General features: G+C 40.0%; 6 protein-coding genes across 10 annotated transcripts; 2 read left to right on the top strand and 4 right to left on the bottom strand.

Moving 5' to 3' along the window:
• Positions 1–9,380: 9,380 nt before the first annotated feature.
• gadd45bb (growth arrest and DNA-damage-inducible, beta b) lies at positions 9,381–11,205 on the bottom strand. Its single transcript, XM_079819200.1, has 4 exons — positions 10,848–11,205; positions 10,640–10,741; positions 10,308–10,533; positions 9,381–10,045 (listed from the first exon to the last, which is right to left on the bottom strand). The coding sequence occupies exons 1-4, from the start codon at positions 10,898–10,900 to the stop codon at positions 9,941–9,943; spliced, it is 486 nt and encodes a 161-aa protein (XP_079675326.1). The 5' UTR covers positions 10,901–11,205; the 3' UTR covers positions 9,381–9,940.
• Positions 11,206–37,500: 26,295 nt separating this feature from the next.
• Positions 37,501–48,662, top strand: map1sb (microtubule-associated protein 1Sb). Its single transcript, XM_079818443.1, has 7 exons — positions 37,501–37,677; positions 39,825–39,926; positions 41,072–41,154; positions 43,064–43,204; positions 43,396–46,507; positions 46,587–46,792; positions 47,082–48,662. Exons 1-7 carry the CDS (start codon positions 37,530–37,532, stop codon positions 47,238–47,240), a joined length of 3,951 nt encoding a protein of 1,316 aa, XP_079674569.1. The 5' UTR covers positions 37,501–37,529; the 3' UTR covers positions 47,241–48,662.
• Positions 48,663–49,262: 600 nt separating this feature from the next.
• On the top strand, positions 49,263–63,312 carry ifi44c2 (interferon induced protein 44c2). Of its 2 annotated transcripts, XM_079820260.1 has the most exons (10): positions 49,263–49,323; positions 59,271–59,409; positions 59,537–59,754; positions 59,841–59,892; positions 60,354–60,549; positions 60,654–60,806; positions 60,972–61,143; positions 61,340–61,440; positions 61,540–61,757; positions 63,180–63,312. In XM_079820260.1, the coding sequence occupies exons 2-9, from the start codon at positions 59,306–59,308 to the stop codon at positions 61,723–61,725; spliced, it is 1,182 nt and encodes a 393-aa protein (XP_079676386.1). In that variant the 5' UTR covers positions 49,263–49,323; positions 59,271–59,305; the 3' UTR covers positions 61,726–61,757; positions 63,180–63,312. The 2 variants fall into 2 exon arrangements, with proteins under 2 accessions (XP_079676386.1, XP_079676385.1); XM_079820259.1 differs by having other exon boundaries at positions 49,269–49,323; positions 59,271–59,754.
• Positions 63,313–64,127: 815 nt separating this feature from the next.
• Positions 64,128–72,439, bottom strand: rabgap1l2 (RAB GTPase activating protein 1-like 2). Of its 2 annotated transcripts, XM_079820262.1 has the most exons (9): positions 72,194–72,438; positions 71,891–72,060; positions 70,998–71,066; positions 70,716–70,826; positions 70,507–70,611; positions 70,334–70,417; positions 70,176–70,247; positions 69,862–70,053; positions 64,128–66,159 (listed from the first exon to the last, which is right to left on the bottom strand). In XM_079820262.1, the coding sequence occupies exons 2-9, from the start codon at positions 71,999–72,001 to the stop codon at positions 65,941–65,943; spliced, it is 963 nt and encodes a 320-aa protein (XP_079676388.1). In that variant the 5' UTR covers positions 72,002–72,060; positions 72,194–72,438; the 3' UTR covers positions 64,128–65,940. The 2 variants fall into 2 exon arrangements, with proteins under 2 accessions (XP_079676388.1, XP_079676387.1); XM_079820261.1 differs by having other exon boundaries at positions 71,891–72,439.
• Positions 72,440–76,617: 4,178 nt separating this feature from the next.
• On the bottom strand, positions 76,618–110,484 carry fam163aa (family with sequence similarity 163 member Aa). Its single transcript, XM_079819082.1, has 4 exons — positions 110,117–110,484; positions 83,544–83,636; positions 83,244–83,358; positions 76,618–78,306 (listed from the first exon to the last, which is right to left on the bottom strand). The coding sequence occupies exons 3-4, from the start codon at positions 83,334–83,336 to the stop codon at positions 77,947–77,949; spliced, it is 453 nt and encodes a 150-aa protein (XP_079675208.1). The 5' UTR covers positions 83,337–83,358; positions 83,544–83,636; positions 110,117–110,484; the 3' UTR covers positions 76,618–77,946.
• A 6,043-nt stretch (positions 110,485–116,527) lies between these two features.
• On the bottom strand, positions 116,528–141,543 carry nrd1a (nardilysin a (N-arginine dibasic convertase)). 3 transcript variants are annotated; one of them, XM_079820035.1, is made up of 31 exons: positions 141,489–141,543; positions 140,854–141,154; positions 140,361–140,610; positions 136,816–136,897; positions 136,561–136,714; positions 136,312–136,385; positions 136,129–136,224; positions 135,924–136,046; positions 135,780–135,837; positions 135,629–135,702; positions 135,476–135,545; positions 135,070–135,147; positions 134,793–134,913; positions 134,425–134,483; positions 134,241–134,295; positions 134,009–134,113; positions 132,408–132,531; positions 128,696–128,782; positions 128,470–128,589; positions 128,269–128,320; positions 127,934–128,084; positions 127,717–127,844; positions 126,535–126,697; positions 126,264–126,295; positions 126,019–126,157; positions 125,852–125,899; positions 123,663–123,715; positions 123,490–123,573; positions 122,418–122,625; positions 122,219–122,308; positions 116,528–118,720 (listed from the first exon to the last, which is right to left on the bottom strand). In XM_079820035.1, the coding sequence occupies exons 2-31, from the start codon at positions 141,027–141,029 to the stop codon at positions 118,487–118,489; spliced, it is 3,288 nt and encodes a 1,095-aa protein (XP_079676161.1). In that variant the 5' UTR covers positions 141,030–141,154; positions 141,489–141,543; the 3' UTR covers positions 116,528–118,486. The 3 variants fall into 3 exon arrangements, with proteins under 3 accessions (XP_079676161.1, XP_079676162.1, XP_079676163.1); XM_079820036.1 differs by having other exon boundaries at positions 140,854–141,090; XM_079820037.1 differs by having other exon boundaries at positions 140,854–141,087.
• Positions 141,544–144,179: the final 2,636 nt, after the last annotated feature.

The following is a 144,179-nucleotide window of genomic DNA, read 5'->3' as shown; positions in this document are numbered from 1 at the left end:
TTTTCAAAAAAATTACAATGTCTTACCAATCCCAAACTTTTGAATGGTAGTAAGTGCATATTTAATATACTATAGAGATATAATAATTAAAAATGCATTTATATTTAATAAAAATTGAATGTTAGCATATGCAAAATATACCTCGTGCAAAAACATTCTTACAAAAGTAAAAAAAATGCAATCACAGAAAGTCCTAATGCGAGGAGTGGCTAATTACTCTGATTGTTTAATCTGAAATGACATTGTCAGAAAGTGTCTACGTAGCTCTGACAGAGAAAACAACTATGTAATTTGGTTGTCTCTTTAGCTGTAATCCTGTTTTTTGCTTGTTTTTGCCATTTTGGGAGATCGCTGTACTAGAGAACAAAAAAATCTGTAGTCACATAATATAACACTTGGTACTTTAACTCAAGCTTTCAAGATTTTATTTATCTCCTGGCATCTTCAAAGAGAACACTGTGCTCTATCTTGCAACTATACTGACTCACAAGTTACAAATTCATATACTGTATCAGTGTCTGATTTACACACGCACTAGACAGACACATACTCACACCAAAAGAACAGACAGTACACACTACAATTATTATTACTAGCCTGTTTGCCTAATTTGTCTCATGAGTGCAAAAGCTACCTGCATAGCCAGACAGTTAGCTGGAGTCTGCCAGACTTAGACAGTTAGCTGGGGCCGCTGAAGGTTTGTTAAGCCACTGTGATGACTGCGTGATCAGGGCTGTAACCGTTGCGGATCATGCAGTCTCCCAGACACCGATACACACAGACGCCTGGCTGAGAGCCAGCTAGTCATGGAGGTTCAGACGGCCTGCTGTGATCATTGTAAATTTGCTTTTCAACACATTCTCAGTATGGTGAAAAAAAAGTTTTAGCTGTTACTCACCTAGCGACAATAAAACAGTTGGTTTTTAGAATTGGGTCACTGTGATTATTGAACAGTCTGTTGTCTGTTGCATAAAAGATGCTTTGCTGGCACAGGATTTGGTGTCTCTATCTTGGAACTGCGTGTTTGTACTTGCAACAAACAATCTGAAAACACTGTAAACATGATTCCACTCCACCGTCCAATAACATTCGTGGAATAGTACGGTACAAGATGTGTTTGTTTGTATCTGACTGCCTGATTGTTTACCATAATTTGACTCCTTTTTTATTATTATTTTATAAAATACTGACCCTTGCACTTCCAGTTAGTTTAGAGCCGATTCAGAGAACTCAACTGCAGGAAGTGAAAGTTAAGCCACCCTCTTGTCTGTCTCCCCTGAGCAAGCACTGTTAAAATGACCTGCTCACTCAGACTTTTGGAGAGACTCATTGAATAAGATGACCTTTGATGACCTGAAGTGATCAGGTGGCCTTTGACCTCAGTGCTTAAAGAAGACAAGGAAGAGACAAAATAGGTTTGCTAACAACTAAATAAGCAGCTGTAAATGTGTTTTCTATCCTATTCTTTCTTTCTTTTTTCTTTTTTTTTAAATAAAATTTGGGAAAAATCTATTTTGCATTCTAAAAAGTTTTGTTACATTTACAGTAACAAATATGGTTACAATGTTTCTATTGTGGTACATCATTTTAGCAACAAATATTTGTATATTTTGCAGTTATTAACTTTGTCATTAATGTTAATATGCCAACCTATTTGGCCAAAATATTATTGTCTAAAAATATATTTTTCATGCTTAAATTAGAATTTGTTAAAAATATTTTACTGTAGAATTGCATGTATTGTCTTTCAAAAATATAGTCTTGAATCAATGGTTCCATTAAGAACCTTTAACATTTCCATTGCACAAAAGGTTCTTTATAGTGGAAAAAGAATATTTAAGTTCCCCTGTAGTCAATAATTTTATCTCTTAAAACTCATTTTTGATCACCAAAATGACATTAATTCCAGTGGAAAAAATTATTCTTCCCTTAAAATAACTCTAATTTTAAGTAACTCTACAGCCTTGCTTCATTTAGTATATGTGGATGCATCAATATGCAAATTAACTCTGTCTCCACTCACACCAGCTATTTCCACTCGGTCAACTTTTACTCAAGTTACTGTAGTAAACGCTGCACAAAGTTATTGCTCTTTACAACGTCGGACCCATAATTAATATGTTTAACCTAATTTTGCTAATGTTACATTTGCTAATGTTACACAAACTATGCCATGTAAAATCACAGAGTTGGGTCAGCGCATGCTGAGGCGCACCGTTTGCAGTAGTCGCCAAACCTCCAAACTTCGTGTGGCCTTCAGATTAGCTCAAGAACAGTGTGTAGAGAGCTTCATGGAATGGGTGTCCATGGCCGAGCAGCTCCATCCAAGCCTTACATCACCAAGTGCAATGCAACGCATTGGATGCAGTGGTGTAAAGCACACCGCCACTGGACTCTAGAGCAGTGGAGACGTGTTCTCTGGAGTGACGAATCACGCTTCTCTGTCTGCCAATCGGATGGACATGTCTGGGTTTGGCAATTTACCAGAAGAACGGTACTTGCCTGACTAAATTTTGCCAAGTGTAATGTTTGGTGGAGGGGTGATTATGGTGTGGGGTTGTTTTTCAGGGGTTGGGCTTAGCTCCTTAATTCCAGTGAAAGGAACACTTAATGTTTCAGAATACCAAGACATTTTGGACAATTTCATGCTCCCAACATTGTGGGAACAGTTTAGGGATGGCCCCTTCTCGTTCCAACATGACTGCGCACCAGTGCACAAAGCAAGGTCCATAAAGACATGGATGAGCGCGTTTGGTGTGGAGGAACTTGACTGGCCTGAACCTGATAGAACACCTTTGGGATGAATTAGAGCGGAGACCTAGAGCAGGCCTTCTCGTCCAACATCAGTTCCTGACCTCACAAATGCGCTTCTAGAAGAATGGTAAAAAATTCCCATTAACACACTCCTAAACCTTGTGGTAAGCCTTCCCAGAAGAGTTGAAGCTGTTATAGCTGCAAAGGGGTGGGACAACTCTATATTAAACCCTATGGATTGAGAAAACAAAACTTCCAAAACTTCTGCCAATATAGTGTTCATCATAACATCATAATATACATCATATTGGAATAACATGTTTTTAGACTCAGATGCATAATTTGAATACGTGCTATAAAAGTATGTGTTATGATCCTGATCTAATCATACACTAGAGATGTTGCATTTCAGATCTGATCGAAAGTGACAGTTGAAATCTTTAACTTTTGTCTATAATTACAACTTTTTTGCACTGTAGGCCACGTGTTTTGAGTAGTTCTTAAAACCTGTGACTGCCTTTCTTTCTGCCACTGTGGTTCTGACCCCGAGCCCTGCAGAAATATTAGGTTTGGCATTAGCGGTCGTCTCTCTCCGCCACTGCTGATTGCCCCAGACTGATTGATTTCTGCCGAGGAAACAGGAGCCTAATAATTACTTTCACATATGAGCATGATACGTGGCTTTAGAAATGTTTGCTTGATTGATTCGTTTCGGGCAACACTGAAGTTAGATCCGCTTATTAGTGGAAGTGACAATACAACTTCAAATGAAAAACGGGTTCGTTTGATCAGACCAGGCCCTGCATTTGGAGAATGCAAACAGACATTTTTACAAAATGAAGATTAGGTGCACGTGGCACTGTTTAAAGCTGATAAACCTTCTCTGTGTCTTTGTGAAGTGCAAATGCTCTGCTAAGTTATGTAGCCCACTTCATCAGGGCTTTGTGTGTGGCATTGTCTTTGTGCAATGTGTGCTGTCAGATTACAGACTCAGAGCTGACGGGCGCGTGCCTGACTTCCCACTGGCTCCGGCGCACTTAACTTCTGCTAATCAATCAGTCACAGGAGGGAGTCCATGTGTTCCCAACTTCAGTTTAACGTGACTAATGAATGAATCTCTGTTACCAACGGTAACCCTCAGTCAGACAGATGTGGTGTTTCCTGAGTGTGAGACAGTAGAGGAAGTGGAGAAACCACTGAGTGCTCTTATCAAGGTATGGTCTGCACTCTCCGGCATCACAGAAAAATCATAAAATACAGTCTATACACACAACACAGACAATAATTAACCTGGAAAATTATACACAATATACATCCTGGAATGGGAAATTTCTTTTGAAGTGTGCTCTAATTGGCAAGTTATGACCTTTTGCCATCGATATGATGATACTCTGTTTTTGGAGAATGAAGGGAGTAGGCTAATTTGTATTGATTTTGAACTGGTGTCCTTCAGTCACAAAAATCTATGTTTGTGTTGCTATTTTTGCTGATTGTTCCGTATAGACCATTCATCTCCAGTGTCGTAAAAGGAAACATGCTGTGGTGACAACAGGAAATGTGGGCTGTAAAGCTGTGTATGACATGCTCATGAGTTTATTTACCATAGGACAGGACCAGTATTTGACAACAACATCCCATTACGTCAAGGAGAACGGTGGGTGGATGCAGCATTAGGTTTTCACGATTAATGATATGTGATGCAATAATTAAACAAAAAGAACACACAAGAAGCAATAAAATGATATGTGATGCATGGACGATTGATCGATTGTCTTTACCTGTATTTTCTAAAATAAGTGTCTCTGAACTTCTATAGGCTTGCCACACATTCATCCATCCATTCATCCATTGGCTTGCCACATATTAGCAGCTATTAAAGATTAAAGGGTTAGTTCACCCAAAAATGAAAATAATGTAATTTATTATTCACCCTCATGCCGTCCCACACCCGTAAGACCTTCGTTCATCTTCAGTACACAAATAAAGATATTTTTGTTGAAATCCAATGGCTCAGTGAAGCCTGCATAGCCAGCAATGACATTTCCTCTCTCAAGATCCATGAAACATATTTAAATCAGTTCATGTGAGTACAGTGGTTCAATATTAATATTATAAAGCGACAAGAATACGCCAAACTGCTGAAATCACGTTACTTCGGCGCTCCAAACGCTGATTCATAACGCCCCGAAGCTTCATGAAGCAGTGTTTTGAAATCGACCATCACTATATAAGTCGTTAATGGATCTTGAGAGAGGAAATGTCATTGCTGGCTATGCAGGCCTCACTGAGCCATCGGATTTCAACACAAATATCTTACTTTGTGTTCCGAAGATGAACGGAGGTCTTACAGGTGTGTAACGGCATGAGGGTGAGTAATAAATGATATTATTTTCATTTTTGGGTGAACTAACCCTTTATAGACGCTTGTCTTTAGCCAATCATTTACATAATGCATCTCATAGTACTCCAGTTATATCAGTGCACATGATTGTCTTTGCTTAATGTTTTGAACAGCAACTACGCTAATTATCTTCCTGTTCTGTTTTATCTTGGGACGCCCATCCCGAGGTAACTAGAGAATCCGTCAGCTTCAGTCTGGATCCAGCCTCTCATGAAGACTTCAGATGATCAACACCTGTGAAGAGACGACTCCAACTCTACCACCAACCAACCCTTTCTATACACCGTAATCATTGTTAACAATATGTATTCTTTTCAATGAGCCCATTGTTTCTGCCTTAAATTAATACATTGTTTATTAATACATTGTTAGCTAACTGTGTGATTTGTATATTTTCTGAAATCCATAAGTCACCTCTGATCACTCTAAATTGTAATGCAGACGCATGCATTTTCTTTAAAGCTGCTTTGAGACGATATGTAAACGACATTGTGAAAAGCACTATACAAATAAATGTGAATTGAATTGAATCTATGCATCTATCCATGCTACTAGCTGTAAAACATTAAATGAAATGAATGAATAGGTTTGTCCAAATGTATAAATGTACAATTCTGCTTTAGGCTATTGTTAAACAGACCTTGGCATTCAGACCGAACTAATTTAAACTACTCGCAGACATAAAATGTCTTGTGAGTCTTAAAAGTCATGTGACTGCTCTGTTTGCTGCTGCACAAAAGTGGACTTCATAAGGAACGGAGTGATGAGAGGGCCTTATTTTTCTCGGCCCCTGACCTTGGCTCAGCAGAACACATGAACTCATTAGTGTGTCAGACAGAGAGGGGTGACCCAGCTGCACATGACTCTCATTCTGACTTCACACTATTTCAACAACATGGTCATCCACGACCCCAGTGAAAGGGATAGTTCGCCCCCAAAAATGAAAATTCTGCCATCATTTACTCATCCTCAAGTTGTTCCAAACCTGTATGGATTTCTTTCTTCTGCTGAACGCAAAAGAATATATTTTGACCTCATTGACTCCCATAGTAGGGGGGGATACTGTGGCAATCAATGGGGATCATCAACTGTTTGGTAACTGACATTCTTCAAAATATCTTTGTTTGTGTTCAGCAGAAGAAAGAAATCCATACAGGTTTGGAACAACTTGAGGGTGAGTGATGACAGAATTTTCTTTTTTGAATAATGCATAGCACATGAGCACCTGTTTTTATACTGACTTTTTGGGAGTAACATCTGAATGGTTGCATCCAATATTTATTGTTATTTAAAAACAAGGTTTACATGTTCAATAAATATTGAATGCAACCTTTCAGGCATGTGAGGGGTGTTAATTTATTACTCAAAAATATTCAAAATATTTATTGAAATCATTTCAATAAATATATCATTAAGGGATTTTATTCTTAATATTTTCTGAGCAACAGTGTGGAGCCCTGCACATACAGGGGGGGAAACATTATGACCATGAAGTAAGAATTATTTCTCATGTTTTAGTTAAATAGTGGATACTAAATCTTTCCCTCATTTTAGTTAAATCATGGCCACGATTGAGCCGAATTTAATCAAGGGAATTAATTATTGAACTAAAATGAGGGGGAAAAAAATTGAAAATGGTCATGATTTAATTAAGACTAGGGAATTAATTAATAAAACGTGGCCATGAATTAAGTAGTGGAAACAAATTGGATGAAATATTTTTGAATGCTACCTTTCCAAATTTTGACTTTTGGCTTGTGATGCAGCCTGAATGAATCATAATCGAACATGGTGTGATTAGCCCATGATTCAGGCTGCATCACATGCCAGAAGTCAAATTGTGGAACGGTAGCATAAAAAATATTTTATTGAGTTATTCCATGTTTGACTAAGCCTGGTTTCTCCCAAGGTTTTTTTCCCCTCCATTTTGTCACCTGCATAGAGTTGGGTTCCTTGCCACTGTTGCCTTTGGCTTGCTTAGTTGGGGACACTATTGACAGTGCAGTAACATGACAATGATACTATTGGATGAGAACTGAACTTAGCTGGAGGATGACATGACTGTTTTTATAATTGATATACTTTATACACAATTATTGAACTGAAATGAATCAACACTGAACTGATTTCAACTGAATAATGATTGTTTACTATTGTCTTTTTAGAGCAGAATTGAATTCTGTTTGCACCATTGAATCATTATTTTCCTGTTTATCACTGCAAAGCTGCTTTGAAACAATCTGTGTTGTATAAAGCGCTATACAGTAAATAAAGGTGACTTGACTTTTATCTTTCACGTCGTGTACGGATCACCGTACAACAGTGGCTTCATGTGGATAAGTATGCATATTTCTGAAGCTCAAAGAATGTTTTCTGTTTAAATAAATGGAAAATGATCTGTTAACTTTTTGATTGGCTTGTAATTTTCTTCATTTCATGATCTTAAAATAGATGAATATGCATGAATATGCACACTGCAATCATAATTCTACTGTGCTGTTTATATGCAAACTATAGTGTTTATGTCTGATGTAAAACCCCCCACCATGCTCCACTTTTTGCTTTTCAGTGAACATTTGAGTCAGTGACATGCTCAAATATAGCTCCTTCTAGTCTAAGAATAGAACATGCAGTCAGACTATTCATGGCAGTGGCTGTTACCTCAGTATAGCGAGTATCGTTGTTAAAGAGCTGGGCCATTGCTGCCATGGAAATAAGAGCCGTCTGTTCCTGTTTTTCCTCTATTTTCTCTCTCGGGCTTGACGTCAGCGCAGCCCTGAAGTGCGCAGCTCAGCCCAGCAGCCGCCCAGGGTACGCACCATGCTTTAGTCATGTCTGTCTGCAGAGGAGCCCATCAACGTCGGCTTTGTGCTCGGACGAGGGCTCCGGGGCAGCAAACACTGTTTTCTCTCTGGGCTTTTACAATGAAGACACAAATATATCTGTCAGTTGCTTACTGATCCACCCCACCTAAACAATAGCCCCTGTTGATGACTTCATAAAGTGGGTGATTATGGCTCACTAACTTTCTTCTTATCACCCTTCTTGAATTGTGCCATTGTTGTTGTTTTTTTCACGTTAAGTAAGTGAACTTTTTTTTGGCACAAGGGAACTGTAAACACTGCCACATGTAAGAACAGGGCTCCCTGTGAAAATACAGACATGCCATTCTTCAATCCTTCTGTACAGCATGATCTGTTCTCAAGAAAAGGTTGATACTCTGCCTTTGCAGATGTAGATGTCTCTGAGTCATATGACATTATTCACTTGTAGCGGAATCATCCCCAGATGTCCATAAAGGAATATGGTGTGAGTCAGCGCAGTAGTCTTGTGGGAAGTCACACCAAAGTCATAGTGTTGAAGATGTGGGGTCTATCACGTGCAGAAAGGGCAGCCTCTTTCAACCAGTCCATTTAGCTGTCTGCAAAGTTAATGGGAAAATCGCAGGCTATGTGATCTCAGCGTACCCCTCCTGCATGTTTACTGTGGCCTGCAGGCAGCCTGACCTTTCACAGTCACCAAAGAAAAGGTCAGTGAAGTCAGAGTGATCAAGCTATTTTTCTCTCTTTTTCTGGACAAGAGCACGAGTCTGTGACTAATACGATGTTTGTGCATGTCTGATCTATAAAGCTATTGATTGTTCTTTTTGAAAGATATATTACTAACACATTTGTTGTTTGGCTGAAGGGCAATATTAGAATCAGTGAAAAAGAATAGCTAAGCAGTTTTGGGATTTATCTGACTGTAGTTTCTCTTTTATCCTCTTGAGCAGGAAGATATTAAAGTAGCTAGAATGTCTGTTTTGCAACTCTTGCAAACAAAGCCCTGTGTTTGAGAAACAGATAAGGAACCTCTTACTCTTGTACACATAGTGCGATGTCTAGGCTGCATGATTCATATTGCAGGTGGGGGAAAAAAAACAAACAGGTGTCAATATGTGAACAGCAATCATCTTGGGAATATGCTTCTTTACCATTAATCATAACAGTCTGTTGTCCCACAGAACAATAAAAGTCCCTCTCTTCCTTATTGTGTGCTTAAAATAACATCTGCAACGATAATACTTGGTTATTACAACAAGGAAGCAAGAGTATTTTTAGATAATTTGTCTTTTTATGACCAATGAGCTCATGATTATGCACGTGTCTTTATCTAATGTCCAAAAAGTTCCACTTTCTGATTTTAAATCTGGCATAAAAAAAACACAACAGGAACTGTTCATTTTAGAACCATTAGGCATAAAATTTATTTCATAAGAAAAAAGTACACATTTGTAAATGTATAAATACCCAAATATATTATTTGTTTTGAATGACATCAGTGTTGTGCATAAATAGAAAAATATGGTAAGACAAATTCAGTCCTTAAATAGCAGTCTCTTATTGAAAGCAGAGGTTCTTTTCCTCTGTAGACCGGTCACAACATTGTCAGGTCTGAGTCACGTGTTATTCATTCACCATCCCACGTGGAGTGCAAACCGCTGCCATACGCCGCCGTCTGGAAATATCCCCTAGCATCCTTGCTGCATCCCTTAGACGTACAACACAGTCCACCCTGGTGCTCCTTTGGTCCTTCCAAAGGGCGATAACACCGGCCATGCGTTATGAGGAACGCGGACGAATGTCTCTAGTATCCTCTGACACTTCAAATTCCATAAACATGGAGGTGGAAGCTCTGGAATGGACTATTTGACAGTCCCCTTGAATCGATGAGCGTGTCCTCATGACAGCTGAAGGACGACATCAATATTCCTTTTCTCTTCAGCACATTTCAGTGCAGAATAGCTCAGCGCTCTTGCAGGGCAATGGAGGGCACCCACTGGTTCCTGCAACGGCTTTCCTTGCAGTAACTCCCCACCTCGTTCAGCTTCAGATGCTCGGCTTGTGGGTTCTATGAGAAGGAGAGGAATGTGATTAGTATTGCAAATCTTTTTGCTTTCCTGATTTGTGTTAAAGGTGCGAATTGCGTCCAGAACATGTAGCCAAGCAAAATGTTAAAACTGTCATTCAGGAGATTTATATATCACGAACATATCACAACTTGTGTTTTGTTTACAAAGTTAAAAAAAGACGACAAATTGCACCCTTCCCCCGAATGCTATTGTAGTCGCACACTGTTAATATGCATTTGAAACATGCGTAAAAATACTTACAGTTACAAGTATGCAGTGCAGGTCTCTTGGTTCATTGGCGTTGCTGTCAGTGGAGAGAGGCTCGCCGAGGACCTGTGCTAAACGCCTCATGCCGGACACGCGCACAATGTTGATGTCGATATCGCAGCAGAAGGCTTGGATGAGCGTGAAGTGGATCTGAAGCGCAACATCGTTTTCGTCCTCCTCATCGGTGGCCAAAACGCACAGGACCACGCAGTCTGGATCACTGTAAAAGTTAACAAATGCATTTAATTTAATGCGCAATTCGGTTTTCCCCATTTGCTCCAATGCATATTACTGAATTACCATATTAGATTGAGTAAAATACTTACACATTCATAAGTTGTGCAGACTCGTAGACTCCAACTGTCAGACAGTTTTGTCGTTGTGCAGCCACTAGCAGCTCCTCGAGAGCTTCACGTACTGTTTCCATTCTTAAAAGAAACACGAATTGTCAGTTTTAACTTATGAAACGGATAAAATGAGAACACTACTTTCTCAAAACCGTCTTAGTTATACGAAACAAGAAGGGTAACTTACTTTCTGTCAGTGCTGCTGCATCCAACAACTTCCTCCAGAGTCATGTTTGTCATTAATTATATTATAATCCAGAAATCGATAATATAATTCCAGAGAAAATGGCGTTCTTTGAAGGCAATAGTAATCCACGGAGGTTTCGAGTGGTTTCTCTCTCGCACTGCTCTGATACTTCTCGCTGAGATACTGTCTCGACTCGTGTTTGACTTCAAGCGATGGGAGCCGTGGGTTTTATAGCAGGAGTCGAGGAGTAGGCGTGGTTGAAACTGCAGTCGAAACCTCATGCTATAGTTGCCCACGAAGGTTTCTATGGAGTCTCCTATTGTGTGAAGTATTGTGTCATCTGCAGTTGTCTTTGTGTAAGGAAGGAAAGAACAAGGATCTATTTTCCATAATGCAATCCTGCAGACTAATCTGTTAAAAATGAAAACCAATTAGGCTAATATTGTTGATGGTTGCTGATGGATTTAAATCTTTTTTGTCAGCTGCATCCCAATGACATAGGCTAGGCTATACACAAGTACCAGCTGAGATTTCAAGTACTGTTAAACTTTCCCACAAAAAAAAAAAAAACTTAGCCTATAGCCTATAACATTTGATATAATATAGCCTAGATGTATGTTATCTTTGCATTTTTTAACGTTTTTTTCTCTCTTTCATTTAGTTATTTGTTTATTTTTATTTTAGATTCTGTTTATTTTGCAGTTGGCATTTCTATTACAGTCTCCCAAATATGTCTATTTTTGCAATGGCATTGCAAAATGTGCAACATTTATATCGTAAAAAATGTATACATCATAATGTCAACTTGTGTACGTGGACTTCTATGTTCAAACGGTTGCATTCATAATGTAAAGTAGATTTGAAAATATTTAAAATTGCTCCTTAAAAGAATGTAATAAACTCCTATATGCATTAGGCTATTTAACATTGATATTAGCAATGTTTTGCATCTATTTTCTCAAATAATATCTTCTAATTTTTAATAATAATAATAATAATTTATTGGTTGATGCAAAAGTCATTCAATTCTCGTAACTATTTTGAACAGCGATGAGCGCCTGCACTGTCTTCTATGTCCAGCGCTCCATCTGGTGGTGAGATCTGGAGGCCTAGGCGCGAGGACATGTGCGGGCACGTACCTCAGATTGCGTAATGTTACCTCAATTAAGGTGATCATCATTTTCTGATTACATCGAAACTAATAACTAGATCTAAGAATTATACCAATCTCCACGATTTCGTTGGTTTCGGTGATTATGGTCAGATATCATTAACTTGAAGCGTTTAGCTTAGGCTACTTTTAGGCCATGTCAGATGGTGATAATGTGTTATAACAAAATAAAGGTGAGCTGTGAATCGAAACACTCTGAGAGCTTTACGTGATTGTCAGAGGTTCGCCATTTTGCATGATAAGTTCAATCAGGGCTGTCGTGATTACATCAGTTCAATAAGATCAGCCTGTTAGAAGCACCATAAATCATCTGTTTAAAACGTGTTTATCGTCTTAATGCTGCCTTCACGTGCTATCGGAATTATCGTAAATAGCTATAGTTTCCTAGTTGAAAATTTGGACATAAACGCCTCTCAAATCAAAATGAATGAATTCTATGAGCTCGCGAAGGTAGCATTAATTCAAGTGCCATTAATACCACAAGGCCCTGCAAACATATTTAATAGGTTAGGTTACTTTATACCCGTAAGTACATTTGTTTTGCAGTAGAATGGTATGATAAGAGAATTCTGTTTTAGAGCCTTCTGGTTAAAATGTGGGGTTGGATTGTATTAAAAGCCTATGAAAAGTCTATGAATGAATAAAAGTCTGGCATGTGTTCCATATCCATCCAAATGTCTAAAATGCAAATTAAGCAGTGTTGCATCCTCCATTCCTCTATGAGGCCTATATGCAAACTGCAAGGGATCCAGTGCATGTTCAGTCTGCCTCAAGATCTCGAACCTAACCAGTTTCTCTTCATTAAAACTGAGGTCAATAGCTCTTCAGTTTAGTAAAAGTAAATGATAAACGCATTAAAGTTTTATGTAGCATATAGTGTATTGTATAGCACAATTGCCAGTCTTGCAATCGATTGCAATCTTGTAGTTCATGTGCTGTGCAATTTATCTTTTATATTTTGATCTTAATTCTTTTAATGTCCATATGCACTCACATATTTGCACTCACTTTAATTATTTATCTACTTTGTCTATTTCCTATAGGCTATTTCTTAGCTTTATACGTTTAAAACTTTTTCTTTCTGTTCATGTTTGCCACATCAAAAGTTGTATTTTCTTTAACAGTCTCTATTTGTATTTAAAGCTTTGAAATGCTTTCCTATGTTCTATCACAAACGTTTATAGATAGATAGATAGATAGATAGATAGATAGATAGATAGATAGATAGATAGATAGATAGATAGATAGATAGATAGATAGATAGATAGATAGATAGATAGATAATTCCGGTTGTAAAAATCATTAGTTATTAATTTAGGTAATTTATCTATACAGCAGCTCTGGAGAAAACAGTGATGTCATTGTCCAGCTCAGTTCAATTATCATACAATGGTGTCAATGCAGTCAGATCAATAATATTGTTGAATATTAAGAACAGTGTATGATTATGATGATTCAGGCAGTAGGCTATTACAGGTCAGAAGTCAGATTAGGATCGGAACATTCATAATAATCCAGTTCCATCTGGTTGAAGATATAGTGGGCCTATAGATAGAAATAGATAGATAGATAGATGTCACTGTTCTCTGTCTTACAAGTTGTCTCTGACGAAAAGCCACTGACCTTGGTTACTATTCATACATGCCCCCAATCATATTCCACCCCACCAGATCAATGACAATATTGGATTTGACCCGGAATCATCCAGATCATGCAATCCACTGGAGTTAGTCTGTCACATATCTCAAGTAATTTTATGTATTCATTTCAGTGATTTTGATATTTTATTAAAAAATTATAATGAAACAATATGTTTTTAAATTATTTACTTTGGATTTTAGCACAAAGTGCTACACATTTATGTGGTAGGCCTAGTTTATTTGGAGGTCGACCCCTGGTGGTGGGTGAAGGTATTGCAGGGTTCGGTGACCAAATATATAGACATTAGAAATTCAGTAACGTTTTAAATAACCCATACTAACATACACGCTTAACAGATCAGCATATGAATATAAAAACGATTACTGTATATTAGCCTATATGTATTTTTTGTTTGTTTACGTATTCATGAAAGTTATAGTGAAATGTTACTGAGAAAATTTTGCTTTTTGAGGTTCCTGAGGGTTTTCTTAGAGTGTAAAAGGAAAATCCCTGGTTTATGGTGTACAAACATATGCATAAGCAGTCATATAATGTATGATCACATTGAATTAGTGTCACATCACGGTCTTTCCAGCAGAGGGAGACTGAGAGCACAAGTCCTTCCACATCTTCCTAATTCACTGCTTGTTATTGGTTCAACGAAATCACCTGTGTCTAGCTTGTTAGAGTGTTAACAGGTGGATATTTAAAGACTTCCATTTGCTTGTACCTTTGCGCAGTCTTGAAGTTCTCTTGCCTAGATTAGGCTTTTGTGTTTACCCGTTTGGTCTACCCTGAAAGACTTTTTGCTCAGACCCTTTTGACCAGCTCCTCTGGTAATCTTTGTTTTATGTTATTGGACTCTTTTCCCTGCATCATCCAGTGTGGATTTGTTTCTTGCTCAACCTATCTCTGATGCTGGGTTCGAATCTGGACCTGACAGCAAGACTGAGCCAAACAAGATATGGACCTGGCAGATACTGAACAGATTCACGGAGCCAATAGCAAACAGGTTGTTTTGCTTGGAACACATGCGACACAGCCCCAGAGACTTACAGACACTGTGAACCAGATTGGGGAGTCGCTGCAACAACTACAAGAATGCTTGCCTCGAGAACCTGTGGTACTACCAGCACCAGAAATCCTCTAATCAGCACCCAACCGGCCTTCTACATCCCTTGCCTATCCCACAACGCCCTTAGTCTCACATCTCCATGGATTTTATCACTGGTTTACCAGCATCTGAAGGTAACACTGTTGTACTGGTGGTGGTGGACCGCTTCACTAAGTCCGCACACTTAATTCCGTTACCTAAACTCCCTTATGCCAAGGAGACTGCTGACCTTATTCTTCAGAATGTTGTAAGAATCCATGGAATTCCTGTAGACATTGTTTCTAACCGAGGTCCCCAGTTTGTCTCATTACTGGAAAGCATTCTGGTCCCTGTTTGGCTCTTCTGTCAGTCTCTCCTCAGGTTTCCACCCTCAGTCGAACGGCCAAACAGAACGGATAAATCAGGAGTTGGAGAAATACCTCCGCTGCTTCATCTCATCAGCCATTCTCCTGAAGTCGTTTATTGCTATGGGCAGAGCTGGCACACAACACCTTACGAAGCTCCTCCACAGGTCTGTCTCATTTAAGTGTCAATTCGGATTCGAGCCACCATTGTTTTTCAGCCAAAAGATAGAGGTTGGAGTCCCTATTAATGCTGCGAAATTTGTTGAGCGCTGCAGAAGGACATGGAAAAGGGCTCATGTAGCCTTGAAGAGTGCTTCCACCCGCTACAAGAGGTGTGCGGACAAGAGAAGGAGGGCAGCACACTTCAGAATCGGACAAAGAGTCTGGCTCAGCTAAGGACTTCCCGTTAAAGGTTGAATCCAAGAAAGTTTCCCCAAGATTTTTTGGCCCATTCAAAATCACCAGACGGGTCAACTCTGTTACATACCAGCTTGCCCTACCAAGATCTTTAAGAGTAAGACTTTTCATGCGTCCCATTTGAAACCCATATTAACCTCTCCTTTGTCTCCCCCATCCCCCGCCCCTCATATTATAGAAGGTGGTCCCACGTACACAGTGAAAAGGTTGCTTGATTCAAGACGTGGCCGTGGCTTTCACTACCTGGTTGACTGGCAAGGTTATGGGCCTGAAGGGCGTACCTGGGTGCAAGCACAACACATCTTAGACCCAGACCCGGTCCATCACTTGCATCCGGACCGCCTTGGGCCGTCAGGAGTTGGCTGTAAAGGGGGAGGCCTTGTCACACCACGGTCTGTCCAGCAGAGGGAGACTAAGTGTGCATTTCATTCGACAGGGTCCCTACTCACTGTTCACTGCTCCCTACTCCCTGAGCACGGTATATCAGTTGAAGTGGACTTTGCTGACAATAATCACTCATTTGGAACGCCCTGTAACGTCATCAAAGAAAGGCAACGACGGGTGCAGATTGTGATTTAACATACATTTCATATTGTAATTTACTTTACTTTCAAATTTAATTTAAACTATAATAAGCATATCAATTTACAAAACACACAGTAGGCCTATGTATCTAAAAAAATATAATCAAAACATTGTCCATTAGTTTACTTATAAGTTACCTGTATTGACTATGAACAGATTTGAAGCTGCACCGGTCATTCAATATGAAAATGCATACAAATGTAGGCTATTCTTACTCAATGGTCTTTGTAGCGGTCTCATCTCACGCGCTTTCTTTCCCAAGTGCAGCTGCTTATAACATTCCTGAGGTAAATAAAGTAAAATATAAAAAATGACAGTCCTCAGGTGCTTCTCAACACTTTTAATTTGTTTACATATTCATAAATTATAATATACGAATGTAACAGTTATTGCCATAACCATTCATAAATACTCTAGTTTGTATAATAACTATGAATATTCAAATGCATATATAAACTCCGTCACAGAGCTGTTTAAAACTCTTCCCACGGCTCTGCTCCATCGTTAGTTCGGACAGGTGATGCGACATGCAATGACAGTTGGGTGATTTTCACTCTCCACTTCCTGTGAAGTGATGTATCGATGTTCCCTTCTTCCCTACCCGTTCGCAGTGCCCTTCGAACTGAACATGTTCGCTCCCTTTGGATTGGAATCTCACTTAAGATGGCGGAATACCCTCTGAAGTCCACTTCGCAGTCCACTTACGGTCGAATGGATCGCACCTTGAGAGCACAAGACCTTCCATATCTTCCTAATTCACTGCTTGTTATTGGTTCAATGAAATCACCTGTGCCTAGCATGTTAGAGTGTTAACAGGTGTATATTTAAAGACTTCCATTTGCTTGTACCTTCGCGCAGTCTTGAAGTTCTCTTGCCTAGCTTAGGCTTTTGTGTTTACCCGTTTGGTCTACCATGAAAGACTTTTTGCTCAGACCCTTTTGACCAGCTTCTCTGGTAATCTTTGTTTTATGTTATTGGACTCTTTTGCCTGCATCATCCAGTGTGGATTTGTTTCTTGCTCAACCTATCTCTGATGCTGGGTTAGAATCTGGACCTGACAGTTAGGACATGCATCTGTAATATTAAGCTTATTCCTTTCCTTACAAATTACCATACGTATGGAAATATGGCCTTGTATGAGCTTATTAGCGTGCCACTGAGAGTTGTCATCATGAATGTTGTTGAATTAATTTATAAAGAAAAGCTGTGCATCACCATTACCAACGAGCATCTGTAGGGACCAAGGAAACGCATTTATCGGATCTGCTTTTGCCCTGTCCTTCATCCTCATGAGCTGTGATGTCTCATTTGACAATCCCTCTTTGAGAGTGACGTAAAAATACAAGAGAACAATTTGGTGAATTGCGTAATTTAAAGTGCTGTCTTTCATGATGGGACATAGGAAAAAGTTAATGAAGAGAAATAACCATCTTGAATAATCTCATGAAATAGATCTAAAAAAATATATATATATATATTACAGATAGAGGCACTGCAAGAGGTTCTTGAGAAGTTAAACAATAAACTCCCACAAACTGGAAAAAGATTAGTCTACTTCCTTCTGTAATGTAGCACTCCTTTTGTTTTGTTTTTTGTTTGTTTTTCACTACCCAATGCTTAACTATTCGTGTAGAAATTATTTTTATCATTATATTTGAGTGAGACAATAAAGGGAAGTTAATTCACTTTTAGCAGGGGTCTCCAAACTCGGTCCTAGAAGGCCGCTGTCCTGCAGAGTTTAGCTCCAGCCCCAATTAAACACACCTGAACCAGCTAATCAGTGTCTTATGCTGCGTTCCAGGCAGGTTTTTGAGCCTGTGGATTACAACTTCAAACCACGACTCACGACTTTGTAGTGTTCCAGGCAAAGTCACGCCAAACTGCCTGAGCGCAAGGAATTGTGTGGTAGTTAGATGTAAACAAAGCATGGCGGACCGTACGGGGTGTATGCTCATTTACAATAATTTCTATCACCAAAGTGCTTACTCCTTGCTTATTTGAGGGAAACTGAGGAGAAAAACAGCGCAGACGGCAAGAAAAGCTGTTATACCTTTTATTTTACGTTATTTGTATATTTGTTTCATAAACACTGCATCCATAGGGGGCTGCCATTGTTGCTTCGTGGGCTATGTGACGTCAAAACTAGTACATCGGTCTAGTACGAGTTCACGGGTGGGAAGTCACGGGTTTGGCTGCCATTCCAGTCCACTTTCACGGGTAGAAGGTTGGAAAAACACGGGTTACGGGTTGCCTGGAACGTGGCATAACTAGGGCCTCGTAAGACACTGATTAGTGTGGTCAGGTGTGTTTATTTGGGGTTGGAGCTAAACTGTGCTGGACAGCGGCCCTCCAGGGGCCTGTTTCAGAAAGGAGGTTCAACCAACTCTGAGTTTAAACCTGAACTCTGAGTTGACTTACTCTGAGATGGGAAACTTTGAGTTTTGGGTTTCAGAACAGCTGAATTGAGGTTGTTCAATTAACTCTGAGTAGACTGACTCTGAGTTAAGCTCATGCACTCCAACTATGAAAAGCCACGATCAATGGAGCTCCGAAATTACGATTCACCATGGCAACAGCACCCAACAAAAAGACGTTTGCATACTTCCGGGTCAATACACAAGTTTAATTCTTAATTATTTTAATTAAGTTTAATTTTCATGGTATCCAAAAGGCAAACAAAGAATGTGGCAGCAGCTAAAAAAAATAATTAAAAAAAACATAATTCAATCAGGAAAAGCTTTAAGCATAAAATGTTCATGGGTGTTGGTTTAATGACTTTACAAACATTTGACATATTAATTAAATATCATTCAGTGTCCAATGTGCACCAGCTTTTCCCACATAGACCCTTTTCACAGTGATGACGTGTTTTAATGGTCATCAATATCGTAAATCCTGCAACGTATTTAAAAATTTTTTTTTTATGTATGTACATTTATAACACTAATACTTTGTATTATATTACTTTTGCATCAAATTACAAAAATCAAGTTACCGCTGCTTTGAGAGTGTTTCTAATACAGTGTCTATGGCAGTGATAGTTAAAATTAACACCTTTCTCTCTTTTCACTGCAGTTATCAATCTTAATTTTTCCATCTTTTTGAAAGTTGTTAAATCACTATTGTGGAGTTTTTCTTTTGCTATTGGAGCAAATGGGGACACAAAAATATATATTTAATGTATTCTCTCATTCACCGCTATAAAAGTTAACCCTATGACGACTTCAGCTTCGGAAACCCAGAAATGTGAAAAGGGTCTATGCTCTTTTCACATAATGAAATGTTCTCTGATCCCACTTGTTACATTTATTAATCAGGGTAATGACATTAAACAGTTTACTTCTACTCAGGCCAGCCAAACACCAGCACCACTGACAGATGAAGAGGAGATGGAGGAAGAATATTAACATCCAACAGGAAAAAGAATAAAGTATTTGTAGGAAATAAAGATGACTATAAAATTGTAAATAAATGTATTTAACAGCTGTGGTGGTGGTTATGGCATATATCTTGTACTACCATCTGGCATTCTTCCATTCCATACAGTAATCCGTTTTCAGAAAGTGTGATGATGGGAATATGAGTGTCATCAATGCATCCAACCACTGGAAATCCTAAAGGAAATTCTAATTATTAGGATACTTCTAGAGGATTATCAAGTGAACGTCAGGATCCTGTATAAAAGGACATGCCATTTTTGTCACTTTGACAGTGTCCTCATTATGAAAATACGAGCAATGAATGTTCCTGCAAAGAATGCTTTTCTTACTTTGTATTTTTGTCAAGTGGCAGATAATTTAATTTGTTTTAAGTAAACTTTGCTTACTTTAGATTTAGATTCAATTTATAATTTTTTTTATATTTATACTTGAAATAAGACCAAAATACTAAGTAAGAAAAGCATTTGTGGCGTTTGAATGAATGCATTAAGTATTTAAACACTGCTGGTGCTTTAAAAAGGGGGAGGAGAACGAAACAAACTCTGGGTTTACCTAAGAAAACCTGCTCCTGACCAGGTTAGGTTCACAGAGTAAGTGACCCTGGTAACTGACTCTGAGTATAAGTTACCTCTCTTTCAGAAACGGGCTTGACTTACCCTGCTTTCTCAGGTTTGACATACCTCCCATTCTGAAACAGAAAACCCAGAGTTTCCCTTATTTCAGGTGTAACCCTTCCTACCATAGGCTCGTGACAAGGCAAGTACGTTATACAGCAGCGTATAAAGTATTGAACCCTCTAAACCCTAATGCTTGGTAAAATGGTGAAAGAGACATTCCATTGTATAATAATCCTGTCTAGGAACACTATGATTCTCACTATCTCTTTGCTTATCAATGAGAACCTTAAAGAATATTCTTGGTTTTAAGACATAGAATATTACCACAGAAAATACAGAGCTAAACAAATACAATGGCTGGTGAAAGAATGAACAACAAGAACACCATAGCTCAATTTCCTCTTTTTGTATTATCCAAACTCACATAACAGTTGAACAGCAAAGAGCAAATATGAAAATAAAACCCAATTAAAGGGGAAAAAAAACCCCGGGTAAGGAAGTCAATAGTCTGTGGTAACCTGAGTGCACTCTTATTTTTTCAGTTCTTTTAGCAGGCCTGCATTAAGTTAGTTCGTTGGCGCGCTTAATGTTGGAGCTCATGAAGTGAAGAAAACAACAATACCTCCTGATGTAGAGTGATAACTCTATCTCTTGTCAGGTGAACTCCGGTTGCAAACGGCACAGCGAGGGTTAATCGGCGTCATCCGTCCAGCATCGCCAGCCAAACGATCCCCAATCAAGAAAACATCTGCGTCAGCCAGCGAATCTTTTCTCGACGTCGTCTTCTCTCGTCCAGCAGGCAAACGATATGCATGCGGTCACTCCCGCGACCGTATGACAGTCACGTTACTGCAAAACCACGAGCTAAATTTAGCCAGAGAGGCTAACCGACCTAAACTCGCGTCACAGTCCAAAACTCCCGCACCTCTGGTAGTATTTCACTTTCCCTCAGTCACAAACTCCTACGCAGAGAGCGCGGTTTCTGATAAACAAATTATAGTCCAACTTAAAACGTTAAGCCCACAAACTGTGTGTTAAAAGCAGACTATTCCTCCTGCTTAATCTCGTGCTCAGTTTCTGTTTTTTTTTTCCGTTCTCGCGTCTCTCGCGGGATTTCACATAGTTCAACAGAATACTTTCTTAATCACTAAATCTCTAACATTAACAGATTGATTAGTGAGCTTCTCTTATGTAATGAACCATCCTTAAAACATTTTAAAGAAACAACTTAACTGTTAAATTACCAGGCACATTTGAACAGCACAAAGTATTAAATGATAAATCTTCTTGCATATGCATCAAGCACTTTATCAAACAAAATACAATAACCCATATATTTCAGAAATAACAAAATAACAAAAAGACTGATATTGATCAGGTCATTACACTCTCCCCCCACCAATATAAGACATGCCCTCATGACTTGGTGCTGTAGCAATGTAAACACAACATATTAGCGAGTATAACCTTAAAGGACTTACACCTAAAAGATTACTGGGCACCTAACCACTTATAAAGGCAAGAAACATATCTCGTAATAGGAGCTTTTATGACACTTGGATATCCTAGTGTGTCATATGTTAATATGGATGGAGCTCTTCTGACTCTCTGAGTTCTGCTGGTCAGAGTTTCAAGTTTTGTACCATCTGGTAACATTTGAGTTTCCTCATTTGCAACTTCATTTCTTGGAGTCTTTCCTCTCATTTCACCTGCTTCATGTGTCCCTGTTTCTCGACTTGTCATCTCAGCAGACTCTGATTGAGACCCTCCTTTGTCTGTTACGGTTTCCTCTGTAACCTCTTGAATCGCTTCTGGCTGTGTCACCTCTTGACGTTCAGTCACTTCATCCCACACCATATCCAGGTCCAAGCTAAATGGTTCTGACATTTCTTTTTCTACTCCAGTCTTGTTAGCTTGGGCAGATAAGTCATAGCACATCTCACTTCCTTCATCATCAGAATCTGTGTACTCTTTCCCATGACAATTATCTGTTATTTCTTCTTTGTCTTTGTTCTTTAATGTCTCCGATGCAACCTTGCTTCTCTCTGACACACAGTTTTGAAGTTTATCAAGTCTCTTTCGTTTCTTCCGAAGGACTCTCACACCAGGTACAGAGTCAACATCAGGTGTCAGACCCAGGCATGCATTTTGTCCAAGAGGCAGGATGTGATTTCGATGAAGAATTTTGATAGGTCCATTTCCAACTTCTGGTTTCAACCGAAACACTGGTAAGTTGGGCATCTGACTGTCCACCACATAAGGATTTGAAGCCCAGCGGTCTGCTAACTTATGCTTGCCCTGCAACCCTAGGTTCCTTATCAAGACTCTGTCCCCAGGTAACAGCTGTGAACACCGAATCTTCTTGTCATACCTCCGTTTATTTCCTTCGTTCTGCTTGGCAGCAATGGACTCAGCAAGTTCATAGGCAGCTTTTAACTCCCTTCTCATCTCAGTTACATACTTTAGGTAAGTTTCCTGCCGTGTGTCATCACTGGATGTCCCAAAACACAAATCCACTGGGAGCCTTGCCTCACGCCCGAACATAAGGTAATAGGGCGAAAACCCAGTAGCCTCATTCGAAGTACAGTTGTAGGCATGGACAAGGTGTCCAATGTGCTGAATCCACTTCCTCTTGCTGCTTGGCTCCAGGGTCCCGAGCATGTTTAACAAAGTCCTATTAAACCTCTCAGGCTGGGGATCTCCTTGAGGATGGTAGGGCGTAGTTCTTGATTTTTCAATCCCAAGTGTGCCAAGTACCTCATGTACAAGCCGACTTTCAAAATCTCTCCCTTGATCACTGTGCATCCTCCTTGGCAATCCATAATGGACAAAGTACTTCTCTATCAACACCTTCGCCACCGTAGAGGCTTTCTGGTCTCTTGTTGGAAAAGCTTGGGCATAGCGGGTGTAGTGATCAGTAATAACCAGAACATTTTCTGTATTGCTTGAATCGGGTTCAATGGACAAAAAGTCCATACAGACAAGGTCCAGTGGTCCATCACTTTGCAAATGAGACAGCGGAGCAGCTTTCGTGGGTAGCGTCTTTCTCTTTATACAACGGATACAGGACTTGCAGTAGTCTTCCACATCTGACTTCATCCGTGGCCAGTAGAATCTATCTTTAATTAGGCCGTAGGTTTTGTCAAGGCCTAAATGACCACAGTCATCATGCAGAGATGTGGTTACCATCTTCCTATACTTTTCTGGCAAAACTAGCTGAGAGCGAGGGGTTTTTCCAGGAGGACATGTGACTCGATACATGACTCCTTCCCGTATCTTTAACCGATGCCATTCTCTCATCAACAGAGAACAGATTGGATGCCTGGTCTTGTCAACTCGTGTCAAATCTCCTTTGTTGAGAGCTGACCATATCTCGCCAATGCCAGGACATTCCTGCTGAGCATTTGACAGCTCAGTAGAACTCAGAATGGGCATCTCCTTGACACTCAAGGTAGACACATTACAGTAGGCTTGCGGGATAGCATGTGAAGAGGGTCCCAATTGGTCAATTGCCCTACTAGGACATGGATGTCTACGTTTATTCACTTCAGTCATCTGACACATGGCTCTCACACCGGCTGCAGGTATGTCTTTCCGTTCCGGTACTTGAGTGAGTGTAGGATGTGGCCGACGAGACAGAGCATCTGCATCAATGTTTTGAACTCCTGACCTGTACTTGAGACTGAAGTCATACGTGGACAATGCCGCAAGCCAACGGTGACCTGTGGCATCCAGCTTGGCCGACGTCAGTACATAGGTCAACGGGTTGTTGTCCGTTCTCACCTCAAACTTCGTTCCATACAGGTAATCGTGCAGTTTGTCCACTACCGCCCACTTCAAAGCCAGAAACTCTAATTTATGAGCAGGGTAATGTCGCTCAGATGGGGTTAGGCTTCTACTGACGAAAGCAACGGGTCTTAACCCTTCACCTTGATCCTGGTATAACACGCCACCTAGCCCTTCTTGGCTGGCGTCCACATGTAACACATAGGGAAGCTGAGGGTTTGCAAAAGCTAGCACAGGGGCTTGAGTAAGTCTCTGCTTCAACTCTACAAAGGCTGCCTCACACTTGTCATCCCACTGTAACAGTAATGATTCAATCAGTCATGTGGCAGGATAGACCAAAGTCTGAACACCTCACAGCCCTCGTGACTTGTCTAATCAAATCATACTTAAACAAAGGGCCTGTGTGTTACGCTGATTAGATCCGAACCGCATCATGTAGCCGCAAGAGATTGGAGCGTCGAACTCTTTGGGCGTCAGCCTTCCCCTCTATAAAAACTAGAACAGACCATCAGCTCTTTGCATTCTCGCCACCACAAGGAACGGACCTCTTGGCATTTCGCCATGGAAGGGAAGACCAGCCCTGGTCTTCCCAACCCTGAGAGAAGGCCTCCACGGAGAGAGAAACCGGCAGACTTCTGGAGTGACTTTCCTAAACTTCAAAGAAGTTCACCTGGGACTCACAAATCCTTAGCGAACTTCCCCGACGATTCGAACTCAGACACTTACACAAGAAGCCGTAGTAATGCAAGTATTCTATTTCACAATCAAACTGCTTGAAAAACGTTGTCTGAATTATGAATTTATATGAATTTCTTGTGGGCTCTTGGGAAAAGACTGAAGCTGTCTCTTCCTCTCTGTCTGTCTCTCTCTCTCTCTCTCTCTCTCTCTCTCTCTCTCTCTCTTGTTAATTCTTCTTCCCTTTTTATTACTCGTTAAGTTTCATGTTTCCTTGTTTGTACCATATTGTTTGTTTTCTCCTACATATATATGCATATTTCCCCGTATGAATCGTAGCTTTGTAAACTGTAGTTGTTTTATTAAAACCCAATGATTGCATTAAATTGAATCTGTATTGTTTTGCTCACAAATTCGAAGTCACTGAGGCGTAAGATCTAAGCTACCCATTTAAGCTTGATTTTCATGTAGTACTACTTCAGTAGTGCAGATCGTACAAACATAAGAGATATTATTTGTCCTGATCAAACAGATCAATGTTTCTTAAGGTTTGTAAGATTGATAATTGATGAAGAAATCAATTTGGATAAAGGTTACTTTTAAATGATTAAAGGTTCCGTTATACGTAAATTTTGTCTGTACAACAAGCAAATAATATTCATAGACTCATGAATATTAATACCATTTGAGTTAATTATTCCCCAAAACTCATTGTTGCTACAGTGGTGGAGAAATATTGTGGCAGTCTCAAACTTTGTTTTTGTGAGCAATATTAATATTCATATTCATGTGTATTTTTGGGTATTAATATTATGCACGCGCGTTTTCGTTCGTTTGTTCGAACTGTGAGACAAATCGCTCAAAGCGAACTCACTCACTGACTAGGCACAACGCCGAGCTCAGCTTAAGCATATTAACAGATGCTAATTTAGCAATATTAGATGTCCTGCAGAGATAAAGAAATCTCTGTACAGTCCGTACATGCGTAATATTGTTTTATCCCGCTTGACTTGAACGAAGAAATCTTCTTTCAAGCGGAAGATTGAATTAGAGCGAGTTTCCTCTTTTCAATAATAGGCCTAATATAATATTAAATCGTTAAGATAAACGATAACTCCTGGTTTAACATTGGATTAGCTACCCAAATCGGAGACCTAAAACATTTGACTCATAAATGCTGACTGACCGTCAGCCAGTTTGATAAATGTCTATTGGAGTTCTTTTAAATGTGACGTAAGCAGATGTTTATTCCTGTATCCACATTTTCTTGTGCAGCGAATGAATCCTGCCAATTTGTTTGTGCCAATATAGCACGAAAAGATCCGACGTGGTCTAAAAAAGTAATTGTGATTTGTGTTAATCCTGTGTGCGGCCATTATTTGATTTTTGGTCTTCAAGTCACATGAGCAGGTGCAACTCTGCGTGCTAGACACCAGAGGGCGCGACCTAACAGCTCTCGAATTGCACTTCACCAAAACTTTATCCCGAGCGGGCGCAACAGCGCCATCTGGTGAGCGTTCCTCCTAACTAACTCTAGTCTGGGTGGACTCGACTGCGCCATCTCGTGGGCATTTTCGGATAGTTCTACTCTCCGCTATAAATTTTGTTTTAACAAACTTAATTTCCTTCCTAAGAAGAGCATGTAAATTGTTTGATTACTTATAGAAAGGTTTTCATTTATGCAATTTTACTAGCATTAGGCAGCAACCAGGTCTCCGTTCTCGCTGATTAAACACACTTATTTGAATTTGAGTTTAAAAGGAAAAATGAATTTCCTCTAGCTTAAATTGAAATTAGGTTCTTAAAGTTACTGACAGTCCACTTGGAAGGAAGGACGCCACCGTGTGGCCATACCCTGCTAAGTCAGCTTACAGCTCTCTCTCTCTCTTTTCCCACTTCCTTTTCACCTGCAACCATAAATCACTTGATCCAGTAAACAAGCGAGTCTTAAATCATTTTTGATTTCACCTGTTTACCCTCTTTGTGTATTTATTGTAGGGCTCACAAGCATCGGTGGTGAATTGAGAATCATCTCAACGTGGTCTCCACGAGCAAGGTTGTCCAACCGACGTGACCGGCATCGGCTGTGTGTGAATCTCGGTTTCTTTTACCTCTGTCCGCCGTTGCGGCCCGCAGTGGCGACATCAGCAATTTGACACTCCAAAGCCAGTCAACCAGTTCAGCTGACACACACAAGGCAATGTCTGGCACCTGTATCTAAACCATGGCTTAATAGGGAGCCACTCTTGAAAAAGAGGGTTCTAGGGAACGTGCCAACTTTGCTGTGCTGGCTGGCGGTTGACGGGTGGGTGCTGTCAGGTTGTGTTTAAAGTCTAAACTGTTTGAGTGGGCGTAACGCGATACAGAGTAACGAAGGACCGAGGACACGGCAGTTGGGTGTTTGGGAACGCCCGGAAGGCTAACTGTGCCGCTGGTTTTCCACCTGAGCGACCTCAACTCGCCCCGGATAAACTAAATGTGATAAAACCCACATTATAAGCCGAATATTAGATACTCCCCCGAGTATAGTCTAAACGTTTGGCCCACCTTTCCTCTCTAAGCCGCACCCTCTTCCTAGGTTTCCTAACCCGATAGCCACACATGCTGTAGGCCCCAGAAACTCTCACGAAAGGTAGCAGGCTTAGCCCCTTTAGTGTTTCTCTAACACCCAGCGTTCGCGCTTGTTTTCCTTTTTATTGCAGACCAATTCAATTTTGTGTTTGTTTCTTTCCTACCTTCACTTTCCGGACTGTTGTAATCTTGTTTCTCTCAGTTCACCAAGAGACCCCAAGGAAAGCTAAGTAATAGAGTGACAACCAAGCAGCCGGCGTCACCAGGTGACCCACAGGGCTACCGCCTGTCAAAGTCTCTATTTCAGGCCGACCCAAAAATTGGCCCGCCTAATTGCCTAACTGTCTAACTGTTTACATCAGTTAGCCAAAATTCTTGTCGACGGCATGGTCCGTACAAGAGCTCGTTAACCTTAGAAAAAAACTTGCATTGGCCTCTTTGTGTGTGTGTGCTGTGTTTCTCTCACCCACAGTGAACCAGTATGCCCCGTTCACCCAGTCCCACTGTCCCTTGGGATCGCCTAGCGGTATGGCTGGAAGCGTTGACGAGCACTGTTCCGTCGGAGGACACCAGTGATCTGCAACAGCTGAGCCAGGAGGAACTGGACACAGAGCTAGACAAGCTGACGGCACACGACCCGACGCAGAGTTACTCTCACAAAGAACTGGCCAAGATCCTCGGGAGCCTCGCCCACAACCTTGTCGCCCAGGCACGGCTAAGAGAAAAGAGCCACACCGACCTGGAACAGGAAGCGGCAACATTAAAGCTCCAAGCCGAGGAGGCCCGGAGAAACCAGGCCCTCACCCAGCGTCATCTAGACCAGCTACTTCTAGAGACAGAGAAAAAGGGTGAAACGGACACAGAACGAGAGAAAGAAGTAAAAAGACTTCCAAAGGCCCTGAAAGATCTGCGTCTGGACACAGACCGCAGAGAGCAGTCAGAGAAAGACACCAGGGAAGAACTCAACGAACAGCTCCGGCGAGGCGAAGTTCTCCTAGAGAGAGCCAACACTGCACTCAAAGACAGAGATGCTAAAGCCAAAGCCTCCGAAAACCACTTGCAGGCTGCCCGAGCCGAGATCAATGAGCTTGTCCAGCAAAGACATGAGCTCCAAGATGAACTTGACCTTGTTCACAGAGAACTGAAACATTCCTATAAACTGCAAAGTGACAGGGAAGGGGGAACGCACCACACAAAGTTTCCCCCGACCAGCTGGTCCGCACCTTTTAGCCAAGAACCAAGAGCTAGAAAGGGGGGTGACAACCCACTGCTAAGACTGTCACCCGCTAGCCTCCACGAACCCCCGCCAGCAGCGGAGGAAGGGAAACACTTCCAGGAAGTCAGGGCCAGCAGCCACGTAGCTCATAAAGACCTTGACAAGCTGGCCAGAAATATCCCTAAGTTCAGCCCAGACCCTGCAGGAGGAGACGACGTTGACGCCTACTTGCAAGACATAGACTTTCACCTGCAGACTGTCGCTAACGCGAACACTTGGGACAGATTGTTCCTACTCAGAATCACTTCTAACCGGGACGTACGCAGCTTTCTAGACCGTCAACCAGAGACTGTCAAAGCAGACTACTGGCAGCTACGACGAGTTTTAATTCACGAACACTCTGATCCAGAATCAGACCAGGGGCTAATTGCTGCTGTGGACCTCAGGCAAGGTCGACTTGAAACCCCACTGACTTTACAGCCACACGTCTCCATCAGTCATGACAACCTCATGGCAGGACAGACCATCCCGAAGGTCTGCACCCTAGTCAACGAACAGGGAACGGTGGTACCAGCATACACCAAAGGGGTCGCTGTTCGGCTCAACATGCGATGTGGCCAAACCTTAAACCACACGCTGGGTTTCTTCAAACCCTCACCTGAATGTGTGGAACTCGGACTCACACTTGAAGCCACACCCCTCACTGAAATGTCATCTTGTGTAGTCTACATCCTCTTCAACAACTGCACCGCAACTGACATCAACATTCCCAAGGCCTACCGGCTGGGATGGCTAGTGAGCCAGGACTTTCATGACTTTGAACTTGTACTACCCATCATTGGGCCCATTCCACCTGCACTGATACCCGAAGGGAGTACAGATAACACGCTGTTCACTGCACCCTTCAAATTCATTGCCATCACGTCTGTCATGCCGATGACCAAAGACCAGGTGTGCCGAACGGAGCAGACTGAGGACAGTCACCTCGCAGTATACACAGTCTCCCACCAGCCTGTCGGTGAGACTGATGAACCTGCTACACCTCTCAAGACCAACCTGATCTATGTAGACGACGTTCTCATGAAGAGCACAACGGTGGCCGACCACCTGAAAGAAAGAGACTATGTTTTGAACCAACTATCCGCAGCCGGTGCCAAGATCGCCCTCCACAAAGGACAGTGGTGCCGGGCCAAGGTCAACTATGTGGGCCTGCTAATCGGATCCCAAGGCATTGAACCTCAGTCAAACTGTATTCATGCCATTCAAAACATCAAGCCTCCAACTAACACCTCTGAGCTGCGCAGTTTTCTAGGGGTATGCAATTACTCCCGACAGTTCATTGAAAACTACTCAGACATGGCCAGACCTCTAACAGCCCTGCTGAAGAAAGACTGCCCTTTTGTCTGGTCGGATGCACAAGAACCCCAACAACAACTGACCTGTCAAAGACACTTTGAACCGAATGCGTGCCAGGGCATGCCCACGGCCTACGTCGAGGGGTGCTCCTACAACCACGACGGCATCCTCCAGGCAGATGCAGGAGTGCTGTGGGTGAACGATCAGCCGTTCCCACCACAACACTTCAAGTTGGGTCCTCAGTCATCGCAATATGCAGAGATAGCAGCTATTCTCATAGCCCTACAGATTGCATCAGCACACGACATCAGAGAACTGCTCATCTGCTCAGACTTTAACTATGCCAGACTCAGTTTCGTGTGCCACCTTCCAAGCTGGAAACAGAATGGTTTCAAAACCACTAACAACAAGCCAGTCAAACACCAACACCTGTTCCAGGAATGTGACAACATCACAAGAACACATGACCTGACAGTGTACTGGAAGAAGGTAAAAGCACACTCGAAGCTACCAGGTCTCGACAAAGACTTAAATGACCAATCCGACGCCCTCGCCAAGTCGGGCGCACTACACGGCGACATGTGGGTACCCCCAAACCCCACATCCAGCCCCAACGTTGCAGTGCTAACCCGCAGCAAGCGACCGGCCCCGGCTACAATGCCCGCATCGCAGCCGCTATCGCTAACTCTGCAGATGTCCAACAACGACATTGCGGATATGCGAGCCTCTGACACTGCGCTATGTATCTCCATGATCATCAGCAATACCCTAACCCTAGGCATAGCCTTTCTCCTGTACAGGAAGTTCAACGAGATGAGAACCCGCTACAGCCAAACTCACGACAGCTGTGTCTGGAGGTCTCCGATGGAAACCCCGGAGGGAGGGTCCCATGCCAGAAGCAGATACGAACCTCATCGAGCTGGCTCCTCAGCCACAACGAACACCTGCTATCCAACCGTCCCGATTCACCTGCCATCTGACCATTGTGATGGGGGTTGTCCGATAATGACCATAGGACATCATCTGACAAAAAGGGGGACTGTAACAGTAATGATTCAATCAGTCATGTGGCAGGATAGACCAAAGTCTGAACACCTCACAGCCCTCGTGACTTGTCTAATCAAATCATACTTAAACAAAGGGCCTGTGTGTTACGCTGATTAGATCCGAACCGCATCATGTAGCCGCAAGAGATTGGAGCGTCGAACTCTTTGGGCGTCAGCCTTCCCCTCTATAAAAACTAGAACAGACCATCAGCTCTTTGCATTCTCGCCACCACAAGGAACGGACCTCTTGGCATTTCGCCATGGAAGGGAAGACCAGCCCTGGTCTTCCCAACCCTGAGAGAAGGCCTCCACGGAGAGAGAAACCGGCAGACTTCTGGAGTGACTTTCCTAAACTTCAAAGAAGTTCACCTGGGACTCACAAATCCTTAGCGAACTTCCCCGACGATTCGAACTCAGACACTTACACAAGAAGCCGTAGTAATGCAAGTATTCTATTTCACAATCAAACTGCTTGAAAAACGTTGTCTGAATTATGAATTTATATGAATTTCTTGTGGGCTCTTGGGAAAAGACTGAAGCTGTCTCTCCCTCTCTGTCTGTCTCTCTCTCTCTCTCTCTCTCTCTCTCTCTCTCTCTTGTTAATTCTTCTTCCCTTTTTATTACTCGTTAAGTTTCATGTTTCCTTGTTTGTACCATATTGTTTGTTTTCTCCTACATATATATGCATATTTCCCCGTATGAATCGTAGCTTTGTAAACTGTAGTTGTTTTATTAAAACCCAATGATTGCATTAAATTGAATCTGTATTGTTTTGCTCACAAATTCGAAGTCACTGAGGCGTAAGATCTAAGCTACCCATTTAAGCTTGATTTTCATGTAGTACTACTTCAGTAGTGCAGATCGTACAAACATAAGAGATATTATTTGTCCTGATCAAACAGATCAATGTTTCTTAAGGTTTGTAAGATTGATAATTGATGAAGAAATCAATTTGGATAAAGGTTACTTTTAAATGATTAAAGGTTCCGTTATACGTAAATTTTGTCTGTACAACAAGCAAATAATATTCATAGACTCATGAATATTAATACCATTTGAGTTAATTATTCCCCAAAACTCATTGTTGCTACACCACCTACTACCAAAAGGCTCCGATGGGTTCAGGTAGAGGTTATCCTTTCTTCCCTTGGATTTCTTGGCAGCTGGTGGGTAACCGGACAACAGTTGGTTCAACGGATAGGCAACTTTGGAGTAATCTTTCACAAAGCGCCTATAGTATCCACAGAAGCCAAGAAATGATCGCAAAGCGGTCACAGTGTTTGGTCGGGGCCATGTGGTTACTGCTTCAGTCTTCTCTGGATCAGTAGACACTCCGTCTTGAGATATAATATGCCCCACGTAAGTCACTGATGGTTGACAAAACTGGCACTTATCCAGGGACAACTTGAGACCCTCATCCTTCAAGCGGTCCAGAACCTTTAACAACCTATCCTCATGCTCTTCGAGTGTCGCTCCAAACACGATGAGATCATCCAGATATACCAAGACTTCCAGCAAGTTCATATCCCCAACAGTTTGTTCCATGATCCGTTGAAAAGTTGCTGGAGCCCCTGACACTCCTTGTGGCATCCTTTCAAATTGGTAGAATCCCGCTGGGCAGATGAAGGCTGTCTTCTCTTTATCAGAGTCACTCATAGGCACCTGATAATATCCGCTCCGGAGGTCTAACACACTAAACCACTTGCTTCCATTGAGACAGGCCAGTGCGTCTTCGATCCTCGGTACTGTGTACTGATCTGGAACAGTGCGTCGATTTAGGGTCCTGAAGTCCACACACATCCTTATTTTACCTGTCTTTTTCCTCACCACCACTATAGGTGAGGCATACGGACTTCTTGATTCAGTGATAATCCCAACATCTTTAAGCTGTGACAGATGTTGTCTCAATGCCTCTAGATCAGCAGGCGCCAGTCGGCGAGACCTCTCTCGAAAAGGTTTGTCCTCGGTGGTTTTGATAGCGTGATGTGCACTTTTACAGCAACCAACATCAAACTCATGGGTAGAGAAAACCTCATGTCGTTCCATCATTTTGCCCACCAATCTCTCCTTCCACTCCTCAGGGACTGGTGAATCTCCGAAGTTAAAGGAAGATGGGGTCAATTTTCCTGCCGACTCCGTGTTAGGCTTTTGGCTTACAGAAGATGAGGACACCACATCTACTGGAAACAGGTGAGCAACCGGCATTCCTCGGGTCAATGTAACTTCTTTTTTCGATACATTCCTGACCAGCACAGTGATTTTCTTTGACATTACGACAGTGGGTACCTGTAACTCTGGTCTGACCAAAAATTCTCCTGAAAACCTTGGATCATCGTCGGGTTCTTCAGGTGAGTCCACAAGAATGGCTTGAGCACATGGAATCCCTTGAAACCTTGGCACACCTGTCACTCGAGCTACCCCTCCAGGGCGCACAGTAATGGATTTACTTTGTGTGAACCACACAGTTCCTCTCTTGTGGTTGTCATCATCATCAGGTAGGCATTCTAACAGCTGTTCAAAAGCCCTTTTGAAAGCGGGATGAATGTGCATGCTACGGACGAAATTCTCTCCTATTCTCTCTTTACAGCTCTTCAGTAATCGTCTCACTGTCGGTGTGTTTGTGCCAACAAGTATGAATGCTTCACCTCTCACAACTGGGTCAGGACACACCAACACAAGGGCATCAATAATCTCAGTCACTCCAACGTCAGCTTCCAAAAACTCCAGTTTAAGTGACAAATAGCCATCATATGGGTAATCAGCAGGACTGAGGCCCCATATCTGCAAAGCACTGATAGGTGTCAATGGCAGATGTGTCAAGTATCTGTCGTAGAAGGATCTGTACAGCAAAGTCACTTGAGAACCAGTATCGAGTATGGCTTTAGCATAGATGCCTTCAATCTGTACTGGTACAGCAGAACTTGGCCCCACTAAGCCCTCAGGTATAGTGTCCTCCACTTTCTCATCTGGTTTAATGCACTTGGTGGAACGTGTTTTCACCACAGGGAAGCCAGGACGTTCCTTTACTGGTTCCCGCGGTAGTTTCCCGACTTCTTTGTCAGTTTGATGAGGCGCTTGTTGACCCTCTTGAGATTTTCTTCACCATCACATTCCCTTTTGAAATGTCCATCCTCCCCACATCTATAGCAAAATATCCCTGGTCTATCTTCCTCAGTGCCAGCTCTTTGCAAGGTTTCACTCCTCCTGTGTCTAACCTGAGCAGGGATTTCAAATTGTGGACCTTGGGTATTTGGCGGGGATGTTACTGTAGCAGCTTTAAGGCTAATCATTTCTGCTTTCATAACAGTAATGTCTCTTCTGAGTTGTTCCACTTCAGGATCAACTTTAGTTTCAGGAGTGGTCCTGGGGACAGGAGTAACAGTCAGTGACGTCACTGGGCTTTTGGCATCATTCCTACTCTGAAGCATATCCTCTTCCTCTCTGACCTCTTTCAATAAGTCACTGAAGGTAGGTGGTTCACGCAGCTTATGTGTCATGCGAATGCGGAGGGCAATCATGTCTTGTGGCAATGCACCTCTCACAATCTGCTCAATGCGAAGTCGATTCATTTCCAACAGCTGCACCCCTCCTTTCCTGAACACACAGTGTAACAGTTTATCTAGCCTCATCAAATAGGCGGACAGCTTCTCACCTTCACATTGAAGTGTGTGTCGGAATCTAATAAGAAGATCAGACGGACTTTCAGTTGTTCCAAAAGCTGTCTCCAGAGCTTGCATGTAGTCATATGAAGTAGCAGAAGGGTTCTGTGCTCGTAGAAACCTCACTATGTCAGCAGCTGGACCTTTAAGACTTTCCACTACCCTCTGTTTTTTCACATTGTCACTGCATTGCCATTCCTCCAATAAATGCATTGTCTGCTCTGCCCAAGCGTCATACTCTTCTTCCCCACTGGGGGTAGGCCTCACACCAGAAAACATGCGCAGCTTCCTGTAACTTTGAGTATCAGCAGGTGCAATGTTACATTTGTCCACCAGGGAACTTATGGCATTGATTAGAGCAGTGTTCACGTCAAGAGGCGGAGGTTTAAGCAAGCCTTTAACATCAGTGATAGTCTTTCCTTCATGCTTCAAAAAGGACAACAGCTTGGCTTCGAAGCCTTCACCTTCCGCGAGAACAGGGAGCACATGAACAGGCCAAGGCCCAGCTTTTCCAGGGAGCCCAACACAGTCAGGTATAGTCTGCTTAGTAACATCAGTGGATGTCTGAATCAGCACAAACTGAGTTTTGGAAGCTACATCTAGACAGCGATCCACTATTTCAGCAATTCCAAGAGCTTTAACAAGACTCAAAGCTTGAAGCAGAACATCATCTGTGACATGGGCATCAACACCACTTAACACTACTGCATTCTCACAAGCTATTTGCTTCCTTTTACACCAAGCTTCAATCTCTTCAACATCCATCTTCTGTGCTTAGAATAGATAAGTGACAACTGAGGGATATTACAAATCTACTTTTTATCCCGGACGAGCCCCCAAAAATGTAACCCTTCCTACCATAGGCTCGTGACAAGGCAAGTACGTTATACAGCAGCGTATAAAGTATTGAACCCTCTAAACCCTAATGCTTGGTAAAATGGTGAAAGAGACATTCCATTGTATAATAATCCTGTCTAGGAACACTATGATTCTCACTATCTCTTTGCTTATCAATGAGAACCTTAAAGAATATTCTTGGTTTTAAGACATAGAATATTACCACAGAAAATACAGAGCTAAACAAATACAATGGCTGGTGAAAGAATGAACAACAAGAACACCATAGCTCAATTTCCTCTTTTTGTATTATCCAAACTCACATAACAGTTGAACAGCAAAGAGCAAATATGAAAATAAAACCCAATTAAAGGGGAAAAAAAAACCCGGGTAAGGAAGTCAATAGTCTGTGGTAACCTGAGTGCACTCTTATTTTTTCAGTTCTTTTAGCAGGCCTGCATTAAGTTAGTTCGTTGGCGCGCTTAATGTTGGAGCTCATGAAGTGAAGAAAACAACAATACCTCCTGATGTAGAGTGATAACTCTATCTCTTGTCAGGTGAACTCCGGTTGCAAACGGCACAGCGAGGGTTAATCGGCGTCATCCGTCCAGCATCGCCAGCCAAACGATCCCCAATCAAGAAAACATCTGCGTCAGCCAGCGAATCTTTTCTCGACGTCGTCTTCTCTCGTCCAGCAGGCAAACGATATGCATGCGGTCACTCCCGCGACCGTATGACAGTCACGTTACTGCAAAACCACGAGCTAAATTTAGCCAGAGAGGCTAACCGACCTAAACTCGCGTCACAGTCCAAAACTCCCGCACCTCTGGTAGTATTTCACTTTCCCTCAGTCACAAACTCCTACGCAGAGAGCGCGGTTTCTGATAAACAAATTATAGTCCAACTTAAAACGTTAAGCCCACAAACTGTGTGTTAAAAGCAGACTATTCCTCCTGCTTAATCTCGTGCTCAGTTTCTGTTTTTTTTTTCCGTTCTCGCGTCTCTCGCGGGATTTCACATAGTTCAACAGAATACTTTCTTAATCACTAAATCTCTAACATTAACAGATTGATTAGTGAGCTTCTCTTATGTAATGAACCATCCTTAAAACATTTTAAAGAAACAACTTAACTGTTAAATTACCAGGCACATTTGAACAGCACAAAGTATTAAATGATAAATCTTCTTGCATATGCATCAAGCACTTTATCAAACAAAATACAATAACCCATATATTTCAGAAATAACAAAATAACAAAAAGACTGATATTGATCAGGTCATTACACTGGCTTAACCTACTCAGAGTTTTCACTTAACCTCCTTTCTGAAACGGGCCCCAGGGCCGAGTTTGGAGACCCCTGACTTATAGCTTTGAACGGCAATTTTAAAATTCTAGCTGAAGTTTAATTACTGTCTTAACTTTTAAGTAAACTCAGTGGTGCAAAGGTTACAACCTGCAGTGATGAGCACATTTTTGACCACTTTATAATAACTGAAGAATAGCGAGTTGACAACAAAATTAAAGCTATTGTGACATGTTATGTTAATGCTGAAAAGATTTTACAGTGATAGATAGCTACTCAGATACAGGCTACTCATTGCCTGGTTTCACAGACGCGGCTTAGATTAAGCCATGATTAAACCTTAGCTTTTATAAACGTCCTTTTATAAAGAAAGAAAAAACATTATTCGTATGCATCTTGAGACAAATGAATGGCACTGACATATTTTAAGATAGTCAGTGCAAGTTGCTTTCAGTTAAAAAAAGCTCAAACAAGAATTGTGCAGAATTATTATGTGCAGTAGGCCTACGTAAAGGTGCCTTTTAGCCTACCTCAGACACTGTTCTGCTGTGTAAAATAACTTGGAAATTCATAATAAAGTCACGAGTTACTGAATGGTTGTGTTGTTTTGATTTCCTCATCTACAATTTTTCTAATGTAGAGAGAAATTGTGTGAATGTATTTTACTTAACTCATACAGCCTATTCCAATTTGATTCATAGGCTGTTAAATGCGTTCCTTAAAAAAATAAAATAAAATTAAGCTAAATGTTGAAGAGTGCAGAGAATAGATGCGTGCTACAAAGCGGTCTGAATCCTGACTTCGATTGGTCAGCTTCAGTTTCATTCAAATTATCCGCCCGTTCCTTCAATAATGCTCGACTCGAATGCTTGTGTATTACATCATAAGAATAACTTTCCAACATGGCGTCGGGTCTAACGGCAGTGATGGAATCAGAGGACCTGACAGCCCATCCTGGATTCAGCAATGACAAATACTCGATGTTGATTGTAATCGGTGCCCTCTATAGACCGCACATACTGGACTATATTGTGGTGGAGATCGAACGAGGTATTCCTTTATGATTTTTTGATTTATAGGAATAATAATAACAGTGTTTAATCCAAGCTCTTATAATATGTATGGGATATTATCATTATTTTTCATATCTGCATGTTGTAGAACTGGTTGCGAGCATTCCATTCTTTGATTTTGTAATACAGCCGTTCTTTGGTGAATTGAGATGGTTGAAACACAATCAACACAGTGCACTGCGCCAGGCACTTTCTCTCGCGTTCAGCTTACTTTTTTCTATTTCTTTTTCTTCTTCTTTTTTAACACATTTCAACAAGCTGTCGTACATAACGTATAACCTATTTGCGTTTAAAGCAATAATGCCATGTTTATTCTGGTACAAGATTCGCGCAGCTGTTCCCTGCACTGCAGCGTTATGGCATCAGATATAAACATCAAAAATAGCCACCTTCTGCATCACCCTTTCCAGTACACTCAAGTACATTATTTAGCTTGCAGGTGTATTAGTACGTGACAGTCTTTATATAGAAACGAATTAGTATTTTAAATAATGTGTTCTTTTTAACGTCAACAGTTTGGGCTCAAAGCTCTGCATGTTCACACCCACCCCAGCGGTCGTTTTTTTGCTTACATGTATATTTTAGTGGCCATCATCACCATGATGAGAAATCCAATTTAATCTAATCTAGCATTGTTGTGGAACACTGTAAGTGTTGTCTAGCTGGTCTAAGATAGCCAATGATCATCTTAGACCTGCTAGATACAAGCTACATGCTACAAAACAAAAATAGCTACCAGTTTGAGCTTTATAATTTTCATATTCAACATTTCAACAACAGAGACAGTGGTACCATTTTTAAGTGTTCATGAGGCTTTAACAGTATCTCAGATGTTGACAGCACAGATGTCTAGGGCGATCAAAAACTGGGAAGAGCCTGTCTCCATGGTGAGCGGGCAGAAAATGGAAATCTGTTTACAAAGAAAGACAAATAACAGCTTACAGTAAAATTAAAATATTTTTCTTTTCATATTTTCTTTCATTTTACCTCACACAGAAGTAATTTGTCAGGTTTTAATTGCAGTTTCATGAATAAATAGAAAGCTGAATTGATAGATGCTCGTTTTGCCAAGTTCACACCGAAACTGTCTATCATTTATTTTGGTAATTTCTATACTGAACAACTTTAATATCCAGCAAGATGAAAAATAATATCCAGCAAGATGTATCCATAACAACTTTAAAATACATAATTTCTTTTGGGTACTTTGATTCTGATTCTACTAAAAAAGAATGATTGCTTTGTTATAAATGTAGTTAATCTTTTTTGTGTGTGTGTGCACAAATTTTATATCCATTAATGTAAGTTTACCAACAACAAACCATTTTTCTGTCTTTTTAAAATAATTTAAAATGTGTCTTAATACTATTACATCTTCAGTACATAAGAAAGCAAGTAGAATGACCATTTTGTTAGGACTTTAATTTGTACACTGTAATTGATGTATAGATTAATGTTCTTTTTCTCTATCTTCGCTATTTTTTTCTTTTGTTATTTTTCAGTTTTCAGCCATCATTGTAAACTCTTATTTTCTGATGACATTGAACATATTGCTAATACATTTTGTATATTGCATACAACGTTATATATCATAAATATGTAATCTGTATTTTTTGCAATCATAATTTAAAAAAAAAAAGTTTTATTTACAATATTACAGCATGGCTTTAGTTTATTGTCAGTCCACCCTTTCCTATATATCAGAAAATGTACTGCTATTTATGCCGAAATTGTTTGTTTGTTTATTTATTTATTTCAGTTCTAGAAGTGATGAGTCAGCTTCTTTTTATTCTCATATTCGATGAGAACATGCTGTTCAGAGGCTTTTATATTTCATGAGTACTGGAGACCAAAGCCACAAAACAATGATGGCCAGTCAGCCAACTGTCCGATTTGTCTCTGAAAGCCACAATGTGTCTCACATGATGTTTCAATGCCATGCTGACTGCAGTGCGTTTGCTGTGGGGGGTTTAGCCTGCTTGCTCTCAAATCAACGTTCATTGTTTTTGTAATAGGCATAAACCCAGTACAGTAAGTGTCACTAAGGACATTAGCACATGTTTTAATACACTAAGTCTTGGTAATGCTTTGAATATGTAAAGGTATTTGCGTCTCCTTACATAGGTGTTCGTGCATGGGATGTGGACCTGGCAGTGTGTAACTTGGATGAGCAGCTGAGGCTCTTCACTTCTCAGCATTCTTCTTATGAATCCAAAGACGTAAGAGGTAATTTTTCAAAGTCATACAGGAGACACAAGTTTGTGAGGTATTCAAAAAGAACCAAATTTAGGTTGGCAGTGATAGACATTAAAAGCTACACTTTTAAAGAACTCTGTTGGGAATATTTTGTAGCCCATTTGCAGCACATGATATATGTGTGGGATGCAATCTTATGAATTAACAAAGAAGCAACTGTGTAGTTCAGCCCCACCACAGCTCCATTTAAAGTATGCCAATAATTCAGGTTCAAAACAGCTGAAAAAAACAGGCATATTCCTATATTAAAATAATTATAGGTCATGCCAAACATGAGAATAGTGAAAAAAGGAACATGCATGCCTTAGATTATTCAAAATATACTGAGAGTACCATGATTACAGGAACATTTCAATAACTGTTGAGTATGTAAAACTATTTTTCTGAAATAAAGTCTTAACAAGGATATGGAAATCTTTATCAGAAAATCTTTATTAGTAATCCTGTTCCTTTTGTATTTTAAATGTTATTTCATTACAGCCTGTCTTATGTTTTATTTGCTTTATTGGGAGAGAATCATTAATGCCTAATGAGGACTGTGTAAATGGTGTACTGAGCACAATCGCAACTTCTTTACAGCCCGCTTCTATTGTTCAGTAAATGTTGTATTAGGTTTGTGCGTTGGTCCTATTTAGCTTTTTTAGTACACACAGCAGAAAGACCGGAAGGAAGTGCTTTCTACCAATTGTTCAGACTTTGGCTGCTAGTGAAAAGAACAGCAGTGGAACATTTTCTTGGAGTAGTTTTGAAAGGAATTTTGCTGACGAACCAGATAGATGTTTGCAGCTCTCATACTCAGGAAAACTACTCTGGTTCTGTGTTAGATTATGGCAGCATCAAGACGCTTTGAAGTTTGACTCTTGATTTAAAATGATTACAGAATTGCCAAATAGTTCTTGCTCAGTAGAGGTACACAATTTTTTTACTTTAAAGTTTAGTGCAGTTTGCTTTGATTTACCTTATTGTACATAATTTTTTTTCAGATTAGTGTGTAATGCATTAATGTTTGCTGTTGAGAAATCCACATATGCATGCCGTCTTTGTGTGCTTGTGTACTAGTTCTGATTATTTCCCTATTGACTCATTTTGTCTGTCTCCCTACAATCCCATCATAGGTCAGAAGACATTTCATTTCAGTTCAGATGTACTGGACATTAAAGTTGTAGTAAATCCATCTGAAGGGTTTCTCTACTCTGAGGTGTGTGACTGTTAAAGGCATCTCTTCTCTTCCTTGATTCTATTTATTTGTATTACACAATAATCAATAAATGACAAGGTTCACATTAGATATGTTAAGGCTAAATTTAGTGCCTTGGCAATGTAAGACACCATTACCAATCTTGCAGTCAAATTTTGTAATTTTTTTTAACCCAAACATTTGTAACAAAAATGATATAGTATATAAAGTGTATGTGTATATATATATATTTATACACCGATCAGGTATAACATTATGACCAATGACAGGTGAAGTGAATAACACTGATAATCACTTCAACATGACACCTGTTAGTGGGTGGGATATATTAGGCAGCAAGTGAACATTTTGTCCTCAAAGTTGATGTGTTAGAAGCAGGAATGGGCAAACTTAAAGATTTGAGTGAGTTTGACACCGGCCAAATTGTGATGGCTATAACAATAAAACTGCAGCTCTTGTGGGGTGTTCCCGGTCTGCAGTGGTCAGTATATATCAAAAGTGGTCCAAGGAAGGAACAGTGGTGAACCGGCGACAGGGCCATGCGGCCAAGGCTCATTGATGCACTTGGGGAGTGAAGGCTGGCCTGTGTGGTCTGATCAAACAGACAAGATACTGTAGCTCAAATTGCTCAAGAAGTTAATGGTGGTTCTGATAGAAAGGTGTCAGAATACACAGTCAAGTCAAGTCACCTTCATTTATATAGTGTCTTTTACAACACCGATTGCTTCCAAGCAGCTTTGCAGTGATAATAGGAAATTAATTTTGCTTTAGTAAAAAAGCTCAAGTAAGTTTTTGATTGATTAATTAATTTCTATTGTAAAAACTGATTAGTTATTTAATTTGGCGCCACTTAAACAACCCCATCCTCAGCTAAAACAGAAAACCCCCAATGCATTCCGGACGCCTGCGTTGTGGTCCTGTCTAGGCGCAGGTCCACCATCTGATCTGGATTTGGCAGACTAATGTAAACCTCAGGATAAACAGAGAGACTAACATTAGCGTAGATACTAACATTAGCGTAGATACTAGGAAGCTAGGAAGACTGTTCCAAAGTTTAGGTGCTAAATAGGAAAAGGATCGACTGCCAGCAGTTGATTTTGATATTCTAGGTATTATCAACTGGCCAGAATTTTGAGACCGCAATCGACGTGGAGTATAATGTGTTAAGAGCTCGCTCAAGTACTGTGGAGCTAAACCATTTAGTGCTTTGTAAGTAATAAGCAAGATTTAAAAATGTATACAATGTTTAATAGGGAGCCAGTGCAGTGTTGACAGAACCGGGCTAATATGGTCATATTTCCGGTTTGAGGAGCACAACAATGAATTAGAAGTGTTGACTTGGCCTCCAGATTCCCCAGATCTCAATCCAATCGAGCATCTGTGGGATGTGCTGAACAAACAAGTCCCATCTTACAGGACTTAAAGGATCTGCTGCTAACATCTTGGTGCCTGTAACGTACTGCTCTGAGACAGAAGGTTGAGGATCCAAATGCAGCAATGATTGACAGAATTGACCAGGCTTATATAGGGTGAGCTAACAAGGTAAATGAGACATGTAATCAGGATCAGTGTCCGGGCAGTGAGTATTGTGGGTAATGTAGTCTGTGGTAATATGGCAATAGTCTGAGGTGGAGTGCCCTCTGGTGGACTACACGGGCACTATTACTGGTGATCGTGACAGTGCCAGATACCACAGCACATCTTCAAGGGTCTAGTTGAGTCCATGCCTCGATGGGTTAGGGCTGTTTTGGCAGCAAAAGGGGGACCAACACAATATTAGGTCATAATGTTATGCCTGATCGGTGTGCATATATATATATATATGAATATATAAATATTTAAATATACATTGAAATATTTTTGTCATTTATTTATATACAGGATATGTATTTTTTTTTTTTAAATTCAGGTCCACAGCTTGATAGCATCCATACCTCGGCACAAATTGCTGGTGCTCACGGGACAGTCTCTTGAGGACTCCGGGGATCTGGTCCTGCACACGGGGCAGTTCACTCCAAATGATTTCACCCAGATCTTTTCAGATGAAGAGGTTTGCCAGACTGTAAATATATATGCTAATATTAAATTAAAATGTACATTAGCAGTGGATTTGAAAAAAATTGCTATATTTGTATATAATATGATTCTTCTGAGCATTACAAATGATTCTGTGGTACATTAATGTAATAACTGTTTTCTCATACATTTGAATTAATGCTGTTTTTGGTTCCTTTCCAACAGATTCAAGCTCTCTTAAACTCTGTAAGCACACATGGCAAGGCAAACCTCACCTTAAGCTGTCCTAAAACTGGAAAATGGAAAAACTCAGTGCTAGGGAAGCACAGCATACATGACATTATCGACATTAAGGTGAATCCTCTAATGGTACTACCTAAAATGGGGGGCCTTCAAGAGTTCACGGACCACATTTTTGAGTCCTTAGAGCCACAGTCTGCATTTGATCTCTTAGAGCCGCCTGGCACAGTGGGATTTCTTAAGCTATGTCGTCCGTGCTGTTATGTCTTTCCAGGAGGAAGAGGCGACTGTGCCTTTTTTGCTGTCAATGGCTTCAATATTTTGGTAAATGGTGGAGCAGATCCACGCTCTTGCTTCTGGAAGCTCGTAAGGCACTTGGACCGCGTTGACTCAGTGCTGCTTACACATGTTGGAACAGATAACCTGCCGGGAGTTAACAGCCTGTTGGAGAGGAAGGTCGCAGAGCTTGAGGAAAATAAACCTGACTCACAGGAAAAGGAGCAATGGGCGAAGAATCTAATCTCTCCAGAGCTTGGTGTGGTTTTCCTAAATGCCCCAAACAGACTTAAAAAACTTCAGGGTGATCCTAATGTACTACGAAGCAGTGATCTAGCAGCACTAATTTTACAGCATTTGGAAAAACTCAAGATCTCACCAGAACCGCTTTTTCGCAATTCAAGTGGCTCCATAGAACCAGTTATTCTTTTCCAGAAAATGGGAGTGGGATGCCTTGAGCTTTACATCCTAAATCCAGTCAAACGTAGCAAAGAAGTAGAGTCTTTTATGAATAACTGGCCAGATAATAGTTCCAAATCCAAGAGTTTAGATGGCCACCTAACCTCTTTGGTCTCTATATGTGCTTTGCTTGTTTGGCATCCTGCTAACCCAACAGAGAAAATCATCAGAGTTCTCTTCCCTGGCTCTACACCACAGGGAAAGATAATGGATGGTCTGGAGAGACTGAAGCATCTAGAGTTTCTCAAGCGCCCTGTAGTGTGCTCCAAAGATTTTGAAACATCAAAATCAGATAAGAATCCCAAAGTTGCAGAGAGTCAGGACAGTCCCAAATCTGTTAAAAATGAATCCAGACCAAGCAATGGTGCTTCAAAAGACAGAGCTGTTCGTGGAGATGTAGAGCTAAAAGACAAAACCAAAGGCATGAATGCAAATGATCTGAAAAGTGAAGAAAAGTTGAAATCTGTAGAAAGCAATGTGAAACATAAACCTTCCAGACTAGTTACAAGGAAGGAGTCTTTGAAGGACAAAAGCAATGAAAAAATAAACATATCAGACTCAAAGAAACAGGAAAATGGACAGAGAGAAACGTCAGGCAGCAAAAATTCTTCAACGAGAAGACCAAAGTTAGATAGCAAACCCGAAGAAAGAAAAGCAACAAAGTCTCTTGGGAAAGATATCAAGAAAACCTCCACAGGATTACTGAACTCAAATAAGCCTGGAAACGTAAAAAACGAAGCAAAGTTACAAAAACCGGCCGAGGACAAAACCAAAAACTTTAAATCTAACAAGGAGCAGCAGAATCAGAAGTTGTCAACAGACTCAGAAGATGTAAATTGCTCCTTAATGTCTTCACCAGAAGATATGACGGCAGATTTTCTGGAAATGGATCCAGAATTACTTGTGAAGAGGCAAACTGTTGACTCTGGGAACCTGAAAAATGTCTCAACAGAGAATGTGCAGTCTATGTGTAGTAGCATGGTAAAACCTAGCAAGTCAGGAGCATCTGCGAGACCCTTTGTCAAAATAAAAAATGAGCTCTGTGTGAATCTAGACCTCACTCCAACTGAGTATACTTTGCTTGATGGGGCTTTGAAAAATGGACATGAGGAAGTTTGTATCAGTCCCGATGAAAAGACGTTGGAGCTAACATCTCCTAGATCAGGTCCAAATAGTGCTGGTCATACTCCTTATCACTTGTCACCTGAAGAGACCTGGGCCTCAAAAGATCATAGTAGTTTTGGCATTAAGATGTGTCTTGGTTCAGAGAGCCAGCAGATGGGATTGTCCAAGTTTTCAGAGTCCGGATGCCCTAAAAGTAACCAAGAAAGTATCTCAACTTCCTCCAAAGAGAAGCATTCTAGTTTCCTGTCTCTCAGCTCTTTCAAGGATATAATGCCTGATATATCTCCCACTTATACCACCACACACTCAATGCCTGCAGAAGTAAGTTCACCGCAGTCCACTGAGGTTGATGAGTCATTGTCGATGTCTTTTGAACAAATGCTGCCAACAGTGAGCGAGTCCACCAACGAAGACGAAACCTCTTACTCCAATGGACACCATGTCAATTCCGATTTCAAAGTAGGAATGTCTTTGTCTTTAAAGAAGCCTCACACCCAGAGGACACCTCATGATGGCCCGGAAGGGTGTTCATCTGGACCGCACGGTCTAGTATTTGATGCTACCCATGATGTTGACCTTTGCTTGGTCTCTCCATGTGAGTTCAAACATTTCAAACCGGTTGGCGATCAAGAGGATCCACTGTCACCAGGTTTTCGTAACACCAGCCCATTGAACCATTCTGATGATAGTGACCATTCCCAATATGTAGCTAAGCCCCTTCCACCTTCATGTTCAGGTAACAAGGCCACTCATCCAACTCAGGAGACCCCTCTCACTTCTGCTAGCGACTATTTTCCTATGGCGACAGACTCAGATGCACATCCTGGTCTAGAGGATTGCCCATCCATTACTGCAGACGGACTTCTGGATTCTGATGAAGAAGCTGGTGTCCACCTGCAATCCCAGAACCTAAATGATGGTGTGAATTCTTGCAGTGGGAATCATCCTTTGCCGAAGGATCCCCCACCCGCACCTCTGAAAGACTTGCCTCCTCTTCCACCTCAGCCTGGTGCTTGTATGCCCGATCCTGTTAACAACGTAAAGCCTGGTGCAACAAAAGGCAGAAAAGCAGGAAGAGTTACGCAGAGGTTAACATCTTCTAGTGTTTTAACACAAGGCACCAAAACCAGGGCTGGTAGTCAAGGTACTTCTGTTAGTGGCTCGAGAAGCAGCTCAGCAGGAGACATAATGGCGAGTCGTAGCACAGGCTCTGCTTCTAAACGATCTGCAACAGCAGGTTTGAACTGATTTCACATGGTTTATTATTGTATGAAGATATTTATCTAGTACTGACTGGTGTCATAATGCATCAACAGGTAGCAAGGTTGGCGCTTCAGTATACTTGGACCTGGCTTACCTTCCGTCGGGCCATGGAGCTTCCACTGTTGATGTTGAGTTTTTCTGCCGCTTGCGATCGTCCTGTTACATAATAAGTGGGGACGACACACTCAAGGAATGCTTGATGAGGTCCATTCTGGATGCATTATTGGAAGGGAAATCTTTATGGGCTGAGGATGCGCCGGTATGTATGAGTAGATACATGCAGTAGAAGTCAATTCAAAGGAACTCCACAGAACTTTAGCCTCTCTATCTCCATCTGGGGTTAAACATGAAATTGCAAGTTACTTGTAGAATTGTTTTTTGTCATGCCACTTTCTATTTAATGCCACTTCTACAAGGATAGGTATACCTATGGTTGCCTGTGATCACCATATCAGAGTGGACCCAAAACAATCTTCTGTTAAGTTACTACATTTTTGAGGGGATAATGTAACATACTTAGTCTGTTTCACCTTTGTGTAAACTTCTAGGTGACCCTGATTCCCACGTTTGAATCACCGATGATGCATGAGTGGTATCGGGAAACTCAAGAAAAACAACGACAACTGGGCGTTACAGTCCTAGGCAGCAACAGCACTGTGGCTATGCAGGAGGAAACGTTCCCTGCTTGTAAAGTAGAGTTCTGCTAGATGGACAGTGATGACACATGCTTATTTAAAAGGACACATGCACATTTTCACCGCCATTGATTCATTTGTACAGTTATGTTCTCGGCAGATGCTTTATCAAACAACATATCTTTTGTTCGAGAAGGATTCCTAAGCAGGTAGCTAAGGACTAACATACACAGTAAAATCACAAGCATTAAATCAACACCTATAGATGTATTTACTCTAGGAGTATAATTGCACTGGTTTATTATTAAGAAGAGTATTTAATAGATTACCACTTCACAAAAGTAGTCAGTTGTATTAAGGGGCGTAGCACAAGATTCCGGGCCCTATGCATAGGCAGTCCTGATGGGCCCCCATGTTCCATGTTAAAATATATTCCAGACTTTTCAAGGGCCCTCTCTCCCCTTGGGGCCCTGGTAATCAGTACTGGTTTTACCCCCAGTCTGGCGCCCCTCGTATTTAAATATTGCAAACTTTAACATAGCCTATAGAGTTCAGGTCTTTGTATGGAAGGGGTAAACACAACTTTTTGGAAAATGCATTATTGTGGTTCATGTGGGTGACATGAATAAACTGGAGCTAGAGAATTGCATTGATTATCCCAAAGTGCATGAAGACCATTATAAACACTTATTTAGACACACAAACAAACAAATTAAACAAATTAGCAGTGCCAGTGGGTGTTAGCTTAGGGAGGGTACAGATATTTTAATTTCAATCACAGATCAAATCACTCACTCATTACATAGATACCTATTTTATACTTTAGTATGTATTTGACAAACGTTTTTTGTTTTGCATTGCTCTAAGGATAGTGTTATACCATTTTTCTAGTCCCTTTGACAGTATGAGGACCAGTAGCTTCACACCGATTCACACAGATATGGTATGAATGCACTGCACTATAATCACTATGAAACCTGTAGAAATATGATGGCATGTGAGTGACAATTTCAGTTCATCCCGTTTGGACATGTAATAGGTGGTAGAAGTGCCAACTGTGTGTGACACCAAGTATAACTTGTAACTGCAGTGCAGAGCATCTGATGTCTACTGTATGCCTACTGTGCTTCTGTTACTGACTGCTGTAGTGCACACTGCTCCTTTATTTTTTAGATGCATCTCCTTAATTCAGCACTATAAAGAGAATGTCTGGTAAGTTTGTGGGGCACAAAAGAATTTTGAATTCATGCATTGCTGCACTATCATATAAAGCATAGTGTTTAATATACTTATATGTAATATGAATTATATGAATTAAAACATTTAAATGTCATTCGTTGTAAATACTGTGCTGATTCCTTGTCAGAATCAGGATGATAGGATAAAACAATCCCACAACAGACATGAGCAGTGGGGGGGAGAAACGATTTAATTTAATATTGTAAAGTATCTATAAAAATAGTTAAATATAATTAAATTGGAATATTTTCCCTGATATTTGTGTGTGCTATTTATTTTTATACTTAGTGTAATGTGCTAGCGGTAAATATCTATATGCTATTGTAAATATTGAGTCTCCTGTCTCCATTTAGGTTCAGATGCTTATTTCTTTAAAATGATTTTACAGAAACAATAAACATTACATTTCTCAAGAGCAATTTTTGAAGGGGACACAAATAATACAGCCAAAATCGTACTTGTAAGGATATGTGTAGGCTACCACAAAAAACATTTTGTAAATTATCTAATGTCCGTTTTTCTTTTCTCTGTCATTTTATCTGACCAAGAACACAAAGTGTTCAATAAGTACTTAAGTGATAGTTTGTGAAAAAGAAAATTAAAAGTGAATGAAAAACACATTAAGGGGTCCTGTCCCAGCATCACTCATAAAAGCATCACTCATGCTGAAGGAAATGTAATGTTTTATTACGATGTAAGATCTGTTGTTTGTAGCCTACCCTCCAAATTCTGTTTGATATCAAATGTCATTGTATGTTCTTGTGAAAGCTGAAAAAAGAGAGAAACAAACATGCGCCAGCACGATGAACATGTGACGTAAGACGTAGCCTACTGTAGGTTTCCTTTCCCTGAAAACGAAAGTAGACTCTTCCAGGCTAGCGAAGGAAAGCAGGCGATTCTGACGACTTGTTCCAACGTGAGCTGATTTCATTATGTTTTTTGCATGATCATTGCATTTTAAAATTTCCTTTTCATACTTAATATAATTTGAATTATTTGAATTCTGCGGATGAATTTGGGTGGGGGCAATACATGAACTTTTATGTAGTCTAGGGGAGATCCCCGGTATGGTTGTTGTAACACTTTTTGTTTGATCATCAGTAACTCAAGTGGTTGTTTGGTCTAGATATTCGTATTTTGATACTTAGCCACATGTGTCTGCTACAAATATAACTACCTCTATACTGGCGTGAGTTGTAACACCAGCTGGGGATAGATGTAACACTGAAATAACACCCACCCTATCCATTTTTTTTGCATAAACATAATTGAAGAACAAAGAAAAAACTGTTTTTGAACAACGTGAATTTAAACTTACAAAAAACATTTTTTTTTTATTGTAAATGCAGCTAGTGCAAAACAATTGCTGCGCCTGTTTGTGTTAGTGTGCGTGTAAGTGTGCTGTAGTGTCACATAGGGTTCAGTCCATAGTAGACTGTACAAAAATATGGAGCCTTTCTGAAGCCTAGGGCGCCGTTTCTCAATATTCTTTCTTGTCTGCCGACAACACCCCTGGCGCCTCAACATAAAAATGACAACCATTTTTGCCAACACTCACTTTATTGGAAGTGCATTTTTAACAGTAACGTCAACAATGTATCTCCTGACATTTTAAGTTGAAATTAAAAAAGTAGGGGTAGAGTGGGGGAAAACGCCCCCCTGGGGTAAAACGCCCCCACCTGTTTTTCCCAAAATAACCACTAGAGGGAGTCAAGATATATTTTCACTGTTGCTATGCACTTCGTTGACAACGGGGATAAACAAATCTCCTTGGAGAAGCTGACACCAGCGACGTATTTGAAGAGAAGAGGATTACATGCTAAGTGCTATAATTTTCAGATATTAGTAAACAAGTGTTTAAGAGAATATTGTTCTGCAGGATATCACAGTGATGTATGATAGATGAATAGTGAAGTCTGTAGTTTGAGAGGAAATGTTATTTATAAGGAATATAATTATATCTTAAAAATTAAACATTTTTTTAAAAAGTCATAGCTTGTGGGGTAAAACGCCCCCTACGCTGAGGGGTAAAACGCCCCCCAAAGGGCATAGTTTCTCTCTATCATAATTACTATAATAACATATTAGATTATGTGAATGGCTACTGAATTAAAGTTTATTTATGTATGTATTTATTTATTTGTTTATTTAGTATTTATTTGTTTATTTATGTATTTATTTATTACAACACATTTGTTTGCATGGCTTAGTTATATAAATATAAATGGTAAAATTGCTGCGAATGGCTAATGAATTAATGTTTATTTATGTATATATTTATTTATTTGTTTATTTATTATTACAACATATTTGTTTGCATGGCTTAGTTATATGTATAAATATAAATGTTAAAATGGCTGTGAATGGCTAATGAATTAATGTTTATTTATTTATTACAACATATTTGTTTGCATGGCTTATATATAAATATAAATGGTAAAAATTTGGATATTTTGGACATTCCTCAAATAAATATTAATATATATACATGTTGATACATTACTTGCCTTTTACTTTGAGAGATTAAAAACTATAGTCTGCTCATTTTGCTGTTGATCTATGAAGCAAACTGGTTGGGAAGAAAGGGGGCATTTTACCCCACCTTGGGGGGCATTTTACCCCACCGCTGGGGCAAAACGCCCCCTTTGTACAAAAATATTTTCAGTCAAAATACTAATTAATTATGAAGGCTTTGCAATTTTAATATTTGGTGAATAACTCCTGCCATAGTCACTCAAAACCGGGATGGCAATTCAAGTCACATTTATGTTTTGTTTCACTGTAATGTCACATTTTCCTTAAGGGGGGCGTTTTCCCCCACTCTACCCTACTTCCTGAAAAAAAAAAAAAAAAAAATTTTTTTTAATAAAGACAGTCTTTCTTGACTTCACTTAACATAAATACTCTCCCTGAGACGCAAGAAGAAAGCAAAAATATATATTTTTACTAAGGAAAATGACAAAAATAGTTACTCAGAGTGACTTGGATAACTTACTTTAATCTGATTACTGGTTTGGAATAACGCGTTAGATTAGATTACTCGTTACTGGAAAAAAGTAGTCAGATTAGAGTAACGTGTTACTGGCATCACTGGTGAGATCCAGTCGACCACCGGGCTCTCAGCGCTCATTAACCCCGCCGTGAGCAGCCTTTCCTCGGCTAGACTTTCTGACGTTTGCCGCTGACTCTGATGTCTCTGTAGTGGTTAAACATGAGATATAATTCGTCTTTTGTATATCTAACAGGTGATCTTTGGTCTCACGAATCTATCATTTGTTCCCTGGCTATTTTGTTTTGGCTGAGGGCAAATTGAAGTTTCATTTATTTCTTTGATAATTAAAACTGACATTTAACAAAAAGCAACTGGGTAGGGTGTTATATGTCATATTTAATTTTATTAAAGTGAAGATAATCATATATGCACTCTAATTGCGTGAAGCACATATTAATAGGCTATGTTTAATATTTTTTTTAAATGTAAACGAAAAGATGATTTTGTTTTGTTACAAATATATGCAGTGAAGATAATCAATGTACGCGTTGCCTGAACTACATTTGTGTGGCTATTAATATGTTTAAGATTTTTTAAGTGAAAACGGCAGAGTGTTGTTTTATAACATTTCATTTAAATTGTAGCCTCAAATATACGATAACCGGAGTAGCCAGAGCGAGCTGAGTGACGCTATTAAGAACGCTGCTGTTCCACAGAATTACCAGACTTCTTCTGGAGTTCGTTCTCCTAAATCGAACTTGGCAAGTCTGAACTAACGAGTCAAGGACCAAGTCTAAAGTTTGCATACTTGGTTTTGAGAAACGGCCCTAAAGTGCGCAATGCGTCACCGCACGTCACTCCCTGATTACTGAAATGGGCAAAGTGGAGCCAACAGGTGGAGTGGATGGAGCTAACAGACTGCAGACAAACGTCTAGTAGTGAAAGCAGCGGTAATCCACCTGTCACTCAAGTGACCACGCCCTTAATTATGCAGCACTTTAAGGCTTAATATAATTTAAACGAATTAGTTATTAAAAAAATTCACCCCCCTCACAGTTGTCATGAAGGGCAAAATTAGCTGTATATACCAAAACCACAATTTGTACCAATTTGTAAACGTTGTTCCCTTTCGTTCAGTCACTACGACGTACGTTAGTGACTAACGAATGGGGGGTTTCGCTTAGAAGCCAATCATCTTCGAGTATTCAACAGCGCCCAATGGCAGTGCCAATGCCATGGGCATGCGGAATTTGCATGCGTAACTCCGCCCCACCTCGTGGGTATATAAGGAAGTACGCTGGCAACATCGCATTATGTTTTTGCTTTGGAGCCAAGAGGATCTCTTCACTCCTACAAGCCTGAATTCTGAAGTCTTCTCTTCAGTCTTCGAGACCAGCGGTTCTCCAGGGTGTTGGTGTTACGGCGCGTTCCAGCGATCTCATGCTGCCTGCCTGCTGATCTGTGCAGTGATCTGCAACAGCTGTGTGTGTGTTTCCCTGGGCGCTTCGGCACTCTGCAGAGCTTTCCTCTCACAAAAAGAGCTTGCGCGTGGCACGTCTTTTTCAAGACGGTTCGCCCGTGCACTTCCGGGTGCGATCGATCTCCGTTGCTGTCTATGGGCACATTCACTGCTCGATGTGTTTGGGCTTCAGCACGTTCGGGCAGTGTTTGTGGATGCGTCATGTTCCCACTGCGGGAACGTGACCATCGCGATGTTGCGGTCGAGACTCAGTGATCTCCGTGAGGAGAGAGAGTCCCCTCTGCCACACCCCAATCTACCGTCTCCGAGTGAGGTGGTACTTTGGCTGGTGGCCAGGGTGACCTGAGTGCGGTGCCGTGGTATTAAGAACCCCGACGATCATTCCTCGGGCCACGCCCCCTCTCGCACATTGCTTAAACCCGCGAGTGTTGGACTGAAACAGCGGCCCGTCTCTGACGCCTCGTTCGTTTCGTCCACGCTCCAGATAGCAGTGAGATGTCGATCGCCGCATCCCAAGGTGGGCTGGAGTCCTTTGGGGATGACGATTAGGAGTTGTGCTCCGCCTCCGGGTGTGTCAGCGCTGCCTGATCCGACCTAAGGTTGACAGCCATGTTATCTCGGGCAGCCGCGAGTCTCGCGCTGGTGTGGAACTCCGCCCAGTCGCGAGTGCTCGTGGTTGCGCGATTGGTTTTTGGGGACGGCACCCGACAGCTGTTGGGCCCCGCCCCCAATGCCTTTCGCTCCCGAGGTGCATGAGGAGATCACGCGGTCCTGGAAGTCCCCGTGCTTCCCGCGATCGTTTGGTGGCCTCCTCCGCCTTCTCTGCCCTTGATGGGGCCGCGGCCTAGGGTACACTGGGGCCCCCTCACCCCTACTGTTGAACTCTCTGTTGCGCACTACGGTGTCCACAGAGGGCTTGACGTGGCGTGGTGTGGCTGTCCTAAGCACCCTCCCAAAGCCTGTGGGCTCGTCTACTTCGGTGGCGTGGTCCTGCAGAGCTACGGGCAGGCCGCCGCCCCGTTGCACATGCACAAGGGTGGAGCCGACCCAGGGCTCTTCATTGAGCTGCGTGCCGCGACTGATCCCGCCCCCGGGCGGTGAAGGTGGCCACACGCTCCCTGGGTCGGGAGATGTCCACAGCTGTGGTCCGGGAGAACACCTGGCCTTACCTGGTGATTTGGAGGACGTTGAGTGGGCCCGCCCCCTCAACTCACCCATATCCCAGGCTGGCCTCTTCGGCGGCACGGCTGGGAACTGCGCCCAACAGTTCTCGGCCGCCCCAGAGCAGACTGAGGCTGTAACACGTACTGCCCCGGCGGCCAGCTGCTGCACCAGCCGCCGGCTCAGTCGCCTCAGTCCGCTCGCCGCCGAGGGCGCCCTCCCTCTTCCCGCCCGGCCCCAGCAGCAGCCTTAACCTGGGCCGCGCCGTGGAGGTGGTTGAGGATGTCGCCCAGTCCGCTCCCCAGACTGGTTAAACGCCACGCTGGAGGTGGACAACTCAGAGATGGGTTCCAGTTCTTCCCAGGGGATGGTAGCAGGGCCTCTCCTTCCCCCGGTGGAGGGCCGGGGGAAAATCCTTCCGCTGCTGGCCCCCGGGCTAGCAGCGCTTGGGAAGAACTCATGTTCCTGTCTCTGAGGACCCAGAGACCGGTGATGACAGTGCGCGCCACCCACGGGTCCCGCCACTCGCATCCCTCTCTGTCGCCAGCCTCCTGGCAGAGCAGACCCCAGTGGAACGCGCGTCCTTCCCTGGTCTCCTCTGTCAGGACGCAGCCGTTAACCGCACCCCCACACCGGGACGCCCAACAGCCTCCCTTGTCCGGGTCGGTAACGCTGCATCGCTGCCCCACTCCGGGTACACCTGTAGTCCGATTGACCCCGCTGGTGCAGTTCCTGGGAGCCTGGCTTCAGATTCCAGGGCTGTCCCGCTGGGTCGCGAAAGACAGTCAGGTGCGGCTACGCGATTCAGTTCGCGCAGGTTCCTCCCTGCTTCCGGGGAGTCCGTTCCACTATGATCGGGGCTAATGCCCCCGTCATGCGAGCGGAGGTTGCCACCCTACTGGCGAAGGGTGCGATCGAACCTGTCCCTCCAGCCGAGGTGAATTCCGGGTTTTACAGCCCGTACTTCATTGTACCCAAAGAGACCGGTGGGCTTGACCGATCCTGGACCTGCGCGTCTTGAACCGTTACCTCCACCGGTTTCCGTTCAAGATGTTGACAGCGAAACGCCTTTTCGAATGCGTTCGTCCAGACGATTGGTTGCAGCGATCGACCTGAAGGACGCCTACTTCCATGTCTCCTTTCTACCTCGACACAGACCGTTCCTACGGTTTGCTTTCGAGGGGCGGGCATATCAGTACGCAGTTCTACCATTCGGGCTATCTCTGTCCCCTCGCGTCTTTACGAAGATTGCCGAGGCAGCCCTTGCGCCCCTTCGGCAGCACGGGGTTCGCATCCTGAATTACCTCGACGACTGGCTCATACTGGGTCACTCTCGAGAGCAGGTTTGCGGACACAGAGATTTGGTGCTCCATCACCTAGCCCGTCTGGGCCTTCGGGTCAACTGGGAGAAGAGCAAACTTTGCCCCGCGCAGAGGATCTCTTTTCTCGGTATGGATCGACTCGGTCGCCATGTGCGCGCAGCTTTCGAGCGAGCGCGCGCAGTCTCTGCTGACTTCCCTTCGACAAGTCGAGGGCAAGAGTGCGGTTCCACTGAAACTGTTTCAGAGGCTCCTGGGGCATATGGCATCTGCAGCCGCGGTAACGCCGCTCGGATTGCTTCATATGAGACCGCTTCAGCACGGGCTACGCGATCGAGTCCCGAGATGGGCATGGCGGTCTGGCACGCTCCGGGTACAAGTGACTCGGGCCTGCTTACAGACTCTCTCCCCGTGGTGGAACCTCAGTTTTCTACGGACCGGAGTGTCCTTAGAACGAGTTTCCAGGCATCTTGTTGTATCAACAGATGCATCATCCACGGGCTGGGGTGCCATGTGCAATGGACAAGCAGCCACGGGCTCCTGGATAGGACCCCAGCGCCTTCTGCATGTCAATTGCCTCGAGTTGCTGGCAGTACGGTTCGCCCTGCACCGCTTCCGAGCGTTGCTGAAGGGTCAACATGTACTAGTCAGGACAGACGACACGGCCGGGCGGTCTACGCTCCCGCCGTATGTCTCAACTCGCCCGCCATCTCGTTTTTTGGAGTCAGAAGCATCTGAGGTCCCTTCATGCTGTCCACATCCCGGGAGTCCTGAACCGTGCAGCCTACGAGCTCACGGCTTCAGCCACTTCCTGGAGAATGGAGACTCCATCCCCAGACGGTCCAGCTGATATGGGAACGGTTCGGCGACGCACAGGTAGTCCTGTTGCCTCCCAGGACTCTTCCCATTGCTCCCTGTATTATTCCCTGACCTATGGCCGGCACGGATGCACTGGCGCACAGCTGGTCGTCGGGGCTACGCAATTATGCGTTTCCCCCACTGAGCCTTCTCGCACAGGTACTGTGCAAGATCAGGGAGGACAAGGAGCAGGTCATGTTGGTCGCCCCGTTGGCACGGCCGGACCTGGTTCTCAGAACTGCTACTCCTTGCGACAGCCCCTCCCTGGCCTATTCCTCTGAGACTCCTCACTCAGAGACGGGGCACCTTTTGGCACCCGCGTCCAGCGTTCTGGAAGCTCCATGTGTGGCTTCTGGACGGGACGCGGCTGGTTTGAGTAGCCCTCCACCTGCGGTGGTCGCTACCATCACTTCCGCTAGGGCAGAGTCTACACGACACCTCTATGCGTTGAAGTGGGACCTCTTCGTCACATGGTGCTCTTCCCGCCAGGAAGACCCCTGGAAATGCCCGATCGGGTCTGTGCTTCGTTTCTCCAGGAGGGGGTGGGACGAAGGCTGTCTCCTTCCACCCTTAAGTGTACGTGGCCGCAATATCTGCCTACCACGATCTCCTGGGAGACAAAAAGGTAAGTAGCAGCACGACCTGATCATCAGGTTCCTGAGGGGGGCGAGGAGACTGAATCCTCCTCGCTCTCCTCTCGTTCCCTCTTGGGACCTCTCAGTAGTCTTAAGTGCTCTGCAGAGGCCTCCCTTTGAGCCTTTGCGGTCGGCTGAGATTAAGTTCTTGTCTATGAAGACGGCTCTGCTGACCGCATTGGCCTCGCTTAGAGGGTCGGGGACCTGCAAGCATTTTCGGTTGACGAAGCGTGCCTTGAGTTCGGGCCGGCTAACTCTCACGTGATCCATGAGACCCCGGCCCGGATATGTGCCCAAGGTTCCCACCACTCCGTTCCGAGATCAGGTGGTGAACCTGCAAGCGCTGCCTTTGGAGGAGGCAGACCCAGCCTTGGCATTGCTCTGTCCAGTACGCGCTCTCCGCGCCTACGTAGACATGACGCAGTGTTTCAGGACCTCAGACCAGCTCTTTGTCTGTTAAGGTGGAGAGCGGAAGGGAAGTGCTCTCTCAAAGCAGAGGTTGTCTCACTGGACAGTGGACACCATTGTTTTGGCTTACCAGCAGCAAGGCCGACCATGTCCCCTTGGTGTGAGGGCACACTCCACCCGGAGTGTGGCCTCCTCTTGGGCTCTAGCGCATGGCGCCTCGCTAACAGACATCTGCAGAGCTGCAGGCTGGGCGACACCCAACACATTCGCCAGATTCTACAATCTCCGAGTGGAGCCAGTGTCCGACTATGTACTCGCCCCTACGGGTGGCCGGTAATGGACCAGGCTCAGGTGTCTTCGCTTGCTCGCCATTCCACTCCCAGGACTGGATACGTGCGATATTTTCCTCAGGTGAGCTCCCCGAGAGCCCTGAGCTCCTCCAGCACTGCTTACGCCGACATCAGTTCAGTCTGCCCTTTCGAGCCCAGACCCTCATGTCCGGCCAGGTGCTCCGTGTGCATGGTTCCCCTCCGGCGACCCCCACACGAGTATTTCCACCGTAAGCCTCCTCAGCGAGCAGGTGTCTTTCCCTTGGCAAGTCCCTGCCGCCCCTAGGGTTAAAAATCCACCTTCGGCTGGTACCCTAGAGATCTTCCATATGCAGCCCTTAGCGGGTCATATGTGTATTCTCTAAGTCCTCCCCACGGGTAGGCATCTTGGCATTCCCTCACTGGGATATGCTTCCCAGTGTACCTTGGTAATCCTGTGATAAGTGGGAGTCCTTCGTCCGTACTAGTCTTACGACAGGGTACTCACACTTACGCAGGGCACTGGATGACAGCTGAGTGGCGTTGTTGTATAGGATCCCCCATTCGTTAGTCACTAACGTACGTGACCTGAGGAGGGAACGGAGACGTACGTTTCCTTGCCACGTCAGCTGTGCTGCCTGGAACGCGGAGTTCAGTCTTGGCTCCTGCAGCAGTAACATAATGCGATGTTGCCAGCGTACTTCCTTATATACCCACGAGGTGGGGCGGAGTTACGCATGCAAATTCCGCATGCCCATGGCATTGGCACTGCCATTGGGCGCTGTTGAATACTCGAAGATGATTGGCTTCTAAGCGAAACCCCCCATTCGTTAGTCACTAACGTACGTCTCCGTTCCCTCCTCAGGGAACGAGGGTTACATACGTAACCGAGACGTTTTCTGCTGTACAGTTGGGCATTTTAACAAGGGTCTCAATTACTCCTTTTCCACCGAGGCAGTGCTGGTGCTGGTTCGGAGCCACAGCCTAGTTTCAAAACGATTCTTTGTCTTTCCACACCCAAAGCACCAGCTCTGAACCAGGGAAAGTGGTTCTTAAAGGGATAGTTCACCCAAAAACGAAAATTTTATGTTTTTCAGCTTACCCCCAAGGCATCCAAGATGTAGGTGACTTTGTTTCTTCAGTAGAACACAAATGACGATTTTTAACTCCAACTGTTTGCCGTCTGTCAGTCGTATAATGCATGTGAATGGGGTCTAATTCTATTAGAGTAAAAAAAACATGCACAGACAACTTCAAATTAAACCCAGCGGCTCTTGGCGACACATTGATGTCTTAAGACACGAAACGATCGGTTTCTGCGAGAAACCGAACGGTATTTATGCTATTATTTCACCTCATATCAGACGAATCTCATCAGCTCTCCAGACCGCCATAACTTCCTGTGAGTAAGGTCAAAAAACCGGCGTGGTCATAGATATATACATAGATGCCTCATTAGTGCCTGCGCGGATCGGTCGAATGAGGATTCTACGTATATATTTCTATGATTGCGCTGGTATTTTGACCTTACTCACAGGAAGTTACAGTTTCTGAACTGTCAAACTTACAGTGTTTAATCTAACCCCGAGTTACAACACACCCTGGTCTCCCCTAGTAGAATTTACATGTTTTAGAATATATTAAAAAAATCTTTCTACTTCATTAACAGCATGCTTTAAAATGTTGGTTGAATGTTTTTCAGATCATTATGAGCACCATCACATCCAGCTTGACCAAATGGCAGAAGAAGAAGCTCTGCTCCTTGTTCAACCATGCCAGCTTCAGCCTGCTGTTCAAAGCCAGTGTGCATGGCTACAATGTCAATATATTTCACCAAAAATGTAATATTCAGGGACCAACTGTTATTGTAGCTTACAATAAGTCAGGATATGTTTTTGGAGGTTTTACTAGCAAAAATTATGGTCAAACAAGCCAAAATATTGTGGATGACAAAGCTTTTCTCTTCAGCTTTAATGACAAAGAGGTTAAAGAAGATCCTCTCCGTGTGCTCAGTGGAAATCCCCAGTTTGCTTTCACTGACAGTGGTCCAAACTTTGGTTCTTTAGTGTTTCTTTACAATAACACAGCCACTGTCAACAGTAATCCAGGAACATACCAATTCGATCCACAGCTGATGCATGGGAATGACTTACAGCTGACAGAATGCGAGGTGTACAGAGTGGAAGGTTTGTATTATTTTGTGCTACTTTTTAGATAATTTATGAGTGAGTAGTGTACTTTCAATAATGGTTTGATTTTGGATTCTCACCAGACTGTGGAGGACTCTTGGAGAAACCATGGAGAAATGTCCAGTGGAACTCTGAGTGAGTGAAGCAAACCAAATTCAGTGTCTTCTTAAAAACAATGAATGTTCAATAATTCAGTGAATTTGGTCTGGTTTCTTTGTTTTTAATATCAACGTCTTTTACGAAGTGTTTCTGACTGTGTCCCTTAAAGGTGCAGTGTGTGGTATTTATGAGGATCTATGAGAGAAATGCAATATAATATACATAACTATGTTTTCAGTGGTGTATAAAGACCTTACATAATGTACCGTTATGTTTTTATTACCTTAGAATGAGCCATTTCTATATACATACACTGCAAGTCCCCTTACAGTGAAATCGCCATGTTTCTACAGTAGCCCTAAACTGCTGTACAGAGCACTAGTCACTCTCTGCTCTCTCCAACGACAACATTTTTGTCCTGTGACCTCACCACTAGAGACCGCTAAATTTACACACTGCACCTTTAAGGAGTTTCACAATGAAATGAATGTTTTTAGGAGAAGGAAAGCACTCTTGAGCACCATCTCGGGCTGGAAGCCTTCTGTTAGCTCAGTTAAACAGGCTAAGGTTCTACTGTTGGGTCCTGTTGGTGCTGGGAAATCAAGCTTCTTCAACTCCATCAACTCTGTATTCAAGGGTTATGTGAGCGGCCAGGCCAACACTGGCACTGCTGGAACCAGTTTGACTACTCAGGTAGAAATGTACCTTGATTATTACACCTCTGATATTTATTTGTGATTAGTTATTATCTCTATGTACTGTATTTAAATTAATTGCTACATTTTTGTGCCATGTAGTTTCGTACCTACTACATAAAGCCAGGCAGCGGTGTCAGCCATGTTCCCTTCACTCTGTGTGACTCGATGGGTCTGGAGGAGGGTTTGAACACCGGTCTGGATGTAGATGATTTTTCCAGTATTTTGAAAGGGCACATTCAAGACAGGTATCAGGTAAGAACTTTAGGTAAAAGGTGAACATAGTTAGGTGTGGCAGATGTTTTATTAGCTAATTACAGGAATAAAAAAGATGGACATTACATTAATGCTTTAATTTTTTATTCAGTGGTCTCATGTCTTAATGATTTAAAGCTATTGTACATGTTTTTTCCCCCTTAGTTTAACCCATCGATGCCTATACAGCCAGACTCCACTCATTTCCGTAAATCTCCTGGCTTGAAGGACAAGATTCACTGTGTGGTGTATGTGATTGACACCTGCAAAGTCAAGCTCCTCTCTGACAAAATGATTGACAAGTTTGCGGTTTTTCGAAGGAAAACCAACCAGCTAGGTGAGTGAATAACAATAATGAATCAGATTTAAATGAATTTTAAAGTGAGTCTTTTATCATTTAAATAATAGAAATTATATTTAAAGTCCCGCTCCAGCAAGTTCCTTTCTCAAGAGCACTTATTGTGGGTTTGAATGTACAATTAGCATACATTTTTGGGATTTGATAGCATTTAAGGTGGTGTTCTGTTCTTCAGGTATTCCTCAGCTGGTTCTGCTCACTAAGGTGGATGAGGCCTGTCCCTTAGTGGCGGAAGACCTGAAAAATGTCTACCACAGCCACTATATCAACAAAATGGTACAAATGAATGTTTATGACTTTATAGTCAGTAGTCTGTACTGTTCTGTTTCACATCCTGTTCTTGAGTATTTCTGAAGAACTGTGTTTTTGTGACAGGTGCAGGAGGTGAGCGCTCAGCTTGGAGTTTCTCTGTCTGCTGTGATCCCAGTGAAAAACTACTGCCAAGAACTGGAAATAGACCCTCAAATTGACATACTGCTTCTGAACGCTGTTGTTCAGATACTCAGAACCGCTGAGGGTTATTTTGATGATTTTTTCAATCCGGAGGAGAAGTCTGAGTAGAGCTCAGTCTCTTTTCCCTGTCTGACCTAAAGGTTCTGGATAGGGTTGGGAATCGTGATAAATTTTCCGGTTCCGGTTCCGGTTCCGGTTCCGCCTAACGATTCCGGTTCCGATTCCGGTTCCATTAAAATTATTAAACATATAGTGGTAAAGGAAAAAGGCACAATACGCAACTCAAACAATCCATTTTGTGTTTATTACTTGCTCTAAAATGTATTTACAGGTTGGCAATGTCAAAAAAGTCCTATACTGTACATATATTACAGTATTAATTAAGCCATTCTTGCAACACATTTTTTTTCAAATGAACACCTCTGAAATTGTCTTATTACATTTTATCTCTCTGTCTCTGAATAAAACCAAGTTATAAATTATATTTATTAGTTATATTTATTAATTAGTTATATATTAATTTAATAGTAATTCAGTTATTCAGTGAACTTGTAAATAATAAATTGCAATTCAGCATTACAAAGCTAATTGTGCCTAAACGCGTACCTAAACCATGGTGACTCAACGGTTGACAAATATTTATATATACATATATATATATATATATATATATATATATATATATATATATATATATATATATATATATATATATATATATATATATACATATATATATATATATATATATATATATATATATATATATATATATATATATATATATATATATATATATATATATACATATATATATATATATATATACATATACATATACATATATATATATATATATATATATATATATATATATATATATATATATATATATATATATATATATATATATATATATATATGTATATATATATATATATATATATATATATATATATATATATATAGGCCTTTCACTATAAATCTGGTATAAGCCCTGTGGCACTCTGTGCTGTAGCAAATGTTTTGTTAAATTGCTAGTGCAGCCTCCTTTGCATGTTATTAACTTTTCACGTGTTACATTTTGCTTCATTATCATTCATTCTTTGGAAATGAATCCATACTTGTGACTTTCTCTTCGCTATGCTGGTGGTCAACGAGAAAATATCTGACGCAAAACCGTAAATGTGTAGCGCGAGGGCTTTCAGTGCTGAACTGCGTTGCACTCCTGGAAGCGGCAGGCAACGTAATTAATATTCATGATGAGGTGAGCCAGGGTTGCCAGGTTTTCACAACAAACCCGCACAATTGCACAATCGTTTCAACCCGCGGACATGAAACACAGCCCGCGGCAACAGTGGAAAACGGGAAAGCGTGAAAATCACGGAGTTGGCAACTCTGGCTGTCACTCGCTATGAAAGGATACGCTTCCAGCGCTTCGCACACACATTGCACCAGAACCGTTTTCGGAACCGAAACTTAGGAATTTCGCGCGGTTCTGGTATTTTTCAAAAATCAGTTTCGGTTCTGCATAAGAACCGGTTCTCGGTTCCCAACCCTAGTTCTGGATGTATATTTGTATTAGCAAAAGTATCTTTCTGTTTACACGCAAAATCACATGCATATTTGTTTAACAGTCTGTGCTTTGGGTTTGTTTCCCTCTTTGTATGCATGACATAATTACTCCTTTAATCTTAACATTTGCATTTTTTGTTTTACACAAAATACATAGATTGAGAAGGGGGACTGCATGTGTACAGTGGGCCCAGAGGCCTGGAGGGCCTATAAGGGTCTTCCTTAAGGGCCCCGGTCCTCGAACAAGGTTTCTACTGAACCTCCCACCACCCACAACCGACCCCTCACTCTCACCCCGGAATTTGCAATAATCCAATGACCAGTACAGGGAGCCCAGTTTATCTTGAAACACCATTCATTGTCAATACTGTGGATGATCCTTTTTTATACCCTAAACAAGCAACGTGTACTGGGAGTTACAACTCATAAAATCAAAACTACATCAAATATTTAAAACATTTCTTTGGATATGTTTTACTTAAGTCCAGAAGAAATAAGAAGTGACATGAAATAATTTTTTGCTGATCATTTTCCAGTCGTGCCTGTTTAAGGGTTAAAATCTCAGGGAGTAAATAGGTGTTTGAAGACAAAAGCCTTCCAAAGACAATAGCACAATAATGTTTGTCAGGAGTTGACTCGATATGCAATGTTACAATGTTGAGACAACACTTGTTAAAAGTGAAATGATTTGTGTAAATCCAGTGATCAAATGCTCTGTGGCTCTCAGTTTTCAGCAATAGGCTCATCACCGACAGTGGCTGGTCTGTGTGTGCAGTTCCACAAACCTGGAAGACCTTATAAACTACCGCTTTATTTAGAAATAGATTGTAAATATTGTTTTAGGTGACAAGTTCATCTCTGTTTGTGTATTAAGCGGTGATATTTCTGATGTTGCTCTGAACATGCAAAATATTTGTGACCCAAAACATGTAAACGGATTTCTAATATTCAAAGCTTTATTGAGTTTTGAGTGAACAATTTGTGGATTAGAATTGAAATAAACATTGTCATTATATAAGTGTCCTTACTTGAAGTATACTTGTTGTAGAAGAGGATGAAAGAGATACATTCACATACCAACAGTGGACCATAACACGTGTTGGAAGGCAGTTGTTACATTAAAGAGCTGTTTGAAATTAAATTAAAAGTTCATTGAGATGTTACCACACAAAGCACAATATTTAGCTTAATTGGCCAAACTCTTTTTGCATTGCGACTTTTGTAATACATTATGCTGAAACTCACAGTAATACAAAAACTTCAAATAGTCTTAAAGGATAGTTCACCCAAAAATGAAAATTACCCCATGATTTACTCACCCTCAAGTCATCCTACACTGTAAAAAAGAATACACTATATCTACTCAATAAAATTGTGGCAACAGATTACAAGCAATATTATTAATTCGATTCAACAAATAAGTTGGAAATTGGGTTAGAATTAATCAAATGAATTCCTTAAGACTGTTAAACACTAAACACTGTTACAAAAACCACAAACAGACTTAAAAAGTCAAGAGTAAAACTGCCCAAGTAAAGGAATCACCATAATGGTAACCAAACATTTTCAATAAAACATCAACATCTGTTTAGATGTCCAAAAGAACTGTAGACAAATGACAGAAATAACATTAGTTTTGTTCGTAATAAGAGAGATGTAATGTCTTTTCAGTGGATTTTTTTTAATGGCTGAAGTCAGTTGTAGTTCTTGTGTTTCTCTTTCCTTCAGCTGTAGTTTGTGAGCTATTTGCAGTTACTTATTTTAAATGGTTGACTTTAAAGGAATTAATGTGATAAATTTTAACTCAATTCTTGACGAATTGACGAATACAATATGAACATGCATACGACAGTTAGCAGAAGTTAAGAGTTTACAGTTTTAAATATGGATATTTTTCTTACACAAACATATCGCTTCCCTTCAGAAGGCCTTTACTAACCCCCTGGAGCCGTGTGGATTGCTTTTATAATGGATATATGCACTTTTATGGAATGGAAACAGGCATTCACTGCCATCATTAAGCTCGGAAGAGCCAGGACATTTTTTAATATAACTCCGATTGTATTCGTCTGAAAGAAGAAAGTCAAATACACCTAGGATGACTTGAGGGTGAGTAAATCATGGGCTAATTTTCATTTTTGGGTGAACTAACCCTTTAATGTGAGATTACCTTCAGAGCAAAATCTGCCTCATCTCTAGAGGGGATATTTCTTCCTGCTTTCAACAATCCTAAGAATTCTTCTCATTCCCAATGTTTACAACCATACAGATCTATCCACCTTATTTTGCAATGCAGAAGAAAGCTAATTTATGTGAATTTGTGAGACTTCTGGTTCATTAGCCACTATAGGTAAATAACTAGAAGAATAACAAAGTGTTAAAACCAGTGTGTTTATAATTACAATACATTAAAATAATATGCAATAAGAAACACCAGTTTGCAATATCAAGTAGCATAACAAGCTGTTTTGTACTGCTAAAAATAAGGTGGATAATGTCCTTTCTAGCTAGTTGCATAAACTGCTTAAGTCTGTCTTAAAAGTTCATGTAATTTTTTAAAAGTAGGTTTACCCCTTGGCTAACTGCTTGGTCAGACTAGTTTTTAAGACTCAGTCTCAACATAGTGACTGTTTATGCAACTGTCCCCAGGTCTGAGAGAATAGCCTTCTCATCATTTGTGAGACTCATTTCAGGAGTGCTCTCATGAAATACTTTTCTTCTCCACTAGTAGGCCTATGCTACTCCTTTTCATACTTTGGCCGCTCTCCCTTCTCGGTGGGCCCAGGAGAGCCTTCTGGTGACCCAGCTGGACTGGGGGTTATTTGTGGGGCTCCAGGCAGAATCTGATTGAGAGGGGTTCTGATGGCCGCTGGCAGCTGTCCTGAAAGAGTCCAGAGTTTTTCTGAGCCATGTGTTCTTAGCAGCCTGAAGTTCAGTCGTCACAACTGCGTTTTGGTGCTCCAACTCCTTGGGACATCAAGATGATAAACAAATGATGAAAGAGATGCAATTTTTAGCATAAAAACATGCATTTAAATTCATTAACAAGACACTTTAGTAACACGTAATAATAAGCTTCAATTCATTAACGTAAGTTAATACATACCATGAACAATGAACAACATTTTTAACAGCCTTTGTTAATGTTAATTTATAAATGTACTATTGGTTATTGTTGAGTCATGTTATTCACAATATATGAACTTATGTTCATTTATACAATAATAATTGTTCAAATGTATTAGTAAATGTAGAAATTAACATTAAACTAGATTAATAAATGCTTTAAAAGTTTTATCTATTACACTATTTATTAATACTATTTATTATTTTATTTTATTTTATTTTACATGAAAAGTTAAACTAGAAAACAAATTTCTTGGTTAATCATGAAAGACTTTCCCAGAATAAGAAGTGTCAGTATGTGCTCTGTTTACAAAATCACATAAAAAAATGTATAAAAACATTTTTATGGTCAATAAGTTATGACAAAATATGTTTTTACATTGCTTTAACTCATCAAAATAAGTTAAGCAATTTTCAACTTTTTTTTTAAAAGTTATACAAGATTAAACTTTTTTTAAGTGAGTTTATTGTAATTTAAGTTGAAATGACTTAAAGAAACACGCCGACTTTTTGGAACTTTAGCTTATTCACCTTATCTTATTGACTCAGATTGTTCGAATATTACAATTAAATAATACTTAAATCGATATGTCATCCTCAATAAACCCGTCTCCAGCGTGTTGCCTCCGATCATTCGAATATTGCACTTTAATAATTATTTAATCAACATCATCCTCAATAAACCCGTCTCCAGCATGTTGCCCCCGGTCCCTCAAATATTCTGATCTATCTGCCAGAATAATAATAATAATAATACGCTGTTTGTTAATTGGCCAGAGGAGAACTGGCACCCCGACTGAGCCTGGTTTCTCCCAAGGTTTATTTTTCTCCATTAGGTCACCTAATGGGGTTTTGGTTTCCTTGCCACTGTTGCCTCTGGCTTGGCGTGCTCAGTTGGGGACACTAAATTTTTCAACTAAACATCGAAATAAATCTAAATAATAAACTAAATTAACCATTTAAACTAAATTACTGATCGAATTATTGATCTAAAGCCCACACTGTCACTGTATGATAATTGAAATGAACTGATGACATCAGCGCTTTTTCCAGAATGGCTATACAGCTGAATAAAATTATGCTGCATTATTTTCCTGTTTAACACTGTAAAGCTGCTTTGAAACAATCTACATTGTTAAAAGCGCTATATAAATAAAGTTGACTTGACTTGACTTGACATTATCCCCCAGATTTAGATAAGTCCACACATACCATTCCCATCTCCGTGTGTGTCATAACTCTGTCTGACGCACCCACCGCTAGCCTAGCTCAGGGGTTTTCAAATTTTATGATGCCAAGGACCCCCAAATATGATGAATCTTTTATGAGGGACCCCCTTCCTAAAATCCATCTATATATTTTTATGTATGAAAATAGTAAGTGTGACATTATAAATACAACATATTGTTTCCAAACTCAAATTGCTTATACTTAATGTTGGATGTTAAACCTGAAGAAGAACATTTTTTAAGTAAAAAGTATTTATATAAGCAACTTTCACAATAAATATAAGCATCTTACGTACTGTGTTAAGAATACTGCTTTACAACCCAGTGACTATAGTGAGAAACTCACTAAAGATACAAAACAAACATACACAATTCTGGAAAGTACACAGCAAGAAAGGAGAGAAACATTTAGAAATGAAAGAATGTTAGAAACTGTTAGAATGTTCGGTAGACTTTATCCATTTTTGCTGTCTTTTTTATTCTCTGAACTTTTCTGGGGACCCCTTAGAACAATCTGGAGGACCCCTGGGGGTCCCCGGACCGCAATTTGAAAACCCCTGGCCTAGCTTAGCCGAAAGACTGGAGGTAAACGGCTCCAGCTAGCCTACTGCTCAATAAGTGACAAAATAACGGCGACATTTTCCTATTGACATGTTGTGATGTATATAGTTACATCGTGTACTGTTAGACTGATGGAAAATGAAAAGCGATTTTGCGATTTTCTAGACCTAAATTGCTAGGAACTATACTCTCATTTCTGCGTAATAATCAAGGAACTTTGTGCTGTATGGGTGCAGCGGCGCAATGATATTACACAGCGCCTGAAAATAGGCTAAGGCCCTGTCCCAACTGGCGTCCTAAACCCTCACGCTCTTCCACTGAGTCCACACTTTCACAACGTAATGCCGCTTTGACTGCCGGGAAGAAGTCCGCTGCGTAACCTGCACCAGTGCGGGCTCGGCAGAAGTGCGCATCGAGGGGGGCATATTGACCTCAAAGGGGGCGCTCGCGAGCACACTTCTGAAACCTAAAATGACAAATGGGACACCCTGCGGTCTCGTGGACTTAATGGACATGCGCATGCAGCGGCCATTGTAAGTCCACAAGACCGAAAGTGCACTTGAAGTGTGCCATTTGGGACAGGGCCCAACTTCCGTCAACATAAACAACGTGACAACCTGCTTGCACAGAGAGTGTGCTGGGGACTATATTTTCAGGGGCTGCGTAATATCATTGCGCCACTGCACCCATACTACGGCACAAAGTTCCTTGATTATTACGCAGGAATGAGAGAAGAGTTCCTAGCCATATCGGTCTAGAAAATCGCATCTTTTCATTGTCCGTCGGCCTTAATACACAATGTAACTATACACATCACAACATGTAAATAGGAAAATGTTGGCGTTATTTTGTCACTTATTGAGCAGTAGGCTAGCTAGAGCCGTTTATCTCCAGTCTCTGTGCTAAGCTAGGCTAGTGGTGGGAGCGTCAGACAGAGTTATGGCACACACGGAGATGAGAATAGTATTTATGGACTTATCTAACTCTGTTAGTTAAAGTCCCAAAAAGTCTGCGTTTTCCTTTAAACTAGAAAACCAATTTCTTGGTTAATCATGAAAGACTTTCCCAGAATAAGAAGTGTCAGTATGTGCTCCGTTTACAAAACTCACATACAAAAATTTATAAAACATTTTTATGGTAAATAAGTTATGACAATGTAGGATGGTGAAAGATGTGTGCATAATCTGAGACCCCCCGTGAGTCAGTGCCCTGACTACTGAGCTAGGGGGCTGATTGAGACGCACCCTAGGTCTGAGAGGGACACGTGAACAGCTAAGGGTTGGAAGTTATAGGCGCATGCATATTCGTTGTTATAAGTTACCATGTGTGTGCGTGAGCAACGGCATCTCATGTACTGTTCATGTTTTGTAATTTCAGTGTGAAACAAAAGTAAAGAACCTGAATCACAGCATGCTCGAGAGTAAGTGTTATTACTCGGGTGTGTAACAACAACATATGTTAAGTTAAGCAATTAAGTTAAGCAAGTTAAGCAATAAGTTAAGCAATTTTCAACTTTTTTTTTATAAGTTATACAACATTTTTTAAGTGAGTTTATTGTAATTTAAGTTGAAATGACTTAAACATCCAAGTTTATTGTACTTTTGTTTTTTTTTTACAGTGCAGCAATAAAGATGACAAAAAATGCATTAATGCTGACTGATATTGAAAAATATATTTAAAAAATCTTTTGACAAAAAACAAAACAAAAAAACATTTCAAGTCACATGCTTTTCATCAGACTTTAATGTCTTACTTGTATCTTGCATTTGGACTCCACCATTTGTAGCTTGGTCTGGGCTAGCTCTCTCTCTAGCTCTTGGACCTGTTCTCTGAGAGAGGCTTTCACTTCCTCCTGAGCAGCGGTGTCTTCACCCTCAGAGCACAGCTCAATTGATCCATCCATATTAAAGATGTGTCTGCACTGCTCACACTCCAGCATCTTGCTCTGAAATAATATAATATATCATACAGCATATGTGAGAAAAGAGGCTGTTTTAGGAGAAACATGATACTACAGTAAGACTGATGGTGAAGGTAAAGCAGCTTCGAGGTCAGTTTGTTTCTTACCTTGATAACTGCCAGCTCTTTGTCTGCTTGAGCTCTCTGGTTTTCAAGATTGGTGTTCAGTTGGGAGCAAATCTAAAGGACGCAAGAAAACGGGCTGAAAGTTGGCATCAAATGCACCAATGTTTATTAGATGTGTGGAGCTGTAATTGAATGTTTACCTGCTTGTAGTCAGCGATGATGTTGTTTGATCTCTTACTGTCTGATTCTGCTTTGTCCATCTCTCTCCTGAACATCTCTTTCAGCTGTCGAACACATCAAGAGCAGAGCATGAGGTCTCTTTCACAGAGATTGTTCAAACACTTTACTGCTCAAATCAGTGATGTTAAAGCACCTGTGAAGCCTCCTCATCCTTTCCCCGTTTCTCCTCCTCTGTAAACTTAAGAAGCTGTTTGGTTTTTAAAAGCTCCTTGGTTAATTCATCCACCTTGTCCTCGGTCTGAAAAACACACCAGATCTATTTAAACATACGCCGCAAATAAAACAGAAAATGAAACCGGCATGTTGCATGCGACATGCACAACTCGTAATAATTCGACAGACCTGATCTAAAGCAGTCCTCAGTGCAATCTTGCTGCTGACAAGCTTTTGTGCAAGGTCATCATTTTCCTGCTCCAGACGCAAAATTGTTTCCTGAAGCTTACGGTTTTCTCTCTAGAAAGAAAGAAAAAAGCATTAATGCCACAAATCTAAAACCCTGAAGTATTTAGTGCATGGTTATGCAATTTTCATAAAGTTTAAATGATGCAAGAGCTGTAGTTTTAGATGTGTTTGTTGCGGAGTGGGACGGAAGCGTTTTGTTTTTGTCAGGGTGTGATCGCTTACCTCGTACCTGGCGAGTGGGTCTTCTGTTTGCAATTGGTTATCTCTTAATTTCAGCTTTTTAGATGGCACCTGTTCAAAAAGAAGATTCAAAGAACTTTCAAATCATAATATCAGGTACGCAAATCTTGCATGAAAAGAATGTACTTAAACATCTTACAAGTAGGCCTACAGGTTATATTTAGTTGCAGGAATGATAGAATTATTTCTTGCAATTTTGTCGTTTACATTTTTTTTTACATTTATTAATGTATGTTTAATGATATATATATATATATATATATATTAGGGCTGTCAAAAGATTAATCGCATCCAAAATAAAAGTTTGTGTTTACATAATATATGTGAGTGTACTCTGTTAATTATTATTTATATATAAACACACACACATTCATGTATATATTTAAGAAATATTTGCATGTATATACTGTATATACATTTATATAATCTATAATATATATAAATATAAATGTTTTATATATAAAAATAATATTTTTTTCTTAAATATATACATGCTTGTGTGTGTATTTATATATAAATAATAATTAACAGAGTACACACACATATATTATGTAAACACAAACTTTTATTTTGGATGCGATTAATCTTTTGACAGCCCTAATATATATATAAAACTTAGATCATATCAGGAGCGCAAAATCTTAAAGGCATGAAAGGAATGTACAGAAACATCTTAAGTACTTATGTTAATTTCATAGTTGCAGGTTTCATATTAGCATTACTTAACATGTCCTCTATACACACACTCTATACACACTTTTTTTTAGAGATTTGAAACAAAAAAACATGCTGTCATGCTACTCCTTAAAAAATTCCAGCATGTCGGCTATAAATCTACATGTGACAAAAGTGAGGTCCAAGGGTGCTGAACTTACCACTTGTTTCGGTAGAGACTCCACCACCAGACTGGCCAGGATCTCCTCCTCTGACATTTGGTCAATAATATAAGCATCAAAAGCAACAGCAACAGACACTTCTTCCATCATTTTGGCAGGCGAGTAGAACACAGGTGATCTCAAAATACAGAGCAAGCCACTGAACGTGTCTGGAGAAATGACAACAGGTTTGACAGGCAGCCGTCTATATCTGCCTCGTCTCAATGCAAGCCCAGCCCTAACCATAAGACTATGGGAGGAGTGTCACTTCAGTCCACCTTTGTCCTGTGGCTCTTCACTTACCTAATAAGCAGGTATCAAAACACTATGGCCTTCCAACTGCTCCCTGTTGAACTTCCTCGCAGTAATATTCCACAATTAGCCAATACTAATTATCTCCACAGTTTCCTCATTGCTGAAGCAGAACCCAGTTAAATATCATTACAATTATGAATCCAACACAAGTAGGTTCCAGAGCAGATATTTTACCGTCACAGTTTAGAGCTTGCTAGCCGGCCTGGGGGTTCAAGCTCAGGGCTAAAGACTGTGAAATTGAAATTCTTGCTGTAATCCTGCAGGTCGCCCCTCACACAAAAACACTGCGGTTTGCTGGGGACAAGCAGGTGCCAGTACATTCCTCCATTCCTTAAGCAGCTTATATCTGGCTGCTGTGTATGTTCATTGGGATTGATGGAGGCTGAAAACTGCTGTTTTTATCATCTCACTGCAGCTTCAGAGAGGCATAATGCAGGTATTATTCATCAAAATGGTCAAAAGATGGTTAAAAAGTACTAGCTTCTTAAACTACTTTTGCTTCTTTGTCTTATGCAGAGCTAATCTGTCATGAGTTTGAACAAAAAATAAGATGGGGAATGTGAACAAAAGTGGAGGAGGATGTTGTTAGTAATTGAAAGAAGGGAGGAGAAAAGGGCAATAAAGACAAACAGCAAAGTGTGACGGTGTTCAAAGGTTCTTGGAGGAGGCGCCACCTAAGTCTTCAGGTTTCGTCATGATCCTGCGAAACAAACAAACAAACGCACAACTCTCTCCAACTGTGAGGTGGGAGTGGCTCTCACCTTCAATATGCTAAGTGTGTTGCCTATTATGGCTGAAAACTGAGAGAGAGTCAGGGGAAAGCTTCATCATGCTGAGAGTGAAATTCTTTTACAGTTGCTGAACTGCAATGGAAATGAGATGCATCAAACAGTTTAACAAGATCTTAAACTGGTCCTTCAAGTTGTTTAACACAATGCAGAGAGAATGCAGTCCCAGCCCTGCTTGGCACTCCCATATAGGTTAAGTGTCTTCAGTGCTTTTAAATATCAAAGTGAAAGAAAATGCTGCAAAGAAAAAATTGTAAGATTAGCGGAGTCAGATTTTGATTTAGCCAAAACTACACAAATGTGTGTTCCCTCAAGCAGTCGTTTTGTACACCGTTCAGAAGTCTGGTGTCAAATGTTTTTAAGATAAATACTTTGCAAGGATGCCTTAAATTGATCAAAAGTGACAGTAAACGTGGTTACAGAAAATCTATTTCAAATAACTGCTGTTCTTTTCAACTTTCTATTCATCAAAGAACCCTTAAAAAAGGTTGCCACAAAAATATATGCTCAATTTTTACATTTGCACTTATCCAAGGCATTCACGGCAGATCAGTTTTTGCTTTCCTTGATAATCAAAGCCATGACCATGGCGTTGCTAGCGCCATGCGCAACAGTTCTCAACATTAACAATAAGAAGAAATATTTCTTAAGCAGCATTAGAAAGATTTCTGGAGGATCTTTTGACAGACTGGAGTAGGATAATGATGCTGAAAATTCAGCTTTGCCATTACAGGAATAAATTACATTTTAAAATATATTCAAATAGAAAACAGTTCTTTTAAAGTTTAATATTATTTCAATTTTTTTCCCTATATTTTCGATCATTGGGCCTCATTCATGAAATACGAGCAGAATTAATTTGTGTGTAAATCGTTCGTAAAGCTGCTCTGACGTAAATTTTCGGATTCAAGAAAATGTTCGTAGGCCTATTTTCAAAATGTTTAGCCTGGCGTGGCCATACTCAATTCTAGTCAGAATTTGGGTCTGGTACCGCTCCATTGAGCTTTGATTATGGGGCGTGTTTCAACCGAGCCAGGAAAGACCTCTATTGGATAGACCCACAACCAATCAGAGCAACGGAGCGACGCGTAACGTTAGTTGTCAAATGTCAACAGAACTCAACTGCACTGTGTTGCCAAGTCCGTGTTTTTCTCCATGTCCGCAGGTTGAAGCGACCCCAATTATGTGATTATATAAACCCAGGAATGCGAATTTTAGCAGGCAACCTTGCCAAAATAACATATTTTGCCAACCAAACGCCATTTTTTTCCGGAGAACACCCCGTTAAGTTATTGTTTTGGGCTATAGTTTTGAGTAGCAATTGTGCGCGACATTGCAAAAACACTTGGAAACCCTGTCTGCACGCACGCTGGATTAAGTAACGTTACAAGAAAAAGATGAGTGTAAACGATCTTTGCCAGTAATAAAATTATTTAAGGATACACAGAGTACTTACCAACATGATCATCGTTTCTGAGAGAAATAGTGAAGGTGAATGCATATACGAACAAGTTCTCCGTTTAGGATAAGAGCAAATTCAACCCAAGAGCCTTCGATGACGTGGATGATTACGTTACTGTTTATCATCTGTCCATCATCGTCTAAAGCCCGCCCTGACAATTTCATTGGTCCGAACAGTTTCTGTTCGGGCATAATTACTCCTCTATGGAGCGAGTCCAGACCGAATTGCCCGAGCAAAAAAAATTGTGGGCGGGGCTAAATTCGGCTGGCATCCAGGCTACAAAATGTTAGTTGGTACGAAAGAAATTTACACCTGCTCCCTACCCCGTGCAGCCTAAATGGTGCGTAATACATTTGAACGTTCTGTGTTTTAATTTAGGCAAACTGACGACATTGCATTTGATGCACTACGTACCATAATAATATTTCAAGAGTTGATTTGCCCCGCTTTTTTTTTTTTTACTGTTCTACGTTCGTCACTGTTACTTTTTACCCGGCCGTCCAATCACAGTGAAGGAGGGGCAGGACAAAAACAACACCGACCAATCATCCCACTTGTACACCAACTGAACAACAATAATGGAGAAGTTATGCTGTGTTCCAGGCAGGTTTTTGAGTCCGTAAATTACAGCTTCAAACTACGACTCATGACTTTGTAGCGTTCCAGGCAAAGTCACGCCAAACTGCCTGAGCGAAAGGAATTGTGTGGTAGTTAGATGTAAATAAACCATGGCGGACCGTACGGGGCTTATGCTCATTTACAATCATTTCTATCGCCAAAGGTGCTTACTCCTTGCTTATTTGAGGGAAACGGAGGAGAAAAACAGCGCAGACGGCAAGAAAAGCTGTTATTCCTTTTATTTTACGTTATTTGTATATTTGTTTCATAAACACTGCATCCGTAGGAGGCTGCCATTGTTGCTTCTCGGGCTATGTGACGTCAAAACTCGTAACTGGGAATACATCGATCTAGTACGAGTTCACGGGTGGGAAGTCACGGGTTTGTCTGCCGTTCCAGTGCACTTTCACAGGTAGAAGGTTGGAAAAACACGGGTTACGGGTTGCCTGGAACGCGGCATTAATACTGCTTTTTACGGCATTTTTTTATATTCAGTAGCCTAATATTCTTCAAAATTAGATTTTGTAGTAAAACAGTAACACATTACTACCATGGATATTCTGTATCATATTCATAGCAATCAAAGTATCTCAGATGGAAAAACGTTGCCCTTGCAAAGCGCTTTCAAGCGCCACCAGCTGGCCGTTTTCAGAAGAGCACCAGGCATTTTTAGCTGGCTAAAATGCTTTGATGGATACATGATAATTTTATATTTATTGCTAGGCATATGGCCAATTAGTCTCTCTCGCATTTATGCAATATACTGGAGCCAAACCTGAGAAAGAAGTCCAGAAGTTTCCACAGCATTCCTGCACACGTAATTTGCAGTTGTAACTCATGGGCGGGGATTATGCTAATTGTGAATGAGCGTGCAAACGAATGTTTGGAATGAATTAATATACACACGTTTAACTATCGAATCCGTGGTATACGAAGCGTTTGTGAATCCGGAGGAGAGTTTTAGTTAATGTCCATTTTATGCGCAAATTACTTAAAAAAACAAAAAACAAAACATGAATGAGGCCCATTGAAACGCAGCCTTGGTGAACAAGAGACTTCAAATGCATTAAAAAACGGTAGCATGTATTTTGGCATGAAAAACTTGGTTCACAACCCTCTTAATTGTATGTTTTATATATTAATTCTATCCTTCAAGCTTAAATTAAAATAGAAGTTGTAAGATTTTAATCTAAAGGCTAAATTGTGTTTTAACTTTTAGAATTGTCTATTGTGTTTCATTCTTTTACTGTTTAAATGTCACTGCAAAGCTCCCATGAACCTGCTACTATGTTGTCACAAAAGGTCAATATGTGTACAATGAACTGGACAACAAAATAGATATGTTCAATTAGCTTTTTTTGGAGTAAAACATTTGACACCCAGTCTTTTTCATAGTTACTCATAATCCACTATAGGTGTCAAGATTCTAGAATATAGCAACATGAATAGTAATATGAAAGAAATACATCATTAAAGAAAACAGACGCATTGGCAGTCAGTTCTAGGATACAAACATATAGAGAGACTTGACAGGAAACATTTCAATCATTGAAATAATTTGATCTTTATGTACATGTATTTTATAGATGTGAAATGGCTTTTATTACTCTGATCACAATTGACCAATTTTATAAAAGTCTACAGGCATTTATAAATGCTTCATTTATATTCAAAAGCATTCTGTGAAATATGTGGACAATAAGCTACTTTTTTTCTTCAGTATTTTAAACCATAGACTGATGTACTTCCCGAATTTTTTCTTTTTTTTCCTTCTATTTTTGCCAAAAAGTATTCACATGTAAAATAGAAGTGCCATCCTGTGATTTGAAACGTGATCCAGTTACTAACAAAGAGTGCTTAAGAGAGAGTGAATATAAACATCAGAATGCACAATTCATAAACTAATGGCTACTGAAACAAGTATATGTGAGAAAATATAATCATTTACATAAACACGTTTGCAAAGACAAGGAAACTATTGTTCCTATAAGTATCATTTCGACAAGAACAATTCAATGTTTTGTTTTTTTATATTTTCCAGTCATTTTCTCTCAAGATTTTGGAAAATGTTGTGTATAAATCTGAAAATCATATGACATTGGAGATATCAGCAACTGCACTGAAATTGAAAATGTAGTGGATATGGACAAAGAAATAAGTGAGAATGAACAACTATTACTCCAACCTCAATCTTATTTGATATTTCAACAACTGTCAACACACATTTCACTCTGTGCCATTGTGAATTTTAGTTGATGTGACATATTCAAATATGAATTGACCAATATATTCCTCATCGGTAATTCTTTTTACAATTTCCCAACATATCAACACACATGAAGACAATTACATTTTGGTTAATTTATCATCCTAAAATAAGTGTTTCAACTAATACGATTAAGCATATCAGGGGCAATTTAAATAAAGCTGAATGTCATGCTCTTTCCAACAAAAGTACTTTTTTTAAAAGCTAATAAAAACTTTCTGGCCTTTTATGTCACTATAAACAACAAAATACTTGAGATGAGCCTATAAAGCTTTCTTGGATTGCTCCTTTTCTATTTTCGAAATTTAATTCCAGATAAATAAAATATCCTATTTGCATTTAACCTTTAACATTAAAGCCCAAAACCCCCACAAACACTTCATGTCATATAACACACAGCCCTCACAGCAGAGAGAGGGAGGGGTGTGCAAGAGGAAGAGGTAAACAGGTAAAACAAAAGACAATGGAAGACTGAAGACCTGCGTGGAAGAATAACATGGCATCCTGTAGGTCTTTTGACTCTTGGCGCAAGGACATGGCACGGCCCCAGATGCTCTGGTTCACAGAGGAGGCACTGTCCCTGGGTCCATCTCCGGGTCTCTGAGGGTCAGACGTCAGTGCTGATGGCTCGTGTATTGGTGTAAAAGTCTGGCGTACTGCGATGGCTCAGCACGGGGCCGTACATGGCGGCCAGACCAAGGGCGGTGGCGCCATGGTTCTCGTAGTGAGCGGGCATGTAGGACAGGCGTTCGCCGCCATTACGCATCTCATCCGAGCCACGGAGGTAGTAGGGCGAGCAAGTGGGGCAGTAGCTCTGCTGCGGAGCCGGGTCGTAGGGCAGCGAGAGAGGTGTGACGGCCGCCCCGTCCACTCCTGGAGCGCTGCATGCATTGCAGGCAAACTGCGGCTGAGGCTCTCCGACCGAGCCCGCCTCACTTTCTGACTCATTCCTCTTACAGCAGTAATACTGGGATGGAGGGACGGTTAGATACACAGAGGAAACAAGATCAGGAATTGGCGTTTCAACACAGATCTTCCTCAAATTGTTGAGTAACACGCTGAGTGTGCTTGAGCACAAAACATAGAAAGATTCTGCAATGGATTTTTTGTTATTTACATAATAGAGCTGTTCAGTCACAATGCCATTTAGGTCAACAAGTAAGGCTAAAACAACATTCAGTATTTTCAAATGGGTTCTTGATTATGAAGAAAATAAGGTCTGCGGTCAGCACCACAAAGTCTTTAAATTACAGTCACACCTCAATAGTGAATTTTTCAAACACGAAATCGCATACTCTCTTGAGTAGGTACTTATTTTGAATACAACTGCTAGAAAAGTATGTTCTATATAGTATGAATGTGTGTAGTATGAATGTAATTTTATTCGCCATGTTGTCATTATCATGTGATCTACCAGTGTCAGTTACGTCGCTTCACTGCCATTCATAAATCCTCTCAGTGGCCTTATTAGATAGTAAAGTGTCCATCATAAGCACACATTAGATTCTCGCCGAAATAAGCAGGTTATCTCGGGTACTTTTTGCCTACACTCTAAAAAAAAAGGCTCGTAATCATAGGGGAACCTTTTTTAGTGCTATATAGCACCAATTTTGGTGCTTCAGTGGTTCTTCAGCGGTTCTTCGGAGGTGCTATATAGCACCTTAGTCAAAGAACCGGTGAAGAACCTCTGAAGAACCGCTGAAGAACTGAAGCAAAATTTGTGCTATATAGCACTAAAAAAGGTTCCCCTATGATTACGAGCCAAGAACCATTTTTGGTGCAATATAGAACCTTTTTTTTTTTAGAGAGTCCTCTTTTATGAATATGTCGAATTTGGACATACTTGTTTTGTCACGTATACTATATAGTAGGGAAGTATGCGATTTCAGATGCAGCCAGTGTTTGCAAACATTCCCACGACTTATAAATTCATTCCCTCATTTTAGTTAAATCGTAATTGCATTGAATTACTTTGTTTCCTTGTTTTTTAGAGGTAACAAATTCAATTTAACTTAGGTAATGTTTACACGACACCATTTTCAACTGAAAACAGGAAACTTTTTTGTTGTCATTTACACGACAACAGCGTTTTGGGGGCCTGAAAACGCAAGCTTTTGAAAAAGGGTTTCAAAGTGCAAGGTTTTGAAAATGAAAACGATGCCTTTACTATCTCCATGTAAACAATAAAAACGTGAATTTGTGAAAAGAAGTGAGAAAATGAAGGCAGAAAATGGTCAAGGACAAAGACAACCACCATGGATTCTCAGGGACAGAAAATCACTTGGCAAAGAATGAGTCTATAATTATAAAATCCGCAGACAAAGGAGGAGCAGTTGTGGTAATGGACAAAGACAAATATGTTGAAGAAGCCTTACGGCAACTGAACAATCAAGACTATTATCAGCGGCTATTGTCCAATCCAATAGACAACACGAAAGAGAGATTAAAAGAACTGTTGCTCACAGCCAAGGAGACTGGGTGGATTTCAAAACAGGAGCATGATTTCCTTCATTGTCAACATCCTAGAATACCCTAGAATACCTTCTACATGCTCCCAAATGTTCATAAGTCTCTCGAATTCGCTCCGGGCAGGCCCATCATATCGTCTAACGGTTCTCTCACAGAGCCAGCCTCGCAATTTCTAGACTTCCATATCAAGCCATTGGCTCAACAGCTTCCTTCCTATATACAGGACACTACTCATGTGTTGAAGGTCTTAAGTGACATTAGAGTTCCAGACAACTGTTTTTAGTCACATTGGATGTGGAGTCCCTGCACACAAATACTGCTCACAATGACGGACTGAAAGCTTTACAACATTTTCTAATGAATAGGCCTATAGACTCTTTACCTCTGAATTCATTATTCAAAATAATGTAATGTTTTCCTTTTCCAATACCTATTGTCTATTCAGGTTTGGGGTACTGCAATGGGTGCATGCTTTGCCCTTAACTATGCTAACCTCTTTTTAGGTTTATGGGAGAAGGATTTTGTCTATTCTTCAACTGCAGTGACAAGATAAAAAAGATGGGGGAGGTACATTGATGATATTTTCTTGATATGGAGTGGTTCTTATGAAGAACTTTTACAGTTTTATGACCACTTGAACACCAATGACAGGAATGTAAAACTGTGCATGGAACACTCCAAAACACTTTTTAGATTTAACCATTTCTAACAGTAAAGATGGGAAGTTTCATACTACTGTATATCGGAAAGCAACAGATAGAAACACCATGTTAAAAGCAGATAGCTTCCATCCAAATTGGCTCAAAAATAATATACTTTTTGGCCAGTTCCAACGTCTTAGATGTATTTGTGATACCGACAGTGAATATGAAGTTCAAGCAAAAGTTATGTCCAACTGATTTTCACAAAGGGGCTATCACACAGAAATTGTACAAAATGCTTATAGGAAAGCCCAGTCCGTTCCTAGATCAAGAAAAAAAACTATCATCTTCTAAACAAAACCAGGCTTATTTTGTTACAAGATATAGCTCTTTGGCCAATCCCATAAAAAGGATAATAGATTCAAATTGGAAACGTATTAAAAGTGACCCTGTGCTTAGAGAAGTATTTTCTGCACCTCCAAAAAGTAGTTTTAAGAGGGCTCCAACACTACGCGATAGGTTAGTACTAAGTCATCTTCCTGCTAAAAAAACGATTACTTGGCTTCACAGACAGTTAAAAGGTACTTACAAATGTGGGTCTTGCAATCATTGTTCTAACATTAAAGAATGTAAACAATTCTGTGATTTCAAGACTAATAAGATGTATAACATAAAAGCATTTGTTAATTGTAACACTACTTTTGTGGTATACAGGTTATCATGCAAATGTGGATGCTTTTACGTAGGCCGGATACCTTTTAGAGTATCAGAGCACAAAAATGCTATTAAAAAAAGCCAATTTGGATTATCCTATGGCAAAACACTTCCAAAATGTGCATAACAGCAATCGGGAAGGCCTAATGGTTGACGGTTTAGAAATGATCAAAAAGAACATTCGGGGTGGTGACCGATTAAAATTACTTTTACAGAGAGAAACATTTTATACAGTATATATGAATTACAGGCCACAGTGTACCCGGGGTTGAATGAAGAAATAGATTTCAGTCCTTTCTTGTGATCATTTTCTCTGTATATGTATTGATTTGGGCTTAACTTGTAATGTAGCCACTTTGTGGACTCTCTGTATGTGGACATTCACGATGTATGGTCACCTAGTGGATTGTTGTTCTTTATTTTCTTTCTTTCTTTTGCATGTGAACATTTACAGCCTGCCACCAAGTGGATTGTTTTGGCATGATTCATGTGGTAATTTACATTACTCAGGTGTTTTTAATTAGTACACACAAAAGGGAGGGGATATTGTTTGTTTGGGCAGCACACCCTGAAGAAGGCTGTCTGTGCCACTATGCAGGGGTTGCTTTTTTCCCCATGTCTTTTACATTTTCTATAATGAAATAGCCAGTAAAATAAAGGCTTTTTAATAATTTGAAGAATAGTGCCTTGGATTTTCTTTTTTCCACATTCTTCTGAAAAGGTGACTTCATGCGCATGCGCATTTCATGTTCATACATTCTCAGGGTGTTTCTCAACAAAGTGACATCGCCAACTACTGGCCTAGCATGCATAATACAGCCTTTTTAGTCATTTTCACAGATTTTGTTTTGTTTTGTTTTGTTTTTAGGACATTGTTGTCATGTAAACATACCCTAAAACTACTGTATGAATTAGTAAATTGTGGAAACAAATTAGCACAACATGGCCACGATTTACCTAAAATGCGTAAATGAATGAATAAATCGTGGCAAAGAATTCTTAATTTATAGCCACTGGGTGTTTCTCAAACAAAAGGCTGCATATCTCGGCTGCTCATCAAACGTTGCTGAAGGCCATCTCAATTTGAAGGATCCTTGGAAGGCAGCTTTTGTTTCACGCCCTTCATTCGGCCTGTTTTGAGGGACGCATCGGATGTATCCTTCACGCCCTTAAATCGCACACAATCCTTTGCACACATTGGTTGGCTACGTTTACACGGCACCAAATAATCCATTATTAATGGATTGACGGCTCAATCAGACTGAAATGCCTTCATGTAAACACCTTAATCGATCCGATTGAGCTCGATCCGAACAAAATTTCGATCCGATTGAAAGGGGTGGATTATTCCTCTTCTAATCCGATCGAGAGGACATGTAAACACTTGATCGGATTGAAAGCCAAAACTGAAAGGACAGCACATGTGTAATGACGTAGAAATAGCGCAATGACATTTGACGCACACATCAACCAGATCACATGTTCAGCGTTCATGTAAACACTGAATTCAGATTCATCAGTCGGAATAAATTGAGTACAAAATTTGTACATGCAAATATAGCCATTTAAATTCACAAAAATAAACTGACGGAAAACGAGTCGGTACTGAGTTTATTATGAAATGTAAGACAAAAATAATGTTTTCGGACATGAAAGCATAGATTTTAACTTTTGTTTTGCTGTAAATTAATCACTAACAATAAATGTACAATAATGTAAGCCATTGGGAGTTAATATAAAGATTTGTAAATTTACCAAAAATTTAGTTTTAATAGTATTTTCGTGGCATGACCGTGGGGACGGGAACATGTGTGACATAGCCATGCACACTTACTAGACCATCTCATTCAGTGTTTAATTGCAGTTTCAGTAGGTTTCAGCCTTCCGTTTTGAGAAACACCCTCAGTTTCTATTTTTTTTCGAATGTCATTTGTGGGCCTCCGTACTTTTTCATGTAGACCTTGCGTTTTCCCCTATTCCACTGCCTTGCGTCCCGCATTTTAAACACAAAAACGTGATCTGTGTGAATGGCCCCTTATCCCTTACAGCCCCTTCAGTGAAATGCAAAGGCGATGCTCACCTGGAGTCTACAGTAACAAAGCACTGCAATGATACACAGGAGTATCACTGTTGCGAGAATTCCTCCGGTTATGACAACAGTTCCAGCTGTCATCCGACCAGATCTCCATCAAACCCTGAGAACAAGAGAGAGAGAGTCAATTGTTTTACTGAAACGTCATTTGCATATGTAAAAACAGACAGAAACTGTGTCGTTACTCCATTCACAACATAAATGACATTCAAAGGATTAGCAGTACAGCACAAACATTTGATTTATGTGTTAAAGCATGCAGATGGGATTGTACTCAGTAAAACTTACATTAGAAGAGAGCAGAGGGGACGACAGAGAGTTTGTACTGCTGCTTCTCCTGACCCACTGCTCATTGGTTGCAGATACTCACCAGTATAGTTTCTGGATATCACAAAAGAAGAAGAACGTTTGATTTGTTAAAATAGATAATAAAAAAGAATTTCTATTTCAGCAATGGGATAACAGCCACAATAACCATTCCGTCCAAAAGGAGGCAGTATAATATAGAACATCACCACAGCACAGTATACTTATATAGCATCACATATTCACATCTTTTTTGCTGGCAAATTATTTAAATAGTAATGATGAATAATTAAGAGACATTTAAAAAAAATGTTTTTAACAAAGAATAATGTTTTGAGGATAAGTGAAATATGCAGGCACTTGTTCAACAGAACAAATGCAACAACATAAGGTAAACAGAGAGACGACATTTCCAGAGCACTTTGTAATATGGCATTGTTAAAATAAACTAGTAAAATAATCAATGTCGTCTTAACTACAGAACCCAGACTCAATGGTGAGCAGTCTGTAGCTCAAAATCAGGGATGTTCTCCCACCCATCACACATACTCTTTCTGTCCATTTTTTTTTTTTTCAGAGTAAAAGCACTAAATTATATACAGGAATGGTGGAATGCTAATGCTGTTAAAAGCAATGTGCCATCTATTCTCCCTGGAATGTGTCCAAGCAGCGTGTTCCTGTCCCCTGCGCTCCTTGCCAGCGGTTAAACTCGAAGAAAGTACTGATCTGTGTTCTTGTGGTGGGCTGGAGGTCAAACCCCTTCGTCATGGCAACAGTGACAGCAAACGGGGCACTGATAGGACATGTTTGGACAATTACATAGCCTGATGGGCTGGACAAGATCACTGTAAGTACACTGAGAATGCTTTGAATACTGGGGAGCGCTTGTGTTTATCTAAGTATTTTCTTGTGCTAATTTTCTGACGATACTGAACTGTGAAATTGGACATCAAAGTAATGCCATTTCTGCACACACACAATACCAAAATTCAAAGTCTGTTCACTTGGCAATGCAGCTATTTTCTATTATCTACTAGAATAGGGAAAGGCCCAAAATAAAAATAAAAAAGTTTGCTAAGCTTACATGATGCATACATGTAGTCAGTCATTAATGCAAAATAAAAATACAAATACAGAGTAGGTATTGAAGCTTATTTGCGTCACTGAATAAAAAATAAAAAAGGTATGCATAATTGGACAGTTTTGACTTTTTTCCCCTCACAATTGCATGATATTAACTCACAATTGCGAGATACCAATTCTGACTTTATATCTTTTTCTGATAAAAGTCAGTATTGCGTGATATTCACATTTGCGTTTTTCTCCGAATTGCAATTTTATAGGCTATCGTGCAATACTGACTCAATAAAACGCAATTGTGAGAATTATGAGATTTTTGCGAGTTTATATCTCGCATTTCTGACATTGGGTTTTTAACTGTGGTGGTCAGAATAAGTTGCAATTATCTTTTAAATTTTTTTTATTTTGTGTATAAAATAAAAAAAAGCTTCCATAAGTAAAAGCTACTCACCAAATAAATAAATATTATATAAATGTTATAAATAAATATTATATAAATAAATGTTTTCCTGTAGCTCAAACAGTAGAGCGTGGTGCTAGCAATGCCAAGGTCATGGGTTTGATTCCCAGGGAAAGCAAGAACTGACAAAAATGTAAAATGTGTACTTTGAATGCAATGTAAGTGGCTTTGGATAAAAGCGTCTGCCAAATGCGTAAATGTAAATAAATATAAATAAATAAACAAATAAATGGACCTCAAATACTCATTTGACATTATTTGTTTTTATCGAAAGATGGTTTTATGGATTGTGCTATGTATTTGATTAAATTCTACTAGCATTTATTTTTAACTACATATTTCTTTCTAGGATGACTTGTAACATTCTGCCCAGGGACTACAGATAAAAAATAGCCATTGGCTAATTCTGGTGCATTTACAGAAATGTTTTATTAATGTGCAATGTCCCCGTTAACTAAACAAATAAATTAAATTACAAATTAGTCTGTTATAATGTACAAAACAATCGGACTAGTGTGATACACACAAAGTATGTATACAATTGTGTATTTTTTTTATTTTCCCTCAACTCTATAGTGTTATAAGTTTATTGTTTGCATTGTTCTCCTATGCCATGTGCAAATTAACCTGATGTTTATTGAATCAAAGAGGGAAAAAAAGGGGACTCTTATTTTGACATTCTGACCCGGGAGTCGCGAACGGACTGGTGAACTGCGCATGCTCCCTCACATTAACAGAGGAGCTGTGAAAAAGAGCAGACGCGACTCTCCCGTCCTTTTCATTTCTTCCTGTGTTTTACAGGTAAAAAACACGGACATTATAGGAGAAACCGTTAAATATATAACAGTGATTGCACTATTTTGATGTATGAGGAATGTAAGGTGTTGAATGTGATTTAGCTGATGACGTTTTGTTTTGTAATGTATGTTCTCTCTCTAACTTGAGGAAAATTATCTAAATATGCTCCAGTGATCATTATATCTAACTATAGAGTTTTATTAATCGTTTTTGGGTTGTAAAATGTTTAATTGTTTGAGTTAATGTGTTAAAATAGAGCGTTAAATGTCTCTGGGAAGCTCATTCTGTGATCGCGTTTGGCGCGCTTGGTGGTCACGTGACCAGTCGCTGAGGGAAGAGTGAAAAGCCACTCTATCTGTGTTCTTCCACTGTAAATGCTCTCCTATGTGAGAAAAAAAATAGTAACTTGTATTTTACAGTATTTGTGAGAAGGAAGTGGTTTAAAATATACACTTTTATAATATATATATATATTGAGTAAGACCAATTCTAAGTTATATTGTCTCTAAAAATGAATATTGATGTATATAAAATGTCTATTGAGTATTCAGGTGTCAACGAAAGATAAATTGAAGACATGAGACAAGGAAAATGGTAAAAAGAAATCTATTGTGACACTAACGTGATGGAAAGAGAGAATAGAATGTGAAGCAAAGCTTTAAAAGTAATTGTATGTACTGGAAATTGATTGTGCACAAATAAACACATTAACAGAGGAGCTGTGAAAAAGAGCAGACGCGACTCTCCCGTCCTTTTCATTTCTTCCTGTGTTTTACAGTAATCTGTCTGACGGGCCTCCGGAGGCGGGGCCTGCAACAGATTCTTGGGGGCTCGTCCGGGATCCACTCCATGTGACGCTAGGAGGCGGATCCAAAGATTCCAGAACCGTTGGGACCAGGCGGCGTTGGGGCTAGAGGCCGGCGGCTGCTACATCCACGGGACAACGAGACAAGAGGGCGTGTGCCAGGCAATCTGTGGGCGCTGTCTTTATCCTGAGGTTGAGGCTACCACAGAGGGAACGACAGAAGGTGACATAATGGCGGATCGTGCAAGGAAGCAGCTGGTGTGGGACATCAAGAGAGAATTAATTTCCTTGCCTGCTGACGAACTGTTCCGCATCGCCAAAGTTATCGGGTCAACACCTAGACATGCCACCAGTGAACTGGATCTGGAGGACAGTGGGGTTTGTTTTGACCATATCAACGCTTTCATGTCCAGTGAACTTTTGCTAGAGACTGAGGACCAAGGTATGAGTGAACTGTTGTCATTGCAAGATATGATAAAATCAGCAAAACAGGTTTGCACAACTACACCTGATGTTGATACAAACACTCACCTTACACATGTGTTACATCCACCCTCCACTGATGACACCTACCTGACACCACTACATGTTGCACCTGACTCAGGGGATATTAAGGGGGCCATACCTGAAACAAACACAGACATACATAAAATGTTAGCGGAGTATGAAGAAATTGGCAGAAAGATACAACAGTACATGACACCGACCCAGAACAGTAACTTGACTCACACTTTAACACAGGGGGGCGCCACTACCGCACACGTGAACCAGACTGAGCAGCCCAAACGTGTAGCTCCTGACTTTGCGCTCCCTATGGGGGGGTTTCAGTATATCCAGCCCCGTGAGTTTAAGATACATGGAGGCCAGATTGGAGATCACTCGTCAGACATCACGTATAACAATGTGTGCAGGCAAATAGACAGCGGCCTAAAAGAGAACTTCAGCAATGCCGACATTGTCAGAGGTGTGCTGCGAATTATCAAGCCAGGCATCTTTAAAGATATGCTGATGAACAAAGATGACATGACTGTAGCTGAGCTAAAAGGTTTCTTACAATCACACTTGGGGGATCGAAATAGCACAGAGCTGTTCCAAGAACTGATGTGCACCAAGCAGAGTGAACACGAAACACCCCAGCAGTTCTTATACAGGGTCATGGGGTTGAAACAAAAAATACTCTTTGCTGCGAAACAAGCTGACTCAGACAGGAAGTATAGTGCAGCTACTGTGCAGGATGTGTTCTTACACACTGTCTACCAGGGACTAAGCCACCGTTGCAAAGACATTCGTAGCGAGTTGAAACCCTTGTTAGCCAATAGTGATGTAACTGATGATGCTATCCTCAGGCATGTTATGAAGATCACAAGTGATGAGAATGAGAGGCAGCGGCGACTGGGCCCACCAACCAGAGCAAAACCATCCATGGCTAGTAGTGCCCAAGTTAGCGGTGAAACAGACAGAGATGTAAGAGCTGCAAAAGGTTCTGCTACACAAAAAGTTCAAGACGACCAGATTAAGCATCTCACTGCCAGGATTGATGCTCTAACCAGCATGGTAGACGCCATACACCATTCCATGCCAACCCGAACTGAGGGTGACTGCCAACGCTCTGCCAGCCAACCATCCTTTCGCCGAGTGAGTCGTTTGCGATGCTGCCCACGATGTGCAGATGAAGGCCGGCAGGACTGTGCACACTGTTTCATCTGTGGAGAGGATGGACACCGTGCAGTGGGGTGTCTACGACGACCTCAGCGGCAGGGAAACGGGAGCCGGCCACTGCAAAGGGGCGACCAGTGACCGCACAGCAAATGCCCCAGTCAGACATTACTCCCCTGAAGCCTACCAGACCTAGTGGTGGAGTGTTAGGACATCAACGCCTGTATCAGAGACAAACAAATAAATCCATTAATGAAATGAGGTCCAGGAGTCAAGGAACAAGCATTCTGGGTCCCTGTAAGACCAAAAATGACGACATAATCAAACTGATTGGAAGCAAGGCACTGACCCAGTGCAACTTGAATGGCTTGACAGTGAGGGCATTACTCGACACCGGTGCCCAAGTCAGCATGGTGGACCGTTTGTGGAAAGAGAAGTATTTGCCAAGTGTTGAGGTGAGGCCACTTCGGGAGCTTCTCGGATGCCCAGATGATTTGAAGGTCTATGCTGTAAATGGGGACGTTATCCCATTTGACGGCTGGGCAGTCATCACCGTTAACCTGCTAGGAAATGAGGACCCAAGTCTATCTATTAATGTCCCATTCCTGGTGAGTAGAATGCCAATTGAGAGACCACTACTGGGGTTCAACTTGATTGAAGAACTGATTCAGGGTCAGTCTGAGCAACTGATGCCAACACTTACCTCACTACTGGCTGGAGCCATTGATATCCCTTGTGAAAAGGCACAAACTTTAGTCAAGGTGATCAAAGCTACTGAAGAAGATGATGGAGACGGGCACTTGAAGGTTGGTCCGAGAGGGGTAGTTATCCGGGCAGGACAGGTGACTTGGATGAAGTGCAGAATTCCTTTAAAGATGGCACAGTCTGACTCCGTGGTCTTGTTTGAGCCTCATGAAAATAGTGAACATTTAAGATCGTTGGACATTGGAGAGGGACTCTTAGAGATACAACCCCAAAGTGACCCTTATGTTTCCATACCCATTGGAAATAACACAGTGGTTGATGTGACCTTGCCCCGTGGCACAGTGATTGGAACTTTACAACAGATTGAAAGGATATTAGTGGAGTCTGGAAAAACAAGTGAGCTGACGCAGACAGCAACGATCCAAACTGCGACCACACGAGAAGATGAGGTCAAAACATCATTGTGGTACCCACCTGTCAACTTGGACCATCTGGAGGAAGGCCAACGAGTGGTAGTTCAGAGGATGTTGTACGAGGAGTCTGGTGCTTTTAGCAGAGATGACAATGATATTGGATGCATACCCAGCTTGCAGATGCCAATCACACTTAAGGATGACATCCCAGTTCAGAGGGCATATTCTTCAGTACCAAAACCCTTGTTCAACGAGGTGAAGAGCTACATACAAGATCTTCTAGCAAAAGGATGGATTGTTAAATCAAAGTCCCCATATGCCGCTCCAGTAGTCTGTGTCCGTAAGAAAGATGGCAAGCTGAGGCTTTGTGTTGATTATCGTCTCCTGAACAAGAAAACCATCCCTGACCGTCATCCATTGCCTAGGATCCAGGATCTGATTGACACGCTTGGAGGATACTCTTGGTTCAGCATCCTCGACCAAGGCAAAGCGTATCACCAGGGGTACATCGCAGAAGGATCCAGACACATGACAGCATTCATCACACCCTGGGGGCTTTATGAGTGGGTCCGAATCCCCTTTGGATTGTCCAATGCGCCTGCTGCCTTCCAACGCAGTATGGAAGAAATGCTGGATTCGCTCAGGGATGAGTGCTGCATTCCGTATTTAGATGATGTCTTATGCTATGCAAGGTCCTTCGAGGAGCATGTTGAGAGTACCCGTAGAGTGTTGAGGGCCCTCCAGCATCACGGTGTAAAGTTGAAGCCTGAAAAGTGTGAAATGTTCCGGAGTGAAGTCAGGTACGTCGGACGGCTAGTGTCAGCTGAAGGAGTACGGATAGATCCTAAGGACCTGGAGGCCGTCCGATCCTTAGTGACCAGGACTCCTCAGACAGTGGGGGATGTGAGGAGGCTACTCGGGTTCCTCAGCTACTACCGTGCCTTCGTCCAAGACTTCTCCAGGGTAGCAAAACCCTTGTACGAGCTGCTGCAGGCCAAGCCTGGGACAACACAGGATACTCACAGCAAGAAGAAAGCCAAAGGTCCACAAGTCCCCTCCAGATCTCCAATAGAATGGACCAGGGTCCACCAACAGATCCTGGAAGAACTAATTGGTATGTTAGTAAGCCCACCTATACTGGCATATCCAGACTTCAACTTACCCTTCACGCTCCACACTGACGCATCTGAAAGGGGCCTAGGGGCCATCCTATATCAGCGACAAGATGGGAGGTTGAGAGTAATAGGATATGGGTCCAGAACGTTAACAACAACAGAGAGGAACTATCGATTACACAGTGGTAAACTTGAGTTCCTGGCATTGAAGTGGGCAGTCTGCGAAAAGTTCCGGGACTACCTGTTCTACGCCCCACACTTCACAGTGTACACCGACAACAACCCCCTGACATACGTGATGAGCACAGCGAAGCTCAACGCAGTAGGCCATCGGTGGGTCGGGGAGCTGTCTAACTTCCGGTTCGACGTCAAGTACCGGCCAGGGAAAGTCAACATCGACGCAGATACCTTGTCTCGTCTCCCTCTGGACATCGAAGCATATGCATCGGAGTGCACGGAAGAGCTACCTGTGGGGGCAATACAAGCAGCGTGGGAGGGCAGTCATGTGTCAAAGATGAAGGACGTGGCCTGGGTCGCTGCCCTGTATATGTCCACTGGGGAGGATGAACCATGTCAACCCAACACCTTTTTGCCAACAATAGGACCAGATGAGCTGATTCAAGCCCAGGAAGAAGATTCTGTAATCTCTCAAGTGAGACAGTGGAAGGAGGATGGTGTCACTCTCACAGATGAGATGAGGGGAGGTTTGACAGGAATGAGCAGAAAGCTGATATACGAGTGGAACAAACTACATCTTGAGGGAGGACTCCTATATCGACGAACGAGAGAGAGAAAACAGCTTGTCTTGCCGAGCAAGTACAAAAAGCTTGCACTCGAGCACCTCCATGACAAGATGGGACATGTAGGTACAGAGCGAGTGTTGCACTTGGCGAGAGAACGGTTCTACTGGCCATACATGAAAGTCGAAGTGGAAGAATATGTGACCAGAAAGTGCCCGTGTATAAAACAAAAGAAACCGACTGTACATGTTCGCGCACCCATGGGTAGCATCACAACACACTCACCTATGGAGCTTGTCTGCATTGACTACCTGCACTTGGAGCCGAGCCGTGGAGGATATGAATACATCCTGGTCGTCATGGACCATTTCACAAGGTTCGCCCAAGCTTACCCAACCAAGAACAAGTCAGGACGGACTGCAGCCGAACGTTTGTTCCAAGACTACATTCCGCGCTTTGGGTACCCGGCCAAGTTACATCATGACCAGGGCCGTGAGTTTGAGAATGAACTGTTTCGCACTCTCCAACAGTTTGCTGGAATTGGCCACTCTAGAACATCACCATACCACCCCCAAGGAAACCCAGTGGAGAGGTTCAATCGGACTCTACTACAGATGTTGAGGACACTGGCAGACAAAGAAAAAGAAAGGTGGAAAGAGCACTTACCTCAAATCGTGCATGCCTACAACTGTACGCGGCACGAGTCTACTGGGTATTCTCCATTTTACCTATTATACGGGCGGCATCCTCACCTTCCAGTTGATCTGATCTTCGGTCTGGTGGAGCCAACGGATGGAGTCACACCAAAGGGGTATGCAAGTCAGTGGGCGACACGAATGGCAGAGGCATACAAAATTGCTGAGGGAAACAGTCGTCAAGCAAGTGCGAGAGGAAAGGCTCAATACGACCGAAAAGCCAGAGGAGTGTTACTGAAAGCGGGAGACAGAGTGCTCGTCAGAAACCTTGGAGAACGAGGAGGGCCAGGGAAGTTACGATCCTACTGGGAAAAAGTAGTCTACGTGGTGAAGTGTCAAGTCTCTGATAACCCAGTTTATGTAGTTTATCCTGAGAATGGAGACTGTAACAAAACCAGGACGCTACATCGGAACCTACTACTGCTGGTCAATGACTTACCTGTGGAAGCTCCCACGATGACACCTCGATCGCCGAAACCTGGAAAACAGAGAAAGACAAGGAGTCAGACACACAACAAAGAAAGCATCAGAGACAGTGACACGACGGACTCCGATGAAGAAAATAGCGGAGGGGGATACTGGTTGAGGATCCCAGTCAGCAGGATGGAACCAGGGAATAGCCATCTACCCGAGCGAGTAACTGTAAGGGAAGAATACAATCAAATACACAGACGGGATGAATCAAGGGTACTGGAAAATTTGTCAGAAAGAGAACCAAATACTTACCTGGTACCACCTGTGGAAGACGATGTGGATGAGGAGAGGGAAGCAGCTGCTTGTGTCGAGCCAGAGAGAGAAGCAAGTCAAAGTGAAGGGAGTGAAGCTACAGTAAGAAGGTCTACAAGGGAGAAAAGGCCAAGACAGATTTACACTTATGACAACTTTGGTCAGCCTGTGCTACAGCCATACCCCACACTTAATGCAGTGACAGCTTACCCAATCACACACATACCTGTTTGGGGTTTGAATAGTTGCCTACCACAAATTGGTTATCCATACACTCCTCACACATACTTGCCTTTCAATTTCACTGCGCCTTAGCGTTGATTGCACATACACAGGAGGTAAACGGTTGATCACTGGAGCTTTTCTTATTTTGTCAGGGAGAGTGTGATACACACAAAGTATGTATACAATTGTGTATTTTTTTTATTTTCCCTCAACTCTATAGTGTTATAAGTTTATTGTTTGCATTGTTCTCCTATGCCATGTGCAAATTAACCTGATGTTTATTGAATCAAAGAGGAAAAAAAAGGGGACTCTTATTTTGACATTCTGACCCGGGAGTCGCGAACGGACTGGTGAACTGCGCATGCTCCCTCACATTAACAGAGGAGCTGTGAAAAAGAGCAGACGCGACTCTCCCGTCCTTTTCATTTCTTCCTGTGTTTTACAGGTAAAAAACACGGACATTATAGGAGAAACCGTTAAATATATAACAGTGATTGCACTATTTTGATGTATGAGGAATGTAAGGTGTTGAATGTGATTTAGCTGATGACGTTTTGTTTTGTAATGTATGTTCTCTCTCTAACTTGAGGAAAATTATCTAAATATGCTCCAGTGATCATTATATCTAACTATAGAGTTTTATTAATCGTTTTTGGGTTGTAAAATGTTTAATTGTTTGAGTTAATGTGTTAAAATAGAGCGTTAAATGTCTCTGGGAAGCTCATTCTGTGATCGCGTTTGGCGCGCTTGGTGGTCACGTGACCAGTCGCTGAGGGAAGAGTGAAAAGCCACTCTATCTGTGTTCTTCCACTGTAAATGCTCTCCTATGTGAGAAAAAAAATAGTAACTTGTATTTTACAGTATTTGTGAGAAGGAAGTGGTTTAAAATATACACTTTTATAATATATATATATATTGAGTAAGACCAATTCTAAGTTATATTGTCTCTAAAAATGAATATTGATGTATATAAAATGTCTATTGAGTATTCAGGTGTCAACGAAAGATAAATTGAAGACATGAGACAAGGAAAATGGTAAAAAGAAATCTATTGTGACACTAACGTGATGGAAAGAGAGAATAGAATGTGAAGCAAAGCTTTAAAAGTAATTGTATGTACTGGAAATTGATTGTGCACAAATAAACACATTAACAGAGGAGCTGTGAAAAAGAGCAGACGCGACTCTCCCGTCCTTTTCATTTCTTCCTGTGTTTTACAGTAATCTGTCTGACGGGCCTCCGGAGGCGGGGCCTGCAACACTAGCAACAAGACTATTATACAATAAAATACTGCAATAAATTGTATGAAAAAGTCATTGATGTCATTTTTTCAATTAAAAAAAGAGTTAAACCAGTCTAAACTGCTTGGCTGGTTTTAGCTGGTTTCCCAGGCTGGTTTTAGAGGTGTTTTGGTCACTTTTTTTAGCTGGTATTAGCTGGTCAAGCTGGGATACCAGCTAAAACCTGCTGAACGCCAGATAAAGACCAGCTTAAACCAGCTTTTTTTTTTCAGCAGGGCGCCATCCGCCATGTCATAATTACCGTAATTTCGAAATGACAACCTGTGACGTTCTACTCAGAGAATTCTACTCGGAATTATGTGTTTTTATGGCAGCATTATCAATGCCTAAATTAATCTGTAGTGGTCAGGTGAACTAGACTGGGTAAACCCAGCCTGATCTGCCGGCGATTTAATTTCGCCCTGCAACTCAGTCTGTAAACCTGTACATTCATTTCTACTGCTTCTGTTACACTTTTGCGGGAACCAATCACAGACTGGCTTATCCACCTGGCGCGCTATTGGCAGGTTTAATGCGATGACGGTTAGAGAAGCGATGGGACATTGCCCGTTGATCACGCCTCTAGTGGTCTGATTGGTTGAAGGACTATCCAGTTGCATACAGAGCTAGGCGGGACTTCCTTTCCTACCACCAATTCATTTTCCAATGTGTGGCCTGCATCTTTCTTCTTACACCCAATATGTCTCTGACCATACATACTGCATAACAATATTACAGATAAAACCACACTGCAGTGTACACTGAAGCCAAAAAAGCAGAACCATTCAATTGAGCTGTGCTTTAAATTGGTCCTCAAGTCCCTGGAGAGATTTTTTTTGTAAATGGAGAGTCAATTATTCATAGTGAAAGGTAAAAGACACCACTGGGCGCATTGAACACTGAGATAATACTACTAGCATACCTTTTTTTTGGTGGGTTATATTTCAGTGTTTTTGAGGTTAATAAAAACTCAATGAAAACAGAGCTGTCAATACTGATGATGGCTTCCCCCATCCCACAAACAGGTTTCAATGTGTTTATTCATGAGTGCATAATAATATGAGATGACCATCCCATGTACATGTATGTGTGTTATAGGCATGTGAGGAGAAGCAGACGGAGATGTGGTGCAAGAGGAAGTGTGACCCGGTGCAGACCTTGTCACCATGCTCGTTTATCACCTGGCTCACTCTATTACACCAATGAGTCTGCAGATCAATAGACAGATGCTCGTATATCTCCGTTGCCATGGTACCCAGGGCTGCTGACCCACTTCTCCCCAAATACCCCAACACTCCTTTCCTTCGCCCATTCTTTTTCCTTTCCTTTTATTCTGTTTTCCCCTCCATTTTTACCACAAAATTTCAGTGCGTCACCAGTATACATCAGCCATCTTCACACTGTGAAGGTAACACAGAAACCATATCTGAAACATATATATACATTTACATTACATACATTACATATATATACATATATATACATTTGCAGGTAAAGTTGGGGGGGGGGGGGGGGGGGGTAATTGAGAATGAAAGGTGGAAAGTCATGTCAGAGAAGACTACCTCCATCACGCAATGATTGGATATGATTGGTTTGTGCCATAAATTCTGCCTCTTGTTTTCGTGCGTGTTCTAATCGGTCTGAATGAACAAAATCGGTCTGAATGATCGGTCTGAATGAACAATCGGTCTGAATGAACAAAATTATGCCGTTAACGTTAGACTAACTAAAAAAGTAAGTAAAAAACTAAACATTTAGATATCACCGTTTTATGTTACGTCAAAATCAAACTTGAAATGGACTGAAAACATGATGACTATAGGGATTTTTAGTGAGCAATAAGCTTGGGGAAATTAAAGGTAGGCTACATCTTCGTCTGTGATCAGTGTTTACCAAGTTTGATAACTGATGAAAATAAGTTGACTATAAAAAGAACAGTTAAACATCAGTTCACTAATCAAATATATTGTTTAAATTGTGCCTTTAGTTATTATTGTGGAATAAATGTAAAAATGCTTAAAAAAAACTAACAATGAGAGTTTTAATGAATAGAACATTAATTACATAGTTCTTGTAAAAAAAAAAAATTGATTTATATTTGTTTTTTCTTTTTTATGTAATCTTTATTTAACCAGGAAAATGTGACAACATTAAGTGTAACTGGGACATGAATTTACATTACATAGCATATACATAATACTATTACGTAGTATTTTCACACAAAAAATGTTTTTAAGCCAGTTATTTATATATTTTGCTGTAGTGTGTCCGAAGGAAATATCAGTTTACATTTCCAAACATTCCTTTTGCAATTAATTGTGAAAATCCAGTGAGATTTTGGTATGCACATGGAGTCTGACAACAGTCAGAGATCTGATCTATCAGAGAGTCTATCTTGGATTACATGAAGAAACCGAAAAAACAGAACGACTAAATCCAGAAGAACTGCGGCAACGTCTCCAAGTAGGCCTGTCACGATAACTACTTTTTGTTTTGCGATATATCGTCCCAGAAATAATTGCGATAAACGATATTATTGTCATTTTAAGACTATTTTATGCCACTGAATATATTATCCTAATATAACAGCATAATAATGCAAGTAGACCTACACTTTCACATGACAACCTTTTAATTCTTTAGATCATGGAAATTAAGGGTAAAAAATATATTATCCGAAATAAAATAAAAAAAAAATTGAATAAATAGTAAATAAAAATTTTCCCTTGTGAAACGGCTTTAACACTCGTCATTCTGCATTGACATTTATATGTGCACCAGAACAGCGGATTGTGGCTTTGAAATCGAGTCCATTTGGGCTTATTCTTCCAAACTGTCAGTAGTTGTCAGCAAAACACTATAACCCCTCAAATGGCGCCTTTTTTTTACCTTTCGATAACTGCTCTGTGTATGAAGGAACTGCGGCCGAGAACACCTCCATCACGGAAAACATACAAGATTGCAGCACAATCGAGTAAAATGTTGGTGACATTCATTATCATGTAAACATAATGGACGATATATTGCATCACAAAAAATGATTGAGGTCATGTATATATATTGTGTGATATATCGATATATTGATTATTGCGACAGGCCTATCTCCAAGACGCTTGAAGAAACCTGCGTGAACAAGTCATTGGCTGCTGCAGGGAGGCATGAGGACAGCAGATGTGGACAGAGCAATAAACTGCAATGTAAGACGCCTAAGACAGTGCTAAAGGGAGACAGGAAGGACAGCTGATCGTCCTTGCAGTGGCAAACCACGTATAACCACATGCACATACTGACTGTTACTTTTGATATTGATCCTCCCCCCTCCCCCCTTTGTTCAGGGATTCATTCCATTTCTGTTTATCAAATGTCTGTGAAATTTCTCAGTCTCAGTTGTTGAATCGTTTTTTGTTTATAAAAATATTTAACACTTTTTTTTGCTAAGTTTATATATGTATTGCTATATTTATACCTGGCTTTATGCGGCATTGCATCTTTACAGACACCTTTAGATCTTGTGAACATTATAGAGCTCTTGTCATCTGCTCACTTCATCTCACCTGCTCGGGTTTCTCATCTACTTTCTCTTTTTGTCTCCTTGCCTCAAAAACAATATGACTCTTCTCACTTCCTTAGCTTCCCCTCTGCTTCTTTTTAAATAACCACATGATGACACTTCCCCCTCGGTGCTCTGGTAGTGTGTGGTGTCTGTCCTTCCTGCCTTTGCTCCAGAACATTTATGGACTTTTTATCTGGCAGCTCTAACTGACCTCTTATCTGTCTGACTGCACAGGCCCAATATAGCTGTGGTGGTTCCAAATGTTTATGACACAAATGTGACCCTGGACCACAAAACCAGTCATAAGTCGCACTTATGTATTTGTGGCAATAGTCAACAATACATTGTATGGGTCAAAATGATCGATCATTAAAAAAATCGGTAACACTTTACAATAAGGTTGTATTAGTTAACATTAGTTAATGCATTAGTTAACATGAACTAACCATGAACAACACCTCTGTTCAGCATTAGTTAATCTTTGTTAATGTTAGTTCATAAAAATCCAGCTGTTCATGGTTTGTTCATGTTAGTTCACAGTGCATTAACTAATGTTAGCAAGATGTTGCATTAGTAAATGTTGAAATTATCATTAACAAAGATAAATAAATGGTTTATAAGTCCAGTTCATTATTAGTTCATGTTAACTAATGTAGCTAACTAATGTAAACTAATGAACCTTATTGTAAAGTGTTACCAAAAAAATCTAAAATCATTAAGATATTAAGTAAAGGTCATGTTTCATGAAGATATTTTGTACATTTCCTACCGTAAATATATCAAAAATATATTATTAGTAGTAATATGCATTGCTAAGGACTTCATTTGGACAACTTTAAAGGCGATTTTCTCAATATTCCATTTTTTTTGCACCCTCAAATTCCAGATTTTCAAATAGTTGTATCTTGACCATATCTCGGTCATATCCTAACAAACCATACATCAATGGAAAGCTTATTTATTCAGCTTTCAGATGATGTATACATCTCAATAAAAAAAAGAAGATTCTTATGACTGGTTTTGGGGTCCAGGGTCACAAATATGTATGCAATGTGGAAAGTAAAATCATATCATATTATACTATAGTCTGGCTGGAAGGTGTGCAATAAACGCCTTTAATGCACAAGTAGTTCCAAGTCAGTTTAATCACCATTCTATATTAAAGTGCTGTTTACATTGAAGCGCACACACATATACCTTACTTAGCGGAGATCGCGCTGTGCAGACACAGAAACATTCAGGAACACAGAAACTTATCAACGCTGCCCTGCGATTTTTAGTAATAAAATAGCTACACCACTGTAAACCCTAATACTCAAAATACTTAATTGGTTTGAGTAGGACAAACTTAAATTAAACAAATTAGTTCAGTTAAATGAACTGTTGTGAGTATTTAGAACATTCCTTTTCTTTTGAGTTCACAGCACTGATATATTTCAAGCAAACTGAAGTGTTTCATTGTTTTGAGTCGTATGAACTAATTTCCTTTAATTTAAACTAATTTAAGTGTAACTGAAACTGGGCTGGGATTTTTTATTTCCCAGCATGCTTTGCCCATGGCACTCAAAAGGGAGAGTAAATGCTAAAATGAAGTGTTATATAATGTTTTTTGTGTGTAAGATTAATGGTAAGGGAGATTTAGTCGTGATTAATGTTTTGTTATGCTAATTTAGAAGAGTTTCTGTTAATGTGGGTTTTTGGAGAATTATATTGTGACAAGTGGTGCATGCTCCGGTTTGAGAGCAGGTAAGTTGCATGTTTTAAGCTGCTGTACTCATTTAGTAAGTGCTACCATGCTATTTTTAACATGTTAGCAAATTAGCAAGTTGGCATTTTAGTTGTCATCATCAATTAGTTTGTTATAGCTAGCAAAATATTTCTTAACTTATTAGGGTTTACAGTGAAATAACTTGATTGATAAAAACTCAAAATATAAAAGTTAATTAACAAAACCTTTTATGTTAATTTCTATCAAAATGTTAGTTCTCAGTTAGGTACTCGGTACTTCAAGTTAGGAGCAATTAACATGCATGAGTACAACAAACTCAAAACTTGATAGTTCTGCATACTTAAAATTGGGAACATCATAACTGATGACCTCAAATTTTTTGAGTTGGCTCAACTTATTCAGGTTTACAGTGTACTCAATCACTACATTATATTTCTCAGCAACGAGGCGGTTACATCATTATTTTGAAGTAATTAAACTAATAGCTTCATTGATAATAGAGAGAAACATTTAACAGATGCAGGTATGAATCTCTCTCTCTGCCTAGATAATTAATTCAAATAAATGTAATCTTTCTCACTACTTTATCTCTGTGTCTGATTCAAAGCAGGCAAAATACAAGATACAACGAGCCGTAACTGACAAAAATAACCATCAATTTTACCCTTCCGGTCAAATATTGTCCTGCAAACATCAACAACAGCTTCAAATCATCAATGCTGGCAAATCACCATGGTATAAGTGGGATAATCCATAGCTAGCAGTGCATCAAACACTTCACGTTGGGCGGTTCTTTACCTCCACATCGTGCATTAAAATCGTTTAATGCACAGCTAGCCATGGATTATCCCTTACTTAAAGCTGCAGTCCGTAACTTTTTGCGCTCTAGCGGTTAATAAACAGAACTGCATGCGTCTTGCGGAAGAACATTGCAGCCGGAGCAACTTCTCTGTTTATGTCTATGGCGAGTCACGCAGGGACTGTGCTCCTCCGCAGCGGTTCCTACCAGTCTGGTTTGAAATAGTCCCAATATAAACATTTATTATAAGTATACCATAATGATTCAGGGTAAGACAAAAACACGGTTTGGAAAATGGATTCATGTTGTACATTATCATTTTATGATCTTTGCAAATCTTGAACACAAAAAAAAGTTACGGACAGCAGCTTTAAACATGACGGAAAAACATTTAACTTTATAATAGTGTAAAGATTTTGCATTAATGTCTCCAAACAAGAGGCTGTCATATAACTACATATTAGCAAAATAAAATTTCAATGAATACTCACTGGAAAGCTGCTATTTTTGCTCAACAAAAGCAAATGATGAACACATCACCTGGTTGGATTACATACTAAACACAAAGAACATTAATAAGAGTTATAATCCGAATTTTAATAAGATTAGCAAAGTTGATACTAGAATGCAAAGTGCAAAGACCAACGCAGTGTCCTAACTTCATATTTTACTACATTTGGTTCGAAAGTTGCTTCACGATTTTTAAAAGTATGTTCTATATAGTATGTTGGTAGTATCCGGCGTGTTGTCACTGTCATGTGATCTATGGCGTCAGTTGCATTGCTTCACTGCCATTCACAAATCCTCATGGGATCGCAAAGTGTCCAGTGGACGCACACTTCAGAATCACGGCGGAAGTAGTAAGTCATATGGGTACATTTTGTCTACTACTGTTTTATAATATACTATGAATTCGAACATACTACTCAACTCACATACTGTTTATCGCCTATTATATAATATGGAAGTAGGCATATTCAGACACAGGGACGGTTGCAGTATGAATTTCCATGCTAGTCCAGTCTGGTTTATGTAGTGCGATTCGTTCTAATCTTGTTGGTTAGCCTAGTTCAGAAGCCACCAACATCCAAAACAACATTCAGTATGCTGGTGAGCAACTACTGTGGTCTTTTCAGCAGGAGTGTTGTTTTGTTTTCTCAGTGTAAATAAGCTCATATATCACTATTTAAAGTGGCACAAAAACAGTTTGTGTGACTGAGCAAGCTAAACAGGACAAAATAAATGCCCTATGGTTAAGAAAATGCTACATCTAAATGACTAGCACTGATCGACCGGCCTCCTACTATCAAACAGCTAATTTACCTCAACATTCTAATTTTCATGCCTTATGATTTCACCAGCTTTGCAACAAAACACAGCAGCGTGGCGCTAATAGAAAATAACTTGCAAAGAGCTGAGATCGCACTCTGTATGGACAGCCCAAAAGACCATTATTGGAACAGTCCAAGCTTTCATTTACTCTAATTGCGGTTCTAGCCTTTATACCATACACTTTAACCACGGGGTATAATAAGAGAAGAGAGACGGAAATCAAATCCCATTCAGCTTAATTTTTCTCATAATCCTTTTTTACATTGTGGAGAATTCTCTTACATTAGGCTGGTTTCTTAAAGGATTTAGAGAGATCATGTTCAGCTTCTCTTTGGGAGATGAAAGTAGAACTGAATTGCAAGTCAAAGGCTTTATATTAATGCATTTTCTTATCACAGGTCATTGTAGAGTTTTTCTTTAAAAAATGTGGATTGTATTCCTTTTCAGACCAGACCCATTAATAATAATATTTCTTAAACATCAGTGTGGGATAAAACTCTGATGCTATAATCTGTCAAATAAATGAGCATTCTGTCATCATTTACTCACCCTGTCATTCCAGACCTGTATGAAAAAAATCTATAGAAAAGAAACCCCATTGACTTTCTTTGTATGGATAAAGAAATCATGGAGACATTTTTCAAAATATAATAAGCCATACAGGGTTGGAACAACATTAAGGTGAGTAAATGATAGAATTTTGGGTGAACTATGTCTTTAACACCAGATTGCTCTGGAAATACTGTCCTGTAAGTCATTTTGGATAAGTGGCAGTTAATAATATCAAGTAGCTGACAGCTGTAAGAAGCACTTTACATGCATATATTAAATACTCCCTGATGTATAGAACCACTCAGTTTAGCTCAATGGGCTCTGACACAGTCAATGAGAGATATTTAAGGAACTATTTAAAGGAATCACAGGAGTGACTGACTCTTGAGTTTTATCAGATCAGACTCGGAGCCCATGTCTCTGGTGACAATGAGAGTTTTGGAGATTCGCTGAGATTCGAGTTTTGGTGTGAAACCAATAATAAGAGAGAGCTTGCTAAGTTCCTTGTTCCCAGCTTCATTTTACACAATTCTGAAGATCCTGGTCATTCAATGTTAATGTCTCTTGGATTGATTTAAAAAGAGAGATATGCTTCAAATTCTTGTTCTGTTTTCCACTTTTCTTTTCCAAGACATCAAATCTAAAATCGTAAAAAACACAACATTCTATATCTAAATCTATAATGTCTGATGCAGCTTTAGTTTTAGCTTCTCTCTCTAGCTGGGCTTGTATGCCAGTGGGTCTCTGCTCCCTGATTTATGGACGGCCAGCATGCACATCCCGCCCCAAGGACAAATCAAGAGACAGCTTCAGATGTCAGGCTATAAAGCAGCTGCTGACTGGGTTCTTATTCAGCAATTGCCGCTACCCCACTTAATTCACTGGCGTTTATTTAAAGCACAAAAAGAGACTATCAAAAATTGATTTTTTTAAAGAAATTTTGACGGACATGATGCTCATGGTTTAAGGTGACAGATACAATCCATGCACAAATACTTTACTGCGTCAATCAGTGTGATATTGATCAGCACAATGTGCTGTAAAAAAAAAAAAACCCACTTACGGTTAACACACACACACACACACACACACACACACACACACACACACACACACACACACACACACACACACACACACACACACACACACACACACACACACACACACACACACACACACACACACACACACACACACACACACACACACACACACACACACACACACACATACACACACACATATACATAAATACATACATAAACACTCATACACACTTACATATACTTATACACACACACACACACACACACATATATTAGAGATGCTCCGATCAGCATTTTTGGGGCCGATCACCGATTACCGATCACCAAGATCATGATCTGCCGATTGCCGATCACTGCCGATCACAGAATGGCAATCTTTTATCTATAATCTTGCAGAGTTTGCACCATTTGTAGAAATGAAACTAACTCTAAATTAACTGAGTCAAGATCTTGAAGAACCACCAAGTGTTTATTTTAGAAAATGAGATAACTTAAGACTATTGTAGGCCATCTTTCCCAAATAAATGTATATAATAAATGTATATAATTCTCACCTAAATATTTGATCATGCAGTGCATTTTTGTTTTTAAAAACAATTTTTCAGGTAGGTCTAACATTAGTATTGAGGTAAGAAATACTAAAGACATTTAATAAGAAATCAAATGTAAATTAATATTGGTCTTCCCTGAATAAATTAAATTAGATTCATCCTTACACTTAAGGTTGCAAAAGTTAGTCATTCAAGAGCAGTGGGTGTCATAAAGGTTCAACACAAGACAAAGAGAAACTCAGAGACAGCAGCAGTTTATTCGACAGCTGTCACTTTAAGAGTGAACACGGTTACGGTTACATGCAGTTGCACAAATGTTCACTCGCGAGTCACGACGGGGTTTACGTGCATACTCGTCAAGACGGTCATTTAGTACATACATATGTGTGTATCTGACCATTTCAGCGCACTTTGTACTCGCAAGCTTTTTGTGAGATGGCCTGTGTGTGTGTGTGTGTGTGTGTGTGTGTGTGTGTGTGTGTGTGTGTGTGTGTGTGTGTGTCCAGACCGTGCGCGCGAGTGCGGTTTGAACACTGGCAAGACTTAAAAATAAATGCAAATGATAAACTTTAGTGACAATGCGACACTGCCTCGATTGTGCAAAGTGGCAAATCCTGTGTCAACTGAGCACCTCGATTTTAGTGCAGATGCGATGCGCTGATGTGAAGCCATTTGAGCATTTTGAAAGGGAGAGAGAGCGCGCGCGCACGCTGTGATTCACGCGCGCTGTTTGTGAACTTATGTCCCACAGAACGTTTTCAAATGACTGCGAAAGTTATCTAATATAGAAATATGAATTGTACCTCACCTTCAGCATTATAATTATTTTACCCGCACTGGAAAGAGAATGAGACGGTGTCGCTGCATATTATGCCCTAGCTCTCACAGCAGGCGCGGGGTTTATGTGTCGTCAGCATGCGATCGGTTCATGAGATCGGCCTTTTTGGAGACCGCCGATCAACCATCCCAAAGCGATTATCGACCGATCATGATCGGTTGCCGATCGATCGGAGCACCCCTAACACATATATATATACTCACCTAAAGGATTATTAGGAACACCATACTAATACTGTGTTTGACCCCCTTTCGCCTTCAGAACTGCCTTAATTTTACGTGCCATTGATTCAACAAGGTGCTGAAAGCATTCTTTAGAAATGTTGGCCCATATTGATAGGATAGCATCTACAGTTGATGGAGATTTGTGGGATGCACATCCAGGGCATGAAGCTCCCGTTCCACCACATCCCAAAGATGCTCTATTGGGTTGAGATCTGGTGACTGTGGGGGCCATTTTAGTACAGTGAACTCATTGTCATGTTCAAGAAACCAATTTGAAATGATTCGAGCTTTGTGACATGGTGCATTATCCTGCTGGAAGTAGCCATCAGAGGATTGGTACATGGTGGTCATAAAGGGATGGACATGGTCAGAAACAATGCTCAGGTAGGCCGTGGCATTTAAACGATGCCCAATTGGCACTAAGGGGCCTAAAGTGTGCCAAGAAAACATCCCCCCACACCATTACACCACCACCACCACCAGCCTGCACAGTGGTAACAAGGCATGATGGATCCATGTTCTCATTCTGTTTACGCCAAATTCTGACTCTACCATCTGAATGTCTCAACAGAAATCGAGACTCATCAGACCAGGCAACATTTTTCCAGTCTTCAACTGTCCAATTTTGGTGAGCTCGTGCAAATTGTAGCCTCTTTTTCCTATTTGTAGTGGAGATGAGTGGTACCCGGTGGGGTCTTCTGCTGTTGTAGCCCATCCGCCTCAAGGTTGTGCGTGTTGTGGCTTCACAAATGCTTTGCTGCATACCTCGGTTGTAATGAGTGGTTATTTCAGTCAAAGTTGCTCTTCTATCAGCTTGAATCAGTCGGCCCATTCTCCTCTGACCTCTAGCATCAACAAGGCATTTTCGCCCACAAGACTGCCGCCTACTGGATGTTTTTCCCTTTTCACACCATTCTTTGTAAACCCTAGAAATGGTTGTGCGTGAAAATCCCAGTAACTGAGCAGATTGTGAAATACTAAGACCGGCCCGTCTGGCACCAACAACCATGCCACGCTCAAAATTGCTTAAATCACCTTTCTTTCCCATTCTGACATTCAGTTTGGAGTTCAGGAGATTGTCTTGACCAGGACCACACGTCCACACCCCTAAATGCATTGAAGCAACTGCCATGTGATTGGTTGATTAGATAATTGCATTAATGAGAAATTGAACAGGTGTTCCTAATAATCCTTTAGGTAAGTGTATATATATATATATATATATATATATATATATATATATATATATATATATATATATATATATATATATATATATATATATATATATATATATATATATATATATATATATATATATATTCTTATTTTCCACACACACACACACACACACACACACACGCATACACACATGTATTTACATACATACATACATACACGTGTACTCTGTGTAGAAAATAAGTACTGTATATGTGTGTGTATATATATATATATATATATATATATATATATACAACGATCAGGCATAACATTATGACCACCTTCCTAATATTGTGTTGGTCCCCCTTTTGCTGCCAAAACAGCCCTGACCCATCAAGGCATGGACTGCACTAGACCCCTGAAGGTGTTCTGTGGCATCTGGCACTAAGATGTTAGCAGCAGATCCTTTAAGTCCTGTAAGTTGCAAGGTGGGGCTTCCATGGTTCGGACTTGTTTGTTCAGCACATCCCACAGATGCTCGATTGGATTGAGATCTGGGGAATTTGGAGGCCAAGTCAACACCTCAAACTCTTTGTTGTGCTCCTCAAACCGTTCCTGAACCATTTACGCTTTGTGGCAGGACACATTATCCTACTGAAAGAGGCCACAGCCACAAGGGAATACTGTTTCCATGGACAGGTGTACATGGTCTGCAACAATGCTTAGGTAGGTGGTACGTGTCAAAGTAACATCCACATGGATGGCAGGACCCAAGGTTGCCCAGTAGAACATTGCCCAAAGCATCACAATGCCTCCTCCGGCTTGCCTTCTTCCCATAGTGCATTCTGGTGCCATGTGTTCCCCAGGTAAGTGATGCACACGCACCCGGCCATCCACGTGATGTAAAAGAAAACGTGAGTCATCAGACCAGACCACCTTCTTTCCATTGCTCCGTGGTCCAATTCTGATGCTCACGTGCCCACTGTTGGCACTTTCGTTGGTGGACAGGGGTCATCATGGGCACCCTGACTGGTCTGCGGCTATGCAGCCCCATAAGCAACAAACTGTGATGCACTGTGTATTCTGACACCTTTCTATCAGAACCAGCATTAACTTCTTGAGCAATTTGAGCTACAGTATCTTGTCTGTTTGATCAGACCACACAGGCCAGCCTTCGCTCCCCACATGCATCAATGAGCCTTGGCCGCCCATGACCGTGTCGCCGGTTCATCACTGTTCCTTCCTTGGACCACTTTTGATAGATACTGATCACTGCAGACCGGGAACACCCCACAAGAGCTGCAGTTTTGGAGATGCTCTGACCCAGTCGTTTAGCCATTACAATTTGGCTCTTGTCAAATTCGCTCAAATCCTTACGCTTGCCCGTTTTTCCTGCTACACATCAACTGTGAGGACAAAATGTTCACTTAATAAATGTTAAATAATATAATGTTATGCCTGATCGGTATATCTTTACATACAAAAGCATTCTGCTTTTTTATTTCATGTTCAGAGATGATAATACAAAAAAATCAAAGCTCTTAAAGAAATAAAAGATGTTAGCAAAAGTAGCAAAACATAGTTTTGATGTAGTTATATTGATTTATCAGTATTGTGGCAATACAGTTCTATTATATTGCAAAAAATAAATAAATGCACATTTGCTTACATAGAAGCTTGATTGCTTGAATCATTGTGAAATGTATATTATCACCCAGCTCTAATCTGCTATATGCGGTATGAATATAAGATATTATAAACATTACTATCATGATTTTCTGTAAAGCTGCTTTTTTGCATATGGTGAAAAGCACTTCACAAATACATTTGACTTGACATTTACGAGCAGACAACTATTTCAGGATCAAAAACAACATTTAAAAAAAAAAAAAAAAAAAAATTTGACAAATAGTCATAAAATGTGTTCCCACATTTCAGACATGATCACTGACAAAAACTCAAAACAACCTACAGCAAAGCTGCAATGCTAATGGGTTCATTCCGGAGAAAAATTAACTTTTTGAATCATTGTTTACATAGCGTGAGTCAAATCAAGTGCAAATGTCAACGCAGTCAAGTGTGCACGTCCAACTCGGCAATAAGTATTACACTTCTCTCTTTGGATAGCTCAAGCAATACCGAGCTGATGACTCAGATGCCGTGTGCTCTGCTCCCTCATAAACACAATGTAATTTGTTTTTGATGTGTGCTACATAAGTCAGCAACAAACAGAAACCGCCGCAATCACAACGCTGAGAGGTTTCTCTTGACAGCTTGTCGGCCTGATCTATGATGTCACTTATAACAACGCTGTGGGGAGATAGTAAGGTGAACGTCCTTCTTCATTATTAAAATGAATCTCTCCTCCGCAGCCGTGCAGAGCCGGTTCTCGTGCTATGAAATGGAGAGGCAGGAGCTCTGATCATTTTTGAATGAATCCCTTCTCCTGACTGTTAAATAATGGCATGAATATTTCGGTGAGGAAGCCTCTAACTTTGCACTTGAAATCATGGCAAGCCTGCAATTTTAAAGTCGGCCCTTTTCAATTATTCAAATATCATTCCTGTAACAATATTTTTCCATCACCAGGCCATTTAGCCAGGTAGTGAAGGAAGGATTTTTCACCCCATTCTCTTCAAAAAGCACTCATCTCTGCTGTGTATGGAGAGAATATATTTATGTCTAAATCTGGGACAGTTGCATGGATTTCAAAAATGAACAGAGAAAAGAGGAATATCATCACTCCGTTGTCTTTGTCGAAGAGTATAAATGCAATCCTGTCCATTTATACCATATAGGTAAGATTACTATTACTTTAATGTCAAAGTTAACTAGTTGTGTGGATTTTGTCAAAGATAAAAGTTTAAGAATCTGCCATTGAAAACCAAGTTTATGGTTCTGCAAGCAGTTAATGACACTACATAATCAAACTATCTTCCACCAATTTCTCTTTTTACCATATAGTAGTATTACATCATGTTCATGTACATGTGTCATCATCGCCCTTTAGCTTTCAACCGCATTTCTTGCAACAGACAAGGATTTTTCCCAGAAAAGCACTTGATGGGCTCTTCCTTGTCAAGTCGACTCACATTGAAGCAAACAGGCTCCCTCAAGCAGTACATCTGCCAAGAGCACACTGCTGGAGAGTTTGCCATATAAATCCAGCAAAACAAACAGTTGAAAAGCAGATCCAAACACGCCAGGCCCCCTTGGCAGATAGAGCATCACTGGCCTAGAAATCATGTCTCCACTAAAACAGCATCTGTGTATGTGTCGTGTCTGCTAGAAACAGACAACATATGCTTCCCCCTCTGGAAAACATGACTTTGTGGCCAAAAGCTATAGCTTTGCATGAGACATCTGACAACTATTAAGCTCAGATGTCACAAAAATGAAATATACACTATGCCTATCTGTCTGTCTATCTATCTGTCTTTGATAAATCCGGCCTAATACAGTAGAAACAAACAAACAAAACAAAATCAGAAAATTCTGGCACAATGTAATAACTTTATACAAATATATATATATATATATTTGAAATATAAATAAAAAAGATATATACTTTACACATAGATCTTAAATGCAACAAAATCTAGTACTGTCAAAAAAGGTTTCAACATAATTATGCTTTTGTGTGTGTGTGGATATGGTGACCATGTTATATCTTGCCTAGAGTGCCAGAATCACCGGATTTTAGGGTTCTCTCACCTTCATAATTGCAAAATGCATACAACAGAACAGCATAATTCATAACAATTCATTATTGCATATGCCCTGCACGAAGCATACAACAACTTGAACAAGTGGGCAACAATTATGTGTAGCTATTGTGTCCAAAGGTTCTGGATAGTGATCCCACTTTCATAGCTGTTGAATGTCTTCTTACTTTGTGTGTGTAAGAAATAAAGATATATATATATATTTTTTTGTTGCAAAGAGCATGCACCAAAATTCACAACCGGATAAATTTACATATTGAATTGCCACTTTAACACTTACATTAGACTGCATAACCCAAATCAAACCATTTCAGTACAAGTGCATGTCAGGATATTGCAGTTACCTTAAACCTGTTTCTCCTCCTCCCAGAATGTGTGTAGGGCGCAGGGTATTATTCCAAATGACTGCTGTCTGTCAGTAGTGAACACTACTGTAACTGTTCATCTGGGAAAGGATCGTCTGAGGCTTTGCTTCGTTAGCAGAAATGCAGCGTCCACTGAACAGCTAGCTTTTATTATCTATCTGAACGGATGCCTGTCACATCATCATTTGTTGCGGCTGTAATTCCGTATATTCCTTGCGAAGTGCCGCGTGTATTCTGCGAGAGACAATATAACACATCCGAGCTCGCAAATGAATGAGTAGTAGCCTATTACCCAGATTGCGAATCAGAGATCGGTGTGGTGTGCAGGCTGTGAAGAGCGCCGACGTTCCCTCAGGAGGATGCAACAGCCTGTGAGATGATGCTGCACGCGCGGAAAGGGTCAGGAAATGAACCCACACCTTTACAGCCGTTAAACGAGAGGAAAGCGTCAGCCTATGAGCGTGCGTCATGTTTCACATGACCACCGTCCAGAGAATATATGAATATATGAAAGAAAAAAAGTGACAGCATTCTCATGCAACTTGGCTTTATCTTTAGGAAACGAGCGTGGTTAGTTTGTGATAGTCAGGTAATTAGGGAACATGAAATCTTCATTTCAAAATAAATATGACTACATAGCAAAAAAGTCAAATAGACTGCAACTTTTTCGAGTGAACTTTACATCATTACTTGTCAATCTGTTTTGTAAAGCAAAACTACTGAGCATACCTAAACACGTTCCAGTATGTGGGAAGCAGACTTAAAGGGATAGTTCACCCAAAAGTTAGTTTCATTAAAGGGTTAGTTCACCCAAAAATGAAAATTCTGTCATTAATTACTCACCCTCATGTCGTTGGACTCCCGTAAGACCTCCGTTCATATTCGGAACACAAATTAAGATATTTTTGTTGAAAGCTGATGGCTGAGAAAGGCTTCAGATAGGCCTCCATTGGCATTCAGTACACTTATACTCCCAAGACCGATAAAAGGCACTTAAAATGTCGTTACAAAGTCCATCTCACCACAGTGACTCTACAATAATCTTACGATGCGACGACAATAGTTTTTGTGCGCAAAAAAAAATCTAAATAACACCTTTATCCAGCTTGTTATTGCCTTCCGCGTGTGCCTCCACGACGCATGCGCGAGAATATGACTTAGCGCCGGGGTTCGGGAATCCATGAAATGCCACTCTAACCCCATTTTGAGCACTACGCCGAGACCTAAAGCACGATCAATGTAGAATCCAACAGCTGAGATACGCGCGTCTTCCTCTGATTGTAAACAAATCACTTCTGGGTCATCTGTCCGAACGCCGGATCTGCGTCATATTCTCGCGCATGCGTCGTGGAGGCACACACGGAAGGCAGTAACAAGTTGGAAAAAGGTGTTATTTTGATTTTTTTTGCGCACAAAAACTATTGTTGTCGCATCGTAAGATTATTGTAGAGTCACTGTGGTGAGATGGACTTTGTAACGATGTTTTGAGTGCCTTTTATCCGTCTTGGGAGTATAAGTGTACTGAATGCCAATGGAGGCCTATCTGAAGCTTTTCTCAGCCATCAGCTTCCAACAAAAATATCTTCATTTGTGTTCCGAATATGAACGGAGGTCTTACGGGTCTCGAACGACGTGAGGGTGAGTAATTAATGACAGAATTTTCATTTTTGGGTGAACTAACCCTTTAATTACGCACCCATGTCGTTCCAAACCCGTAAGACCTTGGTTCATCCTCGGAACACAAATGAAGATGTTCTTGATGAAACCCGAGAGCTTTCTGACCCCTCCATAGACAGCAATTTAATTAACACGGTCGAGAAAGGTATTAAAAACATTGTTAAAATAGTCCATGTGACTCCAGTTCAACCTTAATTTTATGAAGCGAGGAAAATACTTTTTGTGTGCAAAAACAAACCAAAATAACGACTTTATTCAACAATTTCATTCTAGCCGGTGCCAGTCTCCTAAGTAGTTTACGTTGTAAATACAGTGCATCTCTAGTTATCATCACATGCACGTGGTGCTCACGTGAACAGCAACGGCTGACTTAGAACTGGAAAGCGCTGCACTGCTTACTAATTAAATTGCTGTCTATGGAGAGGTCAGAGGAGCTCTCGGATTTCATCAAAAATACCTTAATTGGTGTTCCAAAGATGAACGAAGGTCTTACGGGTTTGGAACATCAGGAGGGTGAGTAATTAATGTCATTTTTTACATTTTTGGGTTAACTATCCCACTGTCCATGTATGATCACAGATACCATTTGTTTTGAAGTTTCACCAGGACAACAACTCCTTGGTCTTTAAAAACGACTGTATGATCAAATGTAGCACTCTAATGAAAATATGATATTTTGTAATTATCATTTAAATCTGACTAATTTTCAAATGTATTGTTATTAATCAACATGTTATGGGGTTTCTAATCAAAATATGACTTTCTGTTACAGAACAACACAACACAGTGCATTGCTTTGGACACCAGGACTTAAAGCATGTTTATCAGGCATTTTCTGGGAGATTTGAGAAACTCAAAAGTTCCCCAAAATCCTGCACACTATCGATACTTGCAAAAGAGATAAAAAAATGTTTTATTAGCAACGTTTCGGTCTCATGACCTTCATCAGGCATATACAGGCATTTCATCAAGGTCATGAGACCAAAACGTAGTGTTGTAGTACTCGAGACCGGTCTTGGTTTTGATGCCTCCATTTTTTTGAAGGTCTTGGATTTGTCTCGGTCTTGTCTCTGTCTCAGACTTAGAGGACTTGGGATTTTGTTTCAAGACCGGTCAAGACCACAACTACTGGGATATTACTAAATTGCAGGTGCATTGTCTGATTTAATTATTAACATCATTAATTGGATGTAAAAGTACTGCTTCAGAAGCAATCAATAACTTATTTCTACTTTGATTTATTTATTGTGCCGGTTGAGAAATGAGCGATTGTGTCAAAAATGACACCAAAATTGCTCACAAAATTCAAGATATTGTTGCAAAAAAGTATTTGTATGAGATCTGGATTTTTATATTATAACGTGATATAATTAAGCAAAATCACAAGAGCAAGAGAGCTGTTTTCACAAATTTTTTGTGCATGACTGCAAACATTATATTGCTTTTATACAAACATTAAATAAAAAAATCATTATTCTCAACATTAATTATGCATTTGTAATTTACCAATTCAGATGCATGTTCTGTACCACCACCAGTGCATGAATTTTGTTGTTAATGATTTAATTTGATTGGTATAACAGCTCTCTATATAGTGTCTTATTCTAATTATGTTTATTCATAAAAAAATAAGTAATTTCTCAGGTGGTCATGTGGATCTTTATGAATTTAAGTAGTGCTGGTCTGGTCTTGGGTCTTGACTCGGTCTCGCCTTGCCTTGGTCTTGTCTTGGGCTCAACTCCTCAAAGTCTTGGTCTTGTCTTGGTCTCAGCACACATTGGTCTGGGTCTCGACTCGGTCTCGGATTAGGTGGTCTTGACTACAACACTACCGAAACGTTGCTAATGAAAAGTGTTTGAGTATCGATAGTGTGCGGGATTTCCTTTAACTTTTGAGATTTTTGGATTTCCTACGCACCTATACCAACAGGTGTGCAATTACATTGAGATTTGGGAAAGAAATTACATATCAATTTATAAAATATTAGATATTATTATGAAAATGTTGCAAACTATTACTCCCATTAGTACACTTCTTTTTTTAATTACATGTTGCTCCAAGAACACTTCAATATGCAAATTAGATAGTTTATATACATTGCATTGAATGGGAAAACCCATGTACGCCATTTTACACACATTTTGCATGAAGTAAAATGGTATATCGATTCATTCTGTTATATCTTTCATAACATAGTTGAGAATCATCTTTAAACAAAGTTTGGTTAAAAAAGATCCTGAAACCTGAAAATTGATTGGTAAATGAAAAAAAAAAAATGTTTTTGCCATGTCATTTTACGAGTCCCAGTGTCCACTTATGAGGAAATAGCATAACATATGAATAAAGATATTTTTTTTCCATTTGTTTCTTATGCTCTAGTCTAAACAATGTAATGACATAACACTAAATAATTTTTTCCTGGGTCTTAGGAGGTTAAACGAAGACAGTCACCTGCATATAGGCCTGTACAAAAAACAATTCCATCGTAGACTCTAGCTCTACCTCTCGTATATGCATGCACGCACATTTATGTGTGCTCTCACACACACACAGCAAGGTGCCACATCACTTACAGATTTGATTATGACAGCTGGCAGGGATTTGTTGCATATATTAGAAGAGTGCCAGCAGAAGGGATCTGTGATAAAGCTGAATGAGCATGCTGAACTCATCTGTGTCAATGCATTTAATGCAGGTAATGTGCTCTAGTGCAAAGCTACCATACTTGTCATTTGACATCTTTCTAATTAAATATTACACACGACATGGGAATGTCATTCCCTCCTCCCTCTCTGCCATTACATTGTCTTTATATGCGAAGGAATCATTACATTAAAATGTCACCTCGATAGGCATGTTTTTTTGCTGCTGCTGCAATGGCATTTTCCATTCTCACTGATCATATATTATTTTTTAATTTTATTTAAATCCATAGTACAGTTCCACAAAATAAAACAAGTTATAATTACAACTAGAATTTATCTGTTATTGAATGAATTAAATTAGGCTGTCAGAATCTAGCATTGGACGCCATTATCTCACTATCGAAAGGCCAAACCTAATTAACCTGCCTTAAAGAAGCCCTTGTTTCATTCCCTTGCTTTGCTGCCTGGGAGGCACATAATTCATGTCCTTATATTTTCATGACCCATAAGAGCAGCGAGGCTCACAGCTCCATGAGTAAAACTGAGAGAACTCCCTGTAGAGCAAGAGGCTGACTTTTTATATGATATATATATATTATCCAATCGTTTTCTTTCTTAGCTACACCTCCTCCCTTGTCAATTAAGACACCCCGCAGGAGTGAGATGAACTACAAAAGGCAGGCAGTGTATTCCAAGACGGTCTAAATATTTAGAACATGATCCCTCTTAAACTGTGCCGGTTTCAGCAGACTGATGAAACTCTAGCCAGTGTACCGCACCTCTAAAGAGTGCTTCAGGACAGCAGTATCAGAACAACGAGAGAAGAAGAGCTATTCTGGAGCACAAAGAGATCAACTCTCTTGCTGTGCTGCTATGTGCCACCTGCCTGGACAAGGAGACGCAATGCCAACTCCATGTGATGCCTGGTAAGAGTTGGCACTGTGACAATTCTCAATGTGCTTTCAGCTGAATCTAAGGTCACATGGAAAGTTGAAGGCAAGCTTTTTAAAATGACATATCACATAAATCACATCCATATATGACCCCTACATCTCACATAATTTCAATATCCTGCTATCCACCTTATTTTCCCAAGTATAAGAGCGGGCACGGCTATTTGTAAATTCTGTGTCATCTGCTTCCAGTTATTTTAAGCTGTACAAATCAGCTAGTAAAATTGCAAACAGGTATTTCTTACCATAATATTTTAATATACTATCTTAATTATAAACACCTTTTGTAGCGCAAATGTTTTACCATTTTCTTCTCATTATTTCTCTAAAACAGCAAATTAATTAGAAGTCATTATTGTTGAACAATAAGGTGGATACTAAATGGCACATATTCAACATAGTAAACATGATGAAACGACGTTTGCAACACCAATTACGCACTGGAATGAAGTGATTGGTGGAGTGGAAGTAATGGCAAGTTCACACCATAGGAGGACTACATGAATCACTTATTGAATTTGAAGATCAAGGTAAATTGTACTCAATTTGTCTTCCGGGAAACATGCAAGTATCTTCTGTTGCTTTCGAAGGGCAGTACTAAATGTAAAAAAAAATTATTTAAACAAAATAAGAAACATTTGGACCTCTTCATCCTGTTCAAAGGTTTACACTCCCCGGCTCTTAATGCATCGTGATTAATAGTTTAATAGTTGTGTTTGAGTCCCTCAGTTGTCCTCAGTGTGAAAAGATGGATCTCAAAATCATACAGTCCTGGGCTGGAGAGGGTTAAAAGATGCAGGGAAACTGAATAATTAGCAGGACCTGGAGGATTTTTCCGAAGAACACTGGTCAGTTTAACTGCTCAAGACAAACAAGGGACTCAAGAACAACCATCACAAAACAAACAAAAAAAACAGCTGTGGATCACAGTATTGAGAATCAATGGTTCATAAACTTTTGAACGGGGTTATTTTAATAAATTCAGCTATTTTTTTTGTCTTGTGGACTATATGTAAAAAAATTTTATTCAGGACAGTACTAAATAAAAAATAACATGCATTTTGTATGATCTCTCGGATGTTGTTAAAATTATTCCAATTTTCACAGAGTCTGCAAGCGGTTCACATACTTTTTATTGCAACTGTATGTCATAAGTCATATGAGCAGAAAAAAGTTGACCAAAAAGAAAAGAAAATGCAGAAATCCATATTTAAAACTTTATGAACTATAATTACTGGCTGTTGGCAATGGTCGGAACATGCATCGAGCTCCGGCAGAAGGGTGACCTCTGCCCCTTACAAAAACCCATCGTTTTGCTTCAGAAGGCATTTATTAACAGACTGGAGTCCTATGGATTACTTTACTGATGGATGGATGAAAAAAAACTTGGGCACTATTCAATGTTATTACAAAGTTGGGAAGAGGATATTATTTAAAGTTAAAATCAAGTTTTTAATTTTTAAATGTCCATGTGGTGTTTTTAAACCATGTGCAAATTGATAAGTCAACACCATTGCTGAGTATTTTCTCCTTAAAACTACAATGGAAAAAAAAGAAAAAGAAACACATTTTGAACTTGCAGGTGTTTCTGACGTCACAAACTACCTCGTAATCACGTCAACGCGCGGGCTTTAACTGTAACAGCTCTGAAGAAGGGGAGTCTCAAGAGAAGCCAGGTTATCCTGGTATATTTTTCTGTTGATATGAAAAATCATGTACATTTAGCAATATATCAGGTGATTTATGCATGTTATGTATAGTACAATGTCAAGTCAAAATATAGTCAAAATTACATTTTAAAAATGTCATTTTGATGACTAAAGATGACTTTTATATAACGTCATATACACCAAGGATGGCTTGAGGTTGAGTAAATTATGGGATAATTTTCATTTTTGAATTAACCATCCCTTTAGCGAGCATCAGGATCTGCAAAGAGCAGCGATTTAGCTGAAATCCAGGGTTTTTGTTGCATAGCTTGGAAATTTGATTGCGGGATAAAATGATATTTTGATACAAGATTTAAAACAGATATTCTGTCAAGGATAACGTGCACCGATTAACCACGTACAATAATACTAGAATCGTGTATTAAGAAAAGTATGGCAGCACTTTATTTTACAGTCCTGTTCCCATACACATACTATGTACTTACTATTAATAACTAGGTACTAACACTGAACCTACCCCTAAACCTAACCTTAACCCATGTAGTTACCATTGTATTACCAGTACTTTCTTAGGTAAGTACACGTAAAGTGCACATACTGTAAAATAAAGTGCAACTGAAAGTACATAGTAAATTCTGATTCCATATTTAAGTTTTTTTTTAATAATAAAATGGTGATTCATAATGGAGATGAAGATATTCAAATGCAGACAGGCCATTAGTAGTTTTACGGTGCTTTTAATAAATATATTTGCACACTCTGAATTCAAGCAGTTATATTAGCCATCCCTCCGCTTGCAGATTGAAGTTGTGCCAAATGCAGAATGATGCTATAACAGTAAGAGAAGCATCATCATTTTGGTCTTGCATGCTCAAATGGCCGCCTCTAAAGCATCATTACACATCCTAAGTATCAGGCTGGCTACATAAAATAAAAAGCAGTCCAGCAATCTGTCTTACCGCACCTCATTCAAATATATTTCATACTTTTCAGCACAGTGTCATTACATTATAAATTTATTAGTACAAACTTAACACTGCAGACCTATTGATAAAATACACACAATTCTGAGTCATGTTTATGCTTTAAAAGGTCCACTACAGCCAGGGAGGGATATAATGAGACCTTGTGATCTGCATCTATCAGCAGGACCCCCAAACTGAGCCCCATTCGTGCCCACACACACAAACACACACACAACATTCACATCCACGTCATTTTAACAGCAGGGCTCATTATATGAATGCACACATGGCTGAAGCTCATATGAGTGGCATGGGGAGACCTCCATTCCATGCTCATCCTTGCTCAAGTATGATAGAGTAGACAGGAGGAGAGAACGGAAGATGAAGTTAGGGGGTGCGTGCCTGCTGGCCAACTGGCAGAGTGAGTCCATGCTTTTGTTTATTTGAGAATCTTGTGGTAAGGGTAGAGATTGAGGGTGGAAGTAAAGGCCTTGATGTCTGTGATGGTAGTGGCTGAGGCAAGTAAAGTGGAAGCAGGAAGGAAGATGAGTTTGGAAACCTCCCCATACAATGACATCTTACTGCCATCCTCCTCCTTCTCCTCCTCCTCCTCTCCAGTGGCCGGATGTCCCTTACTAGGAGGGTCGTTTTCTTCTACTCCAAAACCAACAACCTGCAAAGAAACCAATTATCCTTCAGTAAGACTATAGTAAAACAAGGATAAAAAGGGCTTTTGAAATGTGGCTTGAACTCCGTTTTTTAAAGGGGTTCAAAACGGACGCAGAGACTGTTTTTTTTCTGCTGGACAAGACATTTAAATGGTTCAATTATGTAATAGAAGCACACTTGTTCGCTTAATTCATACAGTTACGGAGTTTTCTTTGTTGTGCCTTTCTCGTTTTGCTACGTGCATTATGGTAAATATCAATTATTTTGCGCTAGCTATGAGAGGGAGCAATACACCTCTTCTCCACATTCATTTGTTGGTATATGACAGTTATAAATTAGACTGCACAGAAATGGAAACTAAACTACAGCTGGCCCTAATACACATTAAATGTAGTCACGCTATGCTGATGTTGTTAACATTAACAATTTATAAACAAAGTATAATTTGCATGGTTTGACGTGATATGATAAGCATATGCATAAGATGCATAAGATATGATTTAATCATCGCGATTTAGCCTACTGCAATGCTTTTTTCCTCTTAGTTGGACAGAACAAAAGTGGAGGTTATCTACTTACTTTTTCAGATGACATTTTCCGGTGAAAATTCTTATGTTGGTCATACTTTCAAACAGTATAATCTGTGATTCTGAATGACAGTAGTATCCACACCGCACGGTGACTAACAGCCACACATTCTCCTCAAAACATTGGATTCCTCCGCGCTGTGCCGTGCCGAGGCACAAATCACGTAAAGTTGATAATTCCGCGAATAACTGCAATTGCAGATTTCGAACAGAGATGGCGACAAAGAGGAAAAACTACGGACTGCAGCTTTAAATAAACATAACATAAAAATAAAAAAAACTAAATACAAACCTATTTTGTATTTTACATTAACATTGTTATTAAATGTTCTATTTATAAAAAGTAAAAGTATAAATCTTATCAAGTTGGTGTTAAGCATTTTTACAATTATTCCAAAAGAATAACTAAAGGGGGTAATAATTTAAAGGGGTGGTTCCGTGTTTATGGGGCGCAGTATAACATGTCTTAATACTTCTTTTTTTTTAAAAACGCCGTATTTTTCTTATATTTTACCTTTATTCCACACCGCTGTCTCCACTGTCCTTTGAACGGCTCGTTTGCTTCCTGCTTTTATGAAGCCCATCCCTCCGAAAAACACAATGGTCTTAGATTGGTTAGATGGTCAAATGTAGTTTGTAGTTCTGCAAGAGCTCTCTCTTTTTTGTAATGACTGCGACGTGGCCTCGCCCACTTTGTTGCCTGTTCGCGGGGGCAGTGCTTATGTTAATAGCAAGGGTTTATGATGTCGCCAACCCGGGAAGAAGCTTGTTGTAGTCCAAACCGGCCGTTTTGTAGGCAATAAACTGCCATAACTTTAAAAGACAATATCTCCGTTTGCATTGAACTTTCAGCGCTGTAACTTTGCAGATACTGTTTATGCTCAAGCAGCAACATTACACACTAACTAAAGTTAAATAAGTGAAATCGCATGCAACCACCCCTTTAAACATTTTATTTGTGAACTGATGCTCAGCTGCTCAATTTATTTTTGGATCATCAGTCATCAAGCTCGGTAAACACTGGTCACGGACACGAAAATGCATCTTTAATTTCACCAAGCTGATTGCTCACTAAAACCCCACACAGTCATATTTTCAGGTCAATTCAAGTTTGATTTTGATGTGACAAAGCAATGATATCTAAGAGGGTGAATTGTTTACTTACTTTTTAATTAGTCTTCCCATTAACACCATTTTATTCATTTAGACTGATTCATTCAGACGCACGAAAACGAGGCGGGATTTAATCGCACAACCAATTTTCAATTTTAACCAATCCTAACAATTCATAGCAGCGGAATGGATGTATTGCCTTCTCTCATGTGACTTTCCACCTTTCATTCACAATTACCCCCCAACAAACCAACCGCATGCTTCAGGGGGTCATGCTTTAGGGGTCATGAATTGAGAAATCAACTTTCCCTTGAGCTTTTTATATATTAAAGGTCATGGTAATATAAGAATATCCTGTAAGTTTCAGTGCTGAAAAATTCCTTGTTAGTCAAAGAAAAGCTTTTATTTGACACCAGGCCCAGCAAACGATCGATCTCAGAATGTTCCCAGCTATGATGTCTGAGTGTAGTGAAGCACTGCTTCAAAAGAAGAAGAACAACGCCTGATTCTGTAGCCCCGCCCACTGACTCGTGCCACTAACATAACACAGGCCTACATAGAGCTAAACCGCATCGAATTTCTAAACATACCGCATAAGCTTCATTTGGATTCCAATATTATGAATGCATGGATGAACGAATATCCAGCTTACGTGGGGAAGACTTTGCGCGTTTGTTCCTTCATTTCTGATCACGGATTTGTTTGTAAACAAGAGACTGGATTTGCAGACAGGATGAGATTACATGAATGAATGAAGAAACACACTTCTGTGAGTAAAACATGTTTTTTATATGTGATAGCATTGCATTGCTACAGATCGTTCGATATCTATTGATTATGTGTACTTGTCACTTAACATACCTAAGCACGCTGTCACAGGCTGGAGAATCATTTATTTGTGGTTCTTGACTTGATATTTGAAGGAAAAATACAATCACGGAAGTTTTGATCATGCTGTCTGCAACGTACTTGGCGTGCACGTGTGTGTGTGTGTGTGTGTGTGTGTGTGTGTGTGTGTGTGTGTGTGATGCACGGTTCGCGATTATATCCACCGATCGGGCCGGCCAAGTAATAAAAAAAATATTCAAAACATTCCAATCAATCGCAGGTGGATGAGAGATAAATCATTGTGTTTGTTTGATAAAGACATTTTGCGAGCCCTGTGGGACGAATTATTCCGGTTGCCGTTTCCCACAGGCTTTCAAAACAATCCCTCACGGTGTACTCGCGGGGAGCCAAAGCTCATTAAATATGAAAATCTTATCCAATCCTAGCCATGGGCATTTACTTCCAAGTCTTCAGTGTGGCACGACCATAAAATCTGAGCGTGCAGGAGAGAGCCTCAAATCCAGGGTAGAAAATAGCCTATTACTTATTCATTATGTTTTTGAATGTAAAAACCACACAAATGTCTTAAGTTGACCTCAGACAACAGTATAAAAAAATTTAAAAAGCCAGTTCATGACACCTTTAAAACTCAACGGGCTCAGGGGAGGCAAGAGAGACGTGGACTTCTGCTGGAACTTTAACACTGGTGTCACTGTTGGACAGTGTTACTTTAGAAATATGAGTGATTTATACACCTTTTAATTTCACATTTGTAATATTTTTGTATTATGGATTATTTTCCTCATCCAATTTTTGGAGGCAATGCCTCCCTTGCCCCCTCGGAAGAAACGTCCCTGATACATATAGGGGTTGGACAAGGAAACTGAAACACCTGGATCCTGGTGTATTAACTTTGCGAACGTAGATTCGCTGAATAGATGAATCTCAAGCAAGCGATATGCGGGTAAACTTACATGCACACTGAGCTTCCTGTTGCCTCCACCGCGGTGTTCCATGAACCAGTTCACTAGTTCAGCCTTGGTCATGAGTTTCAGCGCATCAATCTGTTGTACAAGAAATAAAATATGACAATGTCCAAGTATATTCCCACAATTCATCATTAACACATTGCTGAGCTGTCAGACTTTGCTCATGTGCAACAGGGCTCCTCACCTCTCGGCTGAGTCTGTCGAAGACGTATTGCTGCGTGACCACCTCTGTCCAGTTCCTGTCCACCTCCTCGCCGAGATGGGTGTCTTCGCAACCCTTCAGCTTGACGAGAGCAGTCACCTGTGTCTTAAAAGCCTCATCGCTCAAGCTGTTCATCTTCTCTCCAAAGCTCACCAGAAACTCCTCAATCTTTGTCTCCACCAGCTCAGTGCTGGAGCACAGAATAAAATAAAAAGTTTTTGTCAGTTTCACCACAAGCAGGTCTCCTATGCTCACCAAGGCTGCAATTATTTGACCAAAAATACAATAAAAACTGTAATATTGTGAAAAAAAAGTATTTTATATAACTTTTATATGTTAATACATTTTAAAATTTAATTTATTTCTGTGATGGCAAAGCTCAATTTACAGCAGCCATTACTCTATTCTTCAGTGTTACATGATCCTTCAGAAATCATTCTGAGATAATGATTTGGTGCTCAAGTAACATTTCTTGTTATTATCAATGTTGAAAACAATCGTGCTGCTTAATATTTCCGAGAATATATTGTTCAAAGAAAGAACAGCATTTATTTTAAATGAAAATGTTTGATTAATTAATAAGATGATTTTTCTCACAACTTTTCCAGTTGTTTGTGAAGACTAGATAGAGGTTATTTTTAAATAATTTGATAGGGAACTCAATATTATTCCTAGATAAAGAAATGCTCTAGAACTAAAATAATTATTACAAAATATCAACTACAGAAATTTCCATAATTTAAGAATTATTCTGATGTTCCCAGTTGTATCCCTGATATATATTAACAAACTTTTGCAATATAGACTTTTATGAAGCAATACAATTATGCATGATTTAATACGTGGATGTACTTTTAACATTCAGTGCATTTCACTTCAGAAACAATAAAGAGAGCCAATCAGTGTAAAGAAACACTGCAATTTAGTCGAGATAGAGGTGGAGATAAAGGTTAATTATGATTCTGAAGTCAAGAGGCAGCAGCTGCAGTGCATAAATCAGATAATTCTGATGAAGCAGTGAGAACTGCAACCAAAAAGTACAGCGAGGGCTCACTTGAACTTCGTGGCCTGAGTCTCCACTGTGACCGAGAATCCAAGGACACCTGATGTGTTTCTACAGGTTGGGTAGACGTGATATCTGTGAAAACAGATGGAGTACAACTAATTAAAACCAGCAACTGGAGTAAGATAAATGTCTCAACGTCGTTCCCTGCACCACAGACTTACCCTAGCGTCTCTTTGGTTCGAAGGAAGTCAAAGCATGGCTCCTCCATGTGCATCTACAACACAGCAGTCACAATGATAAGACATGAGTTGATAAAAACACAGTTAATGTAATGCTGCCCGTGTTCAAACATGCTTTAGTCTGCAGCCAAAACAGTAGAATAGTACAGAAGTCGCCTTATATTGGAGGGGTAAGAATTTCTGATTAATTAGACAATGGCTTTTAATACTGATATATTCAATGTGGAAAAAACAATATTAATTTCTTAGTTTTTCTTTAGTGAGGCTTTACTTTAATATGCAAACAATAATCCCAGATAACACTCATTTTAAGGTAAAGTACTTACATGTTACTTCATGTACTTACTATAGTAATAACAGTAAATAATACATAATTACAAGTAACTAACCCTAAACCAACCCCTAACCATAACTATATAGTAAGTGCATGTAGTTAAAGGGTTAGTTCACCCAAAAATGAAAATTCTGTAATTTATTACTCCCCCTCATGCCGTTCCACACCCGTAAGACCTCCGTTCATCTTCGGAACACAAATTAAGATATTTTTGTTGAAATCGGATGGCGAGGCCTGCATTGCCAGCAATGACATTTCCTCTCTCAAGATCCATCAATGTACTTAAAACATATTTAAATCAGTTCATGTGAGTACAGTGGTTCAATATTAATATTATAAAGCGACGAGAATATTTTTGGTGCGCCAAAAAACTAAATAACGACTTGTATAGAGACGGCCAATTCAAAACACTACTTCATGAAGCTTCGGAGCGTTATGAATCAGTTTATCAAAACAGCGGCTCAGAGCACCAAAGTCACATGATTTCGGCAGTTTGACATGCGATCCAAATCATGATTCGACTCGCTGATTCATAACGCGCCGAAGCTTCATGAAGCAGTGTTTTGAAATCGGCCATCACTATATAAGTCGTTATTATGTTTTTTTGGCGCAACTAAAATATTCTCGTCGCTTTATAATATTAATATTGAACCACTGTACTCACACGAACTGATTTAAATATGTTTCCAGTAAATGAATGGATCTTTAGAGAGGAAATGTCATTGCTGGTTATGCAGGCCTCACTAAGCCATCGGATTTCAACAAAAATATCTTAAATTTGTGTTCTGAAGATGAATGAAGGTCTTACGGGTGTGGAACGGCATGAGGGTGAGTAATAAATGACATTATTTTCATTTTTGGGTGAACTAAACCTTTAATTAACATTACCAAGTACTTATTTGAGTAAGTACAATGTAACTGTCACCTTAAAATAAAGGGTTACACTTACTGTTTATTGTAATACTGTAATTATACATTTAAGTACAGCGTAATATTAAGTAACTACATGTACTTACTATAGGGTAAGGAATAGGGTTTAGGGTTAGTTGCATAATATACAGTTATTACTATAGTAACTACATGTAACATATGTAACAATGACACTGTAAAATAAAGTGTTACCAAATAAAGTGACACCTAATCCCCCCAAAAAATAAGATGTCAGGGATTGCACACCATAAAAAAAAAGATACTGGTTATTAACATTTGTTTTAGCCAATATCTGATAGTTCCAAAAGCTGTTATCAGCAGCGATTAATCGGCAAAAATAAATAAATCGTTGGACCTTTAGAACAGAACATTACACTTTACAATGAGAGCCAGCTCAAGCTGTCAGAGTGTTTTAAAGTAACTGCTGAGAAAGACAGAGAACTGGACAGTCTCCAAAGTCAGTCTTCAGTATAAAGTAAAGTGGATGAGTTGAGCTTATGGCCATGCAGATGTGTGTGCTCAGCGCCCTAGAGAGCAATAACTGAGAACCTCTTTTGAAACTGGCCGGAGAGATTGACTTTATTGCTTAAAAAACCCTGGGGTGGCTGTTCTTATACTTCTCAAACATATATAAAGTTGCAGTAATGTATACTGTAAGTCAGGGTTATTCAAATCTTGCCCTCGAGGGCCAATGCGATGCAGAGTTTAGCTCTAACCCTGATCAAACTCACCTACCTGTGATTTTCTAATGAACCTGAAGACATTGATAAGCATGTTCACTTGTGTTTGATTAGGGTTGGAGCTAAACTCTGCAGCGCATTGGCCCTCCAGGGCAAGATTTGAATAACCCTGCTGTAAGTGATACCCTTCGTTATGAAGTCAGCTACCAAAACGGAGTTGTACTCACCACTAGTAGCTCCATCAAAGTGTGCTCACGTAGGTTCTTAAGGCCAGACTACCAAAAGACAGGATGTAGAAATTAGGGACAATCACTGCTATTATAGCAATACAATATACAAAAAGTAAATATGCACTGCTGTTGGTTTAGATCAGCATAATACAGACAAGTATTACCTGGTAATACACAGTGACCTCAGAGTTCGCATCTCCCTTGTTGAGAGACTTGACTTTGCAGAGATGGTGCTTCTGAGGGAGCTCTACCACTCTAAAGAGAACAGGGACCTCTAATGACAACTTCTTGAACTGCAATTTCCTGAAAGTAAAAAAAAATATGCAATGCTATTTTTGATTGTATTTTTTAAAACACTGTGGTACTGCTATACAAAAGAACTGGTAGAAATAAAAATACAAGTGCTTACTCTGTAACATACTGCAAAAACCCCATGGATTCCTACAGGTAATGAGAAATGAAAAATTACAAATTCATTATGTTTCTTAATAGATCAACTGTAGTTTGATGTAGTTTTTAATTATATAAGTATTTTATAAAATTTTATAATATTTTATGTGTACAATTTATGAATACAAGTTAAGCTCTAACAGCAGCATTCATGGGATGTTTTGAACCATGAATGTCCCTTGAAAAACAATCACATGGAATGTGTGTGTATAAAAAGTGTGAATACTCACAGCGCTAGTAAAGTTTCCCTGCACTAGTCCTTCAGCATATAGCTCAGACTTGAAGCTGCTCACAAACTCCATGAGCTCATCCACACGTAGCCCATCCAGCACAGCCTGGTACTTCTGAATGGTTGACCAGCGAGAGTGCTCTAGAATCAGAAGCCTCACGTCTCTGAGGAGACACATAAGGACAGAGAGCTATGAGAGGAAGACCATGCATTTCTTTTCTGCATCAAACAGATTAGATAGATAGATAGATAGATAGATAGATAGATAGATAGATAGATAGATAGATAGATAGATAGACAGATAGACAGATAGACAGATAGACAGACAGACAGACAGACAGACAGACAGACAGACAGACAGACAGATAGATCAATATTGACTCGGGACTGATGAGGTTGTGGAGGGACCCACCAAGGTATTATATACTAATTTATATTATGCTTAATTTGACCTATTCTACCGCTGTTTTGACACTACATACTTCAGCAAGAATTCAAAATTATAATAACAACAACATTTATCATGTTTAAAAAGATTACATTTCAAATGCATGTTCTTTTGAACTTTCTATTCATCAACACACAAACACAAATTTCAAAATGACTTTTTTTGATAATATTAGAATGGAAATGTTACTTGAGCACCAAATAAGCATGTTAGGGTGATTTCTGAAGGATCATTGCTGCTGATTTTTTTCTTTTTTTAAAGTTTTGCATAACCGAAATAAATTAGATTTTAAAGTATATTACAAGAGAAAACTACTCTTTTAAATTGTAATAATATTTCACAATAATAAAGTTTTTTCTCTTATTTTTGATCAAATAAATGCAGCCTTGGTGAACATAAGAAACTTTTAAAAAACATTAATAGATCTTAACAACCCACACTTATGACCGATAAGACTTTTACAGGCGGCATAAATGTATTTAGAGAAAAATCACAATCACAAACGTGTTACATGCTCAAATGTTGATTCGCATAATTATCGGCCAGAAAACACGCCATAGACTCGCATTATCATGACATTTTCCCACCAGATTTACATTTTCTAAATGAAAGAACCCTATAAAAACAAACAAAAAATTGCTAAGAATGTTGGTGTATGATGTCACTACTTGCGGGTGGGGTTTCATGGGCAAATAAAGTGTAACAGAAGTAAAGTCAAACATAAGTGAGACATACTTTCCAAGTTTCTCAGGCTTGATGAGGATGTTAAAGTAGGTTTTCTTCAGCTGCTCTGCAAACATGCTGAATACGTCAGGAGCCGCAGAGAAATCAGCGAGATAATCCACAATCAGGTTGAACAGCAACTGCAACAAATGTCAGCAATGTAAACAATAGATGAAAAAATAAATAAAACCAATTTCTGTATATAACCTGATTTGTGCTCGTTACTTACCGGTAGTTTGTGGTTGAAGCCCTTAACCTTGATTACCAGGCCATGCTCCCCTGCAACCAATTTATATTCTAGCTGGGCCACATCAGCCTCGTAGGCCGGCTCTGCCAAGTTATGCACCAGGATATTCACAAACAGGTCAAAAAGCACCAGGCTAAGAGGAGAGAGGAGAGAGCAAAAAGAAAAGGTCAGATGAAAAGGTAAATGGATGAGCAAGAATAGAAACTAGAGATGAAGACCTAAGCAGACACACTAATGGCTAGATTGGGTTTCCATGGCTACAGCATTTACAAGTTCTGCTTGAAAGACTGTGCGTTTTCACACAATCTTCAGCTTACTTTTTTGGAGACTTCTGAACCACAGGTGATATGAGGTGGAAACGCACATATGCTGGAGGAAGAGAAAGAAAACGAAAGTGTGAGCTGGGTAAGTGAGCACAGAGGTTCGGCAAGAGACTTTTGGAACTTCCCATTGAATCTGTTTTGCTATTAGACATCGGATACATGATATATTGACTGTAGAGACAAACACAATGGCACCTTTGGGGATCTTGAACTTGTTGTCCTTCTTGTACCACAGACACCCTCTGTCATTGTTCATTATTCTGACAGGGTACTCCGTGTCCGGACAGTCAGAGGTTTTGAGGGCGAAATCAGTGGCTGGAGGTGAAAACAAACAACAAGATCAATTGCAAACGCTCTTGAAACAGGCTACAGATACAGTACCTGACAGCAACATTAAAAGACGTCAACCAAAGACACCCACCGATGAATTTATTCTCAGCAGGTAGGTGAAGGCTTGGGTTTAACTCAAAATCCCCCACCCAGAGCTCTCTCCAGTGCTGCTCTACATCTGTAAAGGAAAACAAAAACATGGTTCAAACTAGTGTTTGTGTCTCCAGAGCTGCACAATATAGAGGAAAAATGCTTAATGCTATTTCTTGCATAACGTGATTAACTAACAATACATTTAAATTATTTTAAGTTAATTTAAAACCAGGAAACAATAACATTCAGCAAGCATATCAACTCCTCAAAGTGCACTTGAGTAAGAAATAGCAAATATTTTACTTAAACAACATTCTGTAAAAACTATTATTCAGCATTAATATCAAACAAATGGACATCTAACCACAGGTAGGCTTATATAACAACTAGGGAAGCTACCGAAATGGCTATTTTCGGTTTCGGGCCGAAATCAGAGACAGGAACAGACGTTAGATGGCACATTTTGACTGTGTTCAGCGTCTATCTCGTGCACACAACGTGGATAAGTTACAACAGCTAAACATGTCAGCTGTGTTGAGACTAGCTCAGGATTGACAATATGAATTTTCTTGATTTTAATCGGTAATAATAGGGTTTCTTAAAAAAAAATTGTGCGCTTTGCAATATGAAGCAACATCTCAACTTTAAAATTCTGTCGATTTTATTACAAAATTCAAACAATTAATGTTGTTTTGACACTCTTTAATACGGCGTAACAGATTGCTGTAACGCAGTTCAAACGGCAGAACGAATCAAGCACTTGAGAACCGATCATCTCATCTCCTCTTTACTACTAGTTACAGTGCGAAATAAACATGGGTGAACATTAGAGGGTATGTTGAAACATACATTACAACTAAACGAAATGTATCCTGTTTCATGTAAATCGCTCAATCGTGGAAAGACGACAATAAAACAGCTTGTAGGCTATACAACTTCACTTAAAGGTACATTTACCTTAAGCAAGCTATTCAATGTCCATAAACTCATTAGTTAGCTAGAAAAATAATAACTATTCAGGGTATATACAGAACTTCTAAAGTTGAATTTAATACCTTTTACTACCTTTTTTAATACCTTAAAAATATTTTTTAATACCAGCACGACTTCAAGCTGCAACTATAGTAGCGTAAATGAAATATCTTTCCAAATGGAATAACTTATTGCATCACAATGTAACGAGGTCATTATAACTTAACATCAACTGCCCACAGAGATGTGAATAGAAATAAAGACAGAAGAGGAAGGAGACATCTTCTTCATAGTTCGTGCAGTGTACAGAGGGAAACGAGAGCAATTTTCACAGCGCAATATAGATTTTTTTTTCTTTTTCGTTTTAAATCATGAAGGCGAGTCAGTGGATATCACACAAAAACGCAATGTGCGCGAGAGTCTGTGAAGTCTCAAACCTAGTCAATTATTCACTACAGAAAGTGAAAGTAAAATCTGACAAGCTTTCGGCGCATATTCTCACAGAGACAAGAGAGATCTCTTTATTTATATAAATCTGCTTTAACATATGCTGATAACGTATAGCCTATAACTGTCTGAATTTATATTCTTAATATTTCTCTTGTGGCCCATATTGTGAAACAAATTAGAAGAGAAGTATAGGCCCATTTCGTGTTAAACAAGTTGTTTTTGAAATAAAGCTGCTCTTACTTTCTGATAATACTGACATTATTGTAGTGTTCTGACATATTATAGACTGATAATCATTTTAATTATAGGCCTATAATTCCTTGTTTAATTGGGCAAAATGTATTTAAATAATGAGGAGTAAGCTAATCTATCTATTCTTTTATTATGCAGAGTCGGTTATGCCTTGATGCATTATGAAATTATCACGGGGGCAAATTAAATGTAATATTAATTTAATAATAAAAGTAGGCCTACCCTAATAATAATAATAATCATTTATATACATAAATTGTAAATGCTAAATCCTCTTGATATCGATAGCTGATGCATTTGATAGGCTATCTCTCTGTTATAGGTTTTTCGCGCATATTTCACTCGTATAGTGAGCAGACAAGTCGCGCTCGACGATCCGAGCCATGGTGTGAGCACATAAACCGTGAGCTTTGGCTTTACATCGCATGTGATCTACTCACACAGAGTGAGTAGATAACCTTGCTGAAATCGCACAGTGTATGTCCAGCTTTAAGCAACTTGCATATATCGAAACAGCTCTTCAATGCCATCGCTCAAATATAAAGAGTGGTGTTTAGTTGCAAGGTCTAAACACCACAGCACCTCAGCTCGCAATGTAGCGGTGGTGATAGGGCATAGCGTCTGCTGTCTGACGCCTGTCACGCACCTGTTGATGATGCTGCTAGGACTAACGTTACTGCTGGCAGTGGTTTGAATCGGGAGAGCAGTCGGGGTTGAGGGCAAAGCAGTGGAGGTTGAGGTCGTTGATGCATCCTTAGCGCAGAACATTGATATGGAAAGCTGCTCGCTACGTCCGCGCATTCTAGCTTGGTGGCTGCTATATGATTACATATGCGATTTGACGCCATTCACCCCCACCCCGGTTATATTAATTGTCTTCTTGCAAACGTGGCAATAAGCCTCGCAGCTGTTGCAAACTACTGGCCTAAGCCAGTCTTTAAATCGTCCTCCAGCCAGAGGTCCGAAAAATTGCATTTCCCCATGCTTAACTTACTGAATGGAAGCGAGCTCGCGTACATGCTTGGCAGCAAGCCAGCGGGGTAACGTTACCCAGTTTGTTTCAGCGCGCGCGCGAATGAACACCACCTCACATGATATCGCTCGCGCAGGTCCTACTCTCAACATATAAATAAATCCACACGAATTTAGAAAAAAAAAGGCCTGTACTTAACACAAATTGAAAATTTATCTAAAAAAACTGGGCTCAAAAATGTAATACCTCTTCAGATGACGTTTACTACTTTTTACTACTTTTTAATGCCCTTCATTTTGGCTAATTTCATTTACTACCTTTTACAACCCCGCGGACACCCTGCTATTACACGCACTGCATTACATATTCATTATATTTTTTACTTAACCTGTTAGTGATATCCTCATTATTTAATGTATGTTTGAATAAATCAGTCATTAAAACAAAGTTATTACAGTTTATTAATGTTTATATTTGAGTATTAACTTGAGTAGAAACTGCCTTATGTGCAATTTAAATGTTTGTACAACTCAGTTTTATCTATTTGAGTGTAGATTATTAAATATATTTTATTGATTAATTGATTATTTACTCATGGTATCGGTTTTCAGCCAAGTGCATCCTAGAATTTTTATTTCGGTGCATCCCTAATAACAACTTTTGTGTTCAATATGACATCTAGATCATTCAGATAAAATTCTAGAGAGAACAGAGAGAGTTAGATCTACCCATGCTTACAGGTAGCAACAGCTTGTTGTGCTTGGACTTGAGATGCATGTCCCTTCTCAATAACCACCCACAATCTTGTGGTTGTCATTTACTGCGGTTGTCATGATTAAAAGCAAAATACTCCCACACAACCGAGGTGCTTCCTAATTCTGGCATCAGATCTTCATCTACAGCTGCAGTGGCTGCACTGATTCATGCACTGATGATAAGCTGAAGCATGCTCTCCACTTCAAACTGGCACGACTTCCACTTGTTTATTTCATCTTATGATCCTGAATGTTGTTTTTCAAACTGAACTGAAAATGGAGAGTTGAAGTTAAAAACATGTACAAACCCTCCACACTGTATTGGGTCCCAAACCACTTCTCCCTGAGTGGACACTGGCCTTCATGCTCGGGGGACAAAAGGAGCAAGTTGGCCTTCTCTGGTGTGAGGAGTTTCAGTGCAGCAGAGATCACCTAAGAGAAAAAATGCCCACATTATAAAGGAGTTTCTGTGTTTTCTTTCACATGACATGCTAAAATAGCACAAATATTAGGGGTGTAACGGATCGCAGTTGTGACCCACGGTTCGGCACGCAAGTGACCCGCGGATTTATTGTGCATTTTTTTAAACTTGTGGATTAATCTGAATTGTTTAGCGATCGCAAATTAAAAGACAGTTTTTCTGACAATATTGCTTTTTAAGTGATCTCGTTCCTTTAAACTCGATGCTGAGTTTCAGAGAAACACATGTGTTCACGTGAATAGGGCATGTTAATCAGTCAGCAGTGGCTAGCGGAAAAGTAGAAGAACTGTAACAGAATGTAGGCACTGTGGCATGAGAAAGCCGTATGAAAGTGGCGCATACATCGAGCATATGGCACCTGCTGACGCCCGTTTCACAGATACTCCGTTTGCCGTGCGTATGCGGTGCGTATTTTTTCCGTATCCTTCTTAACGGATAGGCTACAGCTTTCACTGCACGCGGCTTCGGTCAGTCAGTGCGCTCTAGGAGCGCGTGGCCATACAGCTGTGCTGCGATCGTTTCCGCACAGAGTCTATTGTTTGATGTGCTGACGCTGAATTAAAGTGACAGCGCATCCGCATTAAAACAAACATGTATCGATGCAAAAATCTAGTAATTCCTCCACAGATGCATATAATGTAACGTCTACTTGGTTTTAAAGTCAACACACGGCTTTTTGCTCGAGTAAAGCAAGGAAAACGGCCTTTAAGTAAACAAGGAGAAATAATGGAGAGCACCTGTCCTTTCTTGGAGGTACAAAAACAAAGTTCTTTATGACCTGCAGGATTTCTTGTAAAAAGATTTAAAAACGAAAGAAAAGCGTAAGTTAATTTAAAATGTTTGTTATTTTAACATAGTCTATTGTCTGTTTTGCAATTTGCATGAGCAACGTAATATATACATCTAAAGTAGGTATTAGGCTATATAAATACAAATTAATGAATTCAATAAAATGTTGTTTAAGTGTAGTGCGTTTAAACATGATATCTATAAAATAGTGTACAGGCCTACAAAGAGAATTGCAATGCTGACAAGTGTGAGAGGTCTACTCTCTCCCCTGAGAATGTTGACACCATAATCTCTTTAAAAAAAAAAAAGAAGAAGAAGCTCAGGCCCATTTTCACGTCTCAGGTTGTTTTTAGTCAAATTTGATTTATTCAGATGGTTATATATTTATTTTATTTTTGTTAACACCAAAAGTTTCTTGTTAACCTATAAACCATATAGATTATGTTAACACCAAAAGTTTTCATGTAATAAATGGAAAGCAAATAAAAATAGTCTTCTCCCCCTTTTATTCTGATCCGAAAAATGATCCGATCCGTGACTCTGAGTTTTGTGATCCGTTGCACCACTAACAAATATGTACCCATATTTTACAAAACCTGTAATAAATTAAAATCAATGGTGCCTGTGAAGGACAACTACCTCTGGTTTGAACTCAAACATTAGCTGGTCTCCGGTTAAAAAGTCCTCTTTTGGGAACAGCTGCATGTTTTCACAGATGTCCTCCACGTACTCAATGGGATCAGTCTGTAAAAGTAACACTGCAAGTACTGAGTCTACACACAAATACTCATAACCATCTACTTTTAAAATGGTTCAAATAGCCAGGAATACAAAATTCGGGCTGACAATAGTGTAAAATTCTTAACCGTACCTGCTCCTGATAGTGGAATTCATTGGCCTCGATCTTTTGAATTTCTTCATATATTCTGCCAAAGAAAAACAAAGCTTTTCATAATGTCTTTCAAGCTACATTATGGAGTGTGGTGTGTGCAAAGTTCTGTAAAGAGTCTACTTCAATAAAACCCTGTGTAGCACACTTCACATAAAGGGCCTACCTTTGTTGGGGTCCAAGAGTCTGAAGCATTTTCAAGTACTGGAAGACCAGATGAGCAACCTGAATGAAGAAAAATATGCAAATAACCATGGAAGCATTCCTTATGAGTGGGACTTAACTTTACAGCAATCGTGCCCGTTTTAATTCGGGATGGTAAAGGGGAGTGTTTGTGCCTCAAAAGCTTTGTAATCCAATTTTACACACATCTAGCAAAGCTGTTCGTTTCTCAGCTTTCCCCCTGAATTTCTATAATGACTTTAAGTGTGAAAAGAATATTATGTCTTACGGACCCTTGTAACTGTAGTGCATATGTTTTGACATGAACTAAGTACAACAATGCGGTGTTTGAGCTGGTGACCCTTTGCAGACCTCATAGAAGTTCCGGAAGCCCTCATCGGTCAGAGTGATGGAGATGCTAAAAATTGAGTAGGTGGTGTTCTGATCAAAACCAGTTTCACTGTTTCCACCAAACAAAGCCAGAGCCCAGCACCTAGTCAGAGAGATAGAGAGATCCAGTTTAATTGTTTTTGGCATTAGTACATAAGTTATGCACAACACTCTACTATGCTAAATGTATACAGGTTACAAAGAAAGCGGAATAACCTTGCCACTCATTAAAAACCAAACCATGAGAGAAAGGCCTTACTTCCTCCTAAGCATGGATAGAATACTTCCAGTTCCCTCGTGGCCAATCAACCAAGCGATGTAATGCAGAGGCTTTACCCTGAGGAACGACATAAAGAGCTTTGGCTAAGCGTCACATTATTTGAGAAATAATATTGGCATTCCAATACAGACCAACAAAATCAATACATAAAGACCTAGTGAAATGGCTTTATGAGTGCCATTTTGATATGCTATTGAAACAGGAAGTTAGGGCAGGACATAACGAAGATGTGGAAATAATGAATATGTTCTCAAAGTTAACTGACACTTTTCAAAAGATACACTGTAAAAGCACTAAACCTGAACTTCAATGTGGATCACTGTACTTTTTAAGAAAAAAAATTTACTGAAAAGGGCCACAAAGAGCACCACCTTGGCTTGTTTACCTGTAATGCTTCTCTTGAGGGGGTAGAGCCCATGTGACCGTGAGGGCATGTACTTTTCTAACAGGCACCACTGCAACAATCCACAAACAAAATATTAATAGTGAGTTTCAGAGCTTGTTTAACCTTATTTGAGTATCAAGTTCTTTGACATACCTCGGTAAAGTTTGTTGAAGGCAGGTGTTTCAAAGGGGCTCAGCTGGTCTGAAAAATCAGGCTTTGGCTGCCCACTGGAAGGAATTGAAAACACTTTTTAAATGCATTCGTATTATCACATTTTCAGAATTCTAATTAGTCCTTCACTTACTTGTTGGGCACCTGACTGAAGATTTCTCGAACCCATTCCTCAAGGGTGTCAAGATTCTCTGTGAGGGTAAGAGTAGAAGGAATTTTAGGATAATTTCCCATTAGAAATTCCATATCCAAGTCAAGTTCTGCATACTTTACCTACCTTTAGACTGCACAGCTAAGGTCATATAGTGGGCAGAGTAGTACCTCTTCCAGAACTCACGGAGTCGCTTGTAAACATTGATGTTCTTTTCCTTAGGTTCAGTCTTCAGGGTCTGTGCATTTCCTTAAATATCACCAAAAAAACAACTGAAACTCTAGAACAAATCAAAGAGCAACTCTAAAGCAGCTTCGTATGTTTGACTTACCCCAGCAGAACTTGCTCATGGGATGGTCGGGCTTTGCTAGGCTGCCAAAAAGCATTTCCTTACGGTGAGAGTCTGAAGGCTTAGCAAGCTGATATTCTGTGGCCAAACAAACAAAAACATAGGGCTGTTAAGCTGCCTAGTTAAGCTATCAGGACTATTTTAATCGATAAAAGCTTTACTCACCACTGTCCACAGCCTCAACCTCACGATCAATGGCATCTTCGATCATAAGAGGGCAGATGAAAAACTGAGCCCATCTGAAAAAAGACAATTACATATGCACAGCCAAAGGTTAATACATTTTTATTTTAATGTTTTTGTTAGGAAAATACTCAATGGGATTGTGTGAAATATTACAAGTGCACTTGTTCCAACAAAAAAAGGAGGATATCAGGATAAGGTGATACGATCACATCTTTAGAGCTACTTCACCTATCAAGGGCTTCTTTGAAGCGTTTCCTCTGCACGTCAAATTGGAAAATGGTTCTCTCACAATCAGTGGAAGCATTATCGCTGCCACCATGCTTTTTCAGGAATGCATCAAAGCCATTTTCAGAAGGGTACTTTTCACTGCCCATGAACACCACTGAGACATAAGAAGAGAGATACGGTCAATCGAAACATTATCACTGAGAATAAAGCATTACTGAATACATTAATGTCAGAACAGCTGCAGGTGTGACTTACTGTGTTCGAGGAAGTGTGCAAGGCCAGGTAGGTCATTAGGGTCACTGAAACTCCCTACACCAATACAAAGTGCTGCTGCAGACTAATTTCAGAAAAGAAAAAAAAACTGAATGCACTGAAATAATTTCAACACACTAAACCTGATATTTTTTTGTAAAAGCCAATTTTCATGTTATAGTCGATAACTGTTAAGTCAAAGTAAATCCCGCACACTAATACTTGCAAAACGTATCAAAAATGTAATGTTGCCAGTGCATTTTTGATACTTTTGACTTTTTGGTTTTCTTTCCTACGCACCTATCCACAGAGGTGGAAAGTAACGAATTACATTTACTCGCGTTACTGTAATTGAGTAGTTTTTCTGCGTACTTCTACTTTTTTAAGTAGTTTTAAAAATCTGTAATTTTACTTTTACTTAAGTATGTTTTGTTTGAAGTATTGTACTTCGCTACATTTTAAATCACATCCGTTACTGAGTAAAAAGAAATAATACAAAGGGGGGGAAAACGCGATCCGGAAACGACTGCATTGAATTGAAGGCGGGAGAACGAACGCAAAAATCACAAAAAAGATGGAGATGGACATACGTCAGACCCAGCTGAAAGCGAAACGCCGTCGTGAACCCCTGGATAGTAGCCTATGGAAATACTTTGGATATAGACTAAATATAGCTGGGTGTTGTCCTGGAGGATATCAAATTAGCAAAAAAATGCAGGAGCGGATAAAGGTACGTTTATAATTTAAGGCCGAATGATTTCTGTGATGCAGAGGGAATCCCGGAATTACATTATAACGCAGATGTCACGTAAAACACGCAAACTGATGGATGAATGAATACATCGACATTAGAGCTGTACAATAAATCAAATCGCGACATGGTCTGTGAATATTAAAGCTCAAAACACTGCATATGATCTGCTTTTTTTTGTCTCTGTGTGAATGGGCAGCGCCGTTTCGTCTAAGTTACTAGCCTACATACTTAAGTAGCCTACGCGATCGTGGTGTTTAACGTCTCAAAAAACATATTTGGGCATGAACATACGGTATGAACATTTCCAGAGCTGATCTGAGACCCCCTAATGAACATTTTCATCATTTTATTTGATTGAAAGCCATTATCAAATACACTCTGAAACAGATCTTCCCTGAAATAGGTCCTCACTAAAACCCATCAAAATAAACGGTTTAACTAGATGAAATTGTGACAGAAATATTACTATTGTAGGCCTACAATAGAATACTTGTCAAAATAATAATAATAACAACAATAATATTACATAATTTAAACATTATTTAAGAATATATTTTTAAATCCATGGTTTAATTTAGTAAAACAGCAGCGCTTCGCCCCAAAAAATGAAAGGATAAGTATTTGATTACCACCGTTTTGGTAATGTATTTGTATTAAATCATAAAAAGAAACACTTCTTAGGACTCTATTATTCTTAAAGTTGTTAATCTAATTCATAATAATTTATTTAGCTCATTAGACATGTTTTATTGAAATTTTAATTTAAAAAAATGGTTTCAAGTTTGTTATAATAAAGCATTTGTTCAACCAAAAAAGTTTTCATTAATTTAATGCCATTTTAACTGGTGATAATAATCATAATCATAATTTAATAATACAGTTTATTTATTAAATAATTAATACCGTGATGCTGTGAAACTGATGTTTTCATATCGTGAAAATCTCATTCTATTACAACCCTACTCAGGAGAGTCCCCCACCCTGCTGTTAAAAAAAGTAACTCAGTTACTTTTTGAGTACATTTTAAATTAACTACTTTTTACTTTTACTTGAGTACATTTTTAGACAAGTACTTTTACTTCTACTTAAGTAAAATTTCATTGAAGTAATAGTACTTTTACTTGAGTAGAATATTTTGTTACTCTTTCCACCTCTGCCTATCCATTACCTGCAGGTGTGCAGTGATAATTGTCAATAGTCGATAACAGATAAAGGACTGATATTTAGAATTTTATATTACTTTGTCTAAATAAATAAAAAAGTAAAAGACTACAAACTAAGATCAGTCATTTTAAACAGAGTTATGACAGTTTGAATAAACAAAGTTAAAAAAAAATAAAAATAATAATAATAATAATGTAACACTTTACAATAAGGTTCATTAGTTAACATTAGTTAAACACATTAGTTAACATGAACTAATAATTAACTGCACTTATAAAGCATTTATTTATCTTTGTTAATGTTAATTTAACATTTACTAATGCATTATTAAAATCTTGCTAACATTAGTTAATGCACCATGAACTAACATGAACAAACCATGAAGAGCTGGATTTTTATGAACTAACGTTAAAGGAACACTCCACTTTTTTTGAAAATAGGCTCATTTTACAAGTCCCCTAGAGTTAAATAGTTGAGTTTTACCGTTTTTGAATCCATTCAGCCGATCTTTGTAACTGGCGGTAGCACTTTTAGCATAGCTTAGCATACATCATTGATTTCTGATCAGTCCATTAGCATCTCATTCAAAAAATGACCAAAGACACTTTCAATATTTTTCCAATTTAAAACTTGACTCTTCTACAGTTACATCGTGTGCTAAGACCAACTGAAAAATTAAAAGTTGCGATTTTCTACACCTATATGGCTAGGAACTACTTTCTCATTCCTGCGTAATAGTCGCGGATCTTCGCGGCCGTACCATGGCTGCACCAGCGCAATGATATTACAGCGCCTGAAAGTAGCCCCCAGCTAGGTAACTTTCAATGTGACCGGCACTAAGTTCGTGTAGTTGCAGAGAAAGTTTCAGGCTTGAAGCTGACAAATTGTGTTGTGGATTTACCTGTGTCATTAGCCATGGTTCTGTGTGTTGTAAAGGGCTGTGATAGTAAGTCGAAGGTGTATACTACCACCATGCTTCACAGAATACCAACGAATCATTGCGCCGCTGCAGCCATGGTACGGCCGCGAAGATCCGCGACTATTACGCAATAATGAGAAAGTAGTTCCTAGACATATAGGTGTAGAAAATCGCAGCTTTTCATTTTCAGTTTGTCTTAGCACACGATGTAACTGTAGAAGAGTCAAGTTTTAAATAGGAAAAATATTGAAAGTGTCTTTGGTCATTTTCTGAATGAGATGCTAATGGACTGATCAGAAATCAATGATGTATGCTAAGCTATGCTAAAAGTGATACCGCCAGATACAAAGATCAGCTGAATGGATTCAAAAACGGTAAAACTCAACTATTTAACTCTAGGGGACTTGTAAAATGAGCCTATTTTCAAAAAAAGTGGAGTGTTCCTTTAACAAAGATTAACTAATGCTGAACAGAGGTGTTGTTCATGGTTAGTTCATGTTAACTAATACAACCTAATTGTAAAGTGTTACAAATAAATAAATAAATAAATAAATAAATAAATAAATAAATAAATAAATATATATATATATATATACATACACATACATATATACACATACATATATACACACATACAAAGGGGGAATTTCATTTTCTGATGACTTTAATGTAGGTTCAACCAAACTTGGAATCCATAGACAAAAACCAAACCTGTTTTTCAGATCCTTTTTTCTTCTTCCCTTCATAGTCCTCATCTAGCTCCTCAAAGTCACTATCCTGACTGTCCCCTTCCTCTTCAGATTCCTCATCCGTTCCTTCCCCTGAGTCTCCCTCCTCTTCTTCTCCCGCTGCCTCTTCCTCCTCCTCCTCTTCTGAATCTTCATCATCTTCAGCTTTTCCATCTAAACCACTCAGATCAGAGATCAGAAGCGCCCTCAGTCCATTACTCAGCTCAATGAATCTGGATGAAAAGAGAAAATATTCTTTAGCTGGTTTAGTCATCAGCACTTGCATGCAGTGTTGTGTTACACACTCAAGAGATGGAACCAGAGCTTGTGTTTTCCTTGTGTAAGCTCATATTTCTGTCTAGTCCCAACATACTGTATCGTAAAATGATATTTTAAAAGGTTTTACTTGTTACTTTAAGAATAAGACAGATGTTGAACCTAGATATCAGTTTTAAATCTGTAGGTCTGAACTTCACCTGTATTGTTTGGGGTCACTGGGGGATTTAATAATTTGAGGGTCCCCTGGGTTGTCATCTCCACCACTGTCCCCTGGAGGTGCGTTGGGGTCCCTGAGTGGTTCTCCCCGGTCTGGGCCAGCAGACTGAGCAGAGCTGCTAGCTGCAGCACATTTGAACTTGTTTGTCTGGGGCATCTTGAGCAATGATGCTACTTTAGCACTGGAGTTGAGATGAACGGGGCGGTTTATGACCCTGCTAGAAAACAGGGGAAACGCACGCGCAGCCTTGAACAGAGCGATACTGACTTTGTTGTTTCTGTCTAAAAGAAACGATATATATATATATTAGAAACAGGATAACCATACAAATAAACACATTATGTACGCTATCTTGAATGATACAGTCGAGTCTGGCTTTTCACGAAGGAAAACTTTAACTTCTGATACATATTTTTGACAATATATCATCACCACTGTGCTACAATGAAGCTAATCCGCTACAGGCACAATTTAATATGAAGTAAAAACGTCTGATTCACTTGCTATGGTTAATAAACGGACTCAGCTAATATATCTAAAATATGATACGACCACGTGAGATCAGTTACTGGCAATATTTCACAAAGTTGGTCAAGTTTCATCGCAGTCTCATACCTGCTGTCCTGATGATGGGTCAGCCGAACTTTACAGCACAGAGCCTGTCACCGGTAGGTTGCGTCTATGCAACAAGGAGAGTTCTGATTCGTCAAAGTCCATTGACGTAGTAAAACGCGAGTCTGTGATTGGCCAAAGTTATTGCTGGGGTGAATACATCTGTTTCATCTGTCTCAGCATTCCATACGGTGGTGTTGTTATGGGGAATTGGGATACTTGCATTTAGGTTTCCACCATCGATTAATAAATTAGCAGCAGACTTTTGTAATGACACCGTCTGTTTATGTTATTTTTTTCAAGTAAGAGCCAGAGAACATGTAAATGTGTTTGTATGCACGGTGATTTTAGACTTATTTATAATTACAAACGTTTTACTATACTTTTAGAGAGATACTTGTGTGTGTGTGTGTGTGTGTGTGTGTGTGTGTGTGTGTGTGTGTGTGTGTGTGTGTGTGTGTGTGTGTGTGTGTGTGTGTGTGTGGGGGCATGTTTTTGTGAAATATCAGGACACAAATGTGTATAATGACATGGGTATGACATAGGTTTTCAAAAGGCTTATAAATCATACAGAATGAGATTTTCTTTACAGAAAGTAAACTGTGCAGTTTCCTGTGATGGGTAGGTTTAGGAGTAGGGGGTTAGAAAATACGGTTTGTACGGTATAAAAACCATTACGCCTAGAATGTCCCCACATTTCACAAAAAAAAAAACCCTGTGTGTGTGTGTGTGTGTGGGTGGATGGTGATCCAAAATGAATGATTTGAAGAAAATGATGTAGCCTACATAATTGGTTAGACATTTACGAAGTAAATGACCTTTATAAGAAAAAAAGACCTTTATAAGAACTGTAATGATGATGTCTCTAGGATTGTCTTGACTATAAAGTCTAAGACTGGCTTGACTATAAAAAGACTATATTTTGTCAAGCCACTATTAACCCAGTAAAGCCTGACATATGATATGAAATAATAGTTAGAAAGACCTTAAAAAAAAAACAACAACAACAATTAAAACATATGTAAAAAAAAAAATTTGCATATGTGTTTTATGTTTTGTATCATATTTGATACACCAGGCTTGTATGGTCCATATAGTATGATAGTGAGAATATGGAGCTCACACTTGAGGAAAACAAAAAACACACATCAGTTTTATTCATAGGGCCGAACTGAACAAAAATATGCAATTTAGTGCATGTTGTTGGCCAAAAAAAAAATTCTGATAGCTTGTAATGTAAATAAAAATTATATTTTTTTATAACATTTTAAAAGACTGCTTACATAAAATGCATACCATATCAATATCTATATCTCCTAATAATGTATTAGTAAGATATTTAAATGATTATGTTATAATCAAAGCTCTGCAATGAAAACATAACGTAATGCAATACAATGGCGATTTTAAGATAAGATTTAATCATGTTGATAATTTAGAGGCCTTCAAATTCATCTATCGTAGGCGTTTTAATAATCCTTGAATTTGAGCAAATAATGCCTGGAAATGTGATTAAATGCATCAGATACATAACATTTATGTGATAATAATCCTAAAGGTACAATTCTCTCAGTTAAACAAATCTTGTTTAGAGAAAAGGCCTGTTTATTTGAATTGGCTTCAATACATCAGATTGCTGACCAGCCTATATTGAATGTTCAGTAAACTAATATAAGAGCACATACAGAGCTTAAGTGTTCTTTTGAACCTTCATTTCTTTCCATTTAATTACCTACACAGATACCCCGTGAAAAGAGGCTGATGAATGCTGCATCCATGACAACCAGATGTGGAACAGTATGCTGGTAAGCTGAATATCATTATAAGACTATCAAATGTTAAGAGTAGGTTATATGTGGATTAGACCTGTTGGTTTGTGCTCGAGTTTTATGTGACCTGTTTTAATGAGTTTAGACCCTTCTGAGGGTGAAAGAAATCGACGGTTTTTCTTACAAGGCTCTTATTTGCTGATGTTTAGAACAGGTAATCTGTGCTTAGTCGTTTAATTCTGGTTAATTGTTTCCATATTTTACGATTTGAAGGCTCTCCGAGTGGAGATAATCGTAATCGTTTGGATTCCCTGTATAATCCTGTGTGGGTATTACATGCCCGTGAACGCGTTTGCATTGTTTAGTAGCGGATGACTGCAACTCTCTCCGTCAGTAGGGGGAGCTCTCGTCATGGCACATTTTCTGCTTCGTTTATTATCGCTGCTTTGATGTAATCTTTTAGCATTTCAAGTATGATGCTTCACATGATAAGAGGTGATTTCCCTTGGAGCACTCCTGTTTTGTGAAATGCTGTGTCGCAACATTTTGAGTTTGGGTCTGGTGTGCTTCAATTTTTAACAAGATGCTTTTGACAAGGAAATGCTAGCGGCCAGAAAAACACTTGAACCGACAAACATATAAGACACTGAAAATTAAGTCCTTGTGGAAATATTTATTTATGCTAAGGATAATAAAAACAGATAAAAAAAAAAAAATCCAGGCTAAATAAATGCCCGTTCAAAATGAATAATGCTATAATACAAAAATAAGAATAAAAGTGCAACATTTAGGGTAAATACAGGTCAAATGGAACAGTTTCTGACAATTTGTCATCACCGTTGATATTAAAATATGATCTAAATGACTAACGTTATATAGTTCCATTCCATACTACAATAATGCTGATTTTAATGGACAAACCTAC

This window comes from Gobio gobio (genome assembly GCF_949357685.1).
Source record: "Gobio gobio genome assembly, chromosome: 6".
Lineage (NCBI taxonomy): Eukaryota > Metazoa > Chordata > Actinopteri > Cypriniformes > Gobionidae > Gobio > Gobio gobio.
The sequence above is the reverse complement of the archived record's forward strand: the minus strand, read 5'-3'. Positions and strand labels throughout refer to the sequence as shown.

Coding starts and splice junctions, on each gene's coding strand:
- ifi44c2 (XM_079820259.1), top strand. CDS start 59,277: ATGAGCACCATCACATCCAGCTTGACCAAATGGCAGAAGAAGAAGCTC. Junction 59,755..59,840: donor CGAGGTGTACAGAGTGGAAG/GTTTGTATTATT, acceptor GATTCTCACCAG/ACTGTGGAGGACTCTTGGAG. Junction 59,893..60,353: donor AATGTCCAGTGGAACTCTGA/GTGAGTGAAGCA, acceptor GAATGTTTTTAG/GAGAAGGAAAGCACTCTTGA.
- map1sb (XM_079818443.1), top strand. CDS start 37,530: ATGGCGTCGGGTCTAACGGCAGTGATGGAATCAGAGGACCTGACAGCC. Junction 39,927..41,071: donor TGAATCCAAAGACGTAAGAG/GTAATTTTTCAA, acceptor ATCCCATCATAG/GTCAGAAGACATTTCATTTC. Junction 43,205..43,395: donor AGATCTTTTCAGATGAAGAG/GTTTGCCAGACT, acceptor CCTTTCCAACAG/ATTCAAGCTCTCTTAAACTC.
- nrd1a (XM_079820035.1), bottom strand. CDS start 141,029: ATGCCCCAGACAAACAAGTTCAAATGTGCTGCAGCTAGCAGCTCTGCT. Junction 136,386..136,560: donor TTCAAAGAAGCCCTTGATAG/GTGAAGTAGCTC, acceptor GTCTTTTTTCAG/ATGGGCTCAGTTTTTCATCT. Junction 135,148..135,475: donor CCTCAAGAGAAGCATTACAG/GTAAACAAGCCA, acceptor GTCGTTCCTCAG/GGTAAAGCCTCTGCATTACA.
- fam163aa (XM_079819082.1), bottom strand. CDS start 83,336: ATGACAGCTGGAACTGTTGTCATAACCGGAGGAATTCTCGCAACAGTG. Junction 78,307..83,243: donor TTTGTTACTGTAGACTCCAG/GTGAGCATCGCC, acceptor CCTCCATCCCAG/TATTACTGCTGTAAGAGGAA.
- gadd45bb (XM_079819200.1), bottom strand. CDS start 10,900: ATGACAAACATGACTCTGGAGGAAGTTGTTGGATGCAGCAGCACTGAC. Junction 10,742..10,847: donor TGCAGCAGCACTGACAGAAA/GTAAGTTACCCT, acceptor GTTTCTTTTAAG/AATGGAAACAGTACGTGAAG. Junction 10,534..10,639: donor TCTGCACAACTTATGAATGT/GTAAGTATTTTA, acceptor TAACTTTTACAG/TGATCCAGACTGCGTGGTCC.
- rabgap1l2 (XM_079820261.1), bottom strand. CDS start 72,136: ATGGTTAGGGCTGGGCTTGCATTGAGACGAGGCAGATATAGACGGCTG. Junction 71,067..71,890: donor AGTCTCTACCGAAACAAGTG/GTAAGTTCAGCA, acceptor CTTTTTGAACAG/GTGCCATCTAAAAAGCTGAA. Junction 70,054..70,175: donor AAGAGCTGGCAGTTATCAAG/GTAAGAAACAAA, acceptor ATATTATTTCAG/AGCAAGATGCTGGAGTGTGA.